At 35.2% G+C, this 115,764-nt stretch overlaps 3 protein-coding genes and 1 long non-coding RNA gene across 9 annotated transcripts in view; 1 reads left to right on the forward strand and 3 right to left on the reverse strand.

Annotated features, from left to right (window-relative positions):
• LOC127811027 (galactinol synthase 2-like) overlaps positions 1-1,248 on the reverse strand; it is a 1,675-nt gene extending 427 nt beyond the window's left edge. Inside the window, exons 1-4 of the mRNA XM_052350706.1 lie at positions 787-1,248; positions 350-670; positions 98-232; positions 1-5 (exon numbers count right to left, since the gene is read on the reverse strand). The exon at positions 1-5 is cut by the window's left edge and continues 427 nt beyond it. Coding sequence (XP_052206666.1) covers positions 1-5; positions 98-232; positions 350-670; positions 787-1,134 — 809 coding nt within the window. The 5' untranslated portion in view covers positions 1,135-1,248. The remainder of the gene's footprint in view (positions 6-97; positions 233-349; positions 671-786) is intronic.
• A 7,503-nt stretch (positions 1,249-8,751) lies between these two features.
• On the forward strand, positions 8,752-9,380 carry LOC127811320 (uncharacterized). Its single transcript, XR_008025644.1, has 3 exons — positions 8,752-8,867; positions 8,957-9,085; positions 9,161-9,380. It is a non-coding gene; the product is annotated as an uncharacterized LOC127811320 (long non-coding RNA).
• Positions 9,381-16,640: 7,260 nt separating this feature from the next.
• On the reverse strand, positions 16,641-18,305 carry LOC127810994 (galactinol synthase 2-like). Its single transcript, XM_052350650.1, has 4 exons — positions 17,847-18,305; positions 17,410-17,730; positions 17,160-17,294; positions 16,641-17,065 (listed from the first exon to the last, which is right to left on the reverse strand). The coding sequence occupies exons 1-4, from the start codon at positions 18,192-18,194 to the stop codon at positions 16,838-16,840; spliced, it is 1,032 nt and encodes a 343-aa protein (XP_052206610.1). The 5' UTR covers positions 18,195-18,305; the 3' UTR covers positions 16,641-16,837.
• A 6,543-nt stretch (positions 18,306-24,848) lies between these two features.
• LOC127812052 (E3 ubiquitin-protein ligase UPL6-like) lies at positions 24,849-100,186 on the reverse strand. 6 transcript variants are annotated; one of them, XM_052352334.1, is made up of 27 exons: positions 99,699-100,186; positions 95,969-96,066; positions 95,644-95,771; positions 94,258-94,372; positions 84,526-84,706; positions 77,419-77,496; positions 70,374-70,550; positions 69,676-69,858; positions 56,434-56,515; positions 56,151-56,269; positions 55,733-56,037; positions 55,469-55,565; positions 54,189-54,332; positions 53,982-54,065; positions 53,813-53,899; positions 51,088-51,222; positions 50,807-50,932; positions 39,647-39,745; positions 35,385-35,452; positions 34,889-34,955; positions 34,282-34,452; positions 34,104-34,193; positions 28,751-28,831; positions 28,071-28,144; positions 26,654-26,725; positions 26,463-26,552; positions 24,849-25,417 (listed from the first exon to the last, which is right to left on the reverse strand). In XM_052352334.1, the coding sequence occupies exons 1-27, from the start codon at positions 99,855-99,857 to the stop codon at positions 25,351-25,353; spliced, it is 3,177 nt and encodes a 1,058-aa protein (XP_052208294.1). In that variant the 5' UTR covers positions 99,858-100,186; the 3' UTR covers positions 24,849-25,350. The 6 variants fall into 6 exon arrangements, with proteins under 6 accessions (XP_052208294.1, XP_052208292.1, XP_052208291.1 ...); XM_052352332.1 differs by having other exon boundaries at positions 51,088-51,228; positions 94,258-94,369; positions 99,699-100,185; XM_052352331.1 differs by having other exon boundaries at positions 51,088-51,228; positions 99,699-100,185.
• Between the last annotated feature and the right edge of the window lie 15,578 nt (positions 100,187-115,764).

Here is a 115,764-nt window from a genome sequence, read left to right on the forward strand (position 1 = left end):
GATCCCTGTATATCCAATAATATTAACATACCCGACATATACACAAAAAACAAAAATTGTGGATAAAAGTAATATATATTTGATATATATCTCTCACCGCAGCACAGTAGTGAACGACCTTCGCTTTGTCAAGGTCTATGTTCTCTGGGTGTCGCCATGACATTGCCAAAACAAAATTGTAAATGGAAGGAATAGGGCGATAGACATCCCTAAAGTACTTGTTCAAGAAGTCCTGATCAAAGACATCAATAAATTTTCTCAACCACTTCAAGATAATTAATAGTAATTACCCTTAATTAGCACGCAAAAAAATGATGCCTTTATTAATTAGTTTGATCTATTAAATTACCTGCTCTGCAAATGAAGTAGGAGAGGTGAGTTTGAGGGTTTCCAAGAGGTCATTGTAGGTTGAAAGTTTGGGCTCGAAGACGAACATGCCGGCGTTGAAGTAGAGCGGCGGCGGGGCACCCATCTCCGCCGGCCACTGCACCTTTTCCGGGCATTGCTGGCAGTAACCTATCTTGAACTGAGGTGTATCGCTCCAAGTGTTCTCGCAGAAGCAATCCATAACGGCGTAAAAGTACCCGTCGGGATAGTCGAAGAGGTGATCGATGTTGCCAAAGACTTGTATGTCTCCATCTAAGTATATCATCTTGTCGTACTCCACGAACTACTTCCACGACGATCAATTAACAACACAGTTAGAATGAAAATATATTCGATAACATGAAATTTAACGAATCAATACGTGCATGGAAAAATAAGGTGAAAGCAGGGTGAACGGACCTCCCAAATGCGAAGTTTCGAATAGTTGATGACATAATAAGCCATGGCAAACTGAGTCTGGTTCTCCGGCGGGTGAACCGGCTCGATCTCCCGGACGATGCAGCCTTGCGACCGGAGGATATCGCGATGCTCGTCGGGGACGTCGGGCAAGATGGCCACCACAAGAGGGTATGCGGAGTTTGCCTTCCTCAAACCCTTGGCCAAACCTGCCACTCCTTTGACATAATCGCCATTGCCAGCCAAGAAGGTAACATAAGCCCTCTTTGGCAAGCCCTTGCTTATTAATATTTGTTCTTCCGTTGATCCCTTCAAGCCAGTGGTTTCTACCATTGCATCAGCCACCGGCATGTTGAGAGGAATTTTAAGGGAAGGGAGAGATTGGAACTGGGAAATTAAGAAACCAAATGGTTCGAACTTTGAATTGAAGACGAAGCTATATATGGTGGTTTGATGGAATTAGAAGACAGCCAGGCAAGGCCGTATATACACAGCTCAACGGGGGCAAAGTGAATATGCTTTTGCAAAAGAAATTTAAGGGCATTGTGAAATGTGAATGCTTTTTGGCTTCTGTTCAATCATGGAGGAAGTGGGATCAGGACACGTGGCTGGTGTGCATGAATGAGTGGAGAAGGAAGTAATTTGGGGATTCTGTGAATGATTCTCAGCAGCTGGGTGTGGCATGGCCGACCTTATTAATTTGCATCTGGGCATCTTTACTTTTCTATGGCCATATATATTTATATGTATATGTATATGTAAGTGCCTTGTGATAAGTCTAGAGAAGCCAGGAAGATCGAGCATAGAAAGTCAAAAAATTACTTGTGTTTTTTGATCTTCACTTTTGTACCAAATAATGCCTCAGTGAGTTGAGGATGAGATGAGCCGTAAGCATGTAGGATTATGCGAATGAATTAGTAGGGATTGCCAATATATATATATATATATATAGTAATGAATTAGCTATAGGATTATGCAAATCAATTAATAAGATGATTCTATACATAGTACTGTCACATGTTTACTTTGAATAGTCAATGTGTTTATTTCGAACTAAGTTATTATGAGATAATATATATATGCTAAGTTTCTCATTTTTTTTTTTTTAAATCAAAGAGAAAAAATTATAATCCATCTTAAAGAAGCTATTAATCTGATTAATAAGGTCTACTAGAATAAATTAACATAGATATTTAAGCATGTAGGGTTAGTTTTTGGAGAGCAATTTTGGGATTAATTAGAATTCTTAATTATATGATGAGAGGAATGTTTTAATTTATGTGAGTTTGAGAAGAAAATGGTCCATAGGGATTTGAACACAGTAGTAGTACCTGTATGAGACAAATGAAAATTGATGCCCAAACTTGTGCTGTCTTGATGCCTTTGGCCTCTAGAATTCTATGATTTAAGTAGAAGATGAAGACATGCTTGTCGTTTCCCATACCTCACTACAGAATCTTCTTGGAAGGCTTAATATTAATTTCAAGTTATTGAAACATTAAAAATATATATGTTAGAAATAGAAATTTAGAAACTGATATTCTATTTCTAAATCAAGAAATATAAATAAACTTAGTTTTAGGAAGCAATGCATGCCATTTTGATTATATTTAATTTATAAAAATATGATTATCCACGCACATATATATATATATATATATATCATCTTCAACTTTTGGTATATCCTGGATTAATCACATGAAGTTTGTAAACGTGGATGCTTTTGTGGAATTGGGGGAAGACAAGTGTACACGTAAACTTTGGAATCTGAAAAAGTTTTGAGCCTTGCGCCGCCCCGGGGGGAAGAGAACAAAGATTGATCATTAAAAAATGAATGATTACTTTGACCTAATTTATAACAATATATCAAAAGAAAATAACTATTAAAGATATTTTTTGTATTTTTAATATAGTAGCAAAGTTGTACAGTTCAATAAGCGTAAAAAATTGCCATGTTTATCTTTAACATGAATTTGTATTGTCAATGTATCGTTTAAAAGTCAATTGACATTATTAATGTATGTGATTAATCTAAAATTGATTATGATAAGATGCAAATAAGGATACTTAGGGTGGAGCCACTCATTACCCCTATATCTTTTTATTTTTTCAACTCTTTCCTTTAAATTGGTAGTTCCAATTACCACAATCAATCTTAGTATATCCGTTCCCTTAAATCAAGGTTTATTTATACATCTCTATGTATCCACTATTTTCTGATTTATCACTATCTTGTCCGTGTAGGTTCTCAAAAACATTGTTGCTTGGTGGCATCTGATATCAACTATATTGATTATAAGAGTAGTTGTTTGAGCTTGCATATAAATATCTTTTGTGCTAACATAGTAGGTTAACTGTTACTGATGAATATCCATTTTAAACACATTTAGTTCTCATGAAACAGATATTTTTATAACCATTATATACGATAATTTCTTTGCTATTTGTAAATGTTTGTACGCACCAACTTGTGTGGTGAATCTTATCTTTTTGTCTAGTTAATTTACCTCTTTATTCATTGTAGAGTGTAACCCTTGCTAATACTCGTTGAATGTGGTTGTGTAAATTGAAATTTAAGGGTCCAATTGAAACTTAGATCGTAGCCAGAAAATGATGTAATTAGAGATCTCTTGGATATTCATAAAATTTTAGTAATAGTTTTATTTTTGTGTTCCATGCTACACAGTTTCATTTCTTATTCTCACAAGTTAAGATTGCTGCGTAGGATACACACTTGATTGGCTTACCAAGGTTTTTGGAATATCCATCAAAAGAACAAAACCATGATGTGTAACTAAATAAGTGAAAAACGTACACTCTTAACAGTTTCTAGGAAGCTTTTCCGGAAATTAATATATGTTGCTTACAAATACTTTGTTTAAGCAGCTTGCAGTTTGATCTCTTATATTTCTGGTTCCTGAATTCATGCTGACATGACAAGCTACTCCCTTCCATTCCATTTGTTAGAATACTGAACTTCATTTACTGATTTTTTGTCAGTTCAGTTTTCAAATCAAATGGAGAACCGCACAATTAAGTTAAGGAAATCCTTCCCCCCCCCCCCCCGAATACTGAACTTCATTTACTGATTTTGTGTCAGTTTTCAATCAATGGAGAACTGCACAATTAAGTTAAGGAAATCCCCCCCCCCCCCCCCCCCCCCCCCGCCCGAATTCTTTCTCTCCCCATAGCAAACTGAAAGGGAACATAACATTCTCCCTTTCATGTTGTTTTCCCTGATTGTATATATTGTTGATTCCTTTTTGATTATTTTGCTTATTCAAATTGAGTGATCAATTGACATGACTATTAAGATCGCGTGGTGCTGTCAGTCTTTTGCTTTTTGTTTTTGTTTTTTTGGCTTGGAGTCTCCTTTTGCTATTACTTGATTAAATTTGGACATCAAATTCAGATATGGAGAAACCAAGATGGTCATATACTTTTCTGGATTTTTGTCTTTTTGTTAGATTTTTTTTTTTTAGATTTTCATTTTGTGCTACCTTCAGTTGTTTAATTAAATTATGTTCTCTTCATGTTTTAATTTTGAGTTTTGAATTCATTTTTAATTTTGTATTTTTAGTGTATATTTTAAGATTGTTAAAAACGAGTTTTTTATTATTTAAAAAAATTATTTTTCAAAATAGAAAACTGAAAAACTCGTTTATTTTGAAAATTTGAGAAAAAATTATTTTATAATATTTTTTTGAATGAATTTGATTATTTGCTTGGATTCTTGCTGTTTGAAGTCGTTGTCAATTTATATTCACATATACAAATCACCGTTATCAACCCACAACTCGGATTGCTTTGTGCCACCAATTCTTTTGCAACATGAATATTTCCTTCTTTTTTTTTCCTCTCTGTTTATGCATATATGCTTGTTTGAATCTCTTATATGTCTCTCTTTATATATACACATAGATACATAGACATAATATATACATATATATTCTAAACAATGCAACTGGAAGCCATGGCTGCCAGCAATGAAGGTCTCGCACAAAAGCTTTGACAACCACAACCTCGTCTCATCGCCGATTGCTCACTTGCCGTCTCCGATTACTATGCAACCCCGATCATTTTTTGGGTCGTTTCTGGGGCAGCGACAACAGTTGTGAGTAGCGGTCGATGAAGTCAATGGCGATGATGGTGGCAACAACGATGATGGCGACTACAGGTGGCGATTGACGATAATCATGGTTGTCGATGGCAATTGCTGCAAGCTCGACCACGGGCAACGACGTCTGTGGTTGGCGATGGAAGTGACGACGACCAGTGGAGGAGGAGATGAGTGATGGAGCAGTGGCGGTGATAGAGGTTTGGAGAAGAAGAAACCCTAGCCTCCAATTCACCATTCATTTAGGGCCTGTTGTTTTTGGCGTTTTCAGTTATTCAAAACATTGAAAATGCATTTTTTTTATTATTTTCAAAAACGCATTTTCGAAAGCAACTAAAAATTTTGTAAAGGAAACGTTGTTTTGGATGTTTTCAGTGAAAATACATTGAAAATTCAAAAACATATGAAACAGTCTCCTCCCCCCACCCAACCCCCCAAAATGTCTATAGAACTCAATTTCTTCTCTCTCCCCTCTTTACTTTCTCTCTCTCAAGCATTGGCCGTCGATCGTCCTGCCATCTCCGTCGCTACCATGAGCCACCATCGAAGGACTTCACTCGCCACCGTTGAAAGCTGCCATCGACCGTCCCTGACCATTCAATCTTGTTGGTTCAAACCGTGGGTCTCCTTTCTTCTCTCGACCACCCCTTGCCATCACCGTCACCTCCATGAGTCCCCGTTGACCTTGCCTGCCACTACTGAAAGCCGCCATCGACTGTTAGAACGGGAGATGCTATGGCACACACCAAGAGGGGGGGTGAATTGGATATTTAAAAACTTAAATGATAAAACTTGAAAAACTTTTTAACCCAATTGAGGTTTTAGTGATTTAAAATATAGAACATATGAAATGACAAATGTAAAGCAAGAAGAATAAAAGACACAAAGGATTTATAGTGGTTCGGCTTAAACCAAGCCTAATTCACTACCTTAGCTCCCACTAAGGATTTTAAACCAATTCACTAAAACTTCCTACTTACACAAGTAGGCCCTCTAGCTACACAAGCTAGGAAAAATACAACCTCCCAATTTAATGGGCCCTCTAGCTACACAAGCTAGGAAAATAGAAACGATACAAATGAAAGAGATAATCTAAGAGTTAACACTCTTAGTTACAAGTTCTCTCACAATGAAAAACAAGGCTTAACAATAAATTTACAATGATAGAATAACCAAGCCTTGGAGAGAAAAATAAAACAATGAAAGCCCAAACACTGTAAGCTCGAAAAAAATTGTTTGCAATTGCTAGATCATCTCATTTCAGTCCATTAGCCTCTCCTTGATCATCCATGAGTTGTATATATAAGCATCCATAAAGATTGAAGAAGAAACTAGCCGTTTTTGTGACCGTTGGAGTTGAAAAACTAGCCGTTATAAAATTCTGTGAAGCACAATAGTCGACAGAGAAAAGGATTAGTTGACTATTTTTACATGTAAAATTAAGAATAGTCGACAGACATATACTGATAGTCGACTATTTCTAATACAAAAATCCAATAGTCGACAGACATACCTGAATAGTCGACAGATGCTGAAATGTGAAGAAATTTTTGAAACTTATGAACAAAAATAGTCGACAGATCAGAAGGCATAGTCGATTATTTTTACTCGATAGTCGACACATGCTAAAATAGTCGACAGATGCTTAAATAGTCGACAGAACATTAAAAATAGTCGACTATTTTGAAGCATAGTCAACAGAATGATCCTGATAGTCGACTATTCTATAGAAAAACTTGAATTATCAATACATCCTTAATTGATTCTGTTAGAAACTCATTTTGATTATCTTTAAAGCAAGTTGAGATTATCAAAAGTATATTTTGAAACAAATCACTCTCAACAAGCAAGTTTTTCAAATCACTCTCAACCATACTCAATATTTCTTCTATAAGTTTTCATAACTTTTGCTTCAAGGAGATTTAAAGATTGTTTTTCACATTCATATAAATTGATTAAAAACAAACTTATCCATAAATATTTACTCATAAAGATTTAGAGATTGATTTTCATATAGTCATTATCAAAACAACTATTTTATTACCCAAGAGTAAAATATCATCGACCTCGCCCGTCACCATTGAAAGTCGTCGTCATCGATCTGGCTGGTTCTATTGAAAGCTGTCGCCGTCATTGATCTTAGATCTAAGGAGATTTGGCTATTGGATCTTACTAGTTTTTGGGTATGTTTGGTTGATGGGCCACTGGCAATGCGTATAAATATTGGCCAAAAATTAAAAGTTAGATCTACGAAAATTCAACCGTTAAACTTGGTCCATTTTTGTGTATGTTAACCTCCTTAATTAGTTGGAGTTTCTAATGGTAGGTTCTGATCGGGCGGAGAAGATGCAGCACTGGAGAATAGAAGAAGAAAAGAGAAAAAAAGAAAAGAAAAAAAAAGAAACACAAAATATTTTTTCAAAATTACAAAGCAAACGCGTTTTCTAATTTTCCATTTTAAGAAATAATTTTTTAAAATGACAAAAAGAACAAGTTTTCAAAAATCTCAAAATAGAAACTCAAAATACAAAACTGAAATTAAATTCAAAATTTAAAACTAAAACACAAGAGAACGCCACTTTAATGTTTCATATTTTTAATTTTTGGCCTTCTTTTGGTTGAAAACAGCCAATTGTTTTGGGTTTTCTTTATATATATGTATATATTTTTATTTTTAAAAATTCATTTTTGAAAATAATAGAATAAACATATTTTTAATATTTTAAAAAATTAAAAATTAAAAATGATCTAAAAACAACATAAAGAAGGAATCCTTAATGATTATAGTTTCCCTCTCAATCTTTTTCAACTTCTTTCTTGATTATTATTGTCTTCAGATTTTGTTTTTAATTCATGCTTAAAACTCTTTGATGCATAGGCATTTTTATGTGCTCTTCCTGAGATTATTAGCATGCGTGTCTTGAATGGGATTGGCCCGCGCCCAGGAATAATGAGATTGACTACCCCACAGCTCACTGGCTATACAAGTATGTTGATTTTATTGCCAAATATGAACTTTCCATTTTGAGAACATTCTGACACAGGCGAGATAGAGTTATAATTGTGAATTTTGGTAGTCCTAGTAATGTGGAGTTGACCTCAGAACGAGGCTCTGCAACAATATCCCTTAGTAAAACCACTGATGCTTGGTGGGATTGATCATTAAACGTTAAAACTATTGTCAACAAATAAATTCACAAATTTAATAGATTATGTTCTTTTGGCCTAAGTAAAAAGCAAAGTTTTATTGGATGACTATAGAACCAGTCTTGTTATATGATAAGAATTTTGTTCGGTTAAATACTAATATATGCAAAATATGTGTAATAGAACGAGAATGTTATGATGGATGTCTGATCATATAAAAAAAACATAATTAGAAATAAGATTATCTATAATAATGTTAAAGTGATGCTTATTGAAGATAAAATTTGCATGTCCAATGGTTTGGGCACGTGGGAAGAAGGCCAATAGACACTTATGAGGGAAGTGAATGGAATGAAAAAATTTATAGCAAAAGAGGTAGAACAAGACTAAAGAAAACCTGGAATGGGGGGTATAAAGTTGATTGAAGACTAGAATTTACGTGACCCATGCCACCTAGTGAGATTAAGGCATACGAATTGTGGTGACATATTTTTTTTTACTTTGGTTCAATAAAAAACTTGATTATTTTACATCGCTAAAGGGATAATAGTATACTTAATTAGAATGAACTAAGTTGATCACACTTTTCATGCTTATATTCTAAAGTGGTTACAAAGATCCTTACCTCTTTGAATTGTTAGTGAAGGCAAAAGATTCTTATTCTGAAACCATATTTACTTATATCTTTTGCATATGATATCTAGGCATTTGGGTTACAAGGCCTATAGTGCCAACTCTGCTGATGACGTAACCAAGCCATTTGTTTCCATGTATTTTGGCACTGCCTATCTCTGGCCTGGTTATCACACTACAAAGGAAAGTAAGTTTGTGCAACATGAAATACTTTTATGCATAAGGTGTTCTTGATTGTATGCCATTGACTGATTGAACATCTGGTGCCATGACCAGGCAAAGGTCATCCCAATTTGTTTTTCAGGCTTATCTCGTTGGGCCGAAGAAGGTAAATCTTCAAGATATGAGTCCTGTTTGGACTAAATTTGAGGAAGCTTGGCATTGATACGATCTCTTAGCAAGGAAGTAGGTATCATCATACTAATATGTTCACAAGATGCTGTATTCGTTATTTAATATTGAGCAATTTTTTTTTTTTAGGAAACAAGGTAGCAGCTGCACAACTTGCACCATTTTATAAGCTAAGAGTAGCCGCTATCGCCTATATGCAAGCTCAAATTTTTCAGCTGAAGTGAAATGATTGGAAGCTTTGACACAAATGACAAGCAAAAGGAAGAATGTTTGGATCCAGAGATGTAAATCATGTAATTATTGTTTCAGCTTGCCCATTCGGTAATCTCTTTTAATAGTCGATCTGGATGAGGGGACTTTATAGGATTGTTTCTAAACAATCAGATAATTTTCTTCATTTTGGATGAGGAATCTGTAGTCCTATTTTCTAATCTATTGACATTTTGCTTAAATAGCATGCATTTGAAGTGTTTTGTCAATGTTTTCCTAATAAGAATATATTTTTTGTTTGAAATGATTGGTCCGTAGGAAAAAAATATTTTAATATAACTATAATATTATGTTATTTTATCATTTTTTGTTTGAAATGATTGGTCTATAGGGAGAAAATATTTTAATATAATTATAATATCATATTATCGTATTGACATAATATCATAATTTAATCAAAAGTTACTATATATTTAGATCGTAAAACAAGATAATTAGTAGAGGTAAATTTATTTTAATTTTTAAATTTATATCGTGTCTTCATTATCAGAATACAAGACAACATATAATTGCGTGGAGATATAATGAGGTGGTATTATAGTTCATTCAGAAAAGAAGTAACTGGTTTGGAAGGGATAGGTATGCTCATATATATATATATGATAGAATCACAGCCAACAAAGAGAAAGTGTTGCAAAGGTTGTTTTTGTATATATTGCTTTGCAGTAGTTTGTACCCACGGCCTGAACTCTAATTGCCACAAAGAAATAACTTCACTGTTGCCATTGTTTTTGCCTTCATGCACTAACAATATGAACTAAATTTTAGGTTACACAGAAAACACAATCAAAATGGCACATCGCTTTCATGTACAATCTGACCTTAGCTTGAGAAAGGTTATGAAGTCTTAAAAAGACAAGGAAGGAAACGAATTTAGCCAAACCTGCTCAAATTAATCAGTACATAGAAGGCAGCCATTACATCAACACTACGGAGTTGTCCTTTCTTTCGCCTTTTCTACTCATTGTTTTGTCTTTTTAAATATAAATGGCCTTGTGGTTTTTTTTTTTTTTTTAATTTAAGTATTTGACCTATCTAGTTCTAAAGGAGATCGGTCTTCTCCATTGATTCGGTCTTTAAGTATATTAGAGCCTTGCGTTTTTTCCACCTTAAAGAATCCAACATTAATTTTGGTGTTAAGTAGACAGTATGTTCCATGTAAATTTCATTTGGTTGGTTTGATTAGAGTAATTTTTTCACTGATTTTCTTTTTTATTTTTTTTATAATTACAAAAATATACATAAGATTTGTTATAATATGTATTTTATTTTTTATCTCACAAAACATACCTAAAGTCCAAATTTTTATAGAGAAAGCTTTTTGAAAAAATTGTCCATACATTTCTTAGAAATAGATAAAATTGTTTGTGAAATTGTAAGTGTAAAAAATTTCATTTGATGGGTTTTAGGTCTTTAAAATTATATTTATAATTAATTTTTTTATACTTAAAACTCTTCAAATGATTTTTTTTTTTTTAACTTGCAACTCTGTCAACACTTTTATTAACACTTGAAAAGTATATAGACTATTGTTGTAAAATTTTTCATCATAGAAATTTAGACCTTATGTAGGTTTTTATTGAATTTGAGAAACATCAAGTATATTTTTATAAAATTAATAAAAAATACATATCTGAACCACAAGTATAGCAAGTAAGAAATCAAAATTCACATTTAATTTTGTCTTGTTGTTCAACAAAATTTGCCTGATTTTCTTTTAATCTGTAGCACTTCTCTACATGACCAGATTTATTACAATAATAACACTTGGACTTACGAACGTGGGTTTCACCTTTGTTGTTAGCTGCACTATGAGAGTGGTTTCGATAACAATTTCGTGCATCTGATCTATTGTCTTATCCACATCTTCTTCCTTGAAAGGAATGATTACCATGACTACTGTTATTGTTGTTGCTATGGTTGGGGAATGTCATCGCTATCCTTTGGACATGTTTAGCTTGGAGTAAAATGCTTTCTCTACTGGTCCCTTATCATAGTTTTTGTACCTATCTTCACGAGATTGCAAAGAGCCAAATAGCTCATCAACTATTAGGACATTAAGTCATTTGATACTTCTATTCTATGGCAGCAACAATGGACTCATATTTTCTAGGTAAGCTCCTCAATATTTTCTCAATAACCTTTTTATTAGACACTTCCTCACCGTATTTTCACATTTGATTCACTATTTCCATTAGGTTAATTAGCATTTTCCTTGTGAAAGTGAGAGAAAATAGGTAAAAGGAACTAAACTCAGACAAGAGCTAGATAGAAAGGGAGAAAGGAGACTATGGGCACTAGACTGAGTCTTATGCTTTTGTTTCGAGCGAAGAGTGAGAGAAAGAGAGGAGCTTCTAGTTTAGAGAGAAATTATTGAAAACAAAGCGAAAAATGTCATGTCACCCTAATTTGCCCACTCTTTTACATGCCAGTGCAAGTTAATTTTACGCACCAACCTATAGCTCCATATGTGTGTGTTTGATATGAAAAATCGAGATTAATCAAGTGCATAAATAGAACCATGAAGAGTTTAGGGTTCCACAATAAAAACGAAGGCAAAAGTCCAACAGTAAATTTATTACATATTTAAAATTTCCTGATTTTAAAATTTAATCACATATTTAAGGTTCATGCGATGAGATTTAAGTTATAGTTTAAGTTTGAACTTATGAAAAAATTGTAAAATGATTCGTATATAATATTAAAATATACTTATTAAAGAGATTACACTTAATAAAAATCAAAAACTTATTTTTAAATATTGCTAACACTACAGGAAAAATGGGTATTGGCGGCGAAGTTTTCCCGGCGGTTTTAATAATCGTCGGGAAAACACCAAAATTATCGACGATTTGTAGGAGCGCCGGTGATTGGTGAAAATTACCGGCGGTTTTAAAATCGCCGGTAATGAAATACACATCCTCGACGATTTTAAAAGACCGTCGGTGATTTTTGAACATAACCAGCGGTGTGTTTACCCATCCTCGGCGGTTTTAAAACCGCCGGGGATAGGATTATATAAGTCCGCCCGCACCCAATTCTCCCCCGCGCGCTCCCGACCGAATTCTTCCCCTCACCCCCTTCGATCTCTTCCAAAATTCCCCCCCTGCAAACCCTAACATTATCTAGCTCGCGCCTCGCTGCCTCCCTCGATCGCCCTCGCTGCCTCGCCTCGCCCTCCCTCGCTCACTCTCAGTCGATCGCCCTCGCTCGCTCGCCTCGCCCTCCCTTGCTCACTCTCAGTCGATCGCCCTCGCTGCCTCCCTCGATCGCCCTCGATCGCTCGCCTCGCCTCGCCCTCCCTCGCTCACTCTCAGTCGCTCTCGCCCTCCCTCGCTCGCTCGCCTCGCCTCGCTCTCTCTCAGTCGACCTCGCCCTCCCTCGCTCACTCTCAGTCGCTCTCGCCATCGGCCTCGCCCTCGCCCTCCTTCGCTCACTGATCAGTCGCACATGCAACCAGAGAAGTGTTGATTGGAATTGGGGTAAATTACAGTTCGATTGCTCCGCGATACTTGTTCTTCCTTGATCAGGTTTGTCTCCAGCTTGTGTAGAATGTATCTCTATCGTTTATTTATCTGTCTATACGTATGAATCTTGCGTGTTATCCCAGATCCTCTGTTTATCGGTTGAGATTTAGATGATAATTCATTCTATTAGATCATAATTATTGATCAACATTGTTGTTTTTAGAGTTAGTGTTGATTGGAGTAAAATTGATTTGATCATTTCAATGATTTTTAATTTTAGTTGAGTTCTTATTTTTAATTTGATGAGTCCAATGATGAATGGGCTGGAAAAAAGAAAAATCTAGGTGCTGGCACAGCACCAGCAAATCCGAGTGGTTGGTCCAGTTGGGGAGCTGATGCTGGGAAGACACAGGATAACCTCTCTAGAAGACCACCAGAGCTACGGGATATTCTGGTTGATGAGAGCCAATGTACAGTTGATGAAAAATCTCAGGCTGGACAGAAGAAAGAATCACCTGCCAGTTTATGGAATCGCAGTCAAAATGTAATGAATGAACAGACAAATCAATCAGCAAGTGAAAGTGGCTAGGATCCTGCAAACACAGTCAGTCAGAATGAAAGTGTACAACCACAGTGGGGTAAGCCAAGAAGGTTCTCTTCTAAGAAAGAACAAACTGATAGCCCACGTGGTTGGGGTTCCTCTAATACTGGAGATTGGAAAAACAAAGCAGTTGGAAATTTAACTGCAACAAGACAGCGTTTGGATATGTTCACCTCTGAGGAACAAAATATTTTGTCAGATGTTGAGTTGATAATGCAATCTATTAGAAGAATTCTGCATCAGACTGGGTAACTTTTCATGTCTTTGCTAGTTTTATGATTGACTATTAACTTGGAGCATCCTTAAATGTCAAAATCCAACATTCTTAGTAATTTTGAACTGATCATTGTATTTGAGGTTAATCTAGACGTCTTTCTGCTCTCCCCGAGGATTTATCAACTCTCCATTTTTATATACCTTAGTTGTTATGCTAATTGCTGGCACCACCCCAACTTTTCATTGCATGTGTTAAAGATATATGTTTAGATTAATTATACTTATCTGCTCAGTTAGATTTTCAGTTTAAATTTGGGATTAGATCAGTCTTATCTCCATTCTTGATATTATGTGGAGTTTGATTCTTGATTAGGCTAGTCAGGTTTATCTTTATCTTGTAATTGTTGTTTATAACACCATGTAATCAGCATCATTATTCACACAATCCAATACAATTCTTTCCTATATTTGTTATAAAACCGTGTAATCAACAAGAAATGCTTCTCCATGACTGTTAATAAGGAATAGGAAATAAATTTATTTTTGTCTATGAAATTTTTTAAATATGAAGTTGTAAAATCTGTTTTCTTGTTTTCAAGGTACAATGACGGGGATCCATTGTCTGCCGAGGATCAGTCATTTGTGCTTGACAATGTGTTCACTCATCATCCTGATAAAAGTACAAAGATGGGAGCAGGGATAGATTATGTAATGGTATGCTTCTTAATTATTCTTACTCGTCAGATTGTATGTGAATCATACCATGTTGGATACAGATGCTTGTACATAAGTTTTTTTTCTGGATTTTGGTCTGCAAAAAATGACATGAAATGAAATGAAAAGTGTTATCTTTATGGTTCTGAACTTGCAATTAGATCACTTCTGTTGTCATGTGCAAGCATTTACACCTCTACAAAGAGTACATTTGGGAGTGTTGGCAAGTCTTGCAGGCTGTTATTGCCCAATTATTTGATGACTAAACAGTAAATGTGGACTCAATAGGCGTTGTTTTCTTCCCCTTTTGCATTTTTGTTTAGTTCATTTATTATGCACATGCAGAATCACTTCTCAATTGTATTTGTAGGTGTTCAGTCACACAATTCCTGGAGGGGTGTTGGGTAAATTTGTAGTGGTATCTTGCATGTGGTTGAGATTGATAAAGGATGCAACTTTGATTAAATTAAACATTTTTTGGCTGGATAATTACACGGTTTTGATAGTGGAATATGGTTCCCCTCTTCAATTTTTTTTTTTTTCACTACCATACATATAGATCAGGGGTAGTAAAAGTCATGACAAAATTCTAAAGTTTCTGACTCTGAAAAGGAATGGTATGTATTACGTATTTATTTTTCTTTTAATTTTTGAAGAATTGTTCATTTTGAATAGGGGAGCCTTAATTCACATCAGATGACTTTGCTATGTTATCTTGAGAGCCTTAATATTTATCAAATTACCATTGCTGAACAAGCAAAATTATACGACAGGAGTTGCCCTAAACATTTTATTTGTTTTGAAGATGTGGTGTTGCATTTCTTTGTGTTTATGTTTATAACCAACATTTGAGTGTAGGTTGTAGGGAATGCGTGTGCTGAAGGAGCTTGTTTTAATGCATTCCCAAGACATGAGTTCTGTAGCTTCACAAACACGGTTGAGTTTCTTGTTTTTTGGGTTTTCCAGTTTGGTCAATGATTTTGTTAGATTAGCAAATCCATGTTGCATACATCCAAATACTCTCTGTGGTAGCACAATTAATGATTAATGGTTTAATTAACCATTCTGTTTAGTGCCTCATCGTGTTACTAATTATGGATTATGTTCAAAATATTATGAAGGTCCTCGCTGGTTTTGAATCAGTCTCAAAAGTTTTTCCTTCTTGGCTTGCTTACTGTTACGGCTTACTTGGGCTTTTGGCTCTCCTTCCCTGATCTCCTATTTGATGGCTAGTTCGTGTTATGGTATTTAGGTTGGCTTTTCTTGTTTCCTTGACTGCGGCCCATCCAGGTCATTTTTCTACCATCCATTTGTAGCTTAAAAGCTAATTTCATTTACCTAATTAGCTTCTTTGCTATGAGCATGGATCTTGCTTCTTTTTGCCTGCCTAGATCCATCTAATTCTTGGAGATTGGCATTTGGTCTTTTGATTGGCTGGAAGCTCGGCAATGTCGCTTTAATTCTGTTTTGGGACATTTGCCCCATGTTTGTGTTCTGTTTTGGGGCTGGTCTTGTTCCCTGTTTCTTGTTGACTCCAAAATTACTCCATCTCTCTCTCTCTCTCTCTCTCTCTCTCTCTCTCTCGGAACTGGTATCTCTCATGTATTGTAATTGTTTGAATATTATCAAAGCCATTACCGGCGGTTTAAAACCGCCGGCAAAGTAAAAAATTTGCCGGCGGTTTAAAACCGCCGGTAATAATATCATTACCGGCGGATTTTAATAACCGCCGGTAATTCTTATTTTTACCGGCGGTTCAACAAAACCGCCGGTAAATTTTTTTCCCCGGTGGTTAAAAACCGCCGGTAATTTTTTCCGACGGAGGTATTTCCGGCAGAGAAAATTACCGCCGGTAAAAATTTTACCGGCGGTTTTTTAACTTTTTCCGGCGATTTTTTACTTGGAAGAGTTGCTTATATCAAATAATAATAACAAAGCACTTGAATTTTTCATGGCTTTTAGTAATAAAAGCCAATTACAATATGCTCACACCAACGAACCTTTAAATATTTTTTGTTTCAAAATTAAATTTGATTTAATGGTCATGAATATTGAGTGAGTCTGAATGTTATGGATGTTCAAATATCGTGCCCATGGCCAATAATAATTTTGTATGCAGGAAGTAAGTGAATAGAAAACTCTTATATACTCGTATAACCATGCATAATGAACCTCTTAATTATATTATGTTCCTTGTAATAAACATAATGAACATATATACATATATATATATATATATGCTACGTACAATAATCCTTCTAAACATTTACATTAATTAATTTGATACATTCACATATATGTCACAATCAAGTGTGAATATCCAGAGATAAAAGAACCACAGTTAACCACCAACAATTGCTAAACTTTGTAGCATTTTCATTTATTTTAAAGAAACTGATAAACAGTAGTAAATCATACAACGCAGTCTTACAATAAGTAGCAAGGCATACACCTATATATATATTTATATATATAGCATACAAGTAATTTCATTATATATATATATATATATCCATCTCTTTAATTTCCTAAAATTAATTAGGCTGCAGATGGGGCAGAAATGTAGCTTGCAACGGCAGTACCCTCCGGCAGCGGCAGAATGAAGGGTTCAGCCTCATTATTATTATTCTTTGAGATCGTCAGCTTGTAATTCTTGTAATCCAGCAGCTCATCCGAGTATATCTCCGACCATTTCTCCACCAGCATTTTTATGTCTTCTCTCTCCATGTTCTCTTCCTTTCCGGTGTACCTCCATGGCTTAGATCCCTGTATATCCAATAATATTAATGTACCCGACATATATACACAAAAAACAACCATTCTCGATAAAAGTAATATATATTTGACATATATCTCTTACCGCGGCACAGTAGTGAACGACCTTCGCTTTGTTAAGATCTATGTTCTCAGAGTGTCGCCATAACATTGCCAAAACTAGATTGTAAATGGAAGGAATAGGGCGATAGACATCCCTAAAGTACTTGTTCAAGAAGTCCTGATCAAAGACATCAATAAATTTTGTCAACCACTTCAAGATATTAATAGTAATTACCCTTAATTAGCACGCAAAAAATGATGTCTTCATTAATTAGTTTGATCTGTTAAATTACCTGCTCTGCAAATGAAGTAGGAGAGGTGAGTTTGAGGGTTTCCAAGAGGTCATTGTAGGTTGAGAGTTTGGGCTCGAAGACGAACATGCCGGCATTGAAGTAGAGCGGCGGCGGGGCACCCATCTCCGCCGGCCACTGCACCTTTTCCGGGCATTGCTGGCAGTAACCTATCTTGAACTGAGGTGTATGGCTCCAAGTCTTCTCGCAGAAGCAATCCATAACGGCGTAAAAGTACCCGTCGGGATAGTCGAAGAGGTGATCGATGTTGCCAAAGACTTGTATGTCTCCATCCAAGTATATCATCTTGTCGTACTCCACGAACTACTTCCACAACAATCAATTAACAACACAGTTAGAATGAAAATATATTGGATAACATGCAATTTAACGAATCAATACGTGCATGGCAAAATAAGGTGAAAGCATGGTGAACGGACCTCCCAAATGCGAAGTTTCGAATAGTTGATGACATAATAAGCCATGGCAAACTGAGTCTGGTTCGCCGGCGGGTGAACCGGCTCGATCTCCCGGACGATGCAGCCTTGCGACAGGAGGATATCTCGATGCTCGTCGGGGACGTCGGGCAAGATGGCCACCACAAGAGGGTATGCGGAGTTTCCCTTCCTCAAACCCTTGGCCAAACCTACCACTCCTTTGACATAATCGCCATTGCCAGCCAAGAAAGTAACATAAGCCCTCTTTGGCATGCTCTTGCCTATTATTATTTGTTCTTCCGTTGATCCCTTCAAGCCAGTGGTTTCTACCATTGCATCAGCCACTGGCATGTTGAGAGGAAATTTAAGGGAAGGGAGAGATTGGAACTGGGAAATTATAAGAAACCAAAGGGTTCGAACTTTGAATTGAAGACGAAGCTATATATGATGGTTTGATGGAATTAGAAGACAGCCAGGCAAGGCCTTATATACACAGCTCAACGGGGGGAAAGGTGAATATGCTTTTGTAAAAGAAATTTAAGGGCATTGTGAAATGTGAATGCTTTTTGGCTTCTTTTCAATCATGGAGGAAGTGGGATCAGGACGAGTGGCTGGTGTGCATGAATGAGTGGAGAAGGAAGTAATTTGGGGATTCTGTGAATGATTCTCAGCAGCTGGGTGTGGGCATGGCCGACCTTATTAATTTGCATTGGGGCATCTTTACCTTTCTATGGCCATATATATGTATATGTATATATATATGTAAGTGCCTTGCGATAAGTCTAGAGAAGCCAGGAAGATCGAGCATAGAAAGTCAAAAAATTACTTGTGCTTTTTGATCTTCACTTTTGTACCCAATAATGCCTCAGTGAGTTCAGGATGAGATTAGCCGTAGTCCAACCGAATTGGTAGGGATTGCCAATCTAGAGCCATATATATAAAAAAAAGTTATATACGTTCACTAGAGAATGAAAAAGATTTAAGTTTGTAAATTTGATATATATAGCAATGAATTAGCTATAGGATTATGCAAATGAATTAATAAGACGATTCTATACATGGTATTGTCACGTGTTTATTTTGAATTAAGCTAAGAGATTACTATCAAATTAATCAGGTCTACTAGCTAGAACAAATTAATATAGATATTTAAGCATATGGGGTTAGTTTTTGTAGAGCAAATTTGGGATTAATTAGAATTCTTAATTATATGAAGAGAGGAATGTTTTATTAATTTATCTGGGTTTGAGAAGAAAATGGTCCATAGGGATTTGAACACAGTAGTAGTACCTGTATGAGACAAATGAAAATTGATGCCCAAACTTGTGCTGTCCTAATGCCTTTGGCCTTTAGAATTCTATGATTTTAAGTAGAAGATGAAGACATGCTTGTCGTTTCCGACACCTCACTACAGAATCTTCTTGAAAGGCTTAATATTAATTTCAAATTATTGAAACAAATATATGTTAGATAATAAGAAACTGATATACTATTTTATCGAGAAATATATATAAACTTAAAAAGAGTTTTAGGAAGCAATGCATGCCATTTTGATTATATTTTATTTATAAAAGTATGATTATCCATGTGTGTATATATATATATATATATCATTTTCAACTTTTGGTATATCCTGGATTAATCGCATGAAGTTGTAAGCGTGGATGCTCTTGTGGAATTAGGGGGGAGACAAGGGTACATGTAAACTTTGGAATCTGAAAGAAGTTTTGAGCCTAGTGGGGGGAGGAGGTGGGAGTTGTAAACTTAAAGAGGAGGAACAGAGAGAAAAGTTGCAAACTTTGTTTTTCACTTTATACAAAGCTTGCAGAGTTGAAGACGTGCATTTCACTGAAATTCCTTCATGATCACAACCTACATTTCATCGTTATCAGGCCCCCTCAGATTGGAATCCTTTGAATCCAAAACTTTTTTCAAACCCAAATTTCATCTCCTGGGTTCGATTCTTAGTTTTGAGCTGGATTTTTGGAGAAACCCCTAATTTTCGTACCTTCTATACAGTGCGGAAGTTTGTACTTGGGTAGGTAAAAATTAAATAGAAAAAAATTTAGAATAATATAATATTAAAAAAAATATGTCGATAAATTATTACAATTGTTCTCAACGTGTTTTTATATTTTGATAATGTCACGTAATGATATAATTATCAATTTCATTAAATATATCATTTTTAATATATACAACTAAACTGTCATTTAACCATTGACCTCCAATTCAATTGCGTAGTCAAGTCTAGACAAACTTTGTAATACCTTATGTTGGCATGAGATTGCAACGTAATTTAAATGAGTTTGAAATATCAAAACATTAGTTTGATAGTAAAATAAGTCACCGAAGCAATGTGAGGGAGTATTTTGAAACCTAAATATCTAAGGAAAAAAGGTATGATATTGACGAGCGTCCTAAGGCGAGATTTATAACGTTGAAAGACATCAAATTAAAGATAATTTTCGGTACAACTATGAGTCGGTCTAAAAAATCAAATGATGGTATGGGACTTCTGGGAAGTCAACGGAACTCTGAGAAGTTTTATGTTTTGCACAAGGAACAACTCTGCAGTGGTTTCGGGATGAAACAAAAGAGTTTGAGTTCGAAATATGCATTCGGGTTTAAGCATAATTTTTAATTCTAGTTGAAAATGAGTTGAAAATGTTATTCTTCCAAATTTGTTGGGCCAATTGAGAAGTATGGAACTTAAGGATTCATGTGGTCAAATATCAAAGTTTAAGAACTTAAGGAAGATGGCCAAAATGTAAAAAGAAATAAATTGGGGCCAAAATGTAATTTTTGGAACTTGCCAGCAACATGGCCAACCTGCTGCCACACGTGGAGCCTAAATCCAACGATGGGATGGTGGGATCTTACCAGGGTTTGGCCGGTATGGGACTAGGAAGCGTGTGGGTGAAGCAAAGGTCGGTTATTAGCCGAGGAATGGCCGGATTTTGCCTATAAATAGGCTGAGGGTTTCGATATTTTTGGAGCATCAAATTCAAGCGTTTTTAGAATGATTCAAAGAGATTGGATAAGGGGCTTTTGTTCCTTGGTGTGTGGGGAGAAATTCTGGAGATTTTGAAGCATTTTGGCATAGGTTTGAGTAGTATTTGAGACTTGGCCGGAAAATGCAGTGGTGGTCAGAGCCTAGGTTTAAAACACCCAATCGAGGCACTTCCGATCACTGTTTCGAGCATCCAAGGGTGCTATCATGATCGGAACAAGGAGTAGGCCAAGGTTAGAAGAAGAAATCAACCATCGGAACATCATCGGTGATCGAAAAAAGGTTGAATACAATCGGCGCGTGCTGTACATGCGCGGGTTCCACGCGCAACACATGCGCCAAGGCATGAAAGCGTGTGAGGTCCAGGTATTTTTTGAAATTTATTTTAATATTTATAAAAAAAATATTTTATGAATTATGGTGGAGAAAAATTTGAGAAAAATCTTTAGCAGGTATTTATTTTGAAATTATCAAAGGAAAAATAGGAAGAAAATAAGGAGAAATTATAAGAAAATTATGAAAAAATAGATGTTGATATTCTTTTGAATAAAGATGATGTCCAAGAATTGTTGAGGCTTAGAATTGAGTAATAGTATGATTATTGAGGCCTGACACGAAAATCGAGATTAACACGACAATCGAGGTATTCTGAGTTGCATTTAAGGTGAGTGTTTGCCCCTATAACTTGGTTTATTGTGAGAGTTTTTACTTCAAATTTGGTTTATCGTGAGTTGTTTCTCGAAACTTGATTTTGTTTCGTGCAATAGTTTCGTCATGTGAATGGTTCATCCAAAATGTTTATTTACATGTCGTTTTATGTAACGCATCATCACATGTTGTGGTTATGACATTGGCATGTGTGTTGGAAATGGGTAGTATTTTTGGGATGCTTTTGAGTGAGAACGTAATCTCTGGCATGATTGTGGTATGCCGGGTTCCTGCGTTGATGTTGACCCTCTCGTATCGGGAGTGGTAACGATTGTTCCTGACGTGTCAGAGGGATACGTTGATGTTGCCCCTCATAAGCTAGGACTATGTTATGAAAATGGGCATGTTTGTTGCAGCTTAAAAGCTGTAACTTTTAGCTTCTAACTTAAAAAAAGTGGGAATGTAGTGTTTGTTTTAGTTTGTAAAATTCTAGTTTATAACTTCTACTTGCTTTTAAAAGGGGTAGAAACTGGCTTTTTCAAAGCTGGGGTACCCCAACTTCTACAGCTTCTGATTAAACGGTTATATTTTTGTGACAATTTTGTCCCTATTTTTAACAAAGAATTACTCTTCTATCCACGCAATCAATGGTCTCTCTTTTCCACCGTCATCTTCATTTTCAGATCTCTTCTTCTCTCTCGCCATCTCCCTCTCTCTCTATACACTAATTAATTTTTTTATAACACTTGAAACTTATACATATACACTAATTAATTTTTAAATTATCATTCTATAACTATTAAGGGTATTATGGACAATTATACAAAAATAAGTTATTTTACAGCTTATGATATTAAACACCACAACTGTTTAATTACAACTTTTGAGAAACTGCAACAAACAAGTTCACAACTTATTCTAAGTTTTAGAAGTTATAATATGAGAAGTTGGAAACTATAATTTCTCTAATTAAGCTACAACAAACGAGGCCAATGCATTGATGTGATTATGTTATCTTTAGAGATATTATTTTTTTCCTGTAGTATGAGTTAAGCGTTATATGGGATTCTTTTGGATTGGGACATGTCGAGATATGTCAATTTGTTCATGGTGTTGCATATATTCATGAAAATGTTTTGAACTCTCACTCAGATGATTTATCATTTAATCTGGACTATGTACTTAGAATATTCAAACGTTACAGACGAAAATAGTGATGCCAAGGGAAATGAAGTTATCGAGATGTAGCCGTTGATTACATTGCAAACCTTTAGCATATATTTTGATCATGTTTGAAGTGTTTAGTTGTGTTGTTGAAAGATTTATCTCTATATATTTTGAGTCTAAATGTCATGTTAAACAATTGTACGATTTCTATATTATAAATAAAAGAATTACGATTTTTATCATTTGAGGTTTCGATCTTATTTTCATATTTTATGATGATATTATTTGTCTTAGCTTATTGACTTTTAAGTTTGATATAATGAGAAGGTAAAACGGAATTGTTGGAAATTATTTATGTTAGCGCATGTTAAAAAAAAAAATATTCCCAAAATCTCGGATTAACGCACACTTGAAAAAAACGGGGTATTACAAACTTCATGATAGAAAAAAACTTTCTACTGTAACAGTAACAACATGAATAATTAATGCTAGTCAAAAATCTAAATAGTTAATTCTAGCATACAATCTCAATCAAATACTACAATCACAACTTTCAAGATACAATCTCAATAAACAATGTCAAAATAATTGTCTCGGCATCCGGTTGAAAGCTAAATGAAGGAATAACTGAATGAGAACGAAAGAAAACAAGCTACTACTGTCCACCTACCAGGCTACTAGCAAAATTTTCATGAATACCAAAAAAAAACAAATCCAAGATTTTTCAAGAATACCTCAAAATGAAATCCCAAAATCTTTCAAAAATCCTTCAAATTGCAATTTTAAAATTTTTAAAATTGCCCCAAAAAATCACTCTCTAAATACTTCAAAAAAACCCCAAAAAATCAGTCCATAAATCGTTCAAAATAACCCCAAAATTCAGTCCTTAAATCCTTTGAAAAAACTCCAAAATTCAGTCCTTAAATTCTTCAAAAAAAAAAAAAAACCCAACCTTAAGCCCCTAAATCCTTTAAAACAGTCTTAAAATTCAATTCTAAACCTCTTCAAATTGTTTAAAATAGAAAAAAAAGGTGCTGGAGAAAGAGAAAAAATATCATCAACCAATGTCCATCAGTCAATTTTACTTGATCAACGATGATAAAAGAGAATGATGAAAAATCAAAGAAGTGAAGGAAGTGAAGACAGAAAGCTTTTAAATATTGTGTTAAATACTTTGTGACTTTTATTTGTTATTTTTTATTTTAATAATTAATTTTTACCTAACTAAAAAAATAAAAATTCCGAATAGACAATACCCACCCTTGACTATGTGGCTCCTCACTGCTTATATGTTGTAGAAAATATTTTATATAACATGAAAAATGTAAAAAAATATGTTATTGTTTCGTATGGTATACTTTTTTATATTTTACAAAGCATCATTAATGTTATACAGTGGTTGGTATGGTATACTTTTTTATATTTTACAAAGTATCATTAATGTTATACGGCGGTTGAACAACATAATAGTGGCTCTTACCATATGGACCCAGGCTTGGTGCAGTGCCAGGGCGCGGTAATATCCTTGTGGCAATGCAGCACGGCAGTACACATAATTAGGAAAACTGGGGTTCATGAATCCTAAAAACTATATTCTAATATCAAAATCAAATAGACCAATCCCCCACTCTACTTTAAAAAAATTAATCTCAAAATATTTTCCTTGATCTCAAAAACAATTATATTTACAAAAATAAGAATTATATGAAAACATCAACCTAAAATTCCAAAAATAATAAAAACAAAACTACAAAAACCATAAACTAAACGGTCGGCAAGGTTCAATATATATATATATATATATATATATATAAGAAGCCACTAGTTTTTCAGTAAAAAGAAAACCCATCCAATAAGTAATATGCTATACGCATGCCCTCAGGACAACATATAGTAGTACATTAAGGTTTCAAAAGTTAATAGACACCATGAGAAGACAGACATGGATGATTGTTCCTCAAGTGCATTCACAGCAGAAACTTAAGCAAACATAAGACCAATCTTAGCAGACCTAATCAACCTTGTACAACACCACATTGTTGTTTAGGGTTTATGAGAATCTCAACACCCAAAAAAGGACAGGTTGATCCTGCAACAAACAGAAACATTTAGTAGTAAGAAAAAACATATTGGTGATTACAATATAAAAGGCAGTTATTTGGGTTATACACCTGGAATAAAGCCGCCACTGTAAACCCTTTTTATTCATCTAAAAGAGTAAGCGATTACCACCAGTCCGTACACAGTAACAGAACCACATTGGTCATCTAGGATCGAGTCCATTATAATTGGCCCGCCCTTTCTCAAAATGCGTTAATTCATAATAAATGCAGACGTGAAGACATTCACAGACACCACAGGATGCAGTGCTTTCGGGAGGCACCACCTGTATGTAAAAAACTTCCAAAAGATGATACAAGTCCAGCCTCACAACAGGTGACCCACCTATGTACATGTACATCAGGGACTTGGCTGGTTGTGCATTATATCTACATGATTTTCGTGTTCATTTTGATGTCTTGATAATCTTCTGCAGTTGTCTTCATCTCCTGTAGTCATTGAAAATTCCGAACACAGCCAGTGATTACAACAGACGACCAGTACATGGCGCATTTTCTTTGTCAAGACCTCAGTTCTCTCCTAGAGCAGATCATTTAGGCTTGGAAAGAGTAAGATCCTTCAACTCAAGTCAAAACCAGCATCCGCATTTATAGCATACAACAATTTCTGCTCCAGTTGCTGTTTGCTATATAATGGACAAGTTTCAGTGTCATTAATGCTAAAACGCAAGAAAACATGTACAAAAAGACGTCAACGAAATCATCTCAGGGGAAGAAGAGTTGGGGGGGGGGGGGGGGGGGTGTTGGATAAAGAGGTTCATAGAATGATTAGACCTAGGAGTAGTAGAAGAAGCTTTCAAATGCTATTCTTTCTTTTTATTAACTGATAAAAAAAATTGGAATGGGGAGAGATTTTTCAGTTGGAGGCAGTTAATTTAACAATTGTTGCTAGTGTTTCATAAGACTGAATGATTACTTTTAACTGGGTCTTCTTTAGGTTTGGAGGGCATCCTGACTACAACTTGATCAAGAAGTGAACAGACAAGTGAAGTACACAAAACAGATCTTGATAGTAATCAAAATCAAAGCAATCTACATGTAGCAAGATGTAGCATTCTCAAACGACTGACTGAAAACAAACAGACCCAGGCCGTCCACAAGAGAAGGTATCCAACAAAGATTCTCTAAATAACAGCAAATAATGATTAATACTCTCACACATGATTATAGCACATTCATTTGAATGAAGGGCATGGATCTAGATCGAGTTGAATGGCAATAAGCTATTAATGAATTCAACATTCAAGCTCTGACAAACCCTTTCAATATCACATGGATATTTTTCCCCCTTAGATCGACCTGGGAAGATATATCAAGAAAATCACTGCAGGCATAATATGACTACATGGAAAGCCCTGCCAGTGTTTGATGAGAAGATATCAAACTTTCATACAAGATCTTAATTACTACACGAAGAGAATTGGGATAGGCTAACCGACCAGGTAGCTGGCAGGGAAGGTTCGGGTGGCTCAATCTTGGTTCAATTTGCACATGAGGTGATAGGGGTTTCCATAGAAAAGTCAATATGAAAGTAAAAAAGGGATCTGCACGAGGCCCTTATATACATGTTTGGTACTGTAAGTGGTGCACTTCTGACTGAGCATCAGACATTCTATACAAAGGAACAAAGATAGTGTCCTTATGCAGAAAGAGAACAGAGCTGGGACAAACCTTCTATATGGGGGAAGCTTTAGAAGATTCATACAAGTAGCTGATGTTGGTAACCGGTCAAGAGCTTCATCAGAAGCATCGCCGGCGGCCCTAAGACAAAAAATTAGATTCTTAGCAAATGAAGAAGCTAGTAATAAGCAAGAAAATATTATGTATAAAAAATCATTAAAACAAAACAGACAGATTATCACCTCTGTATGCAGAATAAAGGCTCTAGATATTTAAATCCAAGCAAAGGTCCTCGAGAGCACCCAGTAGAAAACCTTAAGGAAAACATAAACCACAGAAGAGGATTAAAAACTAAAAAGATAGAAACATTTGGTTATTGTACTTTCCATAAGATGTTTATCCCCTAACAGCTTATATAAATGCTAATGACGGCCAAAAGTGCAATATGTGGTGGCACAATGTTTGAAAGAGCCCATCATTTATTTTAACGACAGGAGCCACTTGAAGCAGCAAAAACTCCACATATGTTTTATTAGAAGTGAGACAGTACAGTAAACAAAATGCAGTGCTCCCATATAGTTTAATGAGTAAACTGAGTGGGAAAAAAATGAATCCCATTAAGCGGACTTCAATACATCACACTCAAGCAATTGGCTCCCAAAAATAAAATTATTGTATCAGAAATGCTGCAAACTATTGTATGACTATCATGCTAAAAACTATTGAGGTCAAGGTTTTTAATTATGAGACTTGTATAAACAAAGCCAACATTCTCAATTATAAGGTAGGAATTGCCTTAACTAGAGTCATTAAGGATGGGACTAATGATGTATGCCAAATTTCTTGATACCTTCAGCATAACCCTAATCACAGAGAGACAAAGACGACATATCATGCTAGACATGCTTGATCATTGCACATGGAGAAAAATTAAATCACTACCTAACTGTTTGGGAAACAAACACAAGTAAGGAAATTAAGACCTCTGAGACCAAACAGAATGGAAGACTTAGGAATTTTTGGATTTGTGTTTTCTATCTTTCCATTCACAACTCTGGAAGAAATGAGGGATTTAAATCTGAAAGTCAAATTCGTATTTGATTTCTACTTTTGTAGTCAGGTTCTTGGTGTCAACAAACAACAAATTACAATTTTCAATCGATCTCTGTTCTGTCACACTGTCTAAATCAGTAAGTTGATTCACTAACAGTTTTCCAAACAAGCTCCCAAATTATTATTCTGCAAATCTCATGGAATAAGTTAACAGATTCATTATGCTATATGTTTTCCAAACCCTCAGTAAATTCTAGTTACCAGCTCAAACATACCGTTCAGTGCTGCATATGTGAATCAAGTATGTCATTTTCTATTTATTTTCTTCTCATGTTCTAACTTGACCAGAAAGTACATCTAGCTTGAACACAAATTTCTACAAATCTCTTTCCTTTCTTTCCCTTTTCCTTTTCCTTTTCCCTCCACAGATCATGCTCCTCACATAGCATGTGCAGAAAAGAACATAAGGAGGATATGAAGCTGAGAAAATCTAGCTTAGTATATGAACAGTTTGTAATGGCAACATGAACAACTGCACCAGGTATACGTACAACCCAAACATTGGAGAGTTTAAATATGACTAAAAATGATAGATGATGAACTCACTTCAAAAATTTCATCTGGTTTTCCCTGGAAAAGTTCTTGAGAACTCCCCAGAACATATCAATTACATAGTGTTCCTGTCAAAAGAAATAATAGCTATCAACCACAAAACTCCAAATCTTAAAAAAGAGAGAAAAAAACTGAAAAAACCCAAAATTAAAGCCACATACTGAAAGCTTAAATGAATATAGACATTTACCAAGCGAAGGAGGAGGAGAAGATAGATAGATATTAAAATTCCCATGCTCTTATACTTCAAAAAAAACCCAAGGAGCTGTGCAGGCATGTTCGCAATAAAGGAGTTGATGGAAACAAGAGAATAGAATAACAACATATCCAGCCTTAATCCCGCTAGGTGGAGTCAGCCACTTTAATTATGAAAATCAGAATAAAAGACCAGAATAAAAAGTTCATCCAATTGCAAACACACGAAATAGTAAATTACAACATAACTACAACCTTGGTCCCGATCCAAGTACACAAGGAGTTTTCAGGGAAACTGGCAGTGAACAAGCCCCTAGTGAATTTAAAGAAACCGAGTGGATAATTTGCTGATAAATAATTACAGAAAACATCTAAAGCAAAACCCACCTAAGAGACTGCCAAAAAAACTTGTCTCCCCCAATCACCCAATTCAGTTATAACTAAACTAAAAAGGAGGAGAGTGCACATGAAGAACTTACACTATGATAGCCACCTCCATAATTAGTATGTGCTCGGAGATCCTCAACATCAAAGCCATCAACTGATCCAGATATCAGAAGCTGGGAAATAAAGGAAAGGAGTTGGAAACTGAACCCCAGAGAACACATATTATAGTTTTCAGCACCATTTCTTAGAACTGTATCGCAACATAATGATATGATAAAATAATAACTGTTTGGTACCTGAGAGTGTACCAATTCATAACTATATACAAAATGTATAAAAAAATTAGAAGTTGACACTTAAAACTCAGGGGAACTAGATTTCATGTATTCCATGGCAAGAAAATACTGCCTTCAAGAAATGCATATGATTTATAAGTACACAAAGACACCCAGTTAGAAGCTAAAGTGATTATTTTACCTATTTCTAAACATCACAAAAATGACAAACCAAAGTTTGTTTGTCTATTTTTGTATTTAATTATCAATGTAGCCAAGAGGATAGCAATCTTAAACAAAAACCTAACATGTAAGTACCATAGCTGTCATAAATACAAACAAAGACATGATACTGAAAATATTCACATCATACCCACACCTTCTAAAGCTTCTTATGATCTCTTCATCGAACTTGCAAAACAAATATGAAACCTAAAAAATTTCAGTTGATCATAAGGAGATGTGTTTTTCTAAATGGCTTCATAAGAATTTAACAAGTTTATTCCAAGTGAAGAATTGGTTATCCATCCAAAAACCGTGTACAAGAAAATTAAGGATCATCTAGTTCTCTACATAAAAAGAGTGTCCCCATGGGACTCCTTTCTTTGAGATGGTCAAGGAAGAGTCATATTTGTATGTAGCCTTACCCTTGTTTTGCAATGAGGTTATTTCCACAACTCAAATTGGGGAAAAAAAAAATCTCTTTCATAAGCTTCAAGTTTGTCATCTGGCACACGTATAATTTTATTTGATTTGATAAATAACAAGTCTCCTTGTTAATATGCAAATAAAGTTAAAGCCCCCATACAACTTAGTATTTTGAAGACCAAATAATATTATCCAAGGAAAATGGGAAGAGGACGTGATTCAGACCATCTGGCTCAACTAATTTCATTATCAAATTAGAAGGCACTGCCAGATTTTAGAACTTGATAAAACATTTCCTTAGAATTCCATGCAACTCTACCATCATGTCAGAAGTCCAAGTTCAAGAAGATCTTGGATGCTAGGCTCATAAAGTCTTTGTTTGCATCTTTTCTACAGTATGTATTGTCTATATGAATTACCTTAACAGCCAGCTTTTTCGCCACTCCATATGCAGGAGTATTTCACATAAGGGAGGCTATGAGAGCTTATGGTTATCTGCTGGAAGAAACATCAATGCTTTTTGATATTTCGGATAAATATCTAACAACCCTAATTAAGTCCAACAATAATTTGTTGATGCTACAGGTAATAAGAACATGCATCAAGCTCAAGAGGTAGTCCCCATTTTCCATGGGTACTTTCTTTTTAATATTTTATAGCAGATAACAAAAGTTAACCCTAAGCCTCTATCCATTTTAGATGCCATCGTGGCACTTCTGACACTGCTCTCATATCTTCTACAGAGAGGCTATTTAAATCTAAAATTAAAAGGATGCATGGGGAACCCTTTAAGACAAAAATTAAATTAAAGAGAAAGGAAAGACACGTTAAGACTTCATAGTGTGTAAATCTGGTGACAACAGTTGAATTCCTAGCCACTATCTGATCTAAAAGCTTAAACTATCAGATAGAAGGTTAACTTAATCTTTTATATTATTATTTCTACTCTCAACACACCCCCTCACATATGTCCAGACTTCATTGCATAATTGGTCCAAACACGTACAACAATTTAAATATTGGGTCAGTGGCCAGATTTAAACTTAGTACCTTTACCTGTTTTAATACCATAAAAAATTGTTAACTACCATCTAATCTAACAACTTAAGCTATTAGATAGAGTTCATTTTATCTTTTTTATTGTTTTTTTTACTCTCAACAATAACAAGTTAGCAACAATGGGAAAAAGTGATTTTGAATATATCCTTGCTAGCAATTGAATAAAATTTTATTTCATTTCCAACAAAAATGCTATACTTTCCCTTTCCCAGGAATTGAAACAAGAAACATAAGCATAAAATTGAAAGAGTTTTTCACCAAATCGTAAAAAAATCTAACCACCTCAAATATCCCAAAACTGACTTGTTTTGACACATATGACAAGTATGTAGGAGTTATTCTTGCTTAACCTTTTTTGTTGGAGTAATTTTTTTTTTAAGAGAATTTTGCAGTCAAGATAATTGGGACACATAAATTAGCAAATAAATCTTTGATTTTGTCTTAATGTGTTTTAAACTTATTTAAGATGCTTAATACACTACATGGTAGAATTTAAATGGTATTGGATTAGCATACAAACAGAACTAGTTAAAATTATGATTTTGAGGATGAATAAAAGTTAAATATTTGGAAGTCTTTCTACTCCCACTAGATTTTATTTTCTTCTCTATCTTTCTTACTTTTGCTGGATTTCCTCCTCTTCTCCTTTGCAGGTTATATCCTCTCTTCCCCCTCTCATTTCTCTACATGTTCTTCCCCATTCTCAAGTTTGTCTTCCAAATATTCTCTCTCTCAGCTTCTCTGCGTCTCTTTCCTTTATTGTTCCTCTCTTCTCTCTCTTTGTTGTTCTATTCTTGCACTATATTATTAAGGATCACAGCATCATTTTAATGTCCTATGTTGGTTAACTTGAAAATGAAAATATTGTAGAAACATTTCAAGAACATGAGGGAAACAATAAAAGAATTGCAGAGTGTCAAAATATTTGGAACCAGAAACTGATGTTTATTTATAAATATTTATGTGAGCTTAACAATTGAACAATTAAAAACTTTTAAGATACAACAACAGTATTTTTCACAAAACAAAGTAGGCCTTAATCCCACTAGGTGGGAAAGTTTACAATTAAGTAATTCAGTAAAAAACAAAAATCAACCAGCATTCATGTGAACCACAAATATCTATTTTAAATGTGATAAAGGTTCTAACCAAATAAAATTTATAAAAACAACACTAGTTATAACGTAATTTGTTTACAAATACTACAATACATTTTTTTTTATTTGGGAGATATTTGGTCAAACATGGTTATTAATATATTTTTCTCCTCGACAACATTAAGAATAACAATGGCTGAAGAGTAATGAATAATAAATACTTGGAGTCAAATTTTGTACTTGATAGTCTTCAAGTAGAGGTCAGAAAATAACCTAAAAATTGTAAGAAAAAACAAAAAGGTGAAAGAGAAAAGAAAATTTGATGATAACTACAAATAATAACAAAGGATGAAAATAGATTACACCCGATCCCTCTTTTAATTTATATCTTCAAACTTCTTTATTTGTCACTTTTAATGAATATCTTAAGAAAATTTTCCTATTCTTAGTATGTTCCTATAATGAATTTAGATATATCCTCATATCATGAAACAAGTCATTGTTTTAAAGTATTTTTAAATGTTTCAGTGAGTATCAATATGTTTAATTGGAAATATTGGATTCCTTGCTCTCTCTCTCCCTCTCTCTCTCTCTTCTTTTAGTCCTCTACCAAAAACTAAGAAAGTAGAAAGGGGAGATAAATATGTAAAGAGAAAATAGACATACTTAAGTCACTTGTTCTTTTCCTTGTCACTGTAGGTACCTTTATTTTCATAAATATTATTACTCATACTTGAGTAACTGTTTAAATCATTTGTTTATAATTTTGCAATATTCATGTCTTCCATAATACCTTATTCTTAATCTTCTTTGAGAAAAAGAAAAGGATTAGTCATATATGTACAACAAATTTACCATACCTGGTGAACCTTCTTACCTCTGTTTCCTTTCTTATCATAACTACCATTTTTTTTTATAATTTTGCGTGCATGCACGCTCATGTATCTTTTTTTGGGCTGGTGTGGCAGATTTAAACCAAGAACCAAATTGAGGTAGATAAGGGTGTTTGAATAATGCACCACTGAAATCCAACCAGCCCAAGTAGATGGCATTGATTAAGTTTTAACCAATCCATCTTGCCTAATTGGTTGAACACACGACTGCTACCATACCCTCTGTAATGTTCCTAAATCAGAAGCAAAATGCCAGCAGTTGCCTAAAAGTGATGCAACAGGGCACATAATGTCCTTCATAATAACCTCATAGCAAGTCTAAGCAAGGTAAGAAAATCAAACATCACCCATGAAACAGTTAAATAGTAGCATAGGCATAGAATTGAGACAGGTTCTGTGTTGTTATTGAAGGGCCATGAGGGAAAGGGTTATGACTGAACATATCTATCCAGGTTCATAAGTTGTTCTAGAAAAGAGGAGATGGAAGCACCTTTGATGAATGCAACTGCTATACAGTGGAATGTAATTGGCATTAGGAAAAGGATCGAATGGTCATTTGTCACAAATCACAATATATTTATGGATGGATGGAACTTCAATTCAGCATATATTCAATATATCCAGTTCCATAAGTTGTTCGATAAAGGAGGACAAGAAAGCACCTTTGATGAATGCAGAAAACCGCTACACATACACTGGAATGTAATTGGCATTAGGAAAGGGATCAAATGGTCATTGGTCACAAATCACAATAAATCCATGGATGGATGGAACTTCAATTCAGTATTATTAACTGGTACAAGTTCATGTTTAGGGTACTCCCAGTAGGCATGTATAGCCATAAGGGAAGGACTGGAATGTCATTGGTCACAGTATATTCGTGGATGGATGGACCTTCAATTCAGTATATAAATTGGTTCAAAACTAAAAATATTTTTAAATACTATTTTTTTTAAATTAACAAACTACTACACTTCTTCCATCATAGCAGTCCATGTTGGAGGTGGGGCCAGGGAGGTAATTTTAACGACACAAACTTGCTATTATGAAGAGCGAGTTACTGTGGAACTGTGCGCACAAGGCTACCATGAATGGGAGAGACTCATGGTGCAATGCTTTGCAAAATTGCATTTTTGACAGTAACTTGCTCTTCTGTGAGAGCTAATTTGTCCAGTTAAAATTGTTATGTTAGCCCCACTTCCAGTGTGGATTTCCGTGGTGAAAGAAGCAGAGCAGTTTGTTAATTAGTTTGGAAATTGTACTGTTTTGTTAATTTTTTTTTTAAAAATAAAATTGTGGTATTTTAAAAAAATTATCTGTTTAATATGCTTCAGTTTCTTTCCTAATCATAACCTATAACAGGAGACTTCTAATTCTTTGTACATTTCCACTTCTTCACAAATCTCATAGCTCTTCCCAGCAAATTCTGAGCTAAAATGCAGTTCATGAGTTTCTTCGGTAGGAATCAATTACCTGAAGCTCATGTTCATTAAACATGTCAATCCAATCTTTCTGGATAAGCTGCTGAAATCCCCTCAAGAAGTGAGAACTTTGTTGGCGTATCTAAAGGCATATTATCACATCAAAATTATAAAAAATAAAAATTCCTCGGAAATTGAATTTAATAAATAGAAGATGAAGCCCTTTTTACCTGAAAATTCAAACGATGGTTCGCTATAAGATGAATAAATGTAATGACATTTTCATTTGTGACCCGTGTGTTTTTCCCTCCTGGAAGCAGTTCTTCCTCTGTTTGCTCCCCATATTCATTGTTTACAATAACAAAGTACAATTCCAACTCAGAAATGTCACCTTCATAGTGCTGTACATCAAGCAAAAAACAACTAAATTACAAACAACCATAGGAAGAAATGTAATCGGTACGACAAAATCTGTGAATGCTTATGAAACAGATTTCAATTTATATTTGTTAGCAATTACACTGGTTACACACGAAAACCATCAATTTACAGACTAAAAGTACATTCCATTTTTTCTTGGTTGAACACACACATAAATTTACACGAGGAAAACATCACCCCATCAAGAGGCCTCCTTTTCCTCATTCACTATTCAATGAGAGGATTCCATTTTCCTTCTCATAATACTTATTCATATTCCATGAATTTCTGCTTGGAATGGAAATAACAATATTTAAACATTTTATTTCTTGGTGATTTTATGAACCAGTTGAAGGGTAAGGATCTATTATGAGCTACTTCACAAAGAAGCACGCTAGGGAAGGGGAGAAAAATCACCTTTAAGAAAATAAGGTGGCGATACAACTCAGGATCCAAGGAAGGTAGGTCATTTAAATAGTTGTACCTGCTCAACAAAAGTATGGAAGCATTAAAATCACAGGGTAAAGAATAGTTACTAACATAATACTATATAAGCAACCTAAGTGATGAAACATCATATTTTAGTAAGGAATTACATTGTACAAAGATAATGGAACTTTAAGCACCACTCCAAATGCCTACCCTGGAGATCATATTAAGAACCAATAACTTAAAATTAAATTTGACAGCAGGCACGATTGATTTGCTATTTAGATAGTTTGAAACCCAAGGACTCAAAATTAATGAAGGGATATCTCAAATATAACATCACATACAACCACTAACAGAGACAGGTAATAAGTGGATACCCCAGGGCCCCCCACCCCCCCAAAAAAAACACAACAAAAAAATAGGATTGCTCATAGAGAAACAACGTAAAGTGGAGCCCAGGAAGCCATCTGGAAAACCTTACTTTTGCTTTAATTTGCTCAATAAGAATGTTGTGAATGGTATATCAACAAGAATCCCTTCAAACATTGCCTGCAGTAATTACAAAGAGATATCACATCCCACCATAAAGCACAATAAAAGACAAGATGCAGATGGCATAGAACAATGCAACCATCATCTTAGAAAAAGAGATAGCTAACAATTCAACTATAATAGTCAGAACAAAAAAAGGCAAAGTAAATTAATAGATTATATCAAGAAAAAAATAAAAGATTGATGAGAAACAAAATTAGTATGGGAATAAGAAGATAAGAAAAAATGTCTACTAAATCTGAAAAGTGTTTAGTAGGAAAAAAATAAAATAATGAGAATGAAGGAAAACTATATATTAAAAATGACTAGATCAGAATGGACTCATAATTGCTGGGAAAGAAGAAATAGCCAACATACAGAAGCTAACACGTACTACCCAGTGTAATCAAAGGTGAGAAAGGCGCTTGCCTAGGTGCTTGGGTGATGCAAGGCACCGTGGAAGCGCCTTGCATGGTGCCAGGTGAGGCCCCTTTACTCAGGCACTGCCAAGGCAAGCGCCTCTAATGAGGCGTCAAGCACCACAGGCGCTCACCTAGGCAAGAAAAAACAGAAAAAAACAATGAAAATGAAAGGCTATCAGCTCTGAAAGTCAGAGAAGACTGTATAATGTCCCAAAAAATCTAGTAAGAGGAGGAAAAATGAGAAATCAAGTAGAGAGAAGCAATGTAAACTGATGCAAACCAATATAATTTTCTTTGGTTTCTCATGTTTCTTGCTTTTTGATAGCTGTAATGGACATAATCTTGCAGATTTGGGGGAGGTGAGTGTCAAGACCCAAGGGTTTAATAGGGTAGTAATTGTAATTTTCCTTTCTTTTCTGTTATAGATAATTGCCCTTAGCTATAGGCAGTTAGGCTTACTGTTTGTACTGCACATGGGTGCATGTGGGAGGTTGTCAGGCTATATATAAGCCACAACTGAGGATGAGAAGGCATGTTTGAATTGATGAATGAATTCTCTCATTTCCTTCTCTTGAACTCTCTCTCAATCTCCCTCCAATTTCCCTCTGATCTCTCTCTCCCGATCCCTCTGATTTCCCTCTCCTTGTTGTTCTGTCTGTAATCCTTCCCCATTTCTTGCTGCAATTCCCTCTCTTAGTCTGATTCCCCCTCTGATTTCTCTCAATTTCCTATCAAAAACCTAGGTAACCCTAGGTACATGTTAGCGAGTTCAAGAGGAGTCGTTGGAGGTTGGTTGGAGTCATCAAGCGGTAGGAAACCTTGGTGCATGATGGCACGTAGTCGACCCTTCTGGCAACTTATCTCCACCGGCAAGCTCACCTGTGACAGGCAACCCTCTGGTTGTCATCCCTCCAATCTAACTTTTTAGTCTGGTCTACTATCAATCTAGGCTTGTTCGCTCACTTCGCGGCTTTGATGCTTTTCTGTTGCCAAAATAGCCTATAGGTGTTGTGTGAAGGAATTACTCATGCCTGCTTGTGCTTTTGTGCATTATTGTTATATAAATTATATTGTTTATTTGTTGTCATGCTCCTAAATGTTTGTACCTAAACAACATTAGTAGTAGCAGTTGTACTTAGGGCTACCTGTTCATAGTTGTACTTTGAGTTTGTAATTGACAGTCTTGTTGGCGCCAACTTAATTGCTGCTTGGATTAGTACATAAAGCTAATCCAGCCTAATGCAAAGCTATCAAAGTATTATTCCAGAAATATCTCTCTCTCTTTCTCTCTCTTGCCTCTTTCTGTTTCTCTCTCTCTCTCTGAATTTTCCTCTTCATTCTCCCTACTCTCTGCCCTAGTTCTCGCCAATTGGCTGAGAATTCACACTATCAGACCTAAGGACATGACAATTTGGTATTAGAGCTTCTCCTCGGCCATCAATTTCAGTTGATTAGTGAATTTCCGCCATAGCTGATAGTACACACATGAAGCAATTTGAAGCTCAATTGCAGTAGGTGAATATGACAATTTCAAATCTGCAGGCTCGAGTGGATTCTCTGGAATTTGGATCCAGCAGAAACCATGAGGCGACCCTTTCATTGGATCAAAAGTTCGAGACATTAGATCAAAAGTTTAAGACATCTATGGATGGTTTAGCAAGAAGGTTAGATAGATTTATGTTGATGTTATCAAAACTGCCTCAAGTCTTCCTTCTCATTTTCCTCCTAAAGAAAGATCAGATCCACTCCTGCTAAGAAATAGAGTGATCCATAGAACAGCTAGATCTTCTGGATTTGAGGAAGAACCTGCTGTAGTTGGAGAGAATGTGATTGAGAGGAGGCAGGAGGTACAGGCTGCAACAAATCAGCCTTATTTTCCAACGCCTAAGTTGGAAATCCCTTTGTTTGACTGCCAAAACCCTAGGTGGTGGGTGGGACGATGTCAGAAACTTTTTACTCTTTATAACATACCAGATCAATAGAGATCAGAAACTTTGTACCCTTTGTTTGGCCTTTTCTTATTTGAACTGTTGTGTTTGCCTTGAGATAGATGATAAGAGATCAATGCAAGCTTTGAAGATTTATCAGCTAGATTTATTTTAGGCAGTTAAAAGAGTTTTATTTCTCAAAGTATAATTGTTGTATCTTTGGGGGTCTAACTATAATATCCTATATTTGATTAGTTATATGGGGGTTCCGCCTCATCTATAAATAAGAGGGCAAGGCGGCAGTCGAGAGAGATCTAATATTCTTTCAAGCTCTCGATTGCTATTGTGAGTACACGTTCTAGAGAAAGTGAGGTTTGTATATGAGTTCTTGGGCTTTCTTAGAATGAATGAGGGATTGTACTTGAGCAATAGGATTGTCTAAGAGCTTGGGTTTTGTACCGATCAATTTCTACTGAATAAAGGATGCTTGATTGAGGGTGTTGGACTGCTGGATGTAGAACCAATTCAATTGGCTTGAGCCAGGATAAAAGGTTGCATTTCATGTGGTTTGATGTTTTTTTCTTGTTCTGTTTATGCCTTTAGTTTTTGTTCTTTATTATATGTTTGTGTTGTGGTGTGTTGGCTGGTGAGTTGTGAGTGATTGTGAGGGGTGTTTGATCGGTTTCTTGGGTGTGTTTAAAGGCTATCAGTGCTCCCAATTTATAACATGAATGATGTTGCTAATGCTTGGTTCCAAGGTTGGATCCAGTTAAGAAAGAACTGTCAGTGGACAGTGAAAGTTTTGGTGATAAAAACATGACTGATGTGGTGGAGGAATTCTGTTGAGGAGTTAAAATCCCGTTCAGGCCTACCAAATTAAATTTGAGGAGTTAAAATCCTGGACGTTTAATTTTAACCCCTACCTAACTGAGGCCTACTTAGTCTCAAGCTTTATTAGTGGCTTGAGTGAGGAATTGAGGCTTACGGTGAAGATATTACAGTCAAAGACAGTGAAACAGGTAGCAGAAAGTGCCAGATTGCAAGAGCTAACAGTAGAAGCACTGATGAAGAAACAAAGGATACAAACAAGAGGAACATGTTCAAACGCTTTTCAGCAAGGAAATCGAGGATAAAAATGAGTGCATATGGGAATAAAAACACGTTCTCTTATGTTACATGAGATCCCTCCTAGATTTTGGCAAAAATACAGAATGCTATCTAGGACCTTGTTTCAAATTATTAAACTGCCTGAGGGCTTTACCAGGACTAACTAATAAAAGTGTTGATTCCCGAAGGATTAACAAAATGAAGAAGAAGGAAAGGATGGCTCATTATCCAAAAGGGAAATTAATGCTGGTCTGATCTTATGGTTTCTAGAAGTTTCTAAATCTAGATTAGGATACTTTCTTAATTCCAACTTTGGAAACTTTCCTAGAATTGTGTATATGTAATCTTTCCTTATTTTCATGTATTGTAATCTTTCCTATGTTGTATAATTCTCACCTCTATAAGAGGACTTGTATGTGTACATATGAATTAAGGGAAGAATTCATTCAGTTGATTACAAAAAGGCCTAGAGCCAGAAATGACCATAGAAGCCGATCGCTTTCTGGGGTGCTACCAGAACCAGTACTGGCCAAAAGGAAGCATATCATCATTTTCCTAAATTTAACAGTCATTGAATTTAATAATTGTTCACGACTCAGGTTTTGTGAAGGTGAAAAACTCCAAAGTTGATGGGTGCTCAAATCTGATGGCCAAGACATGGTCCCCATCAGCTTCAAGCATAAATTAATGCAGTTCTTCAATTTCGTCAAGATATTACACACTGCCTACAAAACAAATAGAAGGCATAACCATACCTTTGCAAGCACAGTTCCAAGAAAATGAAAAAACTGGAGATGCTGTTCGTGTATCATTCCTGATCCAGGATTGGGGTAGAGTAGATGGTCCGCTGTTTCCTGGATTGTCAGGCCAATACTATTCAATAACTCAAAGTAAAAGAGCCAGCAAAGAAACTTTACTACGCATGCATACATGGTCATGATTCATGATATCTTCATATAGACATTAGTTTTTTGGAATTATTAAGTGGTAAAGTGATGCTTTAATTAACATGTACAACAAAATAAATACTAATTAATGTCATAATATGGAGAGCCAGCCTAGGAAACAATAGTAAGGTTGCTCTTTTGTTACTGGAAGGATTGGTTTGAGCTGTGGAAACAGCCTCTTCACAAAAAAGCAAGGGTAAAGCCGCATACAAAAAACAACTCTCCCCCAACCCTCACAAAGTGGGAGCCTCGTGTACTAGGGAATTCCCTAATGTTGTAATATGAGGTTGTATAGGTTAAAACAGTCATGAAATAACTGCCATGGGAAAATCCATTTAAGGTTTGCCCGTACTTTACCAACAAATTTCCTCTTTGTTAGGAAGGGTCTGATATAAGATAACCTTGGTCAAAGCCAAACATCTCAAATATCTTGGATCATTATCATAGACCAAATGAACAACTATATGTGTGTTGATGGCCTTCTAAAAAATGAACAACCAGATACCAAAAATGGAATTCCAAAATGTTTATTCAATATTATTCAAGTTTTTATAGAATCTTCTTTAAAACTTAACTGCTTGAATTAATTCCCATAAATATTAAAAGAGAATATTTTAAAACCTCCATGAATATCTTCATCGGGTGATTCCCAACAAGCATCCAGATTTGCTTAGTTACTCCTTCACCAAAACGGATTTCCCATCTTCCATTTGCAGAAGACAATCTCCAAAGATATTAACTAAATACCTTAACTACCAATGCAATAATATAAATTTGAGAAAAAGAAAAAAAAAAAGCATCTCCAAAGAATGGCCTGCACTATTTTATTCTAGTCTCCTTTTTCTTTTCTTTTTTTCCTTTTTTTTTTTTGCTTGGTGGAGGCAAACAAGATGTGCACCAATGTTAGGTCAAACTTGAATTCACACTCTCAAGCTCAAGTCTTCAGCCTTGTACCACTCATAAAGCAGTAATCAGAAAAAGGAAGATAATTAACTGTTATAAATAAGTAATAAATGACCACAATAGATGCAACACAAGAACTCTTCACATGATACAGGCAAAACTTGATTTTCCAAACATCTTGAATCGTTAGCATATGCATCTTTCCAACTTTCAAGGTCTCCCCTCCCAATTTCAGTGGTCCAACCTGCTCAACATTTATAAATTTGAACATTGATCCCTTCTGTCAAATGCATACTTTGTTCAACTAGTATGTTGACCACGAATCTGACTCTGAATCTTTACAACTATTCATCATTCTATATTGGTATAAGCTATTTTGAGCAGTTGCTTTTACTATGTGGAATGAGGATGTATGCATGGTACCCCTCGAGGTGGACTTGCATATTAGAATGAAAAATACTCCTAATGCAATTTTCTTTTAATGATTTCCATGACAGTAATAACAATAACAACAAAAAAAATCCCAAGCATAGTTATTAAAACCAGATTGATCATTGAACTGGTTGGGGTACTAGTTCAGAATACATATATGAAATATAATAAATTTAAAATACTACTGTTCACCAGTATTTATATGAACACTAATTAAAATAACATTAAGAAATATTAAAATCATATAAGAGCATGAATCAGTAATTAAATGCCCGAATTTTATCATTACAAAACTAATTTAAAGAAAAAAAGACTAAGATGGTCAAATATCATTTTCACAATACATGCAAATAGAGTTTGATATAAACTTTCAATACAATAATTCATTCATACAACTTAATCTTTGAAAATTAAAATAAGAAGTATTGTTCCATGGATTCAAAGTTTCTGAGTCATCCCTCCTACAAGGTTACCTGTCTGGATGGACAATTGGACATGGCCATTAGCAAGGAGATTAAGGAGATGGCCTTCTGTCTTCCTGATTGTTTAAACTTTCAATCTTCATTCTCCTTTTTTTGTTTTTTCTTCTTTATTTTTTCTTCACAAAAATTAGATTACCCCTATATGAAAGAATAAATTCTTCAAAAATTGTGGGCTATTGATTATTTTTGGATAAAAAATAAAACAGGCAGGTTTATTTGGTTTTACAAGTTTGATTGTGTAGTGGAATAAAATATTCCATATTTCTCAATGTATAATATAAGGTATATATACAAGAGTATATCAGGTACCCTAATTACATTAATACCCTTGCTTATACACTTCAACACTCCCCCTCAAGCTGGAGCAACATATAGAGCATGCCTAGCTTGATACAAATGAAACACACGCAAGAAACTTTAAGTTACTCCGTGAGTAAATCAGTCAATTGATCATTGGAGCCCACAAATGTTGTAGCAACATCCTTGAAAGCATCTTGTCTCTGGCAAAGTGACAATCAATCTCAATGCGCTTGGTTTTCTTGTAGAACACAAGATTAGAAGCAATGTAAATGGCAACTTGATTGTCACAATTATAGACCGGACTTAAATGACTTCTAACTCCTCAACTAATTGCTTCAACCAAGTCAAAAGTTGTTAAGGTCATTGCCCTATATTCAACTTTTGCACTAGACTTGGCAACAACACTTTGTTTCTTACTCTTTCAAGAGACTAAATTGCCACCAACAAATATACAGTATCCAAATGTGGATAGTTTGTAGATAAGAGATCTCACCCAATCAACATCTGTATATCCCACAATTTGGTTGTGTCTATGATCTCGATACATCACACCACAACCAAAGGCATGTTTAATATATTGAAACATACAAATCACTGCATCCCAATGACTTTCATAAGGTGAATCTAGAAACTGACTCACCACACCACAACAAATGAGATATCAAGACGAATGATTGTGAGGTGATTAAGCTTGCTAACTGATCGATGACAACACCCAAGGTCAGAAATAAGCTCCCCTTCTCCGAAAAACAACTCGATATTCAGGTTCATAAGGTTATCTATAAACTTACATCCAAGCATCCCTAACTTCTCAAGCAAATCCAAGATGTACTTCCTTTGAGAAACATGGATTCCCTACTTTGATCGAGTACTTCAAGGGACCCAAATCCTTGGTCTAACACTATCGTGGAATCTACCCAAACTCCATTCCGAGTTAACACAAACTCTAGGACAGCAGAACTAAATCTACCAAACCAAGCTCAAGGAGACTACTTAAGCCATGTAAGGATTTTCTGACGCAGCGTGTAGCGTGAGTGTGAAGAAAACACACCAAAATAAACCCTTGAAAGAGCAAACTTCAATAGCCGAAGCTTGGCTTTCAAGAAGACGCAAAAACAAGACTGTTTTGCTAAGAAAACCCAAATAGGTTGCTGAAATTTGATTAATAAAAACTTGATTACAATCTCTAGATTCTAGGTATATTTATAGTGTTTGGCTAATCCAAATCCATCTAATATTTGGAAAACAAAATCCAACTAGAATTTTAATAGAAATAAATCCTAAATAAAAGTCAACTAGAATCCTAATAAAAATAAAACTCTAATCAAACATGAAGTAGAATCCTAAATCAAGTAGAAACATGAAATAGAATCCTAAATCAAATAGAAATATAAAATAGAATCCTAAATCAAGTAGAATTCTAAAACTTAAAAAGTATTAAAATAACATTATGGCACTACTATTTTGGTGATACTATTCCGGTTTAATTGGGTCAGCCTTGGGCCGAGTCTTGATTGGTGACCGCATCATTCACCTTCACTTGAGAAAAAATTCGACCTCGAATTTTGATCCTGTTTGGACAAATCCACATCTGATAAGTACGAAGAGAGATTAGCCACTTTGAATGTTTAGAAATACCCATATGATTAGGCAAATCCACAACATAAGCATTGTCATTGGTCTTCTTTGGAATCTTATAAGGACCATACTTCTTGAACTTGTTCTGCTTTCCTGCTGGAATTTGTTCCTTCTTCAAGAATATCATGACTTCATCTCCAACCTCAAATACCTTGTGCTTCCTATGCTTGTCAGTTGTCGCCTTATATTTCTTATTTGTGCAACTTTTGCTTGACATCTTCCTGAACCGCTTGAACTTTTCTGCTAAGGGAACATGAGCAAAGACATTCCTCCCCTTCTTAGCCATATCAGCATTGGCATGGGTCCAATCATCGCCATGTTTGTTGTCTTCTGCCTCCATTGCATTATTACTGTTAGATTGAGCACGTTGAACCTTCTATCTTGAGCGCTTCTCTAATCTAGTAGATCTTATTGCCTTCGATTCAACCATGTCAGATCTTGAATAAACTGTAGAAGGATTTGCTGCCATGACCTCCATCTCCTTTACAGTAGCAAGTCGATCAGAGGAAACACCACCATCATTGGGTTGCGAAGCAATGCTTGAGTCATCGGGACTGGAAAATACCCCAGTATGAGTCAATAACCTTGAAGTTTCTATCATGTTAGCAACATAAATCAGACCTGAGTTTGCAAACGTTGAGGTTGCTGGGACAACATAATCTTCGAAATCAAGCTCCACTTTAGAAGCTTTGGTTTGATTCTTTTCCACTATGGGTAACAAAGTATAACGCACACCTTCTTTCTCAAGCTGATATGTGTTCTTCCTACCCGAGTGCGTAGCATCCACATCAAATTGCCAAGGCCTCCCAAATAAAATATGGCAAGCATCCATATCAACAATATCACAATAGACTTCATCGGAGTACTTACCAATAGAGAAAGGCACCCTGCAATGTTCATCCACATGTATGCCACCAACTTCTTTGATCCATCCAATCATGTAAGGGCTTGGATGTTTTTCAGGAGTTAACTGCATCTTTGCCACCACGTCTCTTTCTATGATGTTCTCCTGACTTCCACTATCTATAATCAACTCAAAGATTTTTCCTTTCACCGTACACCTCGTGCGAAAAAGCTTATGCCGTTGAGTAGTATCTTCATTCTTTTGAGATAGCATTAACTTCCTCACTACACATATATATTGCCCATGTCCATAATCTTCTTCGTCATCCTCCCCATCAAGCCCGCAATATACTTCCTCTTCAGCAACATCTTCCTCTTCCTTTTCTACAATGTTAACTGTTTTCCTTCTTGGACAATCACTAGATCGATGCCCAACCTCATTGCACTTGAAACATTTTAAAAGAATAGGCTTTGCATAAGGATTAGGGGATTTTGGAAGATTAGAAATAGTACCTCGAATGTTTCCCCCCATTGTAACCTTATTAGGGTTGACTGTATGGGGTGGATTGGAGGGTTGCGCTCCTTGATCTGACTTGCCTTTATCAAAAGCTAGTTGTTTATTTTCATTCCCACTATACCGACGATAGTTGTCATTACGAGATCTCTCACTCAACATTAACTCAGCCTTTAAAGCTAAGTTCCTTGCTTCTTACACACTCAGAACCATCTGAACCCCAATTTTATCACGAATAGCAGGGTTCAATCCATTCAAGTAACGAGCTGCTTGTTGATTGTCACTTTCTAATAATTGGTTTCTCTCCGCCAATCGCAGAAACTCAGAGGTATATTCATTCACGCTCTTCATTCCCTGTGTACATCTTTGATAAGCTTCAAACATATATTGTTCATAGTCAGGGAGCAAAAATCTACCTCTTAACAGCTGCTTCATTCGTCTCCATGTCTTAACTGGCAGTCGGCATTCCCTCAATCTCGTTTCTCTTAATCGCTCCCACCAAACAGATGCACCGCCTTTCAACCTGTAAGCCACTAACTTTACTTGTCGTTCATCTGGGATCTCCATGTATTCGAAAAAATGGTCAACCTCAGTGATCCAATCCAAGAACCCCTCAATATCAAGATCTCCACTAAAGGTAGGAATATCAACTTTTAGTCTATACTCATTGTTGCCCCAATGGTTGTACTGATGCGCATTCCTCCTAACCCCTCTACCACCAGGGTTAGCTATTGCTCGACCAAAATCATTCTCTTCATCGCTATCTTCAATCACTGGTCTTCTAGGATTAACAAGGACATGATTAATGGGTGGTCTTCCCGCTCCGGCTTGATTCACCCCATTATTCAGGTTCCTGTCATCATCAACTCGTAGTAAGGTGCCCAATTGGTTGCTATGTTGCTCCAATCGTTGCTGGATAGTACGAGTTACTTCCCGCTGTTCTTCGATTGCTCTCCAAACTGCGGACAACCCCTGATCACCGTCACGAGGCTGGTTGCTACCGTTACCTTCAAGATTGGCCATCTGATTGGTTGATTAACCTCTCTGATACCACCTGACGCAGCGTGTAGCGTGAGTGTGAAGAAAACACACCAAAATAAACCCTTGAAAGAGCAAACTTCAATAGCCGAAGCTTGGCTTTCAAGCAGACGCAAAAACAAGACTGTTTTACTAAGAAAACCCAAATAGGTTGCTGAAATTTGATTAATAAAAACTTGATTACAATCTCTAGATTCTAGGTATATTTATAGTGTTTGGCTAATCCAAATCCATCTAATATTTGGAAAACAAAATCCAACTAGAATTCTAATAGAAATAAATCCTAAATAAAAGTCAACTAGAATCTTAATAAAAATAAAACTCTAATCAAACATGAAGTAGAATCCTAAATCAAGTAGAAACATGAAATAGAATCCTAAATCAAGTAGAAATATAAAATAGAATCCTAAATCAAGTAGAATTCTAAAACTTAAGAAGTATTAAAATAACATTATGGCACTACTATTTTGGTGATACTATTCCGGTTTAATTGGGTCAGCCTTGGGCCGAGTCTTGATTGGTGACCGCATCATTTTCACAAGTGACAAACGAGGCTAAACTCCCCCGAGCAACAAACTCAAGAGGTTGCTCCATATACACCTGCTTTAAATCACCACAAAGAAAAGTATTCTTGATATCTAGTTGATGGAGAGACTAATGAAATATAGCAACAAGAGACAAGAAGAGACAAACTAAGGATATCTTGGCAACAGGAGAAAAGGTGTCCCCATAAGCAAAGCCAAAAATCTGAGTATACCCTTTTGCGACAAGGTAAGCCTTGAGGCGATCAATGTGGCTATCAAAACCAACCTTCACAATAAAAACCCAATGACAACTATCAATAGATTTACCCTTTGGAAGAGGTACCAAGTCTCAAGTTTCATTGGAATGTAAAGCAAACATGTCTTCAACCATAGTATCCCGCTAGCTTGGATGGGATAGGGCTTTTGTAGCAGTCTTAAGAGGAGATAAAGGCCAGAATATAAAGAGTAATAACTAACAAAATGTGAAATGGGATGTTGAGTAGTGTAGTGATTAGTACCTTTATGAAGAGCAATAGACAAGTCAAGATCATGAATAGTGGGAGATAGACCAAAGGTGGGAGGGTCAGTCGACATGAAGGATGAGTCAAGTGAGGCCCCCATAGGTCTGTTAATGACGAGCTTTGTTGATGGGTCCACATGTCCAAGACACCGTTGACAGGTCTGAAGATTAGGGTCATCAAGGCAAGAAGAAGATGAGAGAGGATGAGGAGAGGGAAGGTCAAGAAAGGGAATAGACAAAGTAAGGTTAGTTGACACCAACTTGTCCAGCATAGAGAGGAAGGAAAATAAGGAGAGGAATCAAAAAAGGTAACATCAGCAAGAACAAAATAGCGAGCCAACTAGGGAGAGTAGCAACGATACCCCTTTTTGAAGATGTGAATAACCAAGGAAAACACATTTGAGAGAGCAAGTTAACAATTATCACAACCAGGAGAAAGTTGATGAACAAAACAAGTACACCCCCAAATATATGAGGAGGGAGAGAATACAAGTCAATTAGAGGAAAAAGAACGCAATGACGAACCTAGTCATCAAGTATAGAGGAAGGCATTCGGTTAATCAAGTAGCACATTATTAAGATAGCATCATCCCAATACTGGATGGGAACATGCATATGAGAGGATTGTTTGTGTAGTCTCAATTAAATAACAATTCTTTCATTCAACAAGAGGTTTGGTGAAGAATTTGCTTTGGTGCCATATAAGATTTAAAGGGTGCTATCAACTATTCAAGAGCATTATCATTGTGAATAACCCAAATAGGCACATTAAATTGAGTTTGAATTTCAGCACAAAAGTTTTAAAGACAAACAATTTGGAATGATGTTTAAAAAACCATGCAGTGCGGGAAAAATCATCAAAAAATGTTACAAAATAAAGAAAACCTTGTTTTGAACTAACATGACTTGGATCCCATACATTAGAATGGATGACTAAAAAAGGAGAATTGACATGCTTATTAACTCGACTGGGAAAGAACTACAACAATTGACAAGACTCACACTCTAAAGTAGGAAGAGTAATCAACAATGGATGTGTAGTGTGAAGAGGTAGTTGTGCAAGCCACTGATGAAGCCAGTCGAGACAGATAGTATATTCCCTAAGACTCATACCTAATGCCAATCGTATGTTCGATCCTCCAATCTTGAATAAAAACAAAAACAAACAAAAAGGTGACGAAGCAATTCAGATTATGAGTTACTTGACTAACAGAAAGTAAATTAAAGGAGCAGTGTAGTAAATGTAACATAGATGACAATAGTAAAATAGGAAGGGGTTATGTGTTTCCAATACCCTAGACTGAGGCTTGAGAACCATTAGCCAAGGTAACAATAAGCAAAGACCCCAAGGTGTGAATATGAGAGAAGAATGAACAATTACCGGACATATGATTGGTAGCATCAAAGCCAAAGATCCATGGGCCAACAACGAGGTGAAGTGGTAATCACACTAGTAGTGGGATTACTAGTGTGAGCAAGAGATGTGATAGGTGAAGTGGCCTATGTGTTGCCCAGAGTTGAAGAAACTAAGCATACTCTCCCTTAGAGATAGTCACTAGTGAAGAAGCCCTAGGGGTGATAGCCTCCTGATCCTTTAAAGTACCAACAACAATGTGAGCGATATTAATCGTTTGAGGTGGGAGACCATGTAAGCTATAGTAAGTCTCCTGAAGGTGACCAATATGATTACAATAGGAACACTAGGGCCAAGTGCATCCACTTGAATTACCCTCAAAATGAGGAGGGTTGGTCTAGGCAATGACAAGAGCAAAATGGTCTCTAGGTAGAGAGGAGCCATGATCAACAGTAAATGAAGAGAGTTAAAAGTAATAGAGAAAATACGCTTGTCAAAGGTAGAAAAGGGGTACTGCCTAGAATTTGTGTTTTTACTAGCTCAAGTTCTGGTCAAATCTCCACCCCTGCCTAGAATTTGTGTTTTTACTAGCTCAAGTTCTGGTCAAATCCCATGGAGACAGAGAATGGTAAACATCTTATCTCGTTGCTCTTGTTTTCCATATCAATATCAAATGGCATCAGTTCATTAAAATCAGGAATGGAAGCTTGGACCTTACCAAGATAGGTGGGCATGTCTAAATCATTCTATTGAAGACAAAATAAAGCACCAATCACATCACAGATGCAACTGATGTCACTCATATACAGCTCATGGGCAGGAGTCCATAGAGCACTACACTCACGAAGAGATCAACAAATAGGCATCAAAGTAAGCTCAACAGTCTTCCACGTCAAACTTAAACTGCACATCCACTTTTGCCAAAGAGCTTGATTGCTCTCAGGAATAGTTGAGATGGTCTGTGTTAAGTGATTTTCAAGTCCATGCCCAAGAAACTAGATTTCCACTGCTGTAAACCATGTAAAATAATTGGTCCCATTCAATTTTTCAGTGGTAATAACGGGGGTGCTCAAGAATTGGGGAACGGAAACAGTTGTTGATGTTGGTGGGATGGATGTGGATGAAGACATGAAGATGATTACAAACCCTAACCAGATAATCAGCAAGAGAGCCAGAAATCAAGTCTGAAAATCGTCTGGAAATCAAGAGGTTGCAAACTGAACTCGAGGATTACAACTAGATCTGCAGTTGCAAAGCAAGGAATTGCAGAAATCACAACCAGATCTGCAGTTGCAAAGCATTGGAAGTCACAATCTTCAAACCAGCAATCACGAGCGAGTTCCACTACTGGTGAGGATGCACAGTTGGTGAGTGGTGCCAGTGATGACGATGGAGGTCAGTGAGCAGCGCTGGTAAAGTCGACAGCAGTCAATGAGCAGCAACGGTACTGGTTAGGGTTAGGGTTGGGAACCTGGCTCTAATGCCACGTAGTGGAATAAAATATTCTATATTTCTCAATGTATAATACAAGGTACATATACAAAAGTATGTTAGGTAGTATGTTAGGTAGCCTAATTACATTAATACCCTTAAACACTTCAACAGATTGGTTAACAAAAAACTGGCTGATTTATATATATCCCTGATCTTTTTCTTGAATCAAACTGGTATGGTGACTGCTTCACAGTCCAACCTGCTGAACCGGTTTGGTTTTGGTAACACTGATTCCAAGCCATGGTCTCATTAGATGGGTCCAACAATATGAATACTAAATAAAAGGTGTAGTGCATGTTTTCTTCAAATTAATAGCAATTGTAAGATCATATTTCTAGAAGCATGACGACCTTCCCTTCACATTTTACCCATCAAAATTCCAGAAATTTTAGTTTACCATTCAATTCACACTCCTAAGGGAACATTTAAAAGTGGATATATATATATAGATGCATATATTAAAAAGAAAAAACACTCTTAAGATGAACATGGGCAGTTAAATTCACCATTTTCAAAACTTAATGCCAGTTTTGGGATTGCTAGGATACCAATGTTTTCTGATAACACCAGTCCCATCTAACTGATGTAAAACATTGTCAGGTTAATGTAGAATTCCAAAAGTAATAATCTGATGAGGTAGCTAGGTAAGCTAGATCAGATAATCCAACATGATGTTCTAAACTAACACCTGCTACTACCATGCTCCTGCAGCTTTTAGTACTTTTAAACCAGAATTAAACAACTTATATATTGTGTACTTATATAACCTAATTTTATCTACATTGATCTAGGCATTAAGATGTTAGTCTGTTCTCATATATGCAGATAGACTCCAACATGTGGTTTTCCTTTAGCATGCACTCATGCACTGAGAGAGACAAGTTAGAGCATAATGCACGATTCTCAAAAACCATACAAATTATAACCTTAAATAAGCCATATTGCACGTCAAAGGCCGCCCGAGTAATGTTCTCCATAAAATCTTTGAAAATCCCTCCACCATCAATACCAGCCTCCTCGACCCCTAGTTCATTCACAAAGGTCACACGAATCTGGAATCATACATCAGAAAACGGTTACATGTAGAAAAACATTGATTTAAAAAAGGCTAATCTTTCTCTATAAAATTAGCTCTATCCACCTGTGTGTGGGTGCATGCATTCCATATTACAAAAGTAATAATTTAAATATAAAACTTGAGACATACCGGTCCACGAAGGTCCTCTTCAGATAATGCACTTAACTGACTAAAAGCATCTTCCAAAATATGATCTCTCCGTATTCTGAAGCGGTTTCTTGCAAACATGGCATGAGATCCATGTCTTTGCCTTACAGCTGCCAACTGCACCTGTTAAATGAATTTCAAACAACAGATCACAAAGAAACAACTGGGAAAAGAAAAATTGAACGGTTTGACTTGCTTGCAGCGAAGAGAGTAATTCAAATAATAACAGAATTGACTGGATGATGTAGAACTCCTAAAATCTACTTTTCTGTCCTACATCATTGGAACTACAGCCTATTGTTGAAAAAATTAAAAAGTTGAAATCTTGATAGCCGAAAACTAGGTGATAAGGTTGTTGGGATATTTTCAAGTTAAAGTGATAGGAGATAAGAGATAAGAGATAAGAGAAGAGGATAAGGCTCGGTGATAAGGTTGTTGGGATATTTTCAAGTTAAAGTGATAGGAGATAAGAGATAAGAAAAGGCTACAAGATAAGAGGGTGAGGCTCCAAGAAAGAAGGGGATTAAACAGTCCTTAGAAGATAATTCCAGCAGAAAATTAAGTTTAAGTTTTGATTATCTTTATCATATCAGAATTCAAATGTATTCCTGTATTTTAGGAAGATATTTCAGATGTATTCATGTATATATACCGTACTAGAGATCAATGAAAGGCAGGAAAAGTAGTCCTCTTTTCAATCGAGTATTCTTCCTACTTGTTCTAATCCTTCTTGAGTAATTCATCTAAGGTACTCAAATACATCTTCTCGGTATTCAGCTTGTTTAAATCTGTTCGCCTATATTATTTAAAAAGAGCATGCCATCACATATATGACTGGGTTTAACTCATACCCTAACCTATTTTTAGAGGTGGGGCAGAGAAACCTCAATAGGAGAAGCACCACTTGTTTGCATGTTCAAATAAGGTTTAAAAGAATAGGCAGATGACAATTCCAGCAATTACAAGTTAGATTTTGATAACCATGTCACATCAGAAGGTCTTGGACCAATATCAGTCTCACTACTTATCAAGCCCTTAGGTTAAAGGGCTGGGCAATTGGCGGAATTACGAGAAGAATTCCGATAGAAAAATCAGAAATTTAGGGAGAAAGAGAACAGGGGAAAGAGGAGAACGAGAGAGTTGGAGGGAGAGATTGAGAAGAATGAGAGAGAAGAAATTCTGTTATTCATCAATCACGTGGCTTCCTTCTACAACAGCCTACTTAATAGGCGCATCCCATACCGTTAGGATGGCTAACTGCCAATCCCGCTAGTTACAACAGCCCCTCCTGTTAGTCTTCTACAGTTACAATCATTCACTTATTACACTTCTACCCCTGGGTCATAACAATTTTTCTGAGACCATTATATTTTTCAACCTCAACAACCTCTCTCTTCAGAGTGACTATTTCAAACTTGAGAGCTGCCATCTTCCAGTAAGTCACATTGGCATTTTTCTTCCATCATTTGTATTTTTAAATTTAATCTCAAGATTTTGTATCTCATTTAAGTATACAAGGAAGAGGTAGAAGAAGAAGCTGAACACTCCAGTACGTCAGGAACTGTCAACCAGATTTATTGTCTTATTTTTCAATGGAATTGATAATTTAGCTGTTTTCAAGTTTATAATTTTGATCTGGCTATGTTGATAGGTACCTTCTTTTTATTGGTTTTCTGTTCTTCTGAAAATTTGAAGTGCTTCTGCTCTGAGGTCAACTGCCCAAGATTTTAAATTTCTCCCCAGTGCTTTCTAACCTGTTGGCTCAGGTTCCTTCTCTCCCTTTACTTTAAAGTGAAGATGTTAGTAAGACTTTTTTTTTATCAGAAAAATAAGCCAACCACCATACAGTGCAGTCCCGAGGCAGACAGGCAGAATCATGCCTCTTTTCTTGGTTATGATTTATTATTTTGACCATTATTCCTCAGAGAATCTCTCATTCTGTTTTCAAATCTTTCTTGCTTTTTGCTCAACGTTTTTCTTTCACAAGCATAAATACCAGCAGTATTAATTTACTTCAACCAAAGCCAATGTTGTGTACCTAGGGTTTAACCTAGGGTTTGGATTGGAATCGGAAGGATCCGAGTGAATTAAGACCAATAACAGAACTGGAATGAGGGAGAATTGGACAGAGGAGGGAGATTATAGACGGGAATGAGAGAGAGTTGCAGAAGAATAGAGGGGGGGAGAGAAATTAGCAGAAAGGGAGGGAGAAATCAAAGAGATTTGAGAGAGAATTCATGAGGGGGAATTTGAGAGGATTCAATATCATTTCACATAATAATCCCCTCCTCTTACAGTAACCCTTTTATAGGCAAATCTGACTGCTAACTGAATTCCTAATAGCACCTATGTGCTCCTAACAAATTGCAAAACATCTCCTAACAAACTATTATAACCCTATTATAATATTGTCCCTCTATTACTCCTATGGTCATGACAGCCAACGTAGATGTAACCATTCCAATTACAACCTTCAACCATTAAACATTAAGATTTACCACAAGAAGATGAATATGTGCAGAAATATTTATCTTTAAGGAGGCATTATAACACAAATCGTAGCTTTCTATCATCTGTTGACAGTATTAAACTGAAAGGGTCGATGCTTTTAAAATTAGTTGACAGGGGTATGTCTACCTATCCCTACTTACAATTGTTTTAAATATGAAGAAACTGAAGAATAACATTAAATGAGCTGGCAACTCACAGTAAATATTTTAACTCGGCTTGTGAATGGCACCAGGAATGGAGCATGTTTCAGTATTTCATATGCTCTGGTATTTTCAATCATAGCCTAGAGAAAGCAGGTATCATATTAGAATAACCAAAAACATTTTAGCCCCAAGGACTCAAGGCACAAACCAATAGCTGTGTACCTGAGAAATAAAGTGCTCATTGACCCCATCAGCATGGAAGTCACTAGGGGGTGTAAACTGCCGCCTGTTGTTCCAATCTTGCAACTGCAAGAATAGCATTAGATAACAAATCAGTATCCAAATGCATCAAAAGAATTACAAGTTTGAGAAATCAAAGCTTACGATCTTTGAAAAGAAAACAAACGAGGACTACAAGATCATTTATACCTGGGACAGTAGCTCGGAAGCTACAAGGCTAACCCTATGCTGAATACTTTCCAGGCGGTGCTTCCTAAGAGTGAATACATCAGTAGTAGACTGAGTTAAGGTAGGAGGAGCAACAGGATTCACCCATAGGAGCTGCCACAAGGCCTACAAGAATGAGCAACCACAATAATTAAATTCCATCTTACATGGTAGAAAGTACCTAGTATTGCCATCAAGTTATATGCAAGTGTTCACCCCTAAAGTTCTCTCCTAAGTAGCATTCATGCGGCACTCTATTCTGTATCAAGCAAACTACCTCCCCCTACTCTAATTACTCACCCTTTTGTCAAACTAAAATATCTTTTGTTTAGCAATTTCCATTTTCTCTTATTTCTTATGCACATGCTATCTTATTGACTAAATCAAAATTTGGAGTTAAATTCTGAAAAGTTTCAGGATGGTTATTCATTTACAAACAAGAACAGACATAAGAACAAGATTATTTAGGAGTGCATTTTGAGGGGTAAGGCATCTACAGATAGTCCAATCACATGGTTGGATTTATCTGCATCCTTGGTAGAAAGAATGTCCTAAAGAAAATGTATTATTCTCCTCTACCTATTGGGGAATTCTAGCCCAGGAGGGATACACAATAATATGCCCCCATAACATGCTGAGACCCCATACTTTGCCTCTCTCCTTTTAGTCTCATTGTGCTATCTTGTGACTTTCATTCTTCTTCTCCACACCTAGAATTCCTGAAGTGCTTCAATATCATTATCCAATTTGTATTCAATTTCATACACTCACAATTATATACATGGTCTCATTCCTTTTAATCTTAAACTATTTCCAAAAGAATGTGATAAAAAAAAATAAAAGAGACTTGAACATATTTTGTGGTATCCAAAATTTCAACTTCTGTTTATTTTGACACTTTTGCTACCAAAGGAAAAAATGACTTCTATACTATATTATTTCACCATGCATGGCACAGGTATTCTGCTAGTGTAAGCATAATGTGTAACTTTAATGATAATGTGCCTATTTTTATTAGGCATAGCTTAATTAAAAAAGAAAGACAAAGTGAGTTTACTTCAGCTTGCAGATGCTTAACAGAACAAACAATCTACTACTTGGCTAAAGGAAATCAAAATTACTGTCCCAAAAATCAGTTTTATATTATACACTTATACAAAACTTGTATTGCAGAAACATGAAGTACCACAAAGGATTATTTTTCTGTGAGCTTTACTTAGGATTTGATAACCACAAAAGTTACCTGTCTTAAGATAAGTTACCTGTCTTAAGATAACAATCAAGCATCTTATATCTTTTAATGACAGTGGCTTCTCCTGCTCATAGAACTCCTCATTATCAACAATCATAAGCATATGCCTGATCCATCAAACAAAGTCAGTAAGTCCCTCAACTTGTAGCCTAAGTTCAGTACCTCAGACAACCATGTAACCATCAAATTAATGATGACATCTTTATAGAGCTTATGAAAACTGAATATTAGAAAGATTACCAGGAAAAAAAGAAAAAATGAGCATTGTTCTTACTTATACACAGGACAGAAAACTGACAAGGGTAATAGCCAGCCAGGCGCATCTCCTGGAAGGTATGCCAATTGCTCAGACAATGATGACCATTTCTGATTCTCATGACATCCCTTCATGAAGTTCCATAGTACAGGAACGAGCTCTGTTCTATAAGCCAGTACAGTCATGACCCGCTCAAGGGGTAAAATGTTGAAAGTCACATGCAAGAAAGCACAGGCAGCACCAACAGCTGTCACCTCTTTGCCATGAGATCCTTCTTTATATGGACCATTGACAAGTGAAATCTCTCTGCACAAAATATTTGTCTGCTTGAAAGACAAAAATAACAAACATGTTAACTCATAGTTAGGCAGCATAAGACACAAAAAGGTTACTGCACAGGTAAGAGACAAATATGAATGTCATTATGATCACGCACAAGTTGTAGAACAAATCGTGGATCTACAGCATTGGAAATCTGTTGTTGCAAATCCCGATGCAGACCTCTTTCTGTTGCTTCATCATCAATACTCATTTCATCATCAAACAATATGGGATCTGAGTACAGAAACAACAATAATATGGAATTCAATGTGCACAATTGAGAAAAACTCCAGTGTGCTGAGTTTCTATTATAGACAAAAAGTATAATCAAGAGAAATGAAAACATGAAGTAGAAAAGAAATCCCCAGAAGGTACAAGTATATTCATTTAAGGCATACCTTCTTTATTTTCATTATTTGAAGACTGCATAGGAGGAACTGCCTCCAACAAAAATGTCACAACAGCTGCAAAGTCTGTAGCCTGAACAAGAAGGAGAAGAAAAAGGTTACCACATTGTAGCTTCTAAAAAGAAAGAGATTATATACTAAGCATCTTTGAGTAAAATACACCCATGCAAATCTTATCATGGTTAAGTAACTTTTATATGATTACTTACAGTAAGTTATAGGAGTAAGCCAAAGAATATAGGAAAACAAAAGGGCTAATGTACAAGAATCTTTATAATACACAAATGCACATCTTACTATGGTTAATTAACTTTTTAAATGCATTCTTAAAGCAAGTAAGAGGAGTCGACCAAAGAATACTGGAAAACAAAAGAGCAAATGAACAAATATCTTTTAACTACAATAAGAGCAGGAAATAGTTTGACATTAGGAACTTTGCAACCATTAAGTGTACTAACAGAATATCAAAGTAAAAAGACTAAGTGAGAAAGCTGCAAGGGTAGGGGAAAGGCCCCATGGACCATTATGGGGGTTTTGGGGGTTGGTGTTTTCAGGTTGGGGGGTTGTTAAAGTACTCGATATATTTTAAAAACATTTAACTTGGTTTATGGAATCTAAGTACAATAAATCCAAGTGCTGATAAACATAATCTCATTTAATTTACAAGAAAAAGATATCAATAACTATCTTAAAGAAGGATGTTCATGAACTTTTTTAGCACAATTCTAAACAGAAAGAGTAATATTAATGTCAATTTGAGATAGTCAGCCAGATAATCATAAACTACTAAAGCATCTACATGCTTTTCCATCTGATCATATAGTAGAAAGGGGCAATTGCTGAAATGACTGGGAAAAGGGAGGGGGTGGGTAACAATTTGAAGCCGTAGCTTTTTGCTATTTATGGGTCTGAATTTTTTTGATTGATAAAACAATCAAACCAATCAACCTCACCTAATGGGATTAAGACTTGTGGTTGTTGTTGTTGATGATAAAACAAATCAAATCACCAAGAAGGGGGGGGGGGGGGGGGGGGACCCCATACAAAAGAAAGAAGAAACAAGCCAATTCTACCTACTACAATAACTCATCTACAAAATAAAACAAAATGAAAGTCTATGGAATTTTGCATTTGACTAAAAGTTTAGAAGAACAATAGTTTGTGTCAAAATTTGCTTTTTTGGTGTAGAAGATCAAATATCTCAGCATTTAAGTCACGAAATCTTCTATATTTTAGGCTATGTATAGTAGGATTCTATCTAGGAGGATCTACAGCTTCTTTGATTTTATTTGTTTCCTTTTCCAATTGATTAATGATTCTTAGGAGATCACAATCCCTTAGAGATGTGATTTGTAATCTCCTTGTGTGTATATATAGACTAGCCATGTATAGTTGATTGACACGAATGAAAGAGAATTCCTTTCTCCACATGGTATCAGAGTAGAGTCAAGATCCTTCTCATTTTGTCGCCCTCTACCGGCAATCTTTCCGTCATCGACCAAGGCAAATAACCTAGTTGTTCTAGGATTGCCCCTTGGTCCAGTTCTTATCTCCATTGAGTGTGGCCATCGTCTGCTTCCATCGACACCATCTCCATCCAGATCTGCCCTTCAACGTTGCAACCTCCATCAGTTGTATCAGCGCGGCCACCGCCCACCTTTGTCAACCCCAACGACACCATCGTCGCCACCGCCCATCTCTGTCGACTCTAGCGGCGCTGTCACCATCAGTCGTCTCCAACTACATCATCGAAGTTTGGGCTGACGTCCGCCATTGCAGCAATCAGTCCAGCAGCTCTGTCCATCCGATCCAATGTCGTCGGCCGTCACTGCAATCAATCCAACAACCCGGTTTGTCCAAGGCCAATCTCAAAATCACTTCTGAAACTTGAAGTTTGAGAGAAGTATGGCTGCCAAGAAAGCCTCATCGTCATCAAAAGTCATCCCAAGCCTCACAGGAACTGCCGAAAGCACCTCGATCAACATCATCGGCCATAAACTGAATGGCCAGACCGACTTTCAGTGGTCCCAGTCAGTCTTGAAAGGGAAAGATGAATATCTCACCGGTGAAGCCATGCAGCCAAAGAAAGAAGACTTGAAGTATCGATCGTGGAAGACGGAGAACAACCTCATTATGTCATGGCTCCTCAATTCCATGACGAATAAAATTGGAGAAAACTTTCTCCATTACAAAACTGCTACAGAGATTTGGAAGTGTTGCAGAGATTTGGAAGGCTGCAAAGGAGGCATATTCGCATGTTGAGAACACATCCGAGTTGTCCGAGATCGAATGTGTTCTCCATGATCAACGGCAAGGAGATCCCATTGTTATGCAATATTTTAGCATTCTCAACTGGCACGACTAGCAGTTACATATGTTCAAGGAACACAAATGGAAGTGCCCGGAAAATGGTTTGTACTATAAGAAGATTGTGGAATAGAAGCGTCCGTATAAATTCTTAATTGGACTCAATTAAGAACTTGGACAAAGTTCGTGGCAAAATCCTATCTACGAGGCCAACTTCTAGCCTCTGAGAAGCCTTTGCTGAAGTGAGGCGTGAAGAAAGTAGAAAGAAGGTCAGGTTGGGGACCCAAAATCCACCTCCTGAAGGGGCTACTCTTGCAGCCTGTGGGAGTCACCCTCATCAAACCATAGCAAACAAAAGAAGGATCGGCCAAAATGCAAGTATTGTCATACACTTGGCCACACGAAGGATAAATGTTGGGATTTACACAGTACACCAGCAGAAATGAAGCCAACAAACCGAAGAGAAAGTAGGGGAGAACATGGTGAATTCGGAAGAAAGGATCAACTCCCCCAACACAGCCCTTTTTAACAAAGAACAAATGGAGTTTCTATAGAAAATTTTTGGCCAGCCACAAAGCAGCCCCCCCTCCTCGGTCATTGCAACCGAAATTGTGGCCCAGAAAGATAATATCCTTCATGCACTCAATGTTAACAGAAATCATTCGAATGTATGGATTGTAGATTCTGGAACTTCAAACCATATGACAAGGCTACTCACTCAAATCAGCCCGCGTAGAGAAAAGTGGGCAATACGGATTGCCGATGGAACACAATCCCATGTGGTCGGAGTAGGAACAATGAAGTTAACCGAGAATTTTTCCCCTTACTCAATGTTGTTTGTTCCAAATTTGGACTGCAATTTATTATCCATCAGAAAATTTAGTCAGGATTATAATTGTGTCACTAAATTTTTCAAAAATTTGTGTGAATTTCAGGATTTGGATTCGGGGAGGACGATTGCAGTGCTAGGCAGTGTTCGAGGTTATACCTACTCACCAACAATAACTCTCCACAAGGACAAGATCTGCAAGTTGGTAATTCGAGATCTTGGAGTTCTTCTTTCAATGTTTCTATTCCCAATTCTAATAATCAAGCCATGCTTTGGCATTTTCGTTTAGGGCACCCGAATTTTGCATATCTTGAAAAGTTGTTCCCTTTATTATTCAAGAATAAAATTTCAAATTTGCTTCAATGTGAAGTGTGTCAATTGTCAAAGCATACGCGCAATTCCTTTCGAACTCAACCATATAAACCTTCTCGCCCATTTCTCATGTTTCATAGTTATGTATGGGGTCCGTCTCGCATAAAACATGTTTTGAGCTCTTGATGGTTTGTGTCTATGGAAATATAGGAGCTATCGGTTTGCTGAAGATAAGGAAGAATAAATTATAGGAAGGATAAAGAGATAAAAAGAAGAAGAAGATAAGTCAATTTGAAATAAGAGATAGTTAGTTCGTATTTTAAAAAGTTTAAGTATCTTGTAAATAGAGTAGACTTCTATAGAGAGTAAGTATCTTATATTCATGTAATTATACACCCTTGCGGAATGAATGAAGTTAAGTTCTTCTTTTCTTCCAAATATTTTCAAAATGGTATCAGAGCAGGATTATTTTCTTTCTGATTACCAAACCCTAAAGAAGTAACAACCCATCAGCCGTGACCCAACCACCCTCTAACCAAAACTACAATCTCGTTGGTACTCACAATGGTCGATAGAAACAGCAACCAAACCTCCAGCCAATCCTCTGAGATTATACCCCTACCGAACAGCAATCCTGTAACCATGGATAACAGCAACATGTTCGCCATTACAGGACACAAACTTAATGGTTAGAACTATCTCCAATGATCACAATCAGTGTTGATGTTCATATACGGTAAGGGTAAGGATGACTACTTGACTAGAAGCACAACCAAACCGGGAGAAACAAAACCAGGGTTCAAGGCTTGGAAGTCTGAAAATAACATGGTGATGCCTTAGCTCATCAACTCTATGACAATCGAAATAGGTGAGAATTTCCTCCTTTATAACTTTGCACAATAAAGTTGGGAGGCTGCTAAGGAAGCATACTCTCATATTGAGAATACTTCTGAATTATTTGAGATAGAGAGCATGCTTGATGATTTAAAACAAGGAGACTCTCATGTTACACAGTACTTTAACTCCTTAAACAAGTTTTGGCTTCAATTGGATAAGTATGATACTATCCAATGGAAGTGCACAGATGATTCAACAAGATACAAGCAGATTGTGGAAGAGAAGAGACTATACAAGTTTCTTATAGGTTTGAATAAAAACAAAGATAGAGTGAGAGGAAGAATTCTTAGTACAAAGCCTTTGCCTAGTCTTAGAGAGGCGTTTGCAGAAGTACGAAGGGAGGAAAACCGAATGAAGGTCATACTGAAACCTACCAACCCAACCTTGGAGCAGTTAGCTTTAATCACCCTGGGGAGCCATCAAACTTCATCTAAACAAAAAGGGGGCGTACTTGGTGTGATCATTGTCACAAGACAGGACACACCGAAGAAACGTGCAGGGAAATTCATGGGAAGCCACTTGATTGGAAGCTGGCACATGAAAGGAGTAAAGGATCCTTAGCTTCCACCGAAAAAACCACAGCAGCTTCATTAATCAGTGTTTTCAGCAAAGAACAAATGGAGTGGCTTCAAAATATGTTTGACAGATCTCAGATTACTCAGTCTCCTACTTTGGCATCTGGTTCTATAGCTCATAAAGGTAACTCCCTCCATGCCTTAACTGCTAAGGGTAATTTTTCAACTGTTTGGTTGTTGATTCAGGGGCTTCGGATCATATGATTAGAAATAACAATCTCCTAACTGGATTTCAACCATGCCAACAAGATTGGGTGGTGAAAATTGCTGATGGATCACTATCACAGGTTGCTGGAGTAGGTTCAGTGACTATTTCTACAGATTTAACCTTACATTCAGTACTTTTGGTGCCAAATTTAGATTGCAATCTATTATCAGTTAGTAAACTGTCAGCTAATCATAATTGTGTAGTTAAATTCTCACAAAATCAGTGTGTATTTCAGGATCGGATTTCTGGGAGGACGATTGGCAGTGCTAAGGCATGTTCAGGACTATATATCCTTCAAGAGACTACTTCCAGCAACAAAGTTGCTCCGATCAGCAAGTGTTCCTCCTCTAAACCCTATGGTTATCTCTCTAATTTTCATTCTAGCAATAATAGTGCAATTATGTTATGGCACTATAGACTTGGACATCCAAATTTTGTTTATTTTCAAATGTTATTTCCCTCATTATTTGAGAATCAAGATCCACATATGTTGCAATGTGAAGTTTGTCAATTCTCTAAAAATATTCGAAATACTTATCTTAAACAATCCTATACTCCATCTTACACTTTTTCCTTGATTCATAGTGATGTGTGGAGGGCCTTCTAGGGTTAAAAACATTACTAGGGCTCGGTGGTTCATCTCCTTTGTTGACGATCATACCCGTACTTGGGTATTTCTCAAGAAAGATAAATCTGAAGCTGGTTCTATCTTCCAAATGTTTCATTCAATGGTGCAAAGACAATTTAATGCCAAAATTCAAATTCTAAGGACTGATAATGGCAAAGAATATTTTAACTCTATTCTTGGTCATTATCTCTCCCAACAAGGCATTATAAATCAAAGCTCATGTGTTGATACCCCACAACAAAATGGGTCGTTGAACGGAAGAACCGGCACCTTTTAGAAGTGGCAAGATCCCTATTGTTCTCTACCAAAGTTCCTAAACAATTTTGGGGTGAAGCCATTCTTACAGTCACCTACCTTATTAATAGAGTGCCCTCACGCACCCTCAAGCATCAAACTCCTAACCAACTTCTCCTAACTACCTTTCCTCACACTCATGTTCTTTCCCAACTCCTATTAAAAATCTGGTTGCTGTGCATTTGTCCATGTCCATAACCACCTTTGGAGCAAGCTTGATCCTAAGTCTATCAAATGCATCTTCCTAGGCTACTCTCCTCATCAAAAAGGTTACAAATGCTACTCTCCTGAACTTCAGAAATTCTTCACTTCTATGGGTGTAACCTTTGCTGAAAATCAGTCCAATTATCCCAAACCTGATATTCAGGGGGAGAATACTCAAAAATAACTCCTTGGAATATCAGTTTTGAGATATCCCATCCTCACCTACTGAAAATCAGCAACCTACCAGTAACTAGCAGCCCCAAGAACCAATCTAATCAGCCCCTAATTCCTCTCCCACCAAGGAATTTCAAGTTTATTCTCGGAGACAATCTAACCGGAAGGAGAGTAAGGACCAAACATGCCCTAGACCTGATCAAAAGGCTGACCTAAATTCAGATCCTGCAACAGATGAGAATTCGGACACTACTTCTCTTGATGATGAGGATTTACATTGGCCTATTGCTTTGAGAAAAGGAGTAAGATCATGCACACATCATCCTATACAAAATTATATTTCATACAAGGGTCTCCCACCCAAATTCAGTGCATTTGTTTCAAATATGGATAAAGTGCAGGTTCCACACATTGTTCAAGAGGCTTTTCAACACCCTAAGTGGAGGAATGTTGTTCTTGAGGAAATCAAGGCATTGGAGAAGAATAAGACATGGGATATCACTAATTTACCTCCCGAAAAGAACCATGTGGGCTGCAAATGGGTTTTTACAGTAAAATACAAGGAGGATGGAAGGATTGACAGGTACAAAGCGCAACTAGTAGCAAAGGGATTCACCTAATCCTATGGTATTGACTATCAAGAAACATTTTTCCCTGTGGCAAAACTAAATACCATTAGGGTTTTATTGTCTCTAGCAGCAAACTTGGATTGGCCCTTACATTAGTTTGATGTAAAAAATGTGTTTCTAAATGGTGATCTAGAAGAGGAAGTCTACATGGAAATTCCACATGGATTTGAAACGAAGCTTACAAGAAACAAAGAATGCAAGCTAAGAAGATCACTTTATGGACTTAAATAGCCTGGTTTGAGAGATTTACAAGGACAGTCAAGAAATATGGATATAATCAATGTCAAACAGGCCACACCTTATTTATCAAGCACTCCAAGGAAGGTAAAATTTAGATTCTTATTGTCTATGTGGACGATATCATTGTTACAGGAAATGAAATTATTGAAATCAAAAGCCTCAAGAAAGTCCTTGCAAGGGAATTTGAAATTAAGGATCTAGGAAGTCTACGATACTTCTTAGGTATGGAAGTTGTAAGGTCGAAAGAAGGGATTTCAGTCTCCCAAAGAAAGTATGTTCTTGATCTCCTAAATGAAACAGGGATGCTTGGTTGCAAACTAGCAGATACTCCTATGGAATCTACAACAAAATTAGATATCGGCAAAGAAAGCACACCAATTGACAAAGGGAGATATCAAAGGTTGATGGGAAAACTTATATACCTATCACATACTAGACCAGATATAGGCTTTTTTGTGAGTATTGTAAGTCAATTCATGAATGATCCCAAAGAAGAGCACCTATAAGCAGTTTATCCCATCCTCAAGTACTTAAAATTAACTCTAGGCAAGGGATTAATGTTTAGGAAAACAACAAACCGAGGGATCAAAGTCTATAGTGATGTTGATTGGGCTGGATCAATCCTAGATAGAAGATCAACCTCTGGATATTGCTCATTTGTGTGGGGAAATCTAGTCACTTGGCGCAATAAGAAACAATTAGTTGTCTCTAGAAGCAGTGCCGAGGCTGAGTTCAGAGCCATGGCTTAAAGACTTTGTGAAGGAATATGGCTAAGAAGACTACTCCATGAATTACAAGTAAATGTGACGGAGCCAATTCAAGTATTATGTGATAACCAATCAGCCATCAGTATTGCAAAAAACCCGGTCCATCATGATCGAACAAAACATGTGGAGATCGATAGGCACTTTATCAAAGAAAAGATAGAAGGAGTATTCAAGCTATTCTACACTCCTACAAAAAATCAAGTAGCTGACATTCTCACTATGGCCCTACCAAGAAGATTATTTGATGAATTAAGCTGCAAGCTTGGCCAAAATAACATATTCAGCCCGGCTTGAGGGGGAGTGTGGAAATATAGGAGCTGTCGGTTTGCTGAAGATAAGGAAGGAGAAATTATAGGAAGGATAAAGAGTTAAAAAGAAGAAGAAGATAAGTCAATTTGAATATGATTAAGTTTAAATTAAAATAAGAGATAGTTAGTTTGTATTTTAAATAGTTTAAGTATCTTGTAAATAGAGTAGACTTCTATAGAGAGTAGGAATCTTGTATTCATGTATTTATACACCCTTGCAGAGTGAATGAAGTTAAGTTCTTCTTTTCTTCCAAATATTTTCTAGAGTGTCGTTTATTGATCACCACACTTAGTTAACATGGGTATTCCTCCTAAAAGAAAAATCTAAGGTTGGTCAAGTCTTAAAAAATTTCAATGTTATGATCCAAACTCAGTTTAATTCAAAAATTCAAATTCTTATAACAAACAATGCCAAAGAATATTTCAGCTCTATCTTAGGTGACTATCTTTTAAGCCAGGGCATTATCTATCAAAGTTCTTGTGTCGACACTCTTCAGCAAAATGGTATTCCCAAACAGAAAAAAACCAACGCCTTCTTGAAGTTGCCCGGTCTCATGTTTTCCATTAATGTTCCAGCACATTTTTGGGGGGATGTCGTTCTCACAGCCACCTACCTGATTAATCGAAGGCCTTCTCAAGTCCTTCAATTCCAAACTCCTCTCCAAGCTCTCCTGACTATCTACCCACTTTCTCAGTTTGTGTCCACTATTCCTCTTAAAGTGCTCGAATGTTTAGCTTTCGTACACATTCATCCTCATAATCGTGGAAAGTTCAATCCTCGAGCCATCAGGTATATATTTTTGGGATACTCACCAAATCAAAAGGGGCATAAGTGTTTTTCTCCTTCCACCCAGAAATACTACCATTCTATGGATGTCACTTTCTTTGAAAATCAGCCTTTCTATCCCAATCCTACCATTCAGGGGGGGAGAGAGAGTTTATTAAGGAATGTCAGTCTTGGGATGCTGAGATTTTCTCTAATCATACTCTTTTTACACCCTTGTCTCCAAACTCTATGGTCATTGTACCTCCCACTCCAGTCCAACTACCTGAAATCCAAGAGGCTCCGTCCCAATCTAAGCCACATCTTCCATCTAACCCTACTGAAGTTGGCTTACCAACAACTACAAAGCTTCATGTCTACTCCAGGAGAGGAAATGCTCGAGATAAGGGAGAACACCAATCACTGACAAGACCTAACCAACAATCCAACCCGAATTCAATGAATGAAGGGAACACTGTTTCTAAAAATATTTCTAGCAAAACACCTGAGAATGACATGAGTTGGCTAATTGCACTAAGAAAAGGAATGAGATCATGCACGAAACATCCTCTTCATAATTAAATTTCTTACTAGAGAGTCTCACCAAATTTCTGAGCATTTGTTACCAATTTGGATACAATTCAAGTCCCTACCAACATTCAAGAGGCTCTGAAAGATCTCTCATGGAAGGCTGCAGTTTTGGATGAGATGCGTGCCCTAGAGAAAAATCGAACCTAGGCAGTCACTAATTTGTCTTCAAGTAAAAACTCGGTTGGATGTAAATGAATTTTCACAGTAAAGTATAAGCAAGATGGGAGTATAGATAGGTATAAAGCACGCCCTGTAGCAAAAGGTTTCACCCAGTCTTATGGTGTTGATTACCAAGAAAACTTTGCACCTGTGGCCAAACTCAATACCATTCGGATTCCCCTATCTCTAGCAACAAACTTAGATTGGCCACTAATTCAACTTGATGTGAATAATGCATTCTTGAATGGTGACTTAGTAGAAGAAGTGTATATGAAGATTCCCCATGTTTTGAGGCACAAGCTACAAAGGATCAAGTGTGCAAGTTAAAAAGATCTCTGCATGGCCTTAAGCAGTCATCAAGAGCGTGGTTTAAAAGGTTCACAAGAGTGGTAAACTTTCATGGCTACTCTCAATGTCAAGCCAACCACACACTATTCATGAAGAGGTCTTCAGAAGGTAAAATGTCCATCTTGATTGTATATGTTGGTGATATTATTGTTACAAGTGATTTCATAGAAGAAATGGGTGGCCTAAAGAAAATCCTTGCCGAAGAGTTTGAGATCAAAGATTTAGGAAATCTTCGATACTGCCTAGGGATGGAGGTGGCTAGATCTAGTAATGGAATCTCTGTGTCTCAAAGAAAATATGTCTTGGATTTGTTAAAAGAATGCAAGATGCTTGGGTGTAAACTAGCTGTTACTCCAATGGAAGGTACCACCAAACTTGGAAGGGAAGAGAAAGGTACTCCAGTTGATAAGGGCTAATACCAAAGGTTAGTCGGAAAACTTATATATCTGTCTCACACCTGACCAAACATCGGTTATTCAGTCAATGTTGTGAGCCAATTCATGAGTGATCCAAGGGAAGAACATATGGAGGCAGTCTACAAAGTCTTGAGATACTTGAAAGTAACTCCAGGAAAGGGTCTCTTCTTTAGGAAAGGTTCCAACCAAGGGGTAGAAATCTACAGTGACACAAACTGGGTAGGTTCAATCACAGATCGGAGGTCTACATCTGGGTACTACACCTATGTGTGGCGCAACCTTGGTACTAGGAGGAGTAAGAAAGAATGAGTGGTCTCCAGGAGTAGTGTAAAAGTAGGATCTTGCGCTATAGCTCATGGTATTTGTGAGGGGATTTGGATAAAAATATTACTGGAAGAACTCAAAGTCAAAATCAAAGGCCCTATGAAACTCTTATATGACAACCAATCTACCATCAATATTGCCAAGAACCCTATACACCATGACAGGACTAAGTATGTGGAAATTTATCGTCACTTCATCAAAGAGAAAATTGAAGGGAATGTCATTGAACTTGCCTACACCCCAACAAATTCTCATGTTGTAGACATCCTAACTAAAGCATTGCCTCAAAAATGCTTTGATGACCTAAGTTCCAAGCTTGGGATGAACAATATCTTCACCTCAGCTTGAGGGGGAGAGTAGAAGATCAAATATCTCAACATTTAAGTCACAAAATCTTCTCTATTTTAGGCTATGTACAGTAGGATTCTATCTAGGAGGATTTACGGCTTCTTTGATTTCATTTGTTTCCTTTCTAATTGATTGATGATTCTTAGGAGATCACAATCAGTTAGGGATCTGATTTGTAATATCCTTGTGTGTATGTATAGACTAGCCATGTATAGTTGATTGACACGAAAGAAAGAGAATTCCTTTCTCTACATTTGGTTTTAATGATACATGATGTTTGAACAAAAGAAAGAAACTCCTGGCCTGCCTTTCACAAGAAAAATAGAAAAGGGCCAGGGGACATGACCAGGGTTGGGCATTAGATACCAACATGCCATGGTAAGAGGCTATAGAAGGACACAGCAATACCTCAGCAATATTAAATACAGCTTTTATGAGTAGGCATGCTTATTTATTTCTAGGTAAATATATATGTATCATAGTAAATACAAATTTATGAATTTATAAGTTTTCTAGTTCTTTAGTTAAAATATGGAACAAAATACAAGGCATACAATTAAATAACTACTCTATGTAAGTAATATCATGCATTATATGTTCTGTTAAATTTACATCTTAGGCAAAATATTGAGAAACTTTTCACACCTAAACTGTGGCAGCTGCATCTACCTTGCACTTCTTTTTTCCTTTTCTTAACTAGTTGGACACTTCAAGGTAGATTTCTCATATATTTAAGTATTTGATTTTGCTACCATAACAATCAACCAAGGGCTATAAAATTTATATTTACATTATGGAAGCACTCAAGAAGTCTGGAAATGCCTACAAGTCCTAGGAAGTGTCATAATCCAGAAGATGTAAACAGCTCCTCTCTCTCTGAGTTCCTTGCAATCCCACTACTTCTATAAGAAACACAGATAGAAATAGGGATTATAAAGTATTAAGGACCACCATGTGGGACTTTCACTTGTTTGCTCCACTATTTCAAAGTATAGAAACTGTTATGTTAACCTCAAAAGAAAGGAACTCCACGCGTGAAAATATAATCTAAAGTTAAATAATGTTGGATTTATCAAGCAAGAAAAAAAATAAGGTTGGGTTTTGATAAGTATATCTATCATATAGATACAGATAGAGGTAATATATTTGTTAAAATGACAACAACAAAAAAAAAGACAAAATTAATAGCTAAACAGTCAAAGCCAATTTTGTTAAAAAAAAATAGGAAAAGAAAGATCAAAGTCCATGTCAATCAAATCCCAGATTGAGATGTATTTCATTCAAATCCAAAAGTATACTCTCTTTAATATGCAATGATAGGTCTCCCAAAGTCAAAAAAGAGAGAAGAAAAAAAAAACAAGAAACGGGAGTAGAGATTGAGAAAGGAAAATGTCCAAAAAAAGAGAGAAAGAAAACCGCTAAAACAGCAAGAGAAAGCTCCTTAAAAAATATTGCTAACAGAAAAGTTTGCTTATCTCCTCTAGGTCTAGCATAAGCCTTCATATAGGTTTCCAATTCCAACATAAGAAAACCAACATAACCTAATACCCATGCAAGGTAGAAACAAAAATAGATAATAAGCTTGGACCTATTGAAACTTCGAAAAGAAAAGTATTTCTTTCATAGAGAGGCAACAAAACCAAGCAAAATATTTTTTGTAACTTGAAATTCCACCGAAGTACACCCAGAAAAGTCAAATACCACCAGAAAAATTTAATCATAAACAGAAAAGACTGGAAACTGTAATCATAAAATGAACAAATGCAACATATATATATATATATTAAAAAACCACCAGTGCTTCAGAAATTCAAAACACACATTCTTTCACCACTAATACATATTGAAGAGTGGGTACATGAGAAGAAAGCAAGCGAATAGGCTTCTGTTATAGATCACTACAATTCCTCACCATATCAAATGAGCAGTCAGGCTGAGAAAAAGCGACTCCAGCTGTTTCCAGTAGATTACCAAGAAGGCATGCATATCCAGGAAACTCGGTTGATATATCATTAGGTAGAACATTAGCATGATTTCGTACACAAAGTGCCATTTGATGAATGTAATGCTCACTCAGCCACGGCGTTGCAAATACCTGGATGAATAGATAAATAAACTTTATTTTTCTACAACAAGGTGATATATTAAAGTTTCTGGGAAGGCGGGAATGGACAACGTCCTACAATATCAACAGGAGAAGGGAAACACATCAAAACTTCGCAAATTAATTTTGGAGAAGAATATGACTCTCTATCAGGTATGCTTACAATCCTGGTGAAATCTATTTTAGTAGTAAAAGGATATGTATTTCAAAAGGTGTCAAAATCCCACACAACAGACACTCACGTATACATATAGTAGCTAAGTGAAATAGTATGGAACAAGGATATAACAAACAAATTACAAAAACCAGATTTCTACAAAAATATGCAAGTTCCCAAAAAACAACAGAAGACAGAGAAACATGCATCCTCCCCATACCAAAGATACAGTGGCAAGCACAGCCCCTTGCAACATATTTTGGGAATAGAAACCACATAATAGTGCTGCACTCAAGTAACAGTAAAATATAGCACACAATGTTATAAATGTGTGGAATAGACAAAGTACCTCTTTTAGGTATGGGAAAAGCTTCCACAAGAAAGGGATTGTAAGAATTTGTGATGAGAAACTCCATCGTGGGTCAATATTAGGACAATCACATGGTCCTTGACCAACATGAGATATCATAAGAGCAAGAGCACTTTCCAAAGAAGATGTTGTCAGAGAAGATGTCTTCACACTCTCCTGCAATATTGAAAACAAAGCTTAAAAGTAGTCCATGATATGCACATCACTAAGAGTCGGGAGAAGTTAAGTAGAAATGCACAGGTTAAAAGAGCAATATCTAGAACCAAAAAGTAGTGCCATGTTTGACTATGGCGACCAATATAAAAAACAATTTATATGCATATATATTTCTATAACAGCTTAAAATTTCAGACATGTTGGGGGCCAACAATATAACTAGACCAAGAAAAAATCCATACAACTATCATCATCCATCAATTAAATATAATATCTGGACATGTTAGGCCCACTCATAAAGGAGAGCATGGAAACATATGATGATCATGTTGAAGATATTAAGTTACCTCTACTCTTAAAGCTTAAACTTTTAGGTAAGATCATAATCAACAATTTAACATGGCATAAAAAGTAGGAAAACATCCTATTTTCAAACTTCATAGTCTATCCAATAATAAAAAAATTACATATGTTTGTCCTGCTTATGGAGGGCCATGGCCAAAAATGGGGATTAGAACAGCATATAAAGCCTTAATACCACTGTGGGGAACATGTAAGAAAAATAACGAAGTTAGGATTGGTGGCTCAGCATTCATAGTGTCAATTGACAACCAAAAGTCACATTGACGATACAAATCCATGCAAAAAAATAATGTGGCAAAATTTCACGATAGATGCCCTTCCTAATGCAACCCTCTAGCGAGGAAATAATGAGATGAAGTTTCAACACCATCTTCATATGGAAAAGTTTCATGAGATGGTGGTGAATAAAGATAATTGACATAGTCAAGTTCCATCAGATAGTTGATATTGTGAAACCCAACCTGTAAAACATGGAAACATGACACAAGAGAAATAATAAATTTCACTGTTACAACCCTCGAGTATAACTCACCCTCAAAAACTAGCTATCAAGGGGAAGGTGCCCAAGAGGTTATAAACCCCGCACCAAGAGCATAAATTTTCGAAGTGGGACAATCCCTATATCTTGTAGTGGACCATAACATACTACTAGAGGTGTCAAAAGGGCCGGGCTTTGGCTTGACCCGTTACTGTTCAAACAGGCCGGGCCAGGCTGGGCCAAAGAAATTGGGCCCAACGGGCCACGGGCCGGGCCGTGGGCCCTTATGGGCCAGTAAGGCCCTTACTCATTTTTTTTTTTAATTTTGTTATTCTTTAGTAATTATTGATATTGGATACTAAAAAATTTAATTTCACAATATATATAAATAATAACCATCAATTTATTTAAAATTTTTAAGTTAAATTTTTTATATATTTAAATTATAAATAAACATTCTCTTTTTTATATGTACATTATTTTTCATATCAATTCACAAGAAAAATTATAAGCCATATAGAATTTTGAAATATAAAATGATGAAATAATATTTAAAACTTAAGAATTAAGATAGAAAATATTTTAAAAAGAAAAAAATTAATTTTTATATATGTATTATTTTGATATGTATACATTATATGTATTATTTTTAAAAAAATTATTTAAAAAAAAAAAAAGGGTCGGGCCCGGCCCGCTAGGCCCTGTGGGCTAAGGGCCCGGCCCGGCCCTTTAGCCCACGGGCTGGCCCAACCCAGTCCGGCCCCTTTGTAGGGGGGTCGTGGGCCGGGCCCTACCCATGACAAAAGGGCCCGGGCCCGGCCCTTTTAGTAAAAGGGCCGGCCCGGCCCGTTTAAAAAGCCCATGGGCCAACTCGGGTCGGGCCGGGCCGGCCCTTTTGACATCTCTATATACTACCACGCTCCGCAGTCTGGCGCCCACGACGGCAAGTTGGGCACTAGCCACGGCTAGTCCCGAACAAACATTGCAATGCCGGTGTCACCTCCGTCGCCACACGATTGCAACTGGGAGACATGGGGCCAGCTCTGATACCACTGTTACACCCCTTGGGTAGAACTCACTCTCAAAAGCTAGGGTTTAGGCTTTTGAGGGTGAGTTCTACCCCAAGGGTTGTAATAGTGGTATCAGAGCCAGCCCAATGTCTCCCAGTTGCAATCGCGCGACGACGGAGGTGATGCTAGCATTGCAATTTCATCCGGGACTAACCATGGCCAGTGCACAACCTGTCGTTGTGGGCGTCGGACTGCGAAGCGTGGTGGTATGTTATGGTCCACTATAAGATATGGGGTTTGTCCCACACTGGAAGTTTAGACTCTTAGTGTGAGGTTTATAACCTCTTGGGTACCCTTTAGGTAGAACTCACCCTCAAAAGCTACTCGAGGATTGTGACAATGATATCAGAGTGAGCCACATGTCTCCCAGTTGCAATCGCGTGACGACGAAGGTGACGCCGACATTACAATGTTTGTCCAGGATTAGCCGTGGCTAGTGCACAACCTATCGTCGTGGGCGCCGAACTACGGAACGTGGTGGTATGTTATGGTTCACTGCAAGGTATGAGACTTGTCCCACATCGAAAGTTTAGGCTTATAATTAGGGTTGATGAATTGAAAAGAACAAACAGACAAAGACGAGAGAGACTTTCTAAAAATATGCCTCGATCACAATTAGATTAATGATAGGAGAACTAGCATATTTATACAGCTGACCTATCCTTTTAATAGCACTTTAAACATAACAAATAACGACTACAAAGTAGCAACTATTAGTAAACAAACATAACAGAATGTAACAATGTTAACAGAAACTAATCAGCAACTCAAAAAGGCTTTAACCAGCCTTAACTCCTTCAACACTCCCCCTCAATGTAGACCTCCTAGTAGTGGTAGAACACAACTACTTAGCCTCATCTAAACTTGAGTCTACTGTCACAAGAGAATGAATAGGAGACCACCGAAGCCTAAGCTTCTTACATAGAAAAGAGAATTTGTCCCTTGGCAACCCTTTGGTGAAAATATCTGCTACTTGATACAAGGTTCATACCGAATCTCAATGTCTCCATTTTCCACCTTCTCTTGAACAAAGTGAACATCTATCTTAATGTGCTTTGTACAAGAGTGAAATACCGGATTTTCTACTATGCTCTTAGCTGCTAGGTTGTCACACCACAAAACTGGTGAAGAGGGACTTCAACCACATAACTTTAGTTACACCTTAGGCCATAGCTCGATACTCAGCTTCTCCTACTGAGCACGCAACAACAGACTACTTTCTTGAGCTTCACACCAACAAATTTGAACCAAGAAACACACATAGACCACTGGTAGACTCTCTAGTCACCTTGCAGCCAACAGGATCTGCATTCGTGTAAACAATCAAGTCCAAATTAGAGACAGTAGGTGTAAACAACAACCCCAAGCCAATAGTACCTTTCAAATACTGAAAGAAACGTTTACAAACTATCCAATGTTGTACTTTAGGAGCATACAAGAATTGACTCAGCTTATTCACCACAAATGAAATGTTTGGCCAGGTGTAGGTCAAGTATTAAAGAGAACCTATGATGGTTCTATATAGTGATGGATACGAGAAACTATCACCTTCATCAGTTGAAGGAACCCCCAAATTCACTGGTGTGTCACATTGTCACATGGCATGCAATCTCGCATACCAGCCTTGTGCAACAAGTCCACTGTATACTTAGACTAAGTAAGGTACATTCCGGTCTTATCCCTAAATGCTTCAAACCCTAGGAAGTAATTAACAGAACCTAAGGTTTTGAGAACAAAATAGGTGTCCAAATCACGTATATAGGCTTTAAGTGCTGAAGAATCAAACACCGTGACAAGGATATAGTCCACATACACCAAAAGGAAGAACATAGCCTTAGGGGTTCGTTTAATAAACAAGGATGCATCTGAGACTGACCGAACAAAACCCCAACCTTGTAAAGCTTGTCGCAACTTGGTATACCAAGTTCTTTGAGCTTGCTTTAGCCCATAAAGGGACTTCTTAAGTTTGCAAACATAAGAAGGAAATTAAGAATCAGTAAATCCTTCCGGCTGTGCCATATACACATCTTCGGTTAGATCTTCATTTAAGAAAGCATTGTTAATATCAACCTGTTGTATATCCCAACCATAATTTACAGCCAAGGAAAAGATAACTCTTATTGTTGGAGCATTTACAACTGGGCTAACAGTCTCTCCATAGTCTATACTGGGTGTTTGTAAGAAACCCTTAGCTACCAACCGAGCCTTGTGTCTGAGAATGGATCCATCAGATTTATACTTGACACACAACACCCATTTACACCCAATAAGGTTCATATCAGAGGAGAAGGGAACCAAATCCCAAGTGTGATTAGACTGTAAAGCAGTGAACTCCTTTTGCATAGCCTTAGTCCAGTGAGGATCCAAGAGAGCTTCATGCATTGAGCTAGGTTCTAAGGTAGTCAACAACACATGAGGAGAAGTAGCCATAAACTGTTTAGCTTGAGATCGAGTAAGCATAGGATGGACTAAAGGTGCTGGAGGAAGTTTGTACTTAGGTACGCGAGGAGATGGAAAAGGCTGACAGATATAATGACTAGAGGAGGATGAAGAAGAGTGCTGAGACACTGTTGGGTTCTCCAAAGGCACTGGAGAGGTCTTGATTGAGCCAACAGTACTAGTGTTTGACAAGGTAGGAACTAAGGACTGAATCACCCGAGGAACACTTGAAGAAAATGAGGGAAGATAATGGAAAACTTTAGTTGAAGGTCCAACAGATTTGGCCATAGATACTAAATCACCATAGGACTGAAAGAGGTTAGGATAGGGATATACTCATTGGGGTTAAATTGGGCATGCCTTGAAACATACACTCTACCTGAAGGATGTAAGCACTTATACCCTGCTTGATCATGGTTGTACCCAATAAAAACACACTTAGAGGAATGAAAATCAAACTTGTGCCGGTTGTAAGGTCTAAGATAGGGAAAACAGGTGCATCCAAAAGGTTGAAGAGCAAAATAGTTAGGTTGTTTATGATAGAGTAGCTCAAATGGACAAGAAAAATGAAGAATAGATGAAGGTAAAAGGTTAATGAGATAAACAGTTGTGCGGAAGGCTGCAACCCAAAAGGATAAAAGGCATTCGAGCATGAGCTAGCAAGGTTAGTCCCATTTCAGCAATATGACAATGTTTTCTCTCAACTAAACTATTTTGTTGGTGTGTGTGAGGACAAGAAAAGCAAGGTTGAATGTCACAGGTGCAAAGGTAGGGTAAAAAGGCCTTAAACTCACCCCCATTATCAATTTTTAAGGCTTTCAACTTTGAGTTATACTATAACTCATCTAGCTTATGAAAATTTACAAATGTCTGTACGGCATCAGATTTCAATTTTAAAGGGTAAAGCCATGAGTATCTTGTGTAGGCTGATACAAAGACAATGTAGTAACGATAACCCTCAATAGAAGTAACAGGTGCTAGACCCCAAACATCAGAATAAACTAATTCCAGAGGGTGTTTAGCTGTGATTGGGAAATTAGAAAAAAAGAAGTTGATGTGATTTGCCAATTTTACAGGAGTCACAAAAGGAAATAGCAGACTTTGGACAAGAAACTTGAATTTTATTCAGCACATGTTTCAATACATGACAGGAAAGGTGCCCCAAATTTGGCATGCTACTGTTGTCCTACACAGTCTACTTGAGCTACATTTACATCCAAAGGCAGATTTGGAAAAATCAGATTCTGCCATATACAATTTTTATTAGGAAAAGAAGAAACATTGAAGATCTTGAAACAATGCTTGGCAGCAACTTCTAGGGCCTTGAAAGGAGTGATGGTTTGAGATGATTTGGGCACAACAGAATCAAAAGCTGGCACCAATTGATACAGGCCATCTCAAAGGGTTCCTCAAAGTAACACCAACCTGGAGTCCTTGTCCTTAATCCAACAAGAAGTAAAGTTAAACTCAGTAACGACATTGTTATCTCTTGTGAGTTGAGAAACACTAACAAGACTCTTCTTCATATGAGGAACATGAAGTATGTTAGGCAATGAAAGAACTAACCGAGGACAAGATTGTGTATGCAAATGACCAATACCAACATGAAAAATAGGTAAGGCCTTACCATCACCAACAATGACCTTATCAGTGCCTTGATAAGGAGATGATAGGGACAAGTTGTGGAGACTAGTAGTGATATGATTGGTTGCACCAGAATCGACAAACCAAGGAGAATCAGCACGACAGGATAGCTAAGAATGACCGTTTGTTGGTTAAGGCAAATAATTGTAGGAAGAAGTAGAACCTAGATCAACCATAAAAGCTTCATTAGACTTACTAGGATTGGCTAAAAATGCATGTGGTTCTATTTGCATGTGGTTCTATTTGAACCTGAAAACCACTTCCACCTCAGCCAAATTGACCATAGCCTTGTGATTGACCATAACCTCACAGAAAATTTCTGTCAAATCGATGGAAACTCTTATCAACAAAATGGCCAGGTTTGCCACATAATTGGCAATAGACTCGCCTGCCACCAAACCGGCCTCTACCTCGACCACCTCTATTCACATAGCCTCCTCCACGAGACATTTTCTCCTCTAGTGTTATTAATTGAACCACTGCCAGCTCTAGAACCATAGGTTGCAACATTAACATTAACAGCAGAATCAAAATTCACAAACGAAGAGTCAACTGAATTCTTAGAGGCCAAGCATTGTTCAAGCATAAGGAGGAGATATTACACCTTTTCTAAATTGATCTCATACATCTAATAAGTAATCAAACTTACTACTGTGTCGCAATCATAATCCAGACCATTCAAGTTAGCCAATAACAAATCCTTGTCACCTAAGGGTTCACCAATTGCAGCTAAAGCATGTGCAATAGTCTTAATTCACAAAACATAGTCATTAACAGAAAGTGAGTTTTTCTTAATTGATCGTAACTGTTATTTCAACTAAAAAAATTTTACAACGATCTACTGCAAATATAGAGTTTCAAGTGAAGACCATACCTCCTTCGAAGTCTCACAGTGTATCACCTGAGCAAGGACTTCCTTGTCCATCGTCGAGAATAGCCAACCAAGGGGCAGCTGGTTAGAACAAATCCACGTCAGGTACGCTAGATTCAAAATTGTCGGATCTTAACCTTCTGCATCGGAATTCGGATTCGGAATGTACTTCGAAGGTGTCTGAGACTCATTTATGAACAAAATGAGGTCAAAGGCTTGAATGGTAGCTAGAACTTGTGCTTTCCAGAACAAGTAGTTACTGGTGTCGAGCTTAATTGGAACGAAATTTAGAGATTTTGCAATCGACAGAAAATCTATTTGAGAATCAGAGTAATTTGATCAAGGCAGAGATGAGGCACTAGAATCGCGATTAGAAGCCATGGACATTGGTCGAGGCTCTGATACCATGTAATTAGGGTTGATGAATTGAAAAGAACAAACAGACAGAGATGAGAGAGACTTTCTGAAAATGAGCCTCAATCACAACTAGATTAATGATAAGAGAACCAACATATCTATACAGCTGACCTATCCTTCTAATAACACTTTAAACATAACAAATAATTACTACAAAGTAGCAACTGTCACTAAACAAACATAACAGAATGTAACAATGTTAACAGAAACTAATCAGCAACTCAAAAAGGCTTTAACCAACCTTAACTCCTTCAACAAGGCTCTTGGTGTGGGGTTTATAACCTCTTGGACACCCTCCCCTTGACAGCTAGCTTTTGAGGGTGAGTTCTACCTAATGGGTGTAACATTCACTTCCCCCTAACAGCTTAAACTTTAGATGCATTGGCATTCAACAAGCCAATTTACATTTAGATCATTAAGCAACATATGATATGTTCAAACACATGCTTAGCCCACTTATTGATGAGAGCCTCACTAGACATAATTGGGTGTGTGTTGGGAAAAAATAGATAAATAATAAAGTCCAACTCCCTAACAGCTTAAATTTCAAATGATTTTGTGATGGACAGTTTAGTATATTAACACTTTAGAAGTGACCTAATCAAGCACTAATAAGCTTAAGAATGAATTGCAGTTGAATGCCAGAATGGGCAAAAGCATCATACAGGGAAAAGTTTGATGCGACAATAACATAAATATGCACCAAGTAATGAAACAATTTGCCTTTAGTATGATAAATAACTAGTGTACAAAGTTGTCCATATACCATTTTTAGTTTATTGCTACAAGTATCATAGATTTTATAAGCCACCATTCACACATTTTAACCAATTAAAGAATAGAATGTATTGAACCTATTAAAAATCATTAACCAACACCTCATCTAAAAGCTTGAACTGTTAGAGAGAGGGCCAATTTTATCTACCATACTATCATCAACCCACAACTCATCTCAAAAGGCCATCACCAGTGCCTGAGGTTCTACACTTTGCAAGAGTTGAAAGAGCGTTATTTTTGCATGCATCCTTTACCCTTAGACCAAACTAACTGAATCGAATCGACCAGTTCGGTTCGATTAATTTGAGCACAGTTATTGGTTCGGTTAACGACATATCGGTTCGATTAGAGGTCCAGTTAACAAATAGTAGCTCGATTATTCAAAATCAGTTATGTTTCGTTGGTCAGTTAACTGGATAACCCGAACCGACCAATGCTCAAAACGATGTCGTTTTGTATATCATAAAACGACATCATTTTATAATATAAATCAACTAAACACACCATGCTATCGAGGAGATGGCATTCGAGACCTTCGAATTTCCAATCGACAAGAGAGAGGCCAAAATCAAAACCCTAACCCCCTACAAAAACCCTACTGTTGCCATCGCTTTCTACAGTCACCGTCAGTTGCTCCTATCCGTCCTTCATCGCCTTTGCCATCCGTCGCCTTTCCCTTTGCCATCAGACATCGAAATAGGTTAGTTCGTTGGAGAGTCTTAGTAGTTCTTCTATTATCGCATCTCTCTCTCTCTCTCTCTCTCTCTCTCTCTCTCTCTCTCTCTTTCCTCTCTCTTTCTTAGTTGCTCTATCTCTCTATATTTATTTTGATTTTTTGGTTATGCAGATATCACTATATCAGCGGCATCCATCCACTCCCAAAGCGATTTAGCTGTCCATCCACTCCTAAAGGTTAAAGGTAACTCATCATGTTTAAAATTTGCTTTGTCAACATTCTAACTATTGATTAAGAAACATCAAGAAAAAAAGTATATGAAGGGGAGAAACTAACATAAAAAAGTGCTATCTTATTGGAACAAGTTTTATTTACCTTCTGTATACTTTATCCATTTGGGATGACTCACAACCTTTTTGTGTAAATGATTTTATTTGACAAAAAATTGTCTCAGGCACCATTTGAAGGAATAAAGTGTTAAAAAAAGATTGCTTGAAAGTGTTTAAGCCGCTTGTATTCTTTGTTGTTCCCTTTTGTCCGTCCACTCATCTGAAATTGTTCTATGCAAATTCAATATTGTTCTAAAATATTGCTTGAAATGATGTATATCAGTATATGAAATTGTTGTCTAAAATATTGCTTGAAATTGCAGATTTAGTATATGATGATGGAGGTGTTTATAGTGATTTGGAGGACTCAAACACACTTGTCTCTCAGCCTCATCAGGTTGGTTTACAATTATTCATTTGGTAATGGTGTGTGCACAAATAATGATTTATTGTTATTTATGATTTTATGAGTTTGCATCTACCTCCTTATATTAGAGGTAAATATTGAAAAGAATGGTCCCAAACACTTCACATTGTGTGTAGTGCCTAGGCCTCAAGCACTCTTTGCACCTAAGTGTGTCTTGTGCCTTTGACAATTTTGATGTTAGCTTATCAGATTCTATTTTATGTATATCTGGAAATTGATGATAAAATTAGGGATATTATATTCATATGTTATAAAATTAGGGAAATTGATGATAAAATTGAGTTCCTTTGTACTCCTAGATTGAAGCCATTTCTATCATTTTAATAATAAATGGAGGCATGGATTATACATGGGATCTGAATATTTGCTTATTAGTTATAATATTTTTCAGTTTTCTCCATCTTTGAGACTAAGAAAGATGTGTGCCCTAGGTTTCTGTTGAAGATATGTTAAAATTATAATATTGGTTTTGAGTTTTGAAGGGGTGGTGATGGATTAATTGTTTCTCTTTGACATTGTAGATGTGCGATTAGCTTCAGGTAGAAGTATATACTTCTCCATGTGGACTAGGTGCAGTTCGGTTTTCGGTTCGCTTAGCTCAAAGTCAAAATTGATTAGTTTGGTATCTTGTTTAGATTTGGTTCAGTTTTTGGGTAGGTTGTTGGTTCGGTTAGCTCAAAGTCAAAATCGGTTAGTTCAGTTTTGGTTAGTGTAGCGAGTCGGTTGGTTATATGCTTAGGGGCAGTTCGGTTCGATTATAACTGAATGCACACCCCTATGGCATCCCCCCCCCCCCCCCCCCCCCCTCTCCCCCAAAAAAAACTAACTTGGGATTTCAATTTTACTGGAGGGCTTCCTAGAATTAAGATTGAAACCTTCTAGGATGCCTTATTTGCCTTTAATAACATAAGATTCCCCACAACAGGCCACCATCTTAATTTTACACCGAAAAAAAAAAAATCTAAGCATCATATCAGCAACCCATACTCACAAGACGAGAAAAGGGCTTGAGGAGAGTAGCAAATAATCCTACAAATCTGTTGATTGACAGCCAAACTTCAAAGAGAACTGAACAATAGAGTAATGAGAACAAGCCCTTCACAATCGAAATAGTTCTACTCTTTGAAAAATGAAAATGTACTTTGAAAACTCAAAATGATGAACATCAAGAGAAAAAACAAGGTTTAACGGTATCTCTTGAAAATCTCAACAAAGAAATGGAAGATTTGAAAAATGCCCTTGACAATCTAAGTAAAGATTTTCTTAAAAGAAGAAAAAGGTAAAATAGTTTTGTAAAAAGAAAACAAAAATCATTTGCCTCACATTCTAATATTATTTGTCATGATTGTGGAAAATGTGGGCATTCTATCAACAAGTGCTTTATAAGAAACTACCCCACAAAACTTAAACAAATATGGGTTCCAAAGGGAATTTTCTATGCTAACAATGATGGACCCAAAATGGTTTGGGTACCAAAATCTTGTGGATAGTTAAATTTTGTAGGTATGCTTGACATCCAAATAAAGCTGCAAAGTCAAAATATTAAAGGATGAATCAACCATGAAGGAAAGAGGGAAGTGTAGAACGAAATCACCCCTCAAAAGAAGTTCCTTGATTGCCAACCAAGAGTAAGAAGTTTTAAAATTCAATCTTGGATGGTATATCTCTATATCTCAACTCTCCATGCATGTGATAGTTGATAATTTTGATGATTTTTTATGACATGCTATCTTTAAGTTAACTCACATGCTTACGTTTATGATTTGGCTTCCAAAACTACTTTCTAAATTTTCAATCATATTGGTTTTCAAATTAAGTGGGAGTTACATGATCTTAAATGTTCTCCAAAAAATTTTATATGTCAAAAAGGGGGAGTTATTTGGTTTTCTCTTAAAAGTTAAAAGGGAGTCATTGCTTACCTTTTTGATTTATGACAAAAAGAGGGAGAGAAATGAGTGTTTAAAAATATTTTGCCATTTCTTTATTAAAGTTTTGTCATCATAAAAAAGGGGTGATTGTTGTACTAGTTTTGATGATATTTTGATGATGATCATTGTTTTCACAAAAACTTTAATAAAAGAATCTTAAAACATTCATTTTAAAGTCAAACATCAAAGTCTCCTGTCAAAACTGTCGACCGATGTTTATAAACTGTCGACTACTCGTTTTGCAAGCTCTCGATCATTTGTTGCCGACTATTTCTGCATCATTTCTAGTCGAAAGTTCTAGGAACCGTCAACCGACTTTTGTGAACTGCTAACCAACCCATTTAGCCATTTGAAAAACAATCGATCAATTATTCAAATCAGTGGACCAGTTTTGTCACGAACATTCCAATGGCTAACTGTACTTGAGCTCTGCAGGTTGGATTTCTCAAAAATTGACTCCAACGACTATATTTATTGAGAGGGGCCATGAAGACTATAATTAGGAGACCATTTGAAGTTCAAGGGGGTTGGAAAAATGGGCTTTGAAGTCTGTTTTTATTCAATATAAAGATTCATTCAAGCCTTGTTCTAGATAGAATTCAGACAAAGAGTGGTGTGAGATTTGAATCTCTTGTATTGCATCTTTCCTAGTAGGTTGTGCTAGAAGAACTAGCTTGGGAGCTAGTTGGTGTAAAAGATTGTGGTTTGCAACCTAAGATTATATAGTGGATTTGAAAATCTCTAGTAGGGAGCAAGAGTAGTGGATATAGGCTGGATTGTGTCAAACTACTCTAAATTTCTATGTCATTTGCATACTTTAATTTATTATCTTTTTGTTTTTAGCTCACTGCTTTCATATCTCTCTCACAAACCATTACAAATTTTTGAAAATTATTAAACACCCAACTCAACCCCCCCCCCCCCCCCCTGAGTGTGTGGTGCCATTATATTACACAAACCCAACAATGAACATTACCATATGTAAATTCAAGTGCATGATACACATCAATACTCCAGTGCATTTTTCCCTCGAGTCAAAATAAATATGTTTTTGAACTCTCTCTTTAAAATTAAAGGTGGATGTTCTTGCGCGAATCTCTATAATAATTATTTCGACTATAAAAAAGTCACTTTATTATATTAATAATAAGAATTCACAAAAAAATTTCAACTTATCCTCCTTGTCACATGCCTATGTATTTTACAAATTATCACAAACCCAAATTCTTAACTTGTATAAGTTAAGATCTATTCTTCAATATTGCAGAACGACTGTTTTGTTTAAGACATCTATAAAAGATTATTTTGGAACACAAAAAATAATTCATTTTGAATTAAGACATAAGAAGCTTCCAAATCCTGGACAACAATGGAAAAATTGGTTAAGAAGTTATTATCAATACGATTCTTAAAAAGAAATAGTTTGAGAAAGTTCAATTATCAGAAATGAATTTCTAAACTTGCAGATTTATCAACATCAAGTTTGTAAAAGGAACCAAATTCTTGCCAGTGATTATGTATAATTATAATAAAAAAATGAAATTATGAAAAACCTTTTTCTTGTTTAATAGTTGGCATATTGAATCGGGAACATAATGGTCTGGTTTAGATCAATCCTAATCGAATAATTATGAATTACTTCTATTTAATATAAACTCAGTAAGAAATTTCAAATTACATATTTGCCCTTTTCAAGATTGAATTTGTTCATTTGGAATATGGGCTCTTCTACTTCATTTTTCTTTCTTCTATTTAATAATTTTTAGTACCTTTCCCTTTCGTTTTTTATATCGTTCCTTAAGCCTTAACTTGCCAATACCTTCCAAGGAAAATCTCAAATTGGATCCCAAATTGACAGGTTAGTGTGAGCTCATCCATGCAATTATGCACTCTTCGAAAAGGAACCCATTTTCTAAAAGATTCTAGATTTCATGATTTGGTGGGTCTCCCAGCTCCTTTCGATAACCTATGTTTGTTGAAGTGATATCTATATAATCCAATTGATTGTGTAAAGCACACGATAGCAATGAAACCGGGGAAAGTATATAGAAAAAACAGTTATTTTATATTCTATTAGATTAGTATTAGTTAGTGATCCCGGAAAGTATACAGAAAAGTCCTTTCTTCCGTGATAAATTGTTGGCATCAATCCCACATTTTGTCTCTGTGGACCGAGGAGAAAGGGGACTCGGCAAGAAGAGGATTGTACCATGACAGAAGCAAAATTGAACAATGACCATGCTCCAAAAACACCTGCTATGGTGCTCAATAAAACCCAAGTCCTAAAATATCTATATTTATATGGATTAAATTCTTAGAATTATGCCATTTGCATAGTCCTCAATCTCTTCATTCAACAGAACCTGAACCCCTTGAAAGTTCAAATGCACTGAACTTTCTGACAGTTTTCCCACACTTTTATGACCTAAGTGCAAATTTAATATAAATATATATATATATATATATTACTCAAGAAGAACTGAAAGAAAGTGCAATGAAGGATACATGCAAATGAAAGAACAGAAACTGTACAGAGCCAGTTGGATCTAAACATACCTTCCCCATGAGGACAATCTCTCTGAACAGGGTGTATGTATTTCTCTGCAAGAGATAACCAACTGTCTTACAAGACCAGGGCAGTCTGCTATCAATCAACATAGCTACTGTCTCCAATAAGAGGATTATTGATGTACTGAAGTTGTCAGAGGTCATAAAGAGTTGATCCTTCAATTGATTTCTGCCAAAATAAATGCCTTGAGTAAGTAATATCCTGTTTTAAAGGAACTAAGATGTAAGAATTGAATCAACAAATTCATGTTTCCACACCAGAGTGATCCAAGTTAGAATCTTCCAACAGTTTTGTATGAACAGCAGCTAGATATATTCAACATTCAAAAAAAAGGTAGCGGGCTTTACATTTAGGTGAACATTTGGCTCACGTGATAGGATTTGATGAAATATAATCTCCAGGGTATCTAGTTTACTACTTCCTAGGAGAGGATATACTGAGATAATGTATTCCATGTTTACTTTTTATCCCATATTTGATAAGCATCGTATAAGTTGCATGATAAATGTTAAATGTATTTGCTTTCATGTATTTGAGTTAAGAATAAAACTAACATAAAAAATTTGCCCATGACATTATTATATTCTATATCATATTTACTAGTATATATTTATTTTATAATACTAAGTACAAAAGGATACCATAATTACACATAATTATTTTATATGTAAAAAATTAATAGATGTTTGTTTTTTATATTAACTATATAATTAAACCGACCATGTTTTGTTCATTTATACCATATAAATGCTGAATCTTCACTCTAATAATTGATGACCTCCTAAGCATATTGAAGAAAAGTGTTAGGACTCCCATTAGTCTCACCTATCAAAGGCGTAAAAGGAGAGGAGCAATAAGGGCAGCCAAGGAAATTGGGTCAAGGGCAAAAGAGTCAGAAGTTGGTTAGAGGAGAATATTATTTCACGTGGCTGAAACGGAATGGAAGAGAGAGATATAAGAGGGGAGGATGCAGGAGAGAGAGGCAGCTGGAAAATTGTTGAAGAATCCGTTGGAGAGTGAGGCCCTCTCGAATAGGCCTGATTCTTTTGTTTTCTTTTCTTGCTATTGCTATTTTCCGTTGTTGTAAGCTACTGAATTTGGGTAGTTCTTACTGTAAGAGCTGAATTCAATCAATCGAGGAAGGTTCTATCAAAGAGGTGCCTTGGTGGTATGTTATTTCTAGATGGCATTTTCTTGTGAGTCCGAAGAAGGCATGAATATTAAGTTCAAGGTATGCAACTTAGAAGACTTCAAGTTAAGCAAATCAAAAACCAAATATATGGAATGTCTATTTAGTAAAAATAGAAGGTAAATGAATTTATAGTGAGACTTGAAAATCAAGTAATTTCGAGAAAAGATCAGTCCACATATTTGAATCAATTGTCTAAAAAGATAGGAAGATTATAGAGGATATTGCTCATAGAATTAAGGTAGGATGGTTAAAATGGAAAAACATTTGCAACATTCCATGCAATTCAAAAATCCTTTAAAAGCTAAAAGGAAAGTTTTACCAGGAGACTATAAGATTAGCTTTATTGTATGCCACAAAGTGCTAAATAGTAATGCAGTAACAGGTACAAAATAAGCAAAATTGAGATAAGAATTTTATGATGGATGTGTGACTATATAAGAAAAAACAGAATTAGAAATGAGATTACCCATAATAAGCCTAGAGTAGCTCCTAGCTCCTATTGTGGATAACATGCACATGATGAGATTACGATAGTTTGGTCATGCAAGAGAAAGGTTAATAGATGCTCTTGTAAGAAAAGTAACAAAAAGATAGAAGTTTGTAGGGATGCAAATGAATAGTCACTTGCAAAAAGCTCGAAGCTCAACTCAATTTGGGCTCGTTCAAGCTCATTTGTATAGTTAAATAAATAAGCTTGAGTTTGGTTTTTAAGTTCAATTAGCAAACAAGCCAAGCTTGAGCTTGAGGGTGCTTGGCTAGTTTCTCATAGTGAACAAACACTTTTAAGTACTTGATTCTAGGCTCATTTATGGCTCATGTGTAGGTCACTTGTAGCTCATTCTAAAATCATGTGTGGTTCTATACACTTAAGGATTTTTTTTTTGTTGGTCATATTATTCATATTGAAATATTCTAATTTTATATCTTCTACTTGATAAGATTACATACCTATTAAAATAATTAAATTATGTGGATCTTGCAGCTCATTCGATTACATATCTATTGTTTTGGATCTTCTTGTGAAGTTAATTATATTATTCAGGTTTGATGGTTATTTTCTGACGGCTGTTCTTCTTTCTTTTTTTTTTTTTTTTTAAGTTTTTGGATGTTAACCATATCAATTATTTATTTGAGCTTTAAACAAGACTGAAAACAAGCTTTAAACTTAAAGCTTGTTGAGAATTCATATTATCTTGGTTGTATTACATGTGCTGTATATATTAGTTGTACCTTGTACCTAGCATAAGTAGCTTGTACATAGCAGTTATAGCATTTTGGTATAAATACTTGTAACCCTAGCTTAATAGAATTGAATTGTTCTTTTCCCTCCAATTTCTCTTTTTCCCCTCTTCTTTTTCTCTCAATTCTGTATACCATTTTTCAAAGCTCATGAAAAGACTCACTTAAAACTAATTTAGTATAAATAAGCCAAGCCTAAGCTGCTATAAATTTTTGATAAACAAGCTCGAGCCTCAATTTTGAGCTCAAGCCTGAACCTAGCAAAATTCTAAACAAATGAGCCTGAGCCTTTATGGACTTGGCTTGTTTGCAGCACTAGAAGTTTGCATTAAAAGAAATAGAGGAAGACCAAGAAAAACTTCATGGAGACCTTTTGAGCATGACATGAGTTGAAGTGGATTAAATAAATATATGATCATAGATAGAGATGATTGGCAAGCTAAAATCCTTGTAACCGATCACACCTAGTAGGATTAAGGCTTGGTGTATTGTTGTTCTAGTATATTATTATTGTAAATGACAACGTAATGTTCTTATGTTCTATAGTTTTTAGCATATAACTACATTATTATCATTATTAAATAATGATCCATGATACTACATTACTATATTCATAAAATGTAGTTAAAATAATGTCAAAAGTGTAAATTATAAATTCATTGTTATAATTATATATTTATAGACATAGGATATGATGGCCTTACAAGGATATGATCATGGATAGAGATAGTTGGAAGTCTATAGTGGGATTAAGGCAAGTGATTTTTTTTCATTTTTGCATAGTTATATATTTATAATTTTAATATAAAAACATTATATATTTAATTTGTAATATGTCAGGACCCTAATCCTAACTGATGTTTCCTTAGGGGCGTTTATTAAAATGAGCAAGATAAGAGATATCAAGATAAGTTTGGAATGCATTCCGGATCAAGATATGAAATGATCAAGATAAAGCTGGAAAGCATTCTAAGATTTCTATCAGAGTGTTTGTTAAATTTTTTGGAATCCACTGATAATTGTATTTTTTCTTTTTATGTGTTTGTTAATATATATGATAAGCACCAAGATAAGAGTTTTTTTACCAAAATATTCCTATTACCAAATTTATGATTAAAATAGTATTTTATGATTAATATGAATTGTCAAAAAAATTAAAATTAAAAATAATATTTTATTTTCTAAATTCATATTCAAAAATAAATTTAAAAAGAGTTGAAAAGTAGAAATAATTATTGTTAGAATTACAATAATTCCACTTAGATAATTAAAAATGGTCAAAACATATTTTCATAATAGGTAATAAAATATAAAATTAAATAAAATAATTTAAAAATTGGTGAAAGGAATTATATTAGTTAATAAAATATATAGAGAGAGAGAGAGAGAAATTTAAATTTTAAAAGTCAATGAAATGAATAATGTCATTTAAAATTTAAAAATTGTCAAAACATATAACAATTTAAAAATGTATTAAATAATATTAATTATAAGAGTTAAATAAATAAGTTTTTTTAATAAATTTAAATCTTTAAAATGCATTAAATGGCATTAACTATCCTATAAGGGGCATATAAGTAATTGAGCCTTATCTTGAAAGGGTCAAATAAATTTATCCGATGAGGGAGGTCGAATAAATTTATCTTGAAAGGGGGAGAGATAAGAGGTCACGCGAAGGCTTTTTCAGAAGTGGTCAGATAAGCTTAACAAACACGTTGTAAAGACCAAACATCCGGAATGCTTCCCATATCTGACATTTTCTCCCTCTTATCTTGATTAACAAACACCCCCTTAAAAGATAGAACTGAAAATTGAGGGAGAAATAGCAAGAATTGAGGGGGAAACAGACTGAAATTAGGGAGAATTGACAGAAATGAGGGGAGAATCCAAGAGAATGGGGGGAGAAAAATAGACAGAACTTGAGGGAGAACAGAGAGAATTCAATAAATTCTTCATAATTCATAACGTTGATATCCAGCCATGAGAGTTATGGCTGCTATATATAAGCAGCCCACAATTCTATAGAGCAATTACCACTCCTTCACTATTAGTAATTGTTCCTTTAATTACTCCACTTCCTCCCCACTACTCCATAACTAAGAATAATCAGATAATAAAATCAATAACTAACTACTTCAACAAAATAAGTAAAAATAGAAATAAAAATAACAAGCTGGTCATGACATGATGATTCTACAATATATAACATATTGTTATATTCTATGTTTTATATTAAATTACCATAATACTATTTACTATCATATGCAAGTACCAGTGTTTAGAAACCCAGACCAGATTGTTCAGTTCAACTGGAAAAATGGAGAACTGGGGTCTGGCACAAAAAACCAGCCAGTTTTCTGACAAACCAGGCAATCAAACTGGGATCTGGGTGAACAGGCCTGGTTCATACACCATTTCCCCTAATCTGGAGAATAATACCTAAATGATTGGGGTAACATACTTCATCTTCTGTAATCTGTAGCTTTTGTTGTTGGCTTTTCAACATGGAAAAAACAGATTCCACTTCAGTTTCAGGTTCCTTTTCTATCTTGTCTGTGAGGACCCAATTGAAGTCCATCTCTCAGTTGAAGATAATGGAGGGAGAATAAGAAATTTTTAATTGTTGAAGATAATCAATGTTTCAAGGTGGAAGAAACAAATTTCTGGGTTCTGTGGAGGACTTCAATTCGGAACTGAGTGATGAATTTGTATTAAAAATAATGGACAAGCATAAAACATTTGTTGGGCGACTGTATCTTGGACAACTTGAAGTGAAAATAAACTCAGATAACAGATGAAGTGAAAATTAAATCACGTTTAATGGAGGTATGAGTGTTGGAAAACCTGAAGCGAAAAGAGGCCTGCAGTCAATTTTCAAATCAGCTTTAATGGTGATGCAGAGGACCTGAGCTAAAAATTAAATCAGCTTAATTGCAAGTTTGGGTCCAATAGGAATATTCGTTGATGTAGTTAAGTGTACTAAACTTGCAGTTTTAAAAAATTATGTGGCCATTTTCAATTTTTTTACCCATATACAATTATGCATGACATTATTTTTCTCCTTCATTATAATATACTGTAACTGGTTTTTTATTTTGTTATTAATCTTTGAATAAATATTGCTTTTTTATATCATAGTTTTAATTATTATATACTTATTTATTTAATAAAAATACATCCCAGTTCAACCATAGGCCATTGAACCTCTCTTATTTCTTATTTGATACTCGGTCCAGTTTTCGAAACATTGCTTAATACAGTGTAACAATATCGCATTATATATACACTAACCTAATAACTTTATATCTATACATGCATACATATAACATATATAAGGGCATTATGGTTAACAACATACCAAGCCTCAATGCCACTATGTGGAGTCGGCTACATGAATTTTAACTTGCTAATTGTTTCTATCTATGGCATTATTTTTTGTGAGGCCCTTATAACTAATAAATACCTAAATGTCTCCCACCAAATTTTTCTATGTTTCCTCTACCTTTTCCACTAGGTACTTATTCAATTCCATCCACTCTAATCACATGAGCCTCTCTATTGGTTACATGACCAAACCATTTTAATCGTGTCTCATACATGTTACCTTCAAAGGGGTCACTCCAACCTTAATATGAATAATCTCATTTCTAATTTTATCTTTTCTTATATGGTTGCCTATCCATCTTAATATCCTAATCTCCATGACACTCATATCTTGCAAATGTTACTGGTTTACTACCCAACATTCTATACCATCTAATAAAGTTCATTTTATAACTGCCTTATAAAATTTTCCTTGTCTCTAAAGGGATCTTATTATTACATAAAACAAGACTTTTCCATTTTAACCATCATGTCTTAATACTATGGGTAACATCCTCATTAATGTCTCCATCTTTTTCGATGACTAATCCAAAATATCTGAACTAATCTTTTCTTAGTATGACTTGATCTTCTAGTTTTAACATAATATCATCCACATTCAAACTTTTACTAAGCTTGCATTCCACATATTTGATTTCCACTCTACTTAACTTAAAGCCTCTAGGTTCTAAAGTGTTCCTCCATATCTCGAGCTTAGTACTCACACCTTGTTTTTCTCATTCACCAACACAATGTCATTTACACACAGTATACACCACAATACCTTTGCCTAGATATGTTTAGCAAGTTCATCCATAATTAGGGCAAATAGGTAGAGGCTTAATGCAAATCCTTGATGTAAACCTATTCTAAGGGCATTATGGTCATTAAAACTTAAAATTATAAGGATAATTTGATAAATTTCCATCTTATTCTTATCCTAAAGGCCACCATGGTATGTATATCTTTCGTGCACATCCAATATGAGGTTAGGTATGTATATAGCATCCCACCTCTCAAAGTCGCATCAAACACAAGATGAAAAGGTCAACATGAGATAACTAATTAATATCCCTCCTTATCCCATGAACAAATGTGACCTAGAAATTGAACATCAAGGCAAGATTCAAATAAGCTGATTATTATCTACATTATAATCCTACCTCATACTTCTACAATAAATATAAAAGTAATTACTACAAATGATAATCAACATACCATAAAATAAAATACAATTGCAGTTCTTATGGGTCATACAAGCAAAATCAACACCAGCAGAACTGCAGAAGTAAGGCTGGTTTATTCAAATAACTTCCAAGCTTATGAAATGGTTAGGGCCTAACAGATTTTACTTTTGTAATTTCCTTAGACAATAAATAAAGAAAAAGACAAAAGTTGAAAGCCTATAAAACAAAGCTTAGTACCAAATGCCAAAGGAGACATCAAGTTATCAAGGTAAGAAGTGGATATGAAATGTTGAGTATCATATTAATGAGACATTATCAATTAACTAAACAATTAACCTATCAAGTGTATAAGAGTTTAATTAAATCTTATATAATCTTAACAAATGTGTCTTTCCCAACAAACTAGTGTTCTTTCTAATCATAACCAAGAAAGTTATGAAACTGATTTTTCTAATCAAACAATTTAGAAGACATCTCTGCACGAAAGAGAACCAGAAAAAGGCCCATCATCTATACACCAGAAAAAGGCCCGTCACTCAGGAATGAAACAGAAGCATCTAGAGAGAAAGGAGTGCCCTCGCTGGATAAAATAATGATGGAATAAAGTTAAGAATGGGATAAAAAAATGATGGGTTTAAATAATACCATTCCACATTTGGTAAAGGAAATATTACTTGAGTTTATAACTATATTATGTTTGGTATGTGGAAATATAAAAGAGGTACTACTTGGTATTACATGACAAATGACCAAATTGCCCCTTTGCTCTATAATTATATATAAAATTATATAATCATATTTTCATATTAAACAAGCATATATTCATATAATTATTAAATTATATTTTCAGATTATATTTTTATATATAATTGTATCTCCATATATTATAATTATACTAAAATAACAAAAAACAGATAAGAAAAAACCGCACTGGCTGGCTGGCTGGCAGAACCCCATTGCTGGGTTCAGGCAAACCCAGATCTGGAAATCTGTGATGAAGAAGAAGCAGCAGTAGCTCAGATCTGGAAATCCGTGATGAAGACCAAAATCAAAGAAGAAGAATGGCTGGTGATGGCAAGAGGGAAATTCAAAGAAGAAAATCGAAATCAGAGGGCAATAGCAGCGAAGAGGCGTTGGAAAGTGGCTGGGCTGCAGTGGCAGAGAAGAGAGGAGGAGTGGAGGTTGATGATGGTGGTTCCAACAACGATCGAGGCTGCAGCACTGTGAGGACGAGACAGATGGAGAGGGAGATGAATGGAAGACAGTAGTGGTGGTCTGGAGAAGGGAGGAAGAAGAAGGAGAAGGATGAGGAGGAACTGGTGGCAGTGGACGGTGACAGGCGATGGTGACGGTAACAGTGTCAAATTGCAGATCAAGGGTGCAGCGGCTGGTCAGAGAAGAGGATTCACGCCAGAACAGAGATAATAAAAGGGAAGATGCCATTAAGAGAGAGAAGATGCATTTAATTGGGGGCAAATTCATCCAGAAAGAGTAGCTGTGTAATCCTCAAAGCTGGAACAAACTAATACTGGGGGAGGATGGGCTTATTTAATCCGCCAGTTGTGGGATTAGTTGATCCCTAGTTTAGTTAATACCTCACCAATTTTTGAACTGAACAAGGTAATACCCACGAGCTGGTATTAACGAATGAATCAAACTGTCCAACCCATCAAAGTTATATTCTATCTAGCTAAAAGTATTGCATAACACAACAAAGAGCAGCCAACCAAGCATGCCTTTGGGTTCACCTTGGGGACACTCAACCCCATGAGTATCATCTGCCTTTAGATGATAGTCATATACAGTTTTGGTTTTGAGCACTTTAGGCAGGTTTTTTTATAAATAGAATTTTACTAAAAAAAATCATGACTACCCATATAAGTCCCATAATACAAGAACACTTCCTATCAGTCCAACCACACCTAGAGAGGCCCATTCTACCAACAACCTCACCAGAACTTCTAGTTATCAACAGACACATCCTCAATCTTAGACTCCCTTGAGGACAACCTAGCTCTTCATTCCACTTCCAACAAATTTAATGACAACCTTGACACTTCATGATTAAATTGTATCCTCATTAGGACAAAACAAAACAACAGCCCTCCCCCTTTTCCCCTGACTGCTACTAATACCTTTTTCATGGTCAACAAAACATTTAAGTTTCCTGAGGTAGCTATCTCTCCCCCCAACCCCCACCTCCCTTCCCTTTGAGGAAGTGGAAGTAATTTTCATTTTGCCCTCATTGCCCAGAGCTTCATAATCACCAACAGACAAGTCTTCCTTAATCCTACTAGAAATCATATGCAATGAGACACCCAACGGGTAAGACATAGCCAAGGGAACACAAGAAGTCCTCCCCTCCCCAGACCAAATAAACAAGAAGGAACACAAAGTTCCGACTCTTACCACATCCAAACCTACTAAGGTAACCCAACTGAGCCCAGAGATAGCCCCACATATTGCATAATTGCAAACTGATCATATCCAGATTGCTTTCAGACTCCCAACACAAAAACACAACCTCCTAATGGATTCAGACAAGTCAACTTCACATCTTCGCTTTAAGCATAAACACCTGATACAGTAGTGATAGAATAAAGTGCATCAAAAAGTTGAAGACCTTTCAACAGACAGTAAGCATAACTGGATTGCGTCACAAATGTGATTGCAAAATCATCAAATGACTTCAAATTCAGGGTAATCTAACATTAAACCAAAAAAAAATCACAACAGACCTATTTTGATAAACAGCCTGCATACAAGCATAAGTTAGCTTCTTCACCCTGAAGTCAACCACAGCTTGCATAGAGGAATAGTCAACACCTGCAAAGAGGCTCAGAAGAGTCCCTGCTACATGATCAAATGTTGTAAGTATTACAAACAAGTTACTAATGAGAAAAATGAAGCACGGTTGATACATATGCATTGCAGAATGGTGAATGACTGAAAAGGATATGGTCCAAACAGATATGCACAGGTGCTCTATGCAAAATTGGGGTTTTGAATCAGATGCATTTGTACTACAACTTAAATAAAAGGAAGCATCTTCAATATACAATTTCTCTGTTAACAAATTTCAACGACCATGACACTAGTCTGGAAGGTCAAAGGTACAAGAAATTTCATAACGGCACTATAATTATAAATATTATGTTGAGAAGCTGTAGAAAACCCATGCCTAGAAGAAATGCTAGACAAAGATGAAAGTCAAGCTAGAAACACTTCCACCACACATCATAAAAGTAAAATCAGCAGCAGATATAATTTCAAGATAACTGGACTTATCAAGAATTAAGGAATAAAAAGAATCCAATAAACAGCCAAAAGAAGGTTCAAGTCATACTTAGTCAAGTCCAATAATTAGGCTAAAGAATGATGAAACCCCTCTTCGTGGAATCATGTTTGGTCCAAAAGGCTTAACAAGAATACCAGTCAGGGTGAATATGCATATGGTGAAGCTTGCCCATGTACATGCATCAGTTTCTCAGCACGCTACATTTACCTGTTTATCAAAACTTACTAAATGAGCATATAAGATGCATCCAAAGTACAGTTTTGGGGTGGGATAAGCTGAGGTTAACATTCGTTAAAATTATTTATTCATGCATGTCAGATTGCTAAAGTAGGACATCGGCATGTTACAAAAATTGCAATCATGCTCAGTATAAGCTAATAAAAATACAAAATACCTCTACTAATTGACCTCCCATACTCAATTAACATGTCATGAGTACTTCTATATTTTCCACTAAAAAAAGAGCTTCAAAAGTGTGCATAGATAAAAGCAGCATGCATTTTTCAAGATCTTCGGATACTGCAATTGCTTATAGACTTTGAACTTTCACACATCCAACTGAAAAAGAATAGAAAACATGCAAATATGTTTCATGCCGCTGAGGCAAATCTAGTATAACACAAAAAAAGAAACAGGGTTTTGTGGGCCTTCGAAAATTTTTATTTATTTTTAAGGGCGGAGGGTGTTGCATGTGTGGGTGGGTGAGAGAGCACCTGCCTATTCAGAGAAAAATTATAAGGCCAAACTAGGTAACTATTGGGCAATAGTGCAAGTTAATTGTGCTTGATAAATGGCTTATTTGAGAAGCAAGACTGATTAGACAAACCATTTTCCCCAGAGAACTGTTGAATTAATCGGCATGTCTCCGTAAGAGCAGAGAAATCAGCAAGATGTTGTGGATTAAAGAAGAAAAGTAGCTGACGGAGAAAAACAGAATCTGGCCCGAAACATTGCCTGGATATACAGACAGAACATATGATCAGGTAAATTACAGACCAAAGAAAGAGATCTGATTCAACTAAGGTACATTATCAAACCAAATTAGCATATGGAGATCAGTGAGAAAAACAATTAGGAAGAGGGAAAAAAAGAAAGAAATAGAAACTGCAGGGTAACATAAGGTATAAACTTGAAGATCCAAGAGTGCCTACCTGTCCACATTTTGGCATAGATTTCCATAAGTCTTAAAAAACTGCTCTCGTACCCTCGAATGTTCAGCTTCTACCACCTTTCGTCCTCTGAAGCATTTCTGCAAGCAATAATTAGTCAGGTTACAAATTTCACAAGGAAAAAGAACAAAAAAAATTCAAGTCCACTAGGAAAACAACAAATGTAACAGCTCTATATTCTAAATCAGAATTGAGAAAAAGAAAAACAAGATCAATGCATAATAATTGAGTAAATGCCTGTTAGCCCCACAACAAACAAAATTTTAATCCATGACAATAACAAAGCTTTGGGCTTTAGAGGTGCAACAAATGAATTTTGTTTATTACATACAAGAGATATGTAGATATGTATAAAACAATATACCTATCTTGTCATAATGGTAGTTATTCAAACAAAATCTTAAAAATATATAAAACAAAATAATATAACAGAACAGCAAGAACTTAAAACCACGGAATGCACCAAAACATGGCTAGAATAACAACTGAAAGCTGCACCAATGCAGTGAATTAACACATACACAACATAAAGAAGAAAAGTGGGGAAAATAAGAAAATCAGCCATGAACTTGCTCCTTGAGGCATGCTTGCCGATGAATTCTCTTGAGAAATCATTTTCTTTCTCTTCATTTTCTTCTGAGTTGATTTCAAAAGAATTAGACTTATATTTTTAAAATTGACAAGCCTAGTAAGAAGGATCAATATTTCGATCCAATATTTACAGGAAAACAACTTCTTTGATAGAACTTTTTATAATTGCATGAAGCAATTATATATTCTAGCATTATGCATACAGACAAAATGGCAAGCAATATTCCATATTAGAAGTTATGTATTTAATTGCATGATGCAATCAAGTTGCATTTTAGAGGATCAATTTTTATATTATATGAACTCAAATATCTGGGTAAGCTCGAAAGAACTTCATCAGAAAGTAGTGCTTCATTGCATTTCAAAGAAAAAGTAAGATAGGATGCCAGACAGACTAGGTAGCACATCATCTTCAATATCAGAAGCTTAATAGATTTATGACATTTTCCCCAATCAGAAAATGTAGCAAAGTTGCATTTTATATGAACTCATATATCTGGATAAGCTTGGAAGCACTTCATCAGAAAGTAGTTCTTCAAAGTGAAATTTCAAAGAGAACTTAAGAATGAACAACACTCACAGAGCAACATGTAAATGTGCAGAGCTTCAATTTTAATTAACTCACAAATCATCAGATTTTACACAATTAGTGACTACTACCAGATGAGTTTCTAAATTGATTTGGTAATCCTTTGTTACTAACCTTCAACCAGTCCTTATTTCATAATTGTGGTTATCATTTATCCTGAAAAGTTAAACTAATAAAAAAAAGGTCCAATAACATATGATAAACTTTCTATAACTCTCCCTCAAGCGCAACAAATGGGCACACTAAATTTAAAGGGCAACAAGACAGAACAAAAATGCACAACAGGGAACAAACACACATTTCAAATTTTGAACCCACAAGCTACTCGTACAAAGCTCTAAAGCTCTGAAACCATACCAAAAATCACCAGTAGTCCCAAAAAAAAAAAAATAAAAGAACTGTTAGGACAGAGCCCGATAATCCATATCAAGTTTTCTAAGCATTCCAAAGGTGAAAAGTTAAGCTTGGATCAATTATATAGAATAACAGAACTTCTTTCAGCTTCCATGCATCATATGAACCATTGTCATCAGCTAGAGCTCATAAGGTTATATAATTTGTAAACAAAAAAGAACCTCGTGACTATTTCATTTCATCTCCATTATGTTGACATCAATTTGCAACTTTTTTTCAGTTTTTCCAATTCTTGAGTTTTTATTTTTTGCTCAGTAATTCTCAAGCAAAGTTTATGCATCAACAGGAACACTCACCACTTTTATTCATAACAAACTTACACATGAAGCATTTGGATTCAGTAAGGTACACCTCTTCTTTTTGATACATACATATATATTCAAATATCAGGTGCTTGCCATTGATAGATTTGAGGCATTTTCTCAAAAACCCATTACCAAACAAGGGTAGTAAGCCAATCATCAGTTTATATCATACCAATTATGTCAAATTCTAGTGTATCATATAAGGGTTGGCAAACAAGCCAACAAGAGGGCAACTGTTTAATAAATCAAGCGATGCCATTGCCATAAATATAAGGGATAATATATATATATGCTATTTGTTATGTAATAATAATATGAAAGGAAGCTGGCCAAAAGGGGGGGCAATGTTCATACAGAGAAAATGGAAAAAAAAATAAACAAATAAAAACAGAAAAAAAAAAAAAAAAGGAGCTACAAGCTATAAAGCTCATCTGAAAATTATAGAAAAGAAAAAATATTCAAAGGAGGATCCTCTCTCAACCCTAAAAAAATTAAAAAAGAGAATGATTCCCTTCAACCAATGTATGGAATACTCATCACTGTCACCACCCCAAGGATCCCCAAGGATAGATTAGTAATAGGGATTATATGTATTTCCCTTTTGGTTGTAATCTTATGTTGTAGCTGTTAGTACCTTCATTTGTAAAGCCTATAAATACGCTAGAGTAGTTAGAGAATGGAGGATGTTGAATGATATTTGAATTTCAGAATTTCCCTCTCATCAATTTCATCTCTGATTTCTCTATTCTTCCCTCTTACTTCTCTGTTCTCTCTCTCAATCACCTCTGTTATCTCTTAATTCTGTCAGTTATCTCTCTCTTTCTGCTCTAATTCTCCCTATCTTGCTGTTCTATCTTCCACGAATTCTCCCAAATTCCATTCTAAACCCTAGGTTAACCCTAGGTGCATGACAAACACCATCTAGTGCTCCACAACTCCTCCTGTGCCACGAACATCAGCATCATAAAAAAGGGAGTGTCTAGCCAAGCACAAAGCTAAGTTCTAGGGTAAGATTGACCCAAACAAAACCTGAGGCCATCACAACCACCATACACGGAAAACGCCAGAACTTCTAAAAATGAGTCAACATACATCCAAATGTAACAGTTTTTATTATATTTTCTTATGATCTTAATAATTTTGAAGCCCACAAGTCTACGCATAAACACTGAGATCAGAAGAAGGGGAAAACATAGGTCCAAAGATCAATAAAGTACTCTTAAACGAAGTAAGTGATCTAGACAAGAAATACGATGTCTTCCATCAGCCAATATCCTCTCAAATCTCTCTACCACAAACAATCCAGCCAGACAGCTTTGACTAAAGGCCTACAAGGAAACACCAAGTAGGTGTCGGAAGAGATCCTACTCTAGGTAGCTTGGCTTAGCTTTGACTGACAATCTAAGAGGAACCACTGAGTGGGTGTAGGAAGAAACCCTGCTCTAGGCAGTCAAATCCCAACATCAGTAACCTATCCCGCTAGGATAATCTCAATTTCATCAAATACCTAGTGATGAGTGGCAATCATAAAATTAGCTAAAATATAACCCTCCCGTTGGAGACAGGAAATGAACATCGATGCATGCCACTCATCCAAAGATAATCCACTTACCGTCTCATTCCTAACTAGTACCATACAAACACCAAAAAAACAATTCTCCCCCATTTATAAACAAAACATAAAAACTTCACAATCAATCATCAAATACGGCATTGCACCGATTCAAATTACATCCCTACGAAGCAACTGCGTATGCTTATACCGATATGCCTATTTTCATTTGTGTGTGCTCGTATACAGACATAGACAAACCTGAATTTTGATAGCGGCGGAGTTTTGCTGTCGCAGCCACAGGCGGCGGTTGCGCTCTAGTCGGGTCTGCTCCAAGAGCTTCTGGCGGTCTCGTTCCTTGGAACTACGCCCTCCCAAATCGACCCGCTTCCGAGCCGACGAGTCGCCGCTGAAGAACATAGCTCCGCTCGAAATTAAACCCTAAATTCGAATTCGAGCCCCGACCGACAAATTCTAGGAATCCACTTCGGGCGATCAATCCGGTAAGTGAGCACGTCTTCGAGACAGACTTTAATCGGAGAACTTGAACTGGATATGGATGGATTATAGTAAGAAAGCAAATAGCGGATTGTGAGGGAGATTGAATTGGAGTCGGCGAAGAGAGAATGGCGATCCAATTTGGCGTGCGGTGCGATTCTCTTCGTCTGGGAGCAGTGTTCCAAATGCTTTCCTTTTCGTGAAAGTGTCTTATTAATGTTTTTTATTTTCCCCAACCGCCTTCTTAAGCCCTCTTTCTCTTCTCTTTCCACCGAAATTAATATCCATAGAAGAAGAAATGCAGGTGACGTGGTTGACGACTTCCATTTCCTTTCCGTCAATTGCCCCCAAACGCTGGGTTTTTTTAGTTTGTTTGTTGCTTGCGGTGTAACGGTGTTCATCTGGTCGGAGTCAGAGTGGACTTTGTCCTGGTTCCGTCCCGAACGGTCTTTACTTAGATTTATTTTTATTTTTATTTTTATTTTAAAAATATATACACATTTATATATATGTATGTATGTATCATCTAAATAAATATTTTTTATAGAAATATAAATAATAATTAAAATCAACATTTTAAACTAACATCTAACTCCATAAACCAGATAAAATAACGATAAAACATAATATTCATGAACAAACTTATAACCAAATTTAGCATTCAAGTGTGTCATTAATTTAATAAATTCATAAATCATAATTAAATTATTATGGTCTCGGGAATTTAATTTCAACTTCAACATTAAGTATGAATCATCATAATTCATTTATTCACCAAATAAAATTGAATCATGGTAGATGTACAATCATTTTATACATTTTGAGCTACATAATGAAATATTATAATTAAAATATCATGCGCCTCACATACGTCTCATGAGATATATTTTTGTCATTGATACATCTTTATGTAACTCAAGAAGTACACAAATATATACCAATAACATTTTTCAATAAAATTATCAAGTTCTCATAATTTTAAATGTAAACAAAAGCATTAATTATGAACCATCACAATTCTTATATTATCTCCTCATTTCGTAAATTATAATCTATAAAATATCACATTCACCTTTATTAGCTAAAAACAAAATCATCAAATGTTAGGTTGATAACAAAATACAAATGATAATAATTAAAGAAAGTTATCAATTTTTACATTATTGAGTACAAAATGGGGAAATCACTCATCTTAAAAGTCCCCCATGCACTGCCTTACATATGTGAGAGGGATTAATCATGGTATACGACAATGCACCAGATAAGACGCATAATGCATGATGCCCATAAAAAGTCATCCCATAGAAGGGTGAAACTCCCACACTGCGGCTGTCATGACTCGAACCTGTATCATTGAATACAATTTGCTAATTGAGAATGTAAAAAATATTTTTTTGATGATTATAAAAAATATAATCATTAAAACTAATATCTTCAATGGTTATTATTTTGACTTTACTCACAAATCTCTAATTTATTAATACAATCTTAACAACTCTACCAATGAGTTTACTTATCACTGGAATATTACACAAAAATTCAAGATTTTCTTATGTAATTTTCAATCATCATCTATAAAATGTGTAACGAGACAGGTATAATTAATCATTTGAAATTGAAATTGAAATGTGAGTGACAAAACAGACCCTTTCATATTATATTCTTAAAAATATTTTTAATTTTGTATCTTTATTAATATAAAATTGAAATAATCACGCACAATGATGAGATGTGAAGGCAAGTGAAATCTATGACATGCAATGGACATCAGATGCTTAAAATCATGATGCTCAACAACCTTAAAAGACAATTCATTAACAATGATCATATGAGCTATTGTTCCCCCTAGTAGCTTTTTAATCAAATTTCCAACATGATAGAGTGCCCCATTCTCTTATCTCCTTGGATGAAAATTCAACTCTATTTTTTTTTTTCATATTGACAATCATTGCAAATAATTTATGTATTGTGTCAATTCAATTAATAAACAATTATGAATTATGAATTATAATTTAAATAATTTATTATTTATGCAATACATAAACAGTTATTAATAAACACATAATACATAAATAAAAGTAAAACCCAACAAATAAACCATAAAAAAAAAAAAAAACTCAACCACTATAATAGCACAAACAATCGATTAGAGTTCAAAAGAGGATGATTGGAGGGTATACCATTACAACCAATAAGAGAAATGACAACAACTTACCTACCAAGCGAGAGGGAGGACCCACTATAAAAAAATCCGTAATTTAGTGATGAAAATTTTTCGTCGCTAATTAGAGACGAAAATTTTGATTTGCGATAGAATATTCCGTAGCCAAATTTTTTATTTATTTTTAAATTTAGTGATGGAATTAGTGACGGAATATTCCGTCGCTAAATAATTAAAATTTTTTAATTTATTTTTTATTTTTTAGTGACGGGGTTACTCGTCGCTAAATTTTGTATTTTTATTTAATTTATTTATTTTTGTATGCAACAGGGTTGCCCGGTAGCTGAATTTTCAATTTTTTTATTTTTTATTTTGTAGCGACGGGTGTCCCCGTTGCTAAATTTGCATTTTTTATGTTTTAGCGACAAGGGATGCCCGTCGCTAAATTTTTTTATTATTTTTTTATTTTTTAGCGACTGGTATGCACCCATCGCTAAATTTGCATTTTTTATTTTTTAGCGACGGGGGCTGTCCCATCGCTGAATTTTTTATTTTGATTTTTTACTTTTTAACGACGACTGTGCACCCATCGTTAAATTTGTATTTATTTATTTTTATTTTTTTAACGATGGGTGTTGTCATGTCGCTAAATTTGTATTTTTTTATTTATTTTTATTTTTAAGTGACGAGTGTTACCCCATCGATGAATTTTTTATTTTTTAGCTACGGGTGTACCTCGTCCCTAAATTTGTATTTTTTATTTTTATTTTTTAGTGATGGGTGTTGTCCCGTCAATAAATTTTTTATTTTGATTTTTTATTTTTTAGCAACGGGTGTACCTCTGTCCCTAAATTTATATTTTTTATTTTTATTTTTAAGTGACGAGTATTGCCCCATCATTGATTTTTTTTTATTTTTAGCTACGGGTGTGCCCCATCGCTAAATTTGTATTTTTTATTTTTTTATTTTTATTTTTTAGCTACAAGTGTTGCCCCATCATTGAATTTTGTATTTTTAATTTAATTTATTTTTATTTTTTAGCGACGGGAGTTACCCGTCGCTAAATTTTATATTTGTTATTTAATTAAATTAAATATATTTAGCGACGAAATATTCCATCGGTAATTAATAAAAAAATTAAATAAATAATAAAAAAATAAATTTAAATTAAATATAAATCGTTAAATAATTAAAAAATAAATTAATAACTAAAAATTTAGCCAGTCGTTTCAAATGAAAAAAATAAATTTTATTTATTATGTATTAAATAAAGATTAAATAAACATTAAAATGTATTAAATGCATATTTTATGTATTTTATGTACAAACCAAAAATATGTAAATTGATATGATATTGTAAAATTTATAATAACAAATATGTATTAAACTAATTTTTAATCAAATAAAACTTAAATATTTAAGAGATAAATTAATTACAACATTTAAGTGGTATATTACTTGAGTTAAAATTTATAATATTTATTTTTTAAGTATTAATTTATGAATTTAAAAGATTTAAAATTTAAAAACTTAATTTAAAATAAAATTAAAATGTTATAATTTTATCTGGGTATAGTATATATAGTTAATATATGTAGTGTATATCATAAGGAAGCTTGTAGCTTGGACGGTTGTGTGCGCGCGCGCGCACGAGTGATTAGGGATCGAAATTGAGGAAGGGAAAAAGAAATGCATTGGGAAATTATCTCAATGCTACACGTGGCGGCTCAAGGCAACACGCATATCCTTTCAGCGCAAGTTACTATTATTATTTTTTTAAAATTATTTTTTTAATTTATTATAATTTTTTAAAATTATTTTTTTAATTTATTATAATTTTTTAAATATTCTAATTTTTATTGTGTATTAGCGACGAAATGATTTCCATTGCTAAAATAATATTTATTTTTTATTTTTTAATCAGCGACGAAAATTTCTGTCACTAATTCCGTCACTGATTTTCCTTGTCGTTGATTCTGTCGCTAAATTTTAGTGACGCAATTTTTAGCGATGGGAAGATGCCCGTCGCTAAATTTTTTAGCAACGGATTTTAATGTTTTAGCGACGAATTTTTCCATCACTAAATTCCATTTTTCTTGTAATGACCACAATGGTAGCAATAGACAGACAATGTTTGCAGTAACAACAACTGGTAGATGAACTCTAAAAATAAAAATAAAGCGAACAGTTCTTGATTAGTCAGTGATTTAATATTGGCTAAGAGAAAGATTGAAAGAAAAGGTGGGTTGTTTACTCTTAGTCTTTAAAGTAAGTTTTGTTAGGAGTCTCGACTTGTTTTTATGACATTTCAAAATTCTTGTTAGAGTACGACTCTTACTTACAATTGAAAGTTACTCAGAGAGTACATTAGAAGCTTAGGCTATGTTTTTGTTGTTGTTGCTATTTTTAGACTATTTTTAGTTTTTGATTTTTTAAAATAGAGAAAACGTATTTATTTTCATATTTTCAAAAATAAGAAAAAATTTCATCACAAAAACATTCAAAAATTTTAAAAAGTAAAAAACTCTACAGACAAAAAGAATGTATTATCAAAAATATTAAAAGAGACACTCAAAACACAAAATTAAAAAAAATTCAAAACTTAAAACTGAAACACATAAAAAAATAAGAAACCCTCGTTAATTTAATTTAATGTGTTGTGTTTTTCAATTGTCGGCCCAAGGTTGCAGGGCCTACTACTTTGAAATTTTTAAAATTAAAAATTAATTTTTTTAATAATACATTGAAAACATTATTGAATTTTTTATAAATAATAAATAAGATTAATAATATAATTTTTTTTATATTGGTTCTATAAAATACAAATAAATTTATAAATTACAAAAATATAGTCTAAAAAATTACAAGCAATATGCTAAAACAATACACGTGCTCTATAAATTATACCTTAACATATTTAGATATAAATATAAATTTTATAAAATATATTTTTAATTAACAAATCAACAGATCATTCGTGGTGGGCTAATTGGAGGACCCAGTAGCACACCCAAGGCCCATTACAACCCAAGTACGTGTCCATGTAAAGGAAAGTAGTACTGTGCGCTGCATTTGTAGCCCATCAGAAATCAGATGAAATAATGGGCCGTACTTGGATATGACAACTTTTGGGCCAATTGGTGTAAAAGGGCCCAATATCGTAGCATTCATGATATCATATCATCCTCCTGCGTTACTTTGGTATTATTGTAATTTTTTTACTATTATAAGGTTTGATTATAAAAACATTTTGTTGACTTTCCCACACGATCAAATGGGCTTAGGGTCTCCCTTGTGGGCTTCTTTTACGAGCATTGCATGGTCAAAGGGATGGAAAATTCTGAACAGGCTAGCTAGGTGCTCCATTAGTTTAATGTTGGTCTTTGCAAAGACAGAGAACAAATTTATTTGGAACTAATTAACAAATAAAACTAACATATTGAACAGACTGCTACCTACGATTAATGTCGTCAAGTTGTTATGGAAGCATCCATAGTGGGAGTGGATATAAGTCCACTCTTGAATAATAAAACTAACATATTGTCAAATTATAATTAGGTTTCACTGCACATCACACGAGCTATGGATACATGGTTACATTAATTAACCCGAAAGAGATCGATATTATAATAAAACATAATTCAACAGCTAAATTAAATTATCTGCCAAACTATCTCTTCATGGGGGTTGACTACTCGAAATTGGTTTGGATTCATGATAAAATTCAGCGGATTGGGTGGTTAGGCTGAGCCATTTTGACCCCTCAGTTTGTTAATTAAAGCCAAATTATATAGTTTAATAACAATGAGATCAGTTGATTAATTGTTGATCTGCAAGAAATTAACACTCACAAATTTAAATGTAAGCATATACATGCATGATATGTGATCAAAAAATATATTAAACACTAACATGGTATGGTGAGGCCAGCAGTACTAATTCAATATATGGCAGAGATGCCTCAAATTAATAATTTGGTGAGCAGTAACATTTGATCATATTTACGTCATTAGTGATGGATATTGATTGTGATATTGTTATAGTAGATCAATTCACGATTCTTGTAAATAAGTCTTAATTGGTATGAATATATATATTTTCATATCGAAAATGATAAACAAGATTCAATAACTAGTAGATTTGTGAGCAAGAGACCTATCATCAAGATAGTTACTAATTAACCTTATCAATTATATCCACCCACACTTGCAAAAGCAAAAGTCCTAAAGTTCAAAAGTTACTATCTTTTCCTACAATATCCCCTAAGTATCATTTTTATTTTTTATATTTTCTCATGAACTCAAATAATTATTTGTAAGAATATGTGAATCTTTTCAATCAAATCCCAACTACCTAAAATTTGTAATGGATAAGGGTAGCGTGAGGGGAGAGTATCATCCCTATTTTCTTCTAATTTGAATTCTAAAACTCATTTCGTAACGTAAATCTAAACATGGTTCATTATGAAAAATCAACACCAATCCTTATATAAAACATATTATTAAAATATCTCTCTCGAAACCAACCATGTCGAATTAATTGAGAGTACCATCTTTACTCACCCTGTCTTTAACTGATCAGTCTTTAACTTAAAGATTTTTTTTGAATTTGAATAAAAAAATTATACTTTAACTATAATAAGTTCATATAAAGGCCCACAAAACCAAATACAAGTTCATGCAGAATATATTATGAATATTGTCATATCATAATATATTCTGCACAAAGTTCTGTGAAGAGATCAAGATGGTACCCCCATACCCACAATATGCCAAAAAAAAAATAAAATAAAATAAAGAGAAGGAGCTTACTGTTTTTGAATAGCGCATTATTATTCCATTAACCAAACAAGTCAAGTTGGAATCATCTTAAGAAAAAAAAAAAAGAATAGACCGATTCAATCCAATTTGGATTGTTTAACGAGCAATAAATAAAGCAAGTGACAGAGATGTTTGTCACGCCATGAATTTTGTAAGGAAGAAGCTTCTTCCATTAATTGTTGACAAGCGACGAATATGTCTTAGAGTGTGAATCAAAAAGCAGCTGTCGACGGCATTCTTCTGCACTTAAATTGGTAGTAGTTGAAGCCTACGAATACACTACAACAGCTGGCTGCAAATATTTATGGGTTAAATTGATTAAATAATGTGTCAAATTAATGCCAATAGAAAATTAATTGGGTGTTCGTGGAATTCCATTTTTACTATTCTATAAAAGAAATAAGTAGAAAGATAGGTAGTGCCAAGCTTTTTCGTATTAATATTTGGTTGCAAGTGTGGTCTCATCATTGTTATTGAGCAAAGTTTCAAATGCTGAATGAGGATAGAATGGTGGGGCTTATGAAGGCCATAAGCAAAGGTTGATGCCAATTCAATTAATTAATTAATGCACAATCATGTTGGGGCTTTGGGTAACTAGATGTCTCAAATAGCCAAGGAAGAATGCGGGAAAGTATGTCGCTTTGTGTTCTTTTGTAGGGAAGCATTGTCGAGTTCACACTTCGAGGCGACACACTTTTCTTTTTGATTATTCCTAAGTTCCATGTTTTTCTTTTTTTCCCATTTCCAACTCTCCACAAACACACAAAAAGAAATGAGCAATTATGGTTTTGTTAATTAGATATATATTTGGATTGATCTCTAAGTAATTGACCATATAAATATCCAACATTGGCAATTAAATTTAATTTCGACCCATAAGATGAATTAGTATTGGATTCTTACCTATTGAATTAATCTAACAAAAGCGTCTAATTTTATGAGAAAGCGAAAGGTCAGATAAAGTCTATATTAATTATACATGAAAATTCTTTTATATTAATTTAACCTCTTATCCAAAAAATTTAAAAAAAAGAAAGAGTACAATAACCCCATCCAAGATAACGCTTTAAATTTCTTGTTATTCGTGACATTTCTCAAAAACAAAGTAAAAAACAAACCCCACCTATGGCTTCTCAATTGGTCTACCCAATGACATTGCTATTTATGAGAATCAATAATCTCTAATTTCTAAATATACACCGAATCTTCATGTTGAAATTAAATGAACAGAGATAGACAACAAGTATATGAAGCTCGAGATGTGACAGCAAGCGTCATTGACATTAAGGATAATTTTCACCCCTTACAAATGGTACAAAATCCTAGGTGGCTATTCCCCAGAATATAACAAGCCCTTTCAAATACATGTGCACTCACGTGATTTAGGAACAAAATGAGAGCAAGAAATAGCGTGCAAGAACCCAATAGATTGACTATAGGAGTAGGAAGGAAAATGAACAAAAAGGAAGAAGAATCGATTTTTGTGTCTCACAAATGTAGCAAACGATTGCTTTTATAGGTGAAGGAATGTGAACGTTGGAAGATATTATCAAGCAAAGGATAAGAAGATAAGGTAGAAGATAGTTAGTGGATGGATAAATGATAATAAGTAAAAGACTTGGTTAGCAAACTTGATCTTTCTCAACCGTTGAAGACTAATTCAGAGAAGTTTCGGGTAAGGCAAGAAAAAGAAAAAAAGAAAGAAAGCCGAACAAAAGAATGCAATGTGCGGTGTAACTTGTGCGCAAGGGGGGAAAATCATCGATTTTGCCTTGAATTATTCCGTTGTCATGCACATGAGGTCTAACTCTTTAACAACTTTGATAAGCTCACGAAGACTCAACATATATATAAAGATGAGGAAAACGTTCTATCCTATCAATGTCAAAAAAAGACTCTTTATATACCATTTGAAATATCACATGATTTACAACACCCTCGTGGTAAAAAAAAAGAATGTTATAATTTTTTTTGAAGTAATTATATGACATTTATCATTTGGTAACTTAGTGGGGATGTGTTAGATGGGGACATTATGATATTGATGCGTTAACACTTTAACATCACATCTATATATGCGGACAAACACCACAAGCCTGCGGCTAAATCAAAGCTGGATGGAGGCAAGTAAATTAAATTAAATTAAATTGTACAACAAACTCTCCCAAAAGAAGAACAACAGGATTAACACTAATTAGTTTTACACAGTGGAATCCACCATATTTGCACATATATGTATATATGGGTCCATCGGTTACTTGTTCAATCATGACTAATCAATGCAAAAAAAAAAAAGAAAAGAAAACACTTGTTATATTCTAAATCCAGAAACAAAGAGTGATTCCAAATGACCAGTCATTTTCCCTCGTGGACTTAATCCACAGCCACCACTGAATCTGGACAACTTCATCACCGTCTCTGCCCATTCATTTCCACCTCCATAAATTTTGTTTACACTTATCGCAATCTAAATCGTTTCCTTTTCGATGCCACTTTACTAGTAGTACCCATTAATCCATGGATCGATATCGTTTCCTTTTTCATGCGAGCTCCTGTTGTTACTGATTGTCGTTGTCGCTGTAACGCATCTCAAACAAAATCCATAACCTACCCACTTTTTATTTTTGGCCGATTGATGAGATTGTGTCAAAGTTAAGAAATAAGTTGGGTGCCTGAAGTAGATCGATGAGAAGTGGATGAATGGTCCCCAATTCCAAGTGTCAAACTCAGCGATGGTTTCGGTCATCATTGTGGGCTCTCCAGAGAACAGAGAATGCCATTTGTAATTAGTAAACCCTAGATATCCATTTGCAAAATGAAAACGTAAGCATGGAGGGTTAAGTAAGAGATCTTCGTGATCTCACTCACTGCTGCGATTTTCCTAACCGTTGAAAACAAGGCGTTTAGTGGGTTGTACGTTGTAAAGTGTTGATAATAAGGTTGGGATGATGATCATTAATTGCCAGCGTTAGTTTGTTGGCTTATTCGCATTGGTGAATTCCTTACTAAATTACACTCAAGTATAATGCATTGAATTAATTCTTACATTGTGACGTGAAAGGAAGCTTGGAATGGGCACTGAAGCAAACAACAAAAACTACAACTCTTATCTGTAAAAAAAAAAAAAAAAGAAATGTTGAAGAATACCAGAATTGTAATATCATACATTCAAATACATCGTGTCATTTAAGGTCACGAGCAGGAAATTTAAGGTCATTTGTTGTTCGATATAATATTTAAAGAAAGCAGTTTAGAATTGATTGAGTTCCTCAAAACCAATTAAAATTTTAGTAAACTTAAATTAATTTTTAATAACATTTAATATTTATTACACCATTCAAAATAACACACACACAGACTGAATTCTCCAAATTCATTGATGACTGTAGAAGCATCCATATTTATAACCCTCGTTATAGGTGAGCACAAATTTTTGAGACTCTGCTAATTAAGGAGTACTTCATTATACTTAGTATTTTTAGGAAAGTGCTTTGAAGTGGAAAGAGAAGTTGTACCCGAACTAGACAATTGGTTTCATGGCATAATTAGATTATAATATCAACTGGTTTCATGACTTTTAATTATTGTTTGTTAGAGAATGAATCAGACGATAAAAAATTTTGGAATAAAATTACACATACATAAGATAAAATTTACATAATTTAACAAAAAAATGTCTACGTCTATAGTCTCACTAAGTGTTAATTTGGACAAATTTTCAAATTAAATTTTAGTCATTTCACCTCCCAAATTTTTTTGTGTCAATATATCCTATGGCTAAAATACACTATACCTGTCAAAATTTACAATTAATACAGTGAATCCCTAATTTATAGTTTTATTTTTCACTGATAATCCTCTTTAATATTATCGTTTAGCAAAAAAAGTAAATAAGTAAATTTATATATCAAAAAATAAAATGACCATAAGGCTTCAATTAACTTCAAACAATTATACATAATTTTATTATTATAAATTAATTAAAAATAAAAAACCAAACTTACCCTTAAATGGAGAAAAGTAACACTAATTGATGATTTGAAAAGTAAAATAAAGAAAAAAATGATAAAATACAACCACTAATCCTAATCAATCATAAATCCAAGCAAAATCTAATTCATTTTTGAATCATAAAAGTAAATTAGTCTCTAATTTATCTTTGGATTGTAGAATTAAAGTAATTTTCAAATAATTGAAATTTCTTGTTTTTTCTTCATAAATATGATTTTTGATTGAATTTTCAAATACCCAATTCTTTGAATTTTTTTTAGTAAAAAGAGTTTTTTTATTGAATTTTTAAATATTATATCTGTGTTTCTAATTTAAAAATTTTAAAAAAAATTTCTTTTTCGACTAGTGGTTATAGTTTTTTTTTTTAATTTTTTTTCTCTTAAATTATCATTTAGACTGTTTTTCTGTATTCAAAAATAAGTTTAGTAATTTTATATTTAATTGATTTGAGGTGATTTAGTATGCTTTAGGCTGCACGGATCCTTTTAACTTTCTATGGACGCCGTCCATACATTAATTAATTAGTTAATTAATCCACAGCTGCATGCGCCTTGTTTTACTCATTGTATTGCTGCTATTTGGATTTTGTGCAAAGGAAGTATATATCTTCTAGAATCTGTATTTCTCATCATCACAATCTTCATTAATTAACAAACAGAACTTTGAACACCTAATTGTACCTATAAATAATATCGTAAATTCGTAAATTCAAATAATTCACGACCTTATATATATATATATATTCATGTAACACTTGAATATATTTATTTTATATATTCCTTAGAGAATAAAACGAAAAATGGTGCCCCCATAGAGAGACCTTAAATGGATGTCATCTTGAAACACAAAGGCAGCAGCTTGGAAATTGAATTGAACCCATAACGCTCTTTTATATATCTTCTTTCTACTGATATCTCTCCTCCAATGTGAACTCTAATGAGAATGATGGCGAAAGGTCCATGGCTTTGTTCACTAAACCATCTCGTCAGATAGTACATCTAAAGTAAACATGCAACAGCACGCTCATGAAGGATCAATGCACATATCCCTAAAGAGAATTTTATGTAGAAAAACATTTTAAAGAGTTTGAAACCAACATTGTTACGCATGCTAAACCATGACGCGCGTTCAAAACCAGGAAGGACAGAGGGAACAAAGCCCACCCTTTTCATGGAAAAACGTTGAACTTCATATATGGGATTGGAGCTAGCCTTTAATGGAGAGATACCGCTCCGGCCGGCCGGCCACTTTTGGGTGGGAATTTGATTTGCTGTACAAGTACAGCACAGCACAATAAGCAGTCATATATTTGAAACTTTACAGATCGAGTATCGAGTATATATATATATATATTTATATGTAATTTTTGTCTTTTAAATAAAAAAACTGCATCTTTATATTATTGATTTGAGGAGCTAGGTTTGGATTACTATTACGAAATAATAAACGTAAAAATATGGTAGAACTTTGTTTTATATATATCTTTGTTAAATCTTCTTTCTGTATCTCCATTTTCTTAATTAATTTCTGTTTATAAAGCGTGTAGGTGTAGCTAGCTAGGCCCCGTCTTAAGAATATATATATAGTGCAATCTTTATAACTTGCACGTGCAATTAACAAGCACTGTAATTTTCAAACCGGCCGGGGATACCAAAGATAAGCTCATGCAATTAAATAATTAAGAAAAAAGAATTGAACAGTACTGTATTAATTCTGGGCTAGTCGATGGAGACTCATGCACAGTTTGAGTTTTTTAAATGATAATTACGATTAATACTGAATACAGAGATGATCGGGAATTATTTATTCAACAGGAAAGCATGAAAATTCCATACCTAACAGATTAAGATACTATATATACTTGTGGAAATACGCATGCTTTTGGAAGTCGAGAAAATGGCGAGAAAGAAAGAAAGAAAGAAAGAAAGGTGGCAACACGTGTTTGGGTCAAAGACGCTTCAGATGGAGAAGACCAAGTGCAGTTGATCATTAACTACGGAGGCTTTTTTTTTTTTTAAATTTAATTTAATTGATAAAAATATATATATAAATGTCCGGTTTTATCCAGTAATCATGAGAGAGAGAGAGCAAAACGGTGTGGAGAAATGAATATTGGAGGGATGTAGAGCTACAGCGTGGATGGATGGAGATTGGAGATTGGAGGCGTCAACGCCGATGGATGCATAAAATCCGGGCCATCTTTTGACAAAATTAAGAAGGCGCGACTCCATCCATGATCCATCCAATTGAAAACAACGCTTCGGTCACACGTACATCCCCCCTTCGTTTCTTCGCAGGGTGACTCACTGCTACTGAGTATACGTATGTATTTGTGTGTATCAATGTATTCTTACCAAGAATAATAACATATATATATATATATATATCTAAAAGAAGTGGGACCGACTGACTATTGGGTTCTGATCGCCATTCATCTTCTTTAAAGAACTATTCTCCATTTGTCATTTTCATTTCTTTTTTGCACTTAGTTTTGTTCCAATGGAAAAGTAGGAAGAGTGATTGAGGAAGGAAAGATGTTTTTTTCTTTTTTAATTACAATTTTACACAAAAATGTTACTATAATAATATTAAGGTGGCTAGTAATATTAACACATTAATAACTATATATTAGATTCATTCACTAGCACATAAGTGTTGCATGAGTTTGTTATTTGATGGGCTATTATTATAGGAGAGTAGCTTTAATTAAATTAAATAAACTAGCCATTTATAAAAGAAATACACACACTCACTCACTCACAATGCCGATTAGTCATCCAACCTTAACGATATATTTCACTAAAACCCACTCTATGTTATGAAGAAAATAGACATTAATAAGACTTATAATCATAAATTTTATTATAAATCGAAAATTTGGTCACCATTTTAAAATTAATATACAGCAAAGTACAATTTTGGTCTCGGTCTATTTTGTTTATAATAATTTATATAGTATCTCCTTCAACGCCTTTGGCTAGCTACTATAGCTAGCGTTGTTTTTCAAAGATAAATCATTTGGCCTGAGATTTCGTTCCCAGTGGCGAACTGCTTGGAATTTGGTAGAATGTTACATCAACAGATTCTTGTAATTCCATAGTTTACATTCAAAACATGAATCAAGAGTCGAGACTTTTTTGTTAAACACTGCACAAATACTTGCGAATGTTCTTTAAAATATGGGTCAATTTAAATTAGTAAAATACAAATATTATATTTCAGGTCGTGTAAATTAATAGGACATATAGTAACAAAAATTAAGGGCATGTTCAAATGTAAAAAATATTTTGAAACTGGAGATCATATTCTCAGAAATTTTAATTTGCAACAAATTTTCATAGATTAATTAAGCTTTTGGATTATGGGGAAGCAAAGAAACAATGGGTAAAGGTGAAGAATTTGACAGATGCACAGCTCAATAAGCTTTACATATATACAACTTCAGATTGTCAAAAAGTAAGGAAGGATGGCACTTCGATTGAACGAGAAGATGACAAAACTGAACTGCAAGGTAGGTAGGTGCTACATATATAACCTCTTTACACATTGCAAAGGGTACTATTTGAGGACCATGACCCATTCCATCAACACTTTGATGTATATAATTAAATTAATTTGTGGGTTGACCTAAAAAATTAACTTCTCCACCAATAAGTTTGTGCCGCGACTTACGCACAGAAACCCATAAAACATATCAAATAATTAATTTTATACAAATAAATTTATTATGAGTAAATTCATTTTAAAAAGTTTGATCTCAAATATAAATAAAATAAAAATAGTCTCGTATTATCAAACTCGAGACCAAAATACAATTATACAGTCTTATTAATTAAATTTTCGTTTTTAGATCAATAATATATTTTTTTAATTGCACAATGATGGAGGGAGGCTTAATTGGGCATGTGAGGGGGTAACTTATGGTGGAGTTCTAATCCAAGAAGAAAGGCTTTTAGTTGCTGGTGGTGGGGGCACGTGTTGAATTAATGTTACTCAAGACAAGAGATTCGTTATCTTTATTTTGCTTTTTGCCCATAATCCAGTCCCCTTTTAGGGAGTAAGGACTAAGGATTAAGGAATTAATTTGCTTTATAGAATCTCTCTAGAAAGCTGATTTTACTTTATATAATTCCCTCCCTTCACTTTAATTACCATCTAATCTGATTGGTTTTACTTCATCACATTAATGCTACATTCTGCCACTTCTGTTGATTGGATATATATTACATTTGGAACAACAGTTTATAAAAATAATAAAGATTAGGTCGCCCTTTGTTCACATGTTTGGAATATCAACTACTCGGTATAGATGAAAATGAATATATAGAAAGTGATACAATGATCGATCTACGACCCTTGCCGTATAAAATTATATCAAATTATCATATAATATACGTGGATTTATATTACATGACGTATGCTTAACAATATCTTATCTATACATATCTATATGATTTTTTTTACAGTCCATTTAACTGAGGTGGTTGTGACTCTAATTGAAAGTATGAACATTGCACTTAGGGATGGGTAATTTTTGCTCGATTAGATAGATAATGGACAATTGGTTTGTTTGGGGCGATTATAAACTTAAAATTTTACTTAACAATGTAAATAGGGACAAAAAATAAATAGTTACACGAGTAAGTAGAGATTTTATTTTGCTTTTGCATCATATTAATTTATTACACGTACCACGCTAGCCCAAGTATCACACTTATTCCAAGGCTGTTTGCTGGCTATTAGCAAATTTAACACCTATTTTTATTGGGCAATTATGTAACGATCTAAATTTTTTTAAAACAGTATGGGTCTTCTAATTGTATCTATATATTTTATT

Source organism: Diospyros lotus, chromosome 10 (genome assembly GCF_014633365.1).
Source record: "Diospyros lotus cultivar Yz01 chromosome 10, ASM1463336v1, whole genome shotgun sequence".
NCBI lineage: Eukaryota > Viridiplantae > Streptophyta > Magnoliopsida > Ericales > Ebenaceae > Diospyros > Diospyros lotus.

What these genes read in the sequence shown, in the direction of transcription:
- LOC127810994 (XM_052350650.1), bottom strand. Translation starts at nt 18,194, where the DNA reads ATGCCAGTGGCTGATGCAATGGTAGAAACCACTGGCTTGAAGGGATCA. An exon ending in CTACTTCATTTGCAGAGCAG is followed by an intron (nt 17,295 to 17,409) that starts GTAATTTAACAG and finishes GTCTTTGATCAG; the next exon opens with GACTTCTTGAACAAGTACTT. An exon ending in TCGTTCACTACTGTGCCGCG is followed by an intron (nt 17,066 to 17,159) that starts GTAAGAGATATA and finishes TTGGATATACAG; the next exon opens with GGATCTAAGCCATGGAGGTA.
- LOC127812052 (XM_052352331.1), bottom strand. Translation starts at nt 99,857, where the DNA reads ATGTTCTTCAGCGGCGACTCGTCGGCTCGGAAGCGGGTCGATTTGGGA. An exon ending in ATGAGCACTTTATTTCTCAG is followed by an intron (nt 53,900 to 53,981) that starts GTACACAGCTAT and finishes TGCTTTCTCTAG; the next exon opens with GCTATGATTGAAAATACCAG. An exon ending in CCTTTATTCTGCATACAGAG is followed by an intron (nt 26,553 to 26,653) that starts GTGATAATCTGT and finishes TTTTTGTCTTAG; the next exon opens with GGCCGCCGGCGATGCTTCTG.